This window comes from Diuraphis noxia, unplaced genomic scaffold (assembly GCF_037042655.1).
Source record: "Diuraphis noxia isolate RWA-SAM2 unplaced genomic scaffold, SU_Dnox_SAM2 contig0002, whole genome shotgun sequence".
Lineage (NCBI taxonomy): Eukaryota > Metazoa > Arthropoda > Insecta > Hemiptera > Aphididae > Diuraphis > Diuraphis noxia.
The window spans coordinates 32,579,006-32,720,000 of NW_028301712.1; the positions used below are offsets into that span (position 1 = coordinate 32,579,006).

Genomic DNA, 140,995 nt, shown 5'->3' on the forward strand with positions numbered 1-140,995 from the left:
TACTACGAATAATATTATAGTAAAGAAATTGTAATATTATAATATTTTAAACGCAACCCTGCATCAGATAATATGTTGATGAACTCATCACTTTTATTTTTATACATATTATAATTGAATATGGGAATGAAACCAAATATATCTACAGATATTTTGCGTTTTACTGTTTTACACTAATGTGATACCTATGCATTAAAAATTCGATATATTTAGAGGTAGGTATATGAATTATTTTATCATTATCCAAATTATATCATAGAAAATATTAAAACAGACTGCATTTTGTAATTTTATTTCAAGAATAAAATATATTTACAATCATACAAAACATTATAATATTAAGTTCGTAAATATTTTTAAAAAATCCTCGAACTTCTTTATATATTTTTTGATCCATAGAAAACTAGCAAAAAGTACCGCAAAAGTCGTGTATGTAACCTCGACATTTATACCATATACTCGGTGAGTTGTTCATTTCTTCAAATGATTGTGTTTGTCAAAAATATACATCGGGATCACGGATAATTATAAACAACTGATGAGTATCGATTTTGACTTCTTATGCTTTTCTCACGAGTCTCTTAAAATCAATGATCTAAATCGTGTGCATTTCACGTGTGTAGTTTAATTTTCTAACGACATTCATCCCAAGCTACCATGTCTGACCGTAATTTTATAGCTATCTATAACGTGTATCTATCATCCATACCGGCATCCTACGATCATCCAACAGAGATTAAATGTTGTGGGGGTGAGCGTAAATTTTGATGGTTTACCTTTTTCAATTGGAAATCCATGTCGTGTTATTTTGCAACGTGGACGCGTGTGTGTCGACAACTCGCAGAAAGTCTCTGCTCTTAGGGTCGTTGTGGACTGCTGCCGATTGAGACCCAAACTTTGAAGATTTCTGGTGAAAATTTCTTTTAGATTCAACTTTTAAAAAATAATAACCAACCGAATATCATCCGGATATTATCATGTGAAAAGTTCGAACGACAAAAACAACGCGCGCTCGCACACGCCACGACAATATTACGGGAGATAAATTCTTGTTTATTACGCGGCCGTTGGTACGCGGTCAGTCATCGTGTGATCGGAGACATAATGAACCGGACCCGACGGTCGGGAAAGCTATTTATACGACGGCAGCGGTCGAGACGGTATGGGCCCGCGAAGCGGACCATCCGGTGGCCCGAGTGGGAGGCCGTGTAAGTATACATATATCATCGTTATCGTAATACCGAGTTATACAGACGGTATCCACTGTGACCAGTCCCGAGGTAGAGGTAACCACGCTGCCCGCAGGGGAGTCGATCCGGCTCGGCGGTAGACGAAAGAGAAAGTGTGTTTTGGGTGCGCACGTGTGTGTGATCCGATGCGTTCGCATGTGTGTCTACTACCTACATGCCTATGTGTGTGTGTGTGTGTGTGTGTGTGTGTGTGTGTGTGTGTGTGTGTGTGTGTGTGTGTGTGTGTGTGTGTGTGTGTGTAAGTGTAAGTGTAAGTGTGTGAATAAGAGAGAGAGAGAAAGAAGAAAGCACAGGAGGCTATGGCCTTCGAAGACCTCCCCGACCAACGACCTTGAACCGGAGCGCCAGTTTTCAGTGGTACATCGTCAATCTTCTGAAAAATATCGGATTTCACGGACGTGATTATTTTATCAATCATTATAATATTGTCACCAACATACTGCAGTTATTTAAAAAAAATTATTACTGTCAGCCAAAAAAAACTAATGCAATGTATACGATCGATTTTCGATTGAACGTTTTTTTTTTTTTTTGTGAATAGTCGAGTTGATAACATATCAAGGCAATTTAATTCCATTTATCTTCCGATATGAATAATAGCTGATTGTTTATCAGTTACATTATATTTAATATAGTGTTAACTCTAATGTGACTAGAGAGGTATCTAAGTAAATTTTTGATTTTAGAATTTATTTTGCTCTAGAACTGTTAGTCTCTATGTATGGTTTTAAAATTCAAGAATTCTCTAAATATCATGTTGTATACAATATTATATTTTTGATTAAATAAATAATGCTTAATTTTTCAACTACAATAAAATAACGTTAATAACCTTATACCTTTTAATGACGAAGTAGGTAACCAGGTTTTATATTTTATAGGAATAAAAAGTTTAATAAATTTTAATTCTTAAGAAAATTGACATCGATAAAATTGTACAAAATAGTAACCATAAGTGTTGAACAATAATTTTAATCATATACATTATATGATATAAAACCAGTGGTGGAAAAAACATAATAAAACATATAATTTCAGATGCCCATATTATTTTATCCAACCACATAAAGGCAAAGAAAATATATTGCCTAATTTAACGACCAAAATATCATCATGATATTGTTACTAAGATTTTAAAAGAATATTATTCCAACATGTGGTAATAAGTATTAAGTAATAACTAATAATCGAAGTATTCGTAAGAATACTTCAAAACACTGTATACTACATTATTAATTACGTAATAGATACCTATTTTACAAAATAATTTTTATGATATCTGCGTTCAAATGTTCTCATTTCTCGTTAAAATTATTATTTTTTGTACACCATTACCTTCACTTAGCTGAGTGTAAGCAATACTATTCAAATTATTATTAAACTATTAAATTGCTTACCCACATAATGTACGTGTCGATGAAATACTTAACAGGTCATGATAAACTGTAAACTACATGTAAAGCAAAAACATTTTTAAATAACGTGACCTAACATTTGTTTGAATATATTATATCCACTGAAACTCTGAAATATATACCTATATACAGTAAAACTAAAAAAATATTATAGATGTAAGGTACCAAAACTAATGACTTGTAGGTTGTAGGCAAGTACATAATATAAAATTACCAGTGAGAGGCTAATTCCTAAACAACGCGTGGATAATTTTTCAGAATAATAACACCTAAAACTTGCAAAGGTAAAAGTATTATTACGGCTAATAAGTCATACTATAAAACATTAAGTACACTAAAATATCAACATTAATGTCATTTTACAAACAATAATCAATTGTTATTTTGTAAAAAAAAAAACCTTCCACCGTTGTTACATAATAATAATAATATAACAACATTCTCAATTACATATTACAGTATGTGTTATAAATGGAACCCCGGGGTGTGAACAATTTTATAACCATAGGTTTTTTCAAAATTTATTGTCCACGCATTTCTTGTAGCTGCAAAGTCGTAATTTTATCTCGGTACATTATCATATGCCAGTCATAATTATTATCACCTATATTACTTATTACGCTAATATTATATTATTATGCGAACGTCTTAAACATATTAACAGAATGACAATGAACATTTTTATTCGCTCTTTAACGAATGTTAGAAAAAGTAGCTTTCGGTTTTTACGAGTAAACTGTGTAATTGTTTGTATAGTGATTTTATTATGCAGGTATGTAAATATCAAAGTAATAATTAGTAATGAAATATCAACTGTTAGGGAACAGCCTTAATTTTAATAATATAATATTACCATATTGAAAATTATTCACTATTTTTCGAAAATATAGTAATGATTTCGATAATTTATTAGACCGCAGCACAAATAAGTTTATAAATCCATATTAAAAAATAACTGTTATATGTATCAAAGAATAAATTATTATTTTATGAATTATGAATTATGTTGATTCACTCACAATTATTTTTGAATGTTTTGAGTTTAATTACTTAATATGTATTAATATTTTTGATAAATTAAAAAAAAAAAACATCAAGTTCAAATTTTCAAATGATAATCCTAGGTTTTTTAATGTGGTTTTAAAATATGATTTTATGACAATTTATAAATTAATAAAATAATGAATTAATCTGATGACAATATATGTTACTGATGTCTCTCACATTCTTTGAATAATAACTATCAATAAAACTGAAACAAAAAAAGAAAATTGAAATCTACCAGCATACCTATAATCAAACAAATTTCATCCCATAAGAAACTCATAAGTATCATTTTTTTAAGTCTAATAATTATTATTTTATTATTTTTAATGTGTTATTAAAAAGGAAAACTTTTTTTATGAATAAATTAAGTAAATATAATAAAATTACGAGGATGTATAGTAATAATGATCCAAGTTCACCCAACAACCTAAAATGATACCAAAAAAAATTTTAATTTATAAAAAATTGATTTTAGGCATAATAAATTGATATATAATATCAATACAAAAAATTTAAATGTGCTATACATTAGATCAATAGTATATAAACATCAAATACTAACCATTCTGAATAATAATGTTTTAGCATTTCGAGTTTATTAAATTAAATACATGCTCATATCATCATGGACATTGAAAAACGGTTCGCGTATGCAATAAAAATGTATTGCAATGTTCTCGAATACTAGGAATAAGTACCACAGCTAAGTGTAGGAAACAAAAGTGTAATAAAGTTTGAATCAAGATTCAAATTGATAAAAATGTATAATATGATGTGAATAAAATATATATTATACGCTTCATATTATTGTTCGATATACAATGATAATAGTAACGGAATTTGCAAGTTTCTATAAGTACTTATGTTTTTATATTAAAGCAAATCTATTGTTGGATGTAATAATACAACGATATTAATTATATCTAATTTATCTATTAGATAAACACATAATATAATCACACCACTCGTATTATTCACTCAAACAGCATGTTATTTTCATCATTGACTGTTAACGGTCATGATTTTTTTAATTAGGTACTGCCGAGTTAATCGTGTACAAAAACATGATACGTGCTTAGGATTTAATAATATTATTGTATAAGTAGATTTTTTTTTTTTTTTGATCCGACAATCACGAAACTGTATCATAATACTCGTTTTTCGGGTCACAACAACATTTTCCCGTATTTTATTAAAACAGAATAAATTTACATCATTTTATTGTTCCCCAATGTTATAGGACAGATAGGTCAGTAGGTTAGGAGGAATATAATACGTGGTTGACGGTCTTCTTAGAAAAAAAAACATTTCAATATAAGAGGTATATAATTAATAAGTGGTGGTGTTCCGACTTCCAACAACACGTTAATTAACTATAGTATAGTAATACTATAATAATATTTAACGTTTAATACGACTAAATGTTAGCTGAAATACATATTAAATTAAACGGCGATTCCTGATAAATATACCTACCTAGGTACTAATATAGGTAAACGCTATTAAGATATCATAATATTATAAATCGCGTTCTATTGGATCAAATACTGTAAAAATTTTAAATAAAAAGAAAATATTAAAGAAATTTGGAAATACGAATACCAAAAACGATGTGTTGGCTAACGTTTGAATCGTTTTTGAACATAATATTATGCTATTGGTTGACCTATTAGTATTTTTCAGACTTATTAATGTCAATGTTAAGAATGATGTAACTTGAAATTTAATTAAGTTGATTATTTATTATTCGTCACGAGAAAACCTCGAAACATATAAATACACGATATTGTATGCATTTATTCAAATATGTACTAAAATATATGATGTACATACACTAGTAATATATTACGTTGAGAAATACAATATGACTGAAACAATTCAATAATTTTCCAAAGTTTGCAATTTGCACACATCTATAATATATTTATCGTCCATATTGAACGCGATGGGTGAAACATCTTATTACACTCAATACCGCCAATATTATTTTGTCAATTATCCCAACCTATTGGTACGTATTTATATATTAAATATACCAGAAATGGGTCAACAATAAAAATTTTGATAATTTAATAATTGTAGGCACGCGTTTTTTTACATATGAGTACAGTGTATACATTATAAATATTAGCAATGATAAAATTAAATTTCCAATAAATATTCAAAATAGATTCATAAATTTTCTTCAATTAAATAATATGTATTATTTTACTTATGAGTGGGTATAGACCAAATTGTGTGTGTGGTGTTTTTCTATTACGCAGGCAAATTGTTGAATTCATAGAACATACCAGTTTCAAAAATTTCAAATATATGCGTGCTTAGGTCTCATCCTAAAACTACTACATTTCTAAAATCATTCTTATATAAACAGTACATAAACGTTAAAGCGAGAATTAATTTGTTGGTAACGTATTAAAATGCATTAATACGTTTAATTAATATATATATATCATAGGCAGAGATCTCCCTAGTTTAACTTTACACTGCAATACATAATAATAATATTTACTGTGTACGATGCCGCGCGGTTTGTTTGTGCATAAAGAAGCATTAAAATCCCTAAGTTTTAAATCTTGTTAAACCAATGCACGATGTTTAAAAAAAATGCTTTTCGAAATAAAAGATAATATCCCATATAATTTTATGGAATTAAGTTTTACTATAGGGAACAAGATAATAAAACAAATACATTGAATAGGTAGGTAGAAAGTAATTTCCTCGGCCACGACTATTTCCCGAAATGTAAGTGCCGAGTACATATCGAAAAACAATAAAAATAACCAACCATTACTATACTTTTTGAAATGCCTCCAGTTTGACGTCTCTGCAAAAAGAGTACGCGGAACAAGCACAACATCTATATCGGTTTCTTTTCGAATTATTATACCAGAACTTTTATTTTATTCTCAATTGAAATGTTCCAGTATAAAAATTGACTGTTATTGTCCACGCGATCATTCCGCACCGACGATATCATTTTCTATAAAAACCTAACCAAAAGTGTATACAACGCATGGACGTTGTGTACAAAAAATAATAATAATAACATAAAGCACACGCGCAGATATCGATATTACACAATAATAATATTAGGCCGAATGTACCGAAATCCCATTATTTAAAGGCTTCTTATACGACAAATACAGTAACTGGGTTAAAAAAATTTTTGCCTTATGCAGGTAATAATATAAACGTATACAGAGTGGGTTGTCTTGTTACATCCAACTCGTGCAAACATGGACATAGTATTATGGTAAAAAATCAAAAATACATCACGCGCGGTGAACGTTTTACTGCATCACGTACCTATGTGTACCAAATGATCTATTCAACGTATAAAAAACTCATAGTTTCAAAAACTATTTAACAACATATATTTTTTATTCCTCGTTCCAAGGTAGAACAATTTTTGGAGTACTCCTAAACTTTTTTTTTTATTAAAGTAGAAAAAAGAAAAAATATACAATCTGTATAACATAAATACAATAAGTAATATTTGGATAACAATTTTTACCAGACTGGACGGCTTGAGGGAAGGGAGAGTCCATTGACTCTACTTCCAATATGAACTTAATTTAAATTCAATTTAATTATATAAAATAAATGTAATTATAATATATAATTTTGGTTAATTGGTTAGAAAATCACGTGGCCATTTTCGTTTGAGACGACGGGGAGGGTTGTCAAGTAGTGTTTTAGATGCTAGCTTGGCGACTAGGGGATTAGGATGATTTAGGACGTTTTTTTGAAAGTTATTATAGTTATGCAAAGCTAGTGCAGATATCGAGTACTCCTATACTTAAAAATCAAATGTTGGACGAGTAGTTTATGGGTTTTAAACAAAATCGGGCATAAAGAATGAAGTATATTTTGAATCTATATTTTTGGAAAAAAAGATTACAGTAAAATAGTGACAGTAAAATTAATTAACTTGTAAGTTACTTCATAACATGAAAGAAATTAACTCATTAAGTTAAAAATTACTTCTAAAAAAGTAAGTCATTATGTAACTTAGTTTTAAGTAACTTAACATCAACTTTTAACTCGTTAATGCTATTCTTTGGTTATAAGCACCTATGTTTAAAGTTAAGACTAATGAAGTGGAGTGATATCGGGTACTCTGCAAAAATGCAAAATGTTTGTCCACTCCTCTGCTCATGTAAACTACAAATACTCATAAGTTATTACTATCAAACTACTCGTTCGAAATTTGATTTTTATAAATCAAAATTCATCGAATAACATTTCGCATTAGAATATGAAATTAAAAATGCTGTCATTCAAAAGATAAAAACTTTTCTTTTAAGAATGATAATGTCATAATGATAAACAATAGTAAAAATATAAAACAATTTTAAGTCATATAAGAAAATTATTTTCAATAAAATTAGTTTTTTCTGAAATAATGACCTACTTAAAATGGATCATCCCATATATTAGGCATGATTTCATGACAATATAATAATATACTGTTATAGTGTTCATAGATCACACGGGTTAATCGTTTTGACAATATTACTTGATATTGTTACATATTTATTTTTTCTTTATTATTGCTGCTTATTAGTATGTACTATATTCTTTTTTTGTTTTCTGATGGCAATGAATAAATAAAAATAAAAAAGTATTATTAAAAAATATTTCTATTTTATATAGAAAAAAAAACGAATAAAAATTCATACCATAATAGAAGGTCTTAGAATTTGAATATTTTAATACACTCCGTTTTATATATCCCAACGACCGCAACTATTGTAGGTAACTATAATCAAATATAATTCTAATTTGGGTATTTAAGTATCCCGGTGATTTTGAAGCGTATGAATATCATTTAGCATGGGCTTTCTATGAGCCCTCATACTTCCGAATGTAAACAAAACTAATGGATATTAATGCTGTTACAATTTTAAAGTTGCCCGTATACTTTTATTCAAATTATTGAAGATTTATATGCAATGAATGAGGTAAACTCCCACTGGTATTATGAAAGTGTATTGTTCGACGAACATTAATTTCACGTTTTTAATTACATGTAGTGTTATTATTATGCTTTGCATATTATTATTATTATTATTATTATTATACTTGCGCTCACGTAGAGTATGAGAATTTTGGAATTAGAATCCTCCATTGTACTTTTATACACCAAAGTTGTAATAGTTATTTTTATTTAGATTAAAAAATAGATATTAACTAGATACTTGTTACAAAAATATATATATATTAAATCTAAACGTGAATATTTATATATATATGTTAAGTACAATAATACTAATAATGATATGTATACGAAAATACGTACAATTTTAAAACAAACAAAAAATAACAAGACATTTTAGTAAACATTCATATCTCATATTTAAATATATTATTCAACTTCAGAAAAGAAGATCAAATAATAATATTCCTTTGGTCTACTTACGAAAATGATACGCAAAATCGCTAGGCTTATGATAAAATGCATTGTAATGTTGGAATTTCATCGATAAATAATTTATACACTTTTACAAATTGATCCTGGGGAAAGCGTTGATTTTTCTACTTTTACTATACCGTCACTTACTACAAATATTTAAACACTGATTTTGATGAAATGTTACCTATTTTTATATACATCACAAGCCCTATTTTTATGTGCATCACGACACACAATGTGTGCACACACGAATGTACAAATGTGCATTACGGTCTACAAAACAAAAATTAAATAATATACCAACTAACCAGTTAATAGGAAATATGAGTATTTCCTGAATTGTGTTGTTTTAGTTAATTACATTGTTAAATTATTTTATACAAAATATTGTAAAATGATATATAATTATGTATAATAAATTTCTTTTTCTAAGACAGTAGCCAGAATAACATTTTTGTTTAAAGCAATAAAATTAAGTGTGCAGTCTAAAATTTTACAAATAATAACAAAAATAATATCATAAATATATAAATAATTATAATTTTATCATGTACTATAGTTATAGTACAGGCTATATTACTTTTAAGCTTATATATGATATCAATGTAAATAAAAACTTAAATTAAATTAAAATTTCGTCACTCATTAGCTACAATAGGGTTGTTCTTCATGTTTAATTATATGTATATGTGTAAGATAGGAGTGTCTTTTTCTTGTCACTTTAATGTTTGAACGATGAGAAGTATTTAGCTGAGTATGAAATTTATTTATTTTTTCTTCATTTCTATGAGTTTATTGGTCACTGGTAATCGATAGTGTTATGCGAAATGAATAGGTAATAAGTACTTCTATAAGTTTATATCTATTATTTTGTCGAAAAAAATCACATATTTATTTTCTTTTAATCTTATCCGTACAAATTACAAACTTTTAAATATCAAACACTGATTAATATGCTACGTATAAAGTATATACCTATATAATATACGAATTACTGATACTGTGTAAATCTGCAATGGACATCATTCATCAGGTATAAATAATTTTACAATATAATTTCGTATTTTCATAGTTCTTCATTATTGCACTTCTCATAAACAACGAGTCAATAAAAAGAACCATAACCAGTGAATATATTACCATTGAGCCTATAGTTTGATATCAATGAGAATAGGAACCTTATTTAAAATAAATTTAACCACAAAAAAATCTATTATGATTAATTCCTCAAATTGGGTAGCATTGCATTTGTTGGAACCTCCATTCATTATTAATGTATGTCTATAAAATGTACTCGCTATGGTACCTACCTACGTATATTTAAATTCACTCAGCGTGATATTCATTTGAAAGTTAATCTACATAGGTAATCATACAGATCGAAAGTCAAGATATCTAGATATATATTAAGTATAATCATACCTTATGAGAATTTATTACAATTTTAAAACATTTTTTGGTGACATATTATAATTTATAATCGATGATTGCGTGCGTAAAGAGTTTGCTATAGTTAACTAGTTTATTTACAAGTTTTTGAATATCATTCGATCATTAATGTGTTATCTACCTATGTAATATATATTACATACACGGTGTGCTTATAATTGTTGTTGTAATGTCACACGATTAAAACTATACTAAAACGAATGCTACATACTGTGTGTATCTGATAGACATCATTTATCGGCTACATAAAATAATATTATAATTGAATTTTGTGTTTCCATTGTTCTTAATTATTACACTTCTCATAATCTATGATTCAATAAAAGAAAACTAAAAAATATGCATAAAGACATCATGGTGTGGATATTGTAGCAGGAGAAGTAGCGTAAATTAATAACATTATCTTTAGCAGTATTAAACTTAAGTAAGTCCATTGATTTTATGAAAATAAAGGTCGATATCAACAAACAAATTTAACATGGTAACACAATAGCACATATTGTATTAACTAATTAATAATTTAATGATATATGATGATATATATATAATAACAATCTATCATTACAATAAATTATACTAGGTACTAATTAAATACTTAATAAATGTACGAAGTAGAATCATTTCCATACAGCATTTTCCATATAAACTAACGTACCTATTGGTTGTAAAATCTTTAATTACGGTATAATTAAAATTATTTCAATTCACCTAGTAATGCATGAACCATAATAAACCAAAATAAACCTACCTAGATACTATTGAATTATTTTATCAAATTTATATATTATTATTATATTCAATTGTAGTGTTTAAATAACGATATGATAAAATATTATTTATCTATGGATAGAAGTCATAAACCTGTTTTAAACACTTATCCTGCAATAACTTAGCGTTACCTACTTATCGAAAACATTTGATCAGATTTCTAATGGACCGTTTAACAAATTAAAAACAATATAAATAAAACAGATAGATATTTTTAAATTGTGTTTACGATTTCACTAAACAAAATAACCGATAAAATAATATCATCATATTGAAATTTAAACTTTACAACCTACTAGGTACATACAAAATATTGTATTCGATGAATATCATTTTCAGAATAAATTAACACATAATTTAACACATACATATATTCCTATAAGGTTATTTCGGTGATATACGCAGTTCTTAAATTAATTCGAGTACTTGTGTGATTAAAGTTTGTTTTATATTATATATCGTAAATTTCTTTGTATTTCAATCGAAAAAATTATTAAAAGTATTTAACTAGAATGAATTTATCTCACTATAAAAATAGGTAGGTATATACGAACTAAGATGTACACCATATCGACACGTTATTTGTATGTGTTTCATTACGTTATTCAAATATATTTGCCTGACCTACATGATCGCTCTTACCTATACGTATAACGTATACTATTGGTTCATAAGACAAAAACATATAATAATACCATTTTTTTCATGAAACCATTTTAGACAATATTGCCACTCCTAGAAATAATTGTTTTCTATCCACAAGTGTTTTTTTTTTTTTTTTTACTTAGTAGTTAGTTTATTAAATAAAATCAATAATTTATAAACGTGTGTACTAAAAAGTAATTATTTATATTTCAAGGTTGTTCTATTAATTTCAATAAATGATATACATAGGCAATCACGTGGGAATAGTAATATACCTAAGTAATTAATACATTTTATAGACTGAGAATGACGGCTTATTATTTTCAAAATAAAGAAAAATTTTAATAATTTATTAATACTTATAGGTATAAATTACTCTTGGTCTATATAAAATAATTCAACTATAATAATATAATTAAATGAAAAATCCTCCAATTACACTTACACATATTTATTGAAAATGTTCTATGCAAACATTTTTTTTTATAGTTTTCCATATTTCATATCAATAGTATGTTATTGCTATCATTACCAACGCAGTCACCATGAACTAAACTAGGAATAATTTTCCGTCCTACATAATACATATATAAGTGACTGCAACTATTTTGCATTTTTCATGTAATGCTAAATACTCCCGCGATAATTAAAGCTCGGTAAAATTATTTGTATATATAACTCGAGTGCGCTCATGTTTTTTTTTTGTGTATTTTAGAACGCGTTATATTTTACGACCATCGCTTTAGCTTCATTAAAAATATGTTATAAATGCTAAAAATTGGTAATAGATTATAAAATAATTTAATACAAAATGGAAAAATCTATGAATAGCCTGCAATATATAAAATAATATCTACTATGTAAACTATATGTATAAAATTGTTGTACTATTTGACGTTTGGTCTTAATGTCTGAATACAATAATACAAATGATCAAATTATTGTTGTAGATTAAATAATTGTAAGTTTGTACTAAAAATTAGGTACTGTAAATTATTAACACAAATATAATATGTTTTTCTTGAATAATTCAATTAATTTCTACTTTTTGTATAACTAATATGTACTAACTGTACAATCCTACTTTGCCCAGTTAAAATTTTTAAAAACGCTACTTCCCTACCTATATATCCTGCTATATCTACCTAGGTATCTATTTTTATAACGAATTATGGCGCAACCGATTTATTTATATTTAACCTTACACAAATTCGTGGACAGGAGTTGAATCCGTTGAAATATGCTTAAATTCTTCTCCGCTAAAACATATTCTATTATCTAAAAAACTACATGACTACATAAGTGATTCCTCAGATTTTACCCATAAAAAAATTTTCATTTTCATATTTCTATTTAACTTTCTTAAAAATTGTGGATCATCAAGTGTGTTGACGATTTACGTGTCTTAGATCATAGATCATTTATTATAGATAATGCTTAGTCAATGATTAATTTATATTTATATTTATTATTTCAAATAGATAAATATGTGACATTTATTTTAGCACATGTAGAGATTATTTATCTAATACAGAAACCTGTCCATCATCATGTTCTCCAAATGATCGGGAAATCCTTGTATGATCTAACTATCTAAGATATAAATTCTGAGTGCAATAATTCAAAGTACACGCAGATTTTGCATTAAACAATATACCCTTGTTATAATGAGTCATTAATATACATAATGTATGCATTGTGTTCCATCAAGCATGCTCACATCCATTTTCCTTTAAGCAAATGAAAACTTTAAATAGAATTATGTGCCTAAACAATTCGCAGTATTATCCGATATTTTACATTTTGTTTATTGGTAATGAGCTGAAAGATTTTAAAAAATCATTCATGAACTTTATTCATAAAAATATTAGTACATTTTACTTACAAAAATCAAAGTATTTACTATACAATTTATATACCTATGCAAATGACTTACGTAAATTATAAAACTTACTTTAAGATTATATTAATATCACAGTTAAACCATAGCCTATATTAATATTTTAGCAGATACCATATAACAGCGATTACAATAGATTTAAATTTCGTTAGTGCAAGGTCCTATAAAATTCAACAATAAAAATATAAAATAAAACAACAACGTGTAGCAGCAATAATTGTATTCTTTAGATTTTTGAGAAAAATTTACAAATTTCTCAACGAGAAAAAAATCATTTCGGTCTGATAAAAGTTGTGTAAATAACTCGTTGTTAAAAATAAAAATTGAAAAAAAAAAAACAGGAAAATGTCAATTTTTCAGTGGCAAATATTCTCCAACGACCTTATATACAAATACGGACCTTACATACATGATGGTATTAGGTATATACACAGAAGTAGCGTGTATGTGTTTTTATCGCCTATTTTAACGGACGTGTGCTATGATTGCGCATTTGCGCGCCGAAGATATCGGTATGTATATAGTATATACTCACCCGCAATAGGAAAGACTTGGTGACGTGATGTACTAGCGGGTTGGAAAAGAAAAAAACTTTAATGAAAAAACACACGATGGAAAAAAATCAAACAACAAGCGGATACGCTTCCGATTTATAACGTGGCGGCGCCCGGTGACGGATGCAGATTAGCTCTCAGAGACTTCGACGACGCTGTGGTCGGGCGGGGAGTGGTGTTGGAAAGCTAACAACAATCGTACGACGAGTAAGGAAGCTGCAGTGAGGCACCTTAACGAGTTAACATTGATCTTTCCACACGCAGCACGAGACACATTTATACACACACATACACACACACAAACACACACACACAGACACTGTGATAGCTAAACACCATCATCGTTTGTAACATTCTTCTATATACATAACACGGCCGCTTACACATAAACCATGTGTCCTGCAGGAGTACTTAGAACATTCATTCATTCTCACATCGCGCTATTGTGTTATGATATATAATATATATAATATATATTCGTGTGTGTGTCACACGGGTATGCATGGTATGCGCTTGCATATATTATGTTAAACAGCATAATATTATTATGAACAAAGTATCTAGGTATCACATTTTAGAAAGAATAAGAATAACAAATTTTGTAAGTACGATCCATGTCCACGGCTTAATATAATATTACAATACGATTATTATATTGAATCGTATTATTTTTAACAAACACGTCTTTATAAACATTATTTTATTTTATTTTTCAACATAAAAAAAGATGATTAAAAATATATTTTTTGATATAAAAATCAGCTATTGTAAAACAATGATTTTCCTGAAACATAAATATTTGTACACAATAGTTTTGTATACCTAGCTTTCGATAATACACAAAGTAAAACGACAGAAAAACTGCAGTGCCTTCCTTCTGCAAAGCTTACGTTCTCAAATATTATTTCAGCTTATTTGCTTCATTTGGCTACTATTACGAATATGATACTGTCTATTATTTTTTTTATCTAATTTTATTTTTGTATGCAGTATTTTTGGGGAGCATGGCATGTTATCAACTAGCGATCAAAATCTGCGCACGTCTGTATGTGTGTGTGTTCGTGTGTGTGGCACCATCTGTAGGCAAGTATACGTGGGTACGTATGGGTATATCGTATATATAATGGGGGTACACGAGTACACGGTGACAATATTTAGTGGCCATTAATAATTTAAAACTATTTTAATATAACAAACCAGGGTCCATGTATCCCTCAAAATATTATAATACTTTACATACCTATTAGGTACAATAACAAAAAAATCGTGACTTAATATATGATAATATACCGTTGCAGGGATGCAGAATATCGTCTTGAAAATCTCTACTATCTGCTATATAATTATTTAAATATTCGTTGATTAATAATTTGATAAAACGATTTATTATTAGTATTATTATTATTAAAGCAGATTTTTTAATACTTACTACCATGTCATATTATATTGATACGAAGACCATAATAATACGTAGGGTCACAGCTCTTTATTGTATTATAATTTATAAATTACTTATCGTTCTAGTACACAACGTACTTCTTAGAAATTTCAGTTTAATATCAAAGAAAAACTATAAGCATTTACTTATGAATAATTACCGACAATTTTTAGTAAATACTAAATAACTTCGTTGAAAAATAAACCACATTTGATCAAACAGCTTAATATTTAGTTGAGTAAGTTTTAACAATTAATATACAACAATATCGATATCCTTTACAATATTTAGATATCACAGTTATAGTGTAACACGTCACTACTTACCGTAGCGTATAGGTAATTTAATCGATAGAATAATAATTCAACCACAGTCTACACGATGTAAATAGGTCAAACGACAAGACGTGGTTTTAAGTTTTCACAACTAAAAATCCGTATGGATTTCGCATAACATCCGTAGTAGTGAGGTGGCAAGAGTGCTATGTGCGGAAACACAGTGATATTACAATGTTGAACGCATGGGACCTCATTGAATTTTAAATAATATATTATCATATTGAAAATATAGAAACGTATTCAAATGCTTCGTCCATCCACTGATATAGTATATTATATAGGTGGTCCAATAACACGACTGGAAATAAAATAATAATAATTTGTTTGCGAATGTTCAAAATATGCCTGTACGCACATCCTCGCTATGATGGAGTGGAAAAATATTTTGAAGGTACACGTTATGGCCTGTACTCGTGTTTCATCGATCCGACCACGACGAGCTCTCGCCGTAATGTTTCGCCTCCAATGTCGGACAAAGTATTGCCACGCATCTACGAACCAACGATAATAATATGATATGGTGCCTATCTATACCTATACGTTATGTTTTATCAGAGTTGTAGGTCTGTCGTTTGCGCGGCCTCCGAAAACTATCCCTGTCCCGTTCGTATGCCGTTTTTACGATTATCTCCCTGTAACTCATTTGGTTGTAAAAATTCTCCCAAAATACGCAATATATATTTTATATCCATGTACATCCACACGCACACCGGTCCCGAGTCTGAGTGAGTTTTATTCAGGTCCACCCTTCCCACTCCCACTGACACTCACCTATCATCCCTCATTTTATGGTACGACTTTTTACGCAATCGAATACAGCCGGAGCGACCACCGTAATTTCCCCACGGGCTATACCGCTATGCTCAGCCACCAAAGTCATCAACGTTTCTCATCATTGAAAATACGTAAAACGCGTGTTTACCGAACGCAACCGCGGTTGTTATTATTATTGTTATTATTTTCATTATTTCTTACGCGTATACCTATTGCACATAATATACTAAATAGTTAATACTCTACGACATTCCGACAGCCAAGACGGCGAATAACGTCGAATGCGTGTATAATATTTTCATTATAATACTAAATAACAACATAGTTTGCTTACATGTTTGTTTGATAGGTGTTTTAATCCAAAATAATAATATGAACGTTGAATAGCGGTATCGATTTCTTATGCTGATTTTTCGTACCTATTTATTGTATTTTTTTCCTGGTGGTGTTATTTAAGTTCAAATCTCTGATGATGGCGTGGGTGGTTGGCTAAGCGTGATCAAAATCAACACAAAAGGGCAGAGGCAGTTTTTAATATTGCGATGTCTATGTGCGGATCGTAGTTTAAACTATGATCTACTTTTTGTAGATCACTTTTTATCAGGTAGGAGTTATAATTGATTGGAATGCTTCAAATTTTTATAAGTTTAACGGATTGGCAGCTCCACTCATTTGAATTTCATTAGCTCAAATATGTAAATATTAGTAATGTTTTTTATTGAATTATTCAGTATTTTAAATCAAAAATTATCACGATTAGTATAATTGTGTTTATTTTTTAGATTACAATAAATTTAAAATTACATACAGGATAAATTGTTTCTGTTTTCAGTTTTCATTTCGAATTCATCTCTCAGTCTTTTTAGTTTGTAGTTTTTGTTTGTTAGTAAGTAGACAAATTGGAAAATAAGCATTCAAACTAAAATTTAAATTGTATAAATTAATCAAACATTTCACATTGGTTAAGGTATTTCTTTCAGTTGGTATTTTTACCCTGTACTAAAATTTCCAACGTATTTTATTAACTGATTTTTATTTCTGAAAAAAAAATAACTATTTTATTTGTATTTTAATTTAATCATATTGAAAGTAACATTAGACATCCTGCTTGAAGGACCAATATTCTATAAGGCACATATGTAATTTGTAATTTGTATCAAAGTACCAACTTACCGAACACCAAAAAGAACGTTTACTTAAAACTTAAAAGTAAAAACATAAATCAAATATTTAAGAACGAAAAATAAAGATGAAACACAGCTCAACCAAAATTCAAAAGTGATTTTCAATACACACAGCATGAAACATTTCTTTGAAGGAAAAATGTACATAGTGAATTATTCAAATTCTGTAAACAGTTTGATAAATATTCAATACAATAATATGTGTTATTTTTTAAAACTTTTTAACTTAACTAGTTAATTATTTTTATTTTTAACTTAAAAAATTATTAAATTTAAATTGTGTTTATAGTAGGTAACTTAACTGTTTATAGTAAATAATTATTATCGTGCAGTTAAATTTATTTTATTTTCATATCATATGGAAGATGGAACCAACAAACAATAGGTACTTATTTTTAGACTCTTTTTCAATTTTGGTCATTCATTTTTCAACAATATATTATGATAATCTGATTTTTAAATTTTAAACGACAAATGTTTCTATAAGTTGAAAAACTTTGATACTTTGTGATTTAAAAATATGGTAGCTTGAAAAAAAAAATGTTAACTGAGTTCAGTAAGTTTTATATTCCATCTAACTTTAAGCTTATCGAGTTGAATTTTTTCTTTGTTGACTTAACTTTTGGCTGGAGGTAATTTAACTTAATTGAATTTAATTTGTCACAGTTAACTATTTTCATTAACTTGCCCAACCTTGATGAAGACACATTTAAATGTCGATTAAATATGAATTAATTCATACTAATTATTATTACTTTTATTGAGCAAGAAAGTATATATTATGATAATTTTTAATCAGTAGGTACTCATCGAGGATTACAATCTTTAATCTAGTTTAATGGATTTATAATTTATAATATTATTGATCTCTTCATCTTCTCGTGTTGATCAATGTTTTACAGTCATTTTTTTCCCATTATTCAATGATTCTTATCATTTCGTCCATAATATTATCAAAACAATAAATTTACAGATATTACGTTTAAATTGTATAACACAATTTTCGATCACATTAGGGATATTTTATATAAAATATTTATTTAGAAAAAAAACTCAAATATGTGATGTAATAACATTATGTAGGTATTGATAAATTAAGCACAAAAGATAATATAATATATACGTATGTTATTTTACTATCCCGACTGAGTGCTTTTTTGCTTTGACCATTGTGTATGCAGGCATGTAGTAGTTTTATATTTATTTTTACAAAATCAAGTATATAATATAATAGGCACCTACACTGTATATATATACCTACTTAAACACAATAATAATAAATGTACTAATGTATACATAGTTCGTATAATATGTATTAATTCTGTTTATTTTGCGAATCAAAAAGGATTCTAATTATACGTAAATGGACCGTACTTGCATTTAAATGTATTTATATATACAATATACATGCATATATATATGTCAGTATAGGTAGCATCACGTGGCCAATAGTAAATCTCGTTTGATATACACACGAGGGTATATATATATATATTAATACTGTTCTCTATATTATTACAAAAATAATAAAATATCTCACATATTATAGTACATTATTTATTATTGGTATCAATTGTAACAATTTCGTTTCTTAGTTTATAGAGTAAAATTATATTATAATGTTAGTTATAATCTTCTATATTAATAAAATGCAAGGATTGTGTATGTCTGTATGTGAAATCAATCCACAGCCAAATCTTATACTCTCGTTACTTACTTAGTGCACAAGTAATCCTATACTAGATAATATGTCGAAATAAAGTTTTTAAATTTTGCATTCTAAATAGAGAATCTCATACAGGGGATACCTGTTGGCATACGAAAACTTATATTATTTTCTTATTTCTATTGGTTAACATTGGTTACATTTTTTTCACAAACGCACATACACAATCTATTATACAATTTTGTACATTAATAAGCATAAAACAATGGTTACATCAAATAAAATATTCATCATAATAAAGTTATAAGTCCTGTATTTTATATTCGATACAAATACCTTTGACTGAGTTTGATAAGATACACAGACTTTTAATGCGTCACTTAATTCTTCGTCAGGATCAACTATACCAACTGAAGAACTTTAATACTCTTTTAGTATTCGAAAGAATCATGTTAAAACTTAAAATAATAATTCTCTTATTGAGACGTTTACCAAAGCTATTGTTGAAAAAACTTTAAAATTTGAAAAACAAAAATCACGATGTGTAATTATGCAATAAGGCAAGCCTCATTGATGGGCGTGGAGTAGCAACTTGCTGTTACATAACTTTTGTAGTAAACTGAATGCGTAACTATTACATATTAACATATATTATTATCCAAAATAGTTAGGTATATTAGACTCGAGCATATTACTGCTTTTCCCGAAAACAATACAATGCACCTCAATGATAATACATAATATTATACACGAGTAGGTCAAATGTGCATTAGCGACGAATGCGTTTTGTTCCGATACGTCGGCTGTGGAGGTGGCGGTTATATAGACGCACTTTGCTCAGTCATTCATACATAATATCATATATCAATAAACAATAGACACACGTAATTTACCTAATAATCATAATAATATGTGTAAGGCCATGAGAAAATGGTTGGTGCAGGCAAATAAATTAGACACGAGATTTTTTTCTCCCAAATACGCACCCATCGAATGCTAATGAAAAAAAAAAAACAGAATCCACTACGCGTCACATAACGTCCTACTTATACCACTTCGCTTTCTGCGAATTTCGGTCGACTTTTTTCCATCGTATTGGCGTGCCTAGTGTGACTCGTGTAGGTACTTTATAATAATATTTACCTACCATACTAGAAGTGAACCTAAATAATATTTAATATTTTAATAACACGTCCTCGTTCCCCTTGTAACTGCGCGTTTATAATTATTTTAACCTGGCATTCATCCCTGAAAAGGCGGATTTCGCTATAATATATGATGCTGAAGGTATATATATTGTACAGCATCGCGTTGCGTGTACAATATTATTTTGAATATTGCTATTATTACTATTATTATTATTATTATTGTTGTTATTATTATTAGTCTCGTAAATTACAATTACTAGGTAATGGTGTGGCGTTTTGTCACTACTATAATATAATACTACATACTATAGCTGTGACAATCAACGAGTGTGTGATAAATTTCAATGTTATTCGCGCATTTTGTTGCAGTCACCACTATATCTGCAGTGTATTTTAATAATAACTATAATGGTATAAGCGCCGTAACCTATACCACTGTTGACTGTAATAATGTAAACAATAATTGTTATGATCAGCACACGACTAGGGACTGTAACCATATACCTGGTATAGAAAGTAACCCGTAATATAACCCAGCATATAATATATTAACCACAAAACATTGGATAAAATCCGAATGAAAGTTGATTAATAAATATCAATGAAATCATGACAGATAGTTTTTTCGTTTAAGAATAACCCAAAAATTAACTTAGAATACAAAAGTTACATCTTTTGTACAAAAAAATTATTCTATCATTATAATAATGATTTGTTTGTTGATTAATTATCTCGTATAACTACAGTTAACTCTCAGATATAGTTAGCGATAAAAAATACAAGTTAGCAAGTTAGATGTAGTAAAACTGATATATTTAGTTATTCCAAAAGATTTTTAAAATTTTTCGACTGGGTATTTTTCGACAAAATAGATTATGCGTAGTGTTTAGTTATTTTCTTGCGTTGGTATATATGTAGTGTAATTTTTTTTTTTTTTTTATTAGAAATAAGCCTCGGCTGCGGAGGCCATTGGCTGACATAGTTCACATTGTTAATGATAATTGTTGTATACACTATTTACATTATTTACAAAAACATTACACATATTACACATATTACAACATAATAGATTATAGTTTATTAATTAGGTTGGTCTTGATTAAAAAGGACATCATGCGGCTAATGTTGTCTGGGTGGAGGGCTTCCGATATAATATTTGATACTCCAGCTTCTCGTTTGTCCGATTCGAAGGAACGGCATTCAGATACGATGTGTTTGATAGATAGAGGTGTACCACAACTGGCGCAAATGGGTGGGTCTTCTTTCTTCATCAAGTACTGGTGAGTTAGCTGCGTGTGTCCTATGCGCATTCTATTTATGGAGACTTCCATCTTTCTTGAAAAATCAGGTGGGGAATGCCATGTGTGAATGGTGTTTTTGATTTGGTTAAGTTTAGAGGCGCCTTGTTTCCATTCCCGTAGCCATAAATTGTTTGCAATTGTTTTTGATAAGGATCTGGCGTCGTTTAAGGTAAAACAGTTGAGTTTAATAGCGTCAGGGGAGGTTAATGCTTGACGAGCTTTTTCGTCAGCTCTTTCATTACCCGAGATTTGATTGTGGCTAGGAATCCAAATCAGAGTGATTGAGTGGCCTGACTGTGTAAGATCGTTGAGTTGGTTATGTATTTTCCTGGTGATCTCATTTGGGGTGATGGGGTTATCGATACTTCTTAACGTGCTTAGTGAGTCGCTTAGGATTACTGCTTTATGTGTGTGTGTTGTTTTAATGAGGTCCAGGGCAAAGGAGATTGCCACTGCCTCAGCTGTGTAAATTGAGCTAAAGTTTGGTAGTCTCAGCATGCTGACGTGGTCATGGAGTACTACCGCTGCTCCAACTCCATTTTCCATTTTAGAGCCGTCAGTGTAAATTTTGGTGTAGTCGTGAAGATCGTCAATGATTGAATGGAGTTGTTGATTGTAAATTAAGGGCAAGGTGTCTTTCTTCGAGAATGAACTAAGTTCACTGTTCACGTAGTTTTTTAATAACCAAGGTGGTGACTGTAAATTTTCGTTTTTGATAACGTCAAGATGTGGGAATGGGATGTCTTTTAGGGCGTTTGTGATCTGTTTCGAAACATTGAGATTGTTTTGGGAGCGTCTGGCTGCTAATAGCATGGAGCTTTGAACTCTCCTGATGTAAAGTGGGGCTACACCGGCTGTGTTAAGCACACTGGGAATGGGGCTAGAGCGATATGCTCCGGTGACAAGCCTTAGCCCTGTGTTGTGTACAGTATCGATCGTTTTGAGTGCCGATGTTCTAGCATTTATAAATAGGAAGGAATTATATTCGAGCCTAGAAAGAATGAGTGCTTTGTATATTTGTAATAAACTAGATGAGTGACTTCCCCATGACTTGTGTGCCAGACATTTTAGGGTATTCATTCTTATAAGCGAGTCTTTTCGGATAGACTTGAGATGAGGTATCCACGTGTTTCTTGAATCGAACAGAACGCCTAATATTTTGATGGATTTTTTTATTGGGATGGGGATATTGTACATTGATATGGTGCTATTGCCAATATTTCTTTTGTTTGTGAAGAAAATGCATTGGGACTTTTCAACTGAAAAAGAGAAACCGGAAATAAGTGTCCAGGCTTGTAGTGCTGATATTGCTTCCTGCAGGTAGTTTGTAGTCCTAATCGGATTGATGCCTCTACAGAAGATATTGAAGTCGTCGGCGAATAGTGTGCACTTTACAGGAGAATGTATAACTTGTGGTATATCATTAATCGCTAATAGGAACAACGTGACTGACAGTGTAGATCCTTGAGGCACACCATTCGTTTGAACATATAATTTTGATAGCTTTTCATTGCACTTCACTTGGAAGGTTCTGTCAGTAAGGAAGTTCTTTACAAAGTTAAATAAATTACCGTTAGAGATGAAGTTTGACAGTGTTTTAAGAATACGAGGGCGAAACGTGGTATCGTATGCTTTTGATATGTCGAGGGCTATGAGGCCCATCATATGTTTTGCATCGAGAGTTGAATGTATTTCATCTTGGATGTCGTGTAGTGTATTAGAAGTACTTCTATATCTCCGGAAGCCGTTCTGTCGAGGGTCTAGGATGTTGTTTTTTTCAAGAAACCATCTGAGTCTGGAATCTATAATTTTTTCCAATATCTTTGCCATGGTATTCAGGAGCGATATAGGTCTGTATGATTTAATATCGAATTTATTTTTTTCCGGTTTGGGTATTGGAATGGTAATGGAGTGTTTCCAATTTTGTGGTATTTGCCCGGAGGACCATATTTTGTTGAATAATTTAATGATTGAAATTAAGGCAGACATAGGGAGGTTGTGAATAAATTTGTATGGTATTCCATCTGGTCCTGGGGAGACACTGGAGCATTTAGCTAAAACTTTGATCATATCAGCTAATAGAATTGGGGAGTTAAGTTTTGTCTGCTCGTCTGAGTGGGGGTTGATGTTGGATAAATAAAGTTGGTTCCTCATGTGTACGTTATTTTCGAAAAAGGTTGTGTTGTAGTTTTCGTCTGAACTATTATGGTGGAAGAAGTTTCCAAAGAGATTGGATATTACATCGGGGTCTGAGATTAATTCGGTATCTTTCATGATGTGTATGTGGTGATTTTTAGAGTGGCCGCGAAGGGACCTAACTCTGCGCCATATCAGAGATGAGTCGGTTTTAGGTCCCAAACTGGAGGAAAATGTTTTCCAAGAGTCTGTCTTACTTTTTTTTACCAAGTATCGGGTTTTAGCTCTGAGATGTTTGAGCTTTATTAGGTCGTCGGTACTTTTGGAGATTTGAAACGTTTTGAGAGCTTTGTTCTTTAGTTTAATTGTGTTTTTTATTTCGTCATTCCACCATGGGACTAAGTTTTTTTTAACCACGTTTGTAGTTTTTCCAATAGATATTTCGGCAGCTCTAGTTATAGATTCTGAGATGAATGTGGTATCGTCCTCTATTGAGCTGGTATCAGATTGTGAATTGTCTTGCATAAATGTGTCCACTAGTGTGGAAAAAAGGTCCCAGTCTGGATTTTTTAGCCTCCATCTGTGGGTGGAAGAGGTTGGCAGAGTTTTGGTGGAAAGTAAAGTCATTAAAATAGGTAAGTGGTCACTATCGTATATCTCACATAGAACTGACCAGGATATTCTCTGAGCCAGTGAAACACTTGAGAGGGACAGGTCTATTGCGGAAAAATTACCATTTGAAGGATTGAGTCTTGTTGGTTCGCCATTGTTGAGAAGTGAAATAGTATTGTCGTCAAGGATTTTTTCTATTGCTTTTCCTCGGGTATCTGTTGTAGCAGACCCCCAATATTCGCTGTGGCTATTGAAGTCGCCTAATAAGATAAAGGGTTTGGGGAGTTGTTTAATGATGTTATCTATATCCGAGGAATTGAAAGGTGTCTGGTTAGGGATGTATATATTGCATATTGATATTTTAGCTTCTAGCGTTATCTGGACCGCTATGACCTCTAGATTAGAATGTATTGGAATCTGTTCACTTGGGTAGTCAGTGTGTATTAACGAAGCGACGCCGCCGCTGGCCCGATTGCAGTTTAGGCGATTGGAGTAAAAGATTTTATAGTTTTTAGTGTTGGGTATGTTATTATCTTTCAGATTGGTTTCTTGGAGGTTAATACACATGGGAGAATATTTTTGTATTATAAGTTGTAGATCATGACGTTTTTTAATGAAGCTATTGATATTCCATTGTATTATATTTAGGTTCTTCATTATAAGATACTTTATTTAGTAGTAGAGGTTGTAGTAGTCGAGATTACTGTTATTAGGTTGAAGGCGGGGCAGCATCATCGGTATAGATAGTCATATCGAGAAGTGAGCTGGCTATTTTCGTGAGTCTATTCTTAATGCATAGGCCTTTAATTTTTGGGCGGACTGTATCCAAAATCTCGATCATTTCCATGGGTGTAATGTTGAATGGCGTTAAGATGCTGGAGATGTTTTTTTCGGTAAGTGCGTTTTCTATAATATATTTGAATTGGTTGAAGTTGATTTTTAGGTTTGGTATATTTTCAAAGGCGGTTTTCGCAGGTAGCAATGTTTCTTCAAGTCTAATTATTATTTGTTCGATCGAGTTTGAGCGTTTGGGTTTTTTGGGAGGGGGTTGAGCTGATTTGGCGGAGCCTATTAATTTGGTTGCGAGTGTACCTTTACTTGTCTGTGTATTTGCGGTTTCAGTTTGTACTAGAGTTGAATTATTTGGCGTTTTTGCGATAGGGTTGTTGTCCTGGCAGCTAGAACTAGTTGTTGAGGGTGCGTGTCTTTTTTCCTGAGCGGCTGGTTCCTGTGAGGCGGGTGAGATGACAGTTGTTTCATTGGGTTTTTCTTTATTACCTATGTCTGATACTGTGTGGGTGTTGTCGGTGTTTTGGGTTTTCTGTTCGTTGATGTCCATGGTATTTTTATCCGGAGAGGTGTTTGGGTTATTAAATAGAATTGCTACGGTAGTATTAACTAATCCATTTTTGCAGTGGTTCGATGTATGGCCCGTTTGTTTACATGAAAAACATGTCACCGTGTCATCGGATAAGAATATGCGATATTCAGTTTGGTCGAAATGTAATAAAATAGAGCTGGGAATTTTGTCACTGTGCTCAGGGTGTATATGCACTTGCCGCCTGAAGCTTCCTATATGCCCGAACTCGTCGTTAGAGAATCCGGCCTTCATAAATGTAATTGGAGATAACATTGTAATGGAAAGATTGTTAATGGCATTTGCGATTATGTCGTGTGGAATTATCGGCTGGACATTGGATATTATTATGCGCTTGGCCGGGTTGATAAGACGGCGGTACGATATTTCTGTATTATTTATTATTATGTAAGGTTGTTTTGTAATGATTTGTTCGACGATGTTTTTGTTTGAGAAGTAGATGCAGAACCTGTTGTTCGAAACGCGTGATGCAAATTTTATATTCTTAGGTGACGTAAGTAAGCTGAATGCCTTGATATATTCAATTTGTGGAACATCTTGGATCGTGTTAAAGATTATTGCTTGGTCTTTTTTTGGGAATGATACATTTGCAGTAGTTTCTGCGAAGGTTTTTTGTGTGTTTAGTTGTGAGTTGTTGAGTGAGGAGAGAGGGGGGTTGTCCTCCGACATGTTGGGCGGACTCGTGGGTGTTTTACCTACTTTGACTATGGGGGGCCGTAATCAACAAACATACCTCTTAGATTGCGGTGAAGTTCTGGTTACTGCTATCGGTAGCTAAAAATGCGATAAGCGACAGACTGTAACACACGTGTGTGTCGGTCAGCTGTAACACTCGTACTGTGTAATTTTTATAATTTAATGATAATGGTAAATGTGTGCGAGTACCATTTTAAATGATGGTCAATAACTACATATTCCTAAATATCTCGTTCATTTTGTTTTATTCAGGATATTGTATAAACAAAAAAAAATATACATATATATAACATCATAAAAATTCATAAGAGTAATATGATTTGATTAATATCATTATACGAAGTACTCCAAGTCTCAAAAAAATATAATACTTAAATAAAGTAACAATTTTTTTTTTTCTATTAAGATAAGTTTTTCACATTTTTAGAATATTATTAGAAGTCTTTTAATGGTCACAGGTTTATAATTCCAATTATATTCAAAAATTTTCCTTTTTTTTAATAATTTGTTTTTATCCATGCTAAAGTTTGAAAAACTTTTAATGGAATAAAGCAGAATATCAAATAAATAAAAGACCGTATTTTGCAAGTTAGTATACGTATATATATATTATTAGCATTTACATATTTAAACGTAATAATTTCTCAAGTTTTTTTTTAAGCCAGTTTTCAGTAAACAAATTATTTCCATCAAAACTGCTAAAAACAAACGTTAAATATCATTTAACGAGCACTTGATTTTTGTTTAATTTTATTGTGAAATTCGGTATGGTAAGATTTTCCTAGTCTTATTTTACCCCCAGTAAGAATATCCTGAGATAATCTAACCTCCCGGTAAGAATTTCCCAGGAATATTATACCGGAAGGTGGGTATGATTTGCCTAGGGTATTTTTACCCCCTCCCAGTACAATATTCCTAGGACTATATTAAGTTTGAAAACGCTGAAAAAATAAATTTTTTTTAAATTAATTTGTTTTTTAATGCTTAATACATATATATATATACCGTAGTTATAACCTAACTATCCAACTAGTTAACTATCCGAACTATATCGTAGTTGAGTCGTGAGTGTTAGACGTAGGTATATAATTTATGGAACTAAGTTATCCGTTGTTCATTTTTATTGTATTGCTTATACTGTATCATGTATACCTATCCCTACTTATAGTTTTTATTCATTATTCATGAGAAACATTGGTAAGTACTTAACTATTCACAGAATAATATCAACAATAAATAATGATATACCTAAATATACCTTAATATAGTAAATACATTATAATGTAAAATTTTCAAATTACTTTGTCAAATGTAAAATAAAATTGTAAGATCACCTCAAAAAACAAAAAATTATAAGGTCCAAACGTAGAGATGTTAAATTAAAATTTTGTTTTGGTAATTTATTGAAAAAAATGTACGTATATTTTGTAAATTTTGATGATTTTGGTATGTTACCATACTCCTCTCGTCCGCATCTTCATGAGCTTATAATTATGGTTAACATTTTTTTTTATTTACTAGATTTTACGGTGTTCAATTAGGGTGGTTCTTATTTGGTTAATTTTTAAATTGTTGTGCCCAATCCCCTGATTAGGTTATAATATATATAAAAATTATGTATAGGAAATTTGAGCAAAATCAGATAAATTTAACCGGTGCCCCAAAACCGTAAAAGTTTAACATTACTAATATTTTATGGAAAAAACAAATTTTATTATAATAAGCAATTTATAAAAATTCTACATTTGTAAATAATTTCAGTAAATATTTTATATTGCATGTATGTATTATAATAATTTTAATTATTATTCCATAATCCATAAGAGCTTTTGTTGGAATTTTAAATAGTTTGGACATTTTACTTTTTATAATATAAACTATTCCATTCTATTAATATGTTATGACTGATGAATATTGAACTCATTAAGACGTTTAATTTAAGGTGCCATAATATGCTAAATTTTTTCGTTAAAAAAATATTGAGGTCCCTGCCCTGTAAAATAATAATTGGTAAATTTACCGGTAATTATCCCACCACAGGTATTTGCTTAAGGGGATAATTTAATTTTAATACATTACTATTAATAATTTGTTTTAATTGTAATGTATTGATTTATTAAATAAAAAAAAATTTACCTTCCTGGTAAATTTACTAAGTATAAATTTACTTATCTTACTTCTCTATATATTATATTGCTAGATAGACCATAGGCCGATAGCTAAAAAAATAAGTTGGTTAAAATACTGACTTGGTGTATTATTTTTTTTTTTTTTATGAATTTAGTAGGTGCCTATAGTTTTATTATACCATCGATGTAAAGTTCTTATTAATTTTAAAAATATATTTAGGTACATTTTTCTAAAAAAAAATTTAGTTTGTTATATCTTCCACCAATATTCTTAGAACTATTGTGGAAATAAATAAAAATAAAACTTATCCAACAACTTCTGAGTTGGATAGTTAGGTAGGTATATTATATATATATATTATATTAAGCATTAAAAAACAAATCAACTAAAAAAAAAATAATTTTTGCAGCGTTTTCAAAATTAATATAGTCCTAGGAATATTGTACCAGGAGGGGGTAAAAATATCCTAGGAAAATCATACCCCCCTCCCGGTACAATTATTCTAGGAAACTCTTACCCCCCCCCCCCCGGTAAGAATATCCTGTGGGTAAGATTTACCTGTTACACCGGTCCCAAGCCTGGAAATAAGTGTGAGGGCGCATACCTACAGTAATTATAATATTATAAATTTTATAGTGAAATTAATTAGGGAAAAAGAGGGTTCACTTAAAAAAGTGAATTGGACGGGGAAATGTGAGACAGGGATGTGACCATAAACCAGTATTTTAATGACACATTTTTATTTTACATATAAAAACCTCGTTGCCTTTATATTGGAACATATTTCAACAAGTCTACAAACACTTTAGCTTAGCTGCTGCTGTATGCTAGTAATTTGTTGAAAATTTTTATAATACAAGTGTCCAAGACAAAAAAACATAATTTTTAGTTATTAAGTAGTACATTTCAAATATAGAAAATATAATTTTAATGAAATACTATATGGAAAATGTTAGACAGTTTGTTCATTTTTAACAATAAAAATGTGTATAATTTAACTATTATTCGATCCAGCACACAATTCCAGAGAAAAGTGCAATAATATTACATATATTATATCACTATAAAAAAATACAAATATTTGAAAGATTAAATTGAAACATAATCGGTTTTTAAAAACACGTTTAATGCGTACGTACATCAGTATAACGTTTACAAATTTACATTATTCTGCCAACTATTTTAAAAGATTGACGATGTTGTATATAATATTATTATTATTTATAAGTATAATACATATCGTTTATAGATATATAATATATAACATAATATGTTTCATAATACGTGTGTGTGTTCCAAACACAAGCACACAACGTGCCAAATTTATTGTTATCAGACGTCTTGCCAATCATGCTTAATCACGTGCACTAATACCATCCATACGTGTACGTAATTCAAACTACGTTTCTATTACGGAAACTAAAAATTTTTAATTCTGGTACAATAATTCATCGGTCGTTATTTTTCCATTAAAATTATTTACACCTTTTCATTCCTCACCGCGCAGCACGTTTATGAACTAATGGTTATATATATTTCGAGGATCTTATTAGGCATATAGCAAGTTTTGGGACGGATGTTCGTTTTTCGAATCAAATTTCACTCCACGTGATATAATGAGATAAAAGTATTGTTCGAAAATGGGTGACTGTTTTGTTTATTTTATTAGGTATTATTATTTTTTTTTTCTTATCGAGAAATATGATATTAGAACATCGACAAGCAACTTTGTTTGTATAAGTCTAAAAAATAATCTATACAGACGTACAGCAAACACTAAAAAGTAGGTATACATATATAGATACATTGAATATACGATATACGTGCACACTGAAGATTATAATAATAATAATTATTATTTATATTAGTTTTGGTGAACGAAAGTGAGAACTAAGAATACATTACGCGTGCTTGAATAATAACGCGTGCATCGGACTACATTGTAAACACTGTGAATAGCAAAATGCATACGTTTATCGTTGTGAAAAATCAACTCTTTTTGTTATTCAAATATTACCGAACATCACGTGTCCGCGTTTAACAGTGACTGTTTCACTTTCGAAAATACGAGAATCGTCAATATCAATTGAATTATTGTACAAGAATAGGCAATAGGTCAGCTTTTATTGGCATATTAAAACCGTATTGTGTTTGGCGTACAATGTTATTTGTTTTTCTTAAAATATATTATTGTTATGTTCAATATACGATAGAGTACAAAAACTATGGAATACCTACCTACCAATCACAAACCGTTATTGACAGTGATCGATTGTCATCAAAATCGCTCGTGACTCTCCGAATATAATACGAACAGTTTATTCTAATACGATATTTTAAAATTACATAATAGTGTTGATTGTTGGATCACGAACGGTGTTTTTTTAATCTTGTTGGCCAAATGAGTCGTTTGTGGCTGACATTTTATCATCTATATATATATTTATTATTATCTCTAGTCACTACTTCTGATTTCACTAGACTTTTTTATAATCATGCTTCAATGTGTGTGGCTTACATCCGAATCAAATTTTGTTTTTCATGAATATGTCTATTTCTATGATTGAAAAAATTATGTGAGTGTGTATGATACTATTAAAAGATAACATTGTAAAACTAGTTGATTTCACGGTCAAAAATCATTTCGATGGAACTGAAAAACGGAACACAATAAAATATGAAAGTGACTTTGGCCTTGACTCCGTCTTCGTTTCGGGTGTCGTTCTGAATTCCTGTCGCCAGTTTATACGTATACGTAACAAATTAGTGTGCGTCTCCGGCGTATATTTTTTAATGAATGGTAGCTGATTACGTGGACTTTTGACTTATCTCATAGGATTTTCCGCACATTTTTCCATTATTTTTTTATTTTTATATTTTTCGACCTGTATGGCAATAATTAAATAGTACGATCCTACCGTTTACACAGTTCTGCATACGTTTTATCACATGGACGTTACGCAACTAAAAGCACTCAAATCATTATTCATCACGTCTTGACCGATACAGAAAAAAAAACAGAAAGTTCGAACACAATGCACACACTATAACAACGTCATCTTTTGTGTATTAAACGTGTTAGTTGTTTAATAGCAACCCCTTCGCCAATCTAATGGGTTCACAACGAAACTGAATCAAAATATACTATTCGAAATGTAAATTCTTGCTTATAATTATTAGTTATATGCATGCTGTAAAAAAAAAAAAATTAAAAATTATAAAAATTAAATTTAGATACATTTATTAATTATTTAATGTATCAAAAGGTAGTAATAACTATATGTTGTAATGGAAACATTAAATAACGTTAAATTTAGTATACAAATATTCAAATCAAATATTTGAATGAGTAAAATTAAACAACAGGAAAATAACAATTTGAAAATTTGCACACTGAAATTAGTTTTTAGTTATTATTAATATAAAATTTAAATTATTATTAAACTTAGATTGTCTGCAAACTGCAAGTTATGAATACATGAAATATTATTATCGTGTTACAGCTTAAGATTATTCCTCTATTTATTCATATTATTATTTTTATATTATTCCATATTTTACTGCTTTAAGTTCTGTGAATATACCCAGGTGGGCATTTTAACATTTCTCTAATTTACGCATATTTTTACATCATTCTACTTTCTCTAAAGTATGATATAAACATTTTCGATTAAGTCGTTTTTAGAATTGTCTCGTAAGAAATTACTATATTTAAATGCAATTAAAAATTAAACGTATTTAAAAAAAAAAATTAATTAAAAGTTAATCATAAGCATATAGTAATTTTTTATAACGTTTAATTATCAGTAATTACTTTGCAATTTGAACTGAGACATCAAGTTCAGAAATATTATTTTTATATTTAATACAAATTAATTAAAAATTATGACGATGAAGAAATAAAAAATATTTAACTACAAATTCTTAATAAATAAAACTTTCATATTAGTATTTATTATTAATAAAATGATAATGCCTATTGTTAATAATACTACTAGAAAATAAAATAATTTTTCTGAAAAATGTATATAGATTATCTAATAATTAATATACACTTTACACATTTATGTAGGTAGATTTTATTTTTACTATTTACTTATCTAAATTGAGATGAGTTTAGCTGTGAATTATTTTTAATAACGATTGCAGTGTATTATCGAAAAATGCTTTAAAGCTGCCTCAATTTTAAAATAATATTTACCAAAAAGCATTTATATTAAAGTTAATATAACATTATGATGTACCTACCTATCATATAATAATATATCATGCTATGATATGCATTAAAAATATAATAATATACCTATTATTTAAATGGAACGATATTTACCTGCTCTAAAATCTTATATATTCATCAAAAACCACGAATAAATTATAATTATATAGTCTACACATATTATTATGCAACATTTATAATAAAACAATGATAAAGTGGTTGTGAACATTATGTATACCGCAACCGTATACATTTTTAATAAATAATATGACATCCTCCTCCTCACATATACCTCCGCTTGTCCCACCGACTTCATAAATCGTATGGCTGCTACCGTAATGTGCGGCATATTATACAACACACGTCGAGTCGAACGCCGGTGTCATTTTTTTTTTCTTTTCATTTTGACAATAGATTTTAGATATTTATATATGTTTTTAAAAAAACGTAATACCGTTCAGTTGACAGTGTTATAAGACAATGTGCGAATGAAGACCGTTGAATTGAGCTATGAACGCTTTCACAGAAAAAATAAAAATGTTTTAAATAAATGCATAGGTATGCAAACTGGCTGTTTGGAAAAAATTTCTACAAATGTATTGAATACAAAAACATGTTTAAGACGATCGAACAAATCAGCACATATAATATTATAATAGGTGATTTACAATTAATGACGTATATTAAGCAGGTACGCTTAGGTACCTTACATCGTATGACATACATTTATTATTGCATACTTTTTTTCGTTTCTTTATTGAGATTTTTACATAAAAATATTATTACTTAAAAATTAAGAATAAATATGACATAAATGCATTACATATTTATATAAACGTGATGTGGATTCAGTGGTTTTAAATCTGGAGGATGAAGGGAATAGATCCCCGCATGGTATCATATTTTCAATATTTAAGATCTGATAGCAACAAATTATATTTTTAATAATTAAAAGTACTTGTTGAGAAATTTACCAAATCCCGCCCCTTCTCCACATGACAAAATAATTTTACCACCATTATGTGGATGAAGGAATGATATTATATGTCATTTATAGTAGTGTGTTATGGTAATTTTCAACGAGCCTAACAATTGTTACGCGAGCATTCTAAAAATTATTTAAAGTAGAATTCGATTTACTTAAAAATTGAAACATGCCTGTAACAATTTACGATTTTCTGCTCACCAACTTACAAACTTACAGTTAAAAATCTAATTTAAAGTACACAAAACAAACAGAACAACCGTCATTTTATATAATACTAAGAGTTCTCAACAATAGTTCTTCGGTAAGATCAAATAAAGTTAAATGTTCTCAAACTTTTATAATTATTATAAATAACAAATATTGTTAGTTTTTTATAGTAATGTATACAGTTTATTGAGAAATAGTTGGTCAACTATGATCGTTAAGAATTATGCGCAAACATTGGTTGTTTATAATAAATGATAATTGCAAGTTTATGCGTAATTTTAATTATTAGATATGAATTTAAATATTGCTTGAAAATATGTTAGAAATAAGTGTACTATTCCAAGTTATAATTGGTAAACACTGACAAAATTTAAATAAGAACATACAAATTATCAACTATCTACTCTCCATTGTTATTGTTGTTGTTGTCAATTAGTAATTTATATGATAAAACATTATTAGTACTCCCAAGTGTAAGTCGAGTATCTACTTAAAATATTACTAATCATGAATATTTATCATTGTGTATATTATATTTTGACTACACACAGACTTGATGTGATCTGGTTGGTAATGAACAAGCTAAAAAAATATATATAGATTACAATCAACTTCTATAATGCACCTAATTATTTTGTTTGTTTTCAAGATAGCGATTAACTTAAACTAATTTCATGATCACAGCCATTAGTGATAAGTTAATACTACCATACATTTTTTTTTAATTTTAAATTTTATTACAGACTTAATTTATTTAACTTTAACTTTTTGATGACTTTTGACTTTTCACTATTCAATTCTATGAATAAATAAATACAAATTGATTTTACGCACCGATATACTTATCAAGTACAGAAATAATCTGAGTTTATATCTATACTGATTAGCGGCAAATTGTTCTATATTAATGCTATTAATTAGGTTATATACATTTTAGTCAACTCAATTATTTAATTTTACACTGAAAGCGTTTTAGTTTTATTTTTTAGATGGAAATAATAAATCACCAGTTAGTAGATACTCATCTATTATATATTTGCCCAAGCTTACCATAATAAAATTATTATTTATTACTTTATCAGTCATTATACTCTAGAATACATTTTTTTGTGAATAAAATAATGACAATTATAGTAGCTATACACTAATAATATATAAAATTCATAATTTTTCTCTTATGGAAATTTAAAACAAATGTTGGTTGGCCGGACTTTACTTAGAAAAAAACATTTCAAATTAATTAATGCTTACTCATTACTGCAACATCGGCGTATACCAAAACCAGTATCACTAGTTTTATCGTTTAGTTAGGTATACCGTATACCATAACCATATCATTAATCAATTCAATTATTGTTGACAATGAATTCAAAACAATTTTAAAATATACCGTAATTCAATAATTGTAATACTGTAATATTTTGTAGATAACATTATAAGTTCAAACATTTTTAAACTACATATATTAATTATATCATCAAATCCGTCGTGAGAAAATGCTTATTAACCATATACGAATCACAACAGTATGCATATTAATTATTAGGTATAATATTATTAACTTTCATGCTCTCAACAAAAGTTAATAATTATGCATGATATTATATGTACATATACCAACAGTATAATGTCAGTTGTCCGTCGGGATTACTATAATGTAGAAAGCGCATATTTTAATGAACCCAAATATACCGGTGACGTTTGCCCTGTGTCAGTAACTAATAATAAACCACCTTGGTATCAAACTTCATTTTTTTTCTCAGACCGATAATAGATAATATGATAATATTATATTGTGTCAATTGAATGCGAAATTAATAGAAAATGGTTTTGAAAATAAATTATTGATGATTTTTCATATTATGTTCGACACAGTGCAATGGGTTTCGAATAATGCTTTGGTCTTTGCAACCATTATAGTAATACTGTGATTTACAACTTCTGCTGCAGGGTAGTATATGGGTAGAGCTTTTGTATTAAAATATTATGTTATTATGTTATGATAGTGACGTGGCAGGTTACTCTGAAGAATAACGATAACAATATTATTAGGTATAGTTGTACTATCGATAATGTTAACAAGAATGATGGCAGCTGTATCTTCACATTAATTATTAGCCGTATTCGTCGGAACAGCAAAGGCTTTTCCTCGAACGCTACATTTTGTCGGACGTAGGAAAAAAACCAATAATGAAAAATGGTTGTCAGTAAAAAAAAATAACGCTATATTACTACCTAGACTCTAAAGTCTAAAGTATACCTTCTGTCGGCACGTTTCGATGTTGAATATTTTCGTTTCGAGTGATTGAAAAAACACGATACACCACCGTGAAAACGTCTAGGAATTTATTTTTATTTTTTTTTACTTGGGACCATTACAACCCCTAACCTAACCTCCGACGTCACGCGTGCCGAAAACGCTGATGTCATCGTCTCAGCACCGCGGGCGTTATAAGCGACTTTTCTTGGTAACACACCTCTCATTCATATACCTATATGGAGTTTAATCCGCATCGATCCGGTGTATCATACCGGACGTACCAAAAACCTAACTAAACTGCAAGGACAGTTTTGAAAATTTTTAAATCATTTATAATATTACGGGTGTTTACTATAATATTGAAGCAAAACCTAAAATTAACATTCATAATATTTTAATCAAAGGTAGTTGATACGCAATGGTCCCTGGAAAAGCCTCATCGTATGTGAACAAAAAATGGAAACGCAATTTTTAATGTATCATATTAATGCGTTTTATCAAGATTCGTGGGCGTTCTCAAATAAGCAGAAGAGGCAGTTCCTCTCGAGGACTTTTTTCTATACTAAATTGTATATAGTATTCATCGTTTATTGTCTCTGCGGGTCATTACTCATTACGATTCGTGACACAAACAGTATCCAAACCAATATTCAATTTAGGAATATTATTTTTGCATGAATGTATGTTAAAATTAGGCAAATTTATTGCAGACTATGTGAACCGACATGAAGTTTCGTGGGATGAATTTTAAATATAATTACTTTACCTAGTTAGTTTCTATTACAATATTATATATTGGAATATACATTATAATAAAAATTAATAGAATTTAAAAATTATACAATGTATAATAGAAAATAATTTACCTCCCTCTCAAAATTTTTGTATGACACCTGGTTTTTCAGTGCGCATACAATACGCACATAGTTGAACATAATATTAAAGACAAGAGTTTAGTAAATCTCATCGTCAATTATATTATAACGATTAGTGAGTAGTGTGAGAAATAAGATCGAACGCACTTTGAATTTCTAAAATACCTTAAATGTAAATAAATAGTAATAACAACAATAAATTCATAACGACTTTCAAAAAAAGTAGATGTGTTTATGCGTGTAGATGCGTAGTATGAGGACGGGTACATAAATCACTGGAGATTTCAAGGCTTGATTTTCGGGTACAAAGACCTACAGACTATACCATAACTATCATTATTATTGTTATTAAGTAATTGTATGTTATTTTATAATATGATATATAAAGGGTGGTGTGTCGGCTATGCGTATAGTATAATATGATACTTTCACTTGCCCGAGATTTAGGAATTCCAATGTTTAGCCCCGGATACTGCAACGCAGCGCATGCGTCGAAGACGCAACGACACCGCATATTATACTATAATAATATTATAATGACATTATACCTAAAATGATTTATGAATCGTAATCCGATAAATTATAATATCAATAAATATAATATAGGTACGACGACCGGCACGAGACCGAACATGAAATATTATAACATTCATAACGATCCCGGCAGAGATTGGACTCGTATCAAAAACGATACGCCGTTACACGAAGGTGTCCCCTTCCACCTACCAACCCGTGAGTGATGGAGTTTTCACTGATAAATTGTAATTAAATCGAAAATATATTAATACCTGCCTACGTGGTACAGGGTGTACACTTGTGTTCTTATTATACAATATAAACTATATTCGAATTCGTTCGCGCGTTATGAGAATCGAAGGTACCGCTCGTATAAAAAAATCGGCTATCGATTTTAAAATATAGGATTTTTCTAATTGAATAATCACGCATATCACGCAAACTGGACGAAAGTACAGCATACAGAGAGATTCACCACACATGCTCACCCAAATTTTATTCTCGAATAATGCAATTAATCAAAATATAATTTTTAAATTTTAAAATATATTTAATTAGAGAACATCTTCCCCTTTTTGTAGGTACACTATATTATTTATTGGATAATTTTTCTGGAAATGTGAATGCATCAAAATCAAAATCCAATAGGATTGGGCTGATTTGAAAATGTAAGTGATTAATATTAATCTATCAACAAGAAAAAAATGGTAAAATGTTTCAAGTATAACAAATACTATTTAAAATTCTAAAAATCAAAATTTGAAAAAAATCATTGTTAAAGGAAAAAAATAAGGAGAGCATCATGCTTGTTGAATCACTCTGTATAAAGTAAAAACGAGAAGATTCGACGTTCGATTTATAAAATAAAACAATTATTTCTCCCTTAATTTAGGAATTGTATCAAGTGTCAACAGAATAGGTTTATCCATTTGTTTGAAAATTAACAAACCGTGAAAATGGTTTTTAGTGACAGCTTTCGTTTGAATGGAAGGAGCAATAAAACTAAGAAATAAATACACCCAACGCCCAGCGAGCGCTATAATATGATAAAAATAGTATCCATTACATAATACGAGATCCACTCAAAAACATATTATTATTTTATTTATAATATAGTAAGTTCGTGTTTATAATAAATAAAGTGTCAAAATAAATAAAGTACTTAATTATTATGCGATATTATATTCCACAAACGGTTTATATTTTTCCTCTCGTATTTTATTCTTCTCAAAACATTTTTCATTGAAAAATAATATTACAGATCGCTAATTATATTCAACGACTTTAGTTGTAATCGTCACGTCATTACGTATGGTATGAGTGGTAACGCCACGAGGGTCACTTCAATGGATGATCGTATACAGAGCACGAATGTTATAATTGTGATTCTAATATTGTTTGAGTAGGTAATACATTATTCTGAAACCCATTCCGGATTTTTGTCACACTATCGATATGACGTTATCCCAGACGGTTATTGTTTTTGGAGATTATTTTCACTAAGGCAGTGGTTAAATTTACAAATCAGTCAACAAGTATTGAATGGCGATATTGTGACAAAACTATAGGTACAAAGGTAAAACTAATAAAAAAAATAAAAAAAATAAAAAAAAAAAAACCCATCCTGAACAAAAATTCAACTATTCAGAAAAAAATGCTCTCTCCTAATTTTTAAACAAATTATACGCCCAATTCTCACCTACGCTTGCCCGGTATGGGGTAATTGTGCATCCTCGCACATAAAAAAAATGCAAACTGTTCAAAATAAAGTCCTCAGAATAATTGCAAATGCTCCGTGGTTTGTCAGAAATGCAAATCTACACAAAGACTTTCAAATTCAAGATATCAAAGCTCATATTAAAACATTAGCAAATAATTTTCACTGCTCTCTTCAAAATTCATCAGGTGCAATTCACTATAACCTACTCACCCACCCAACTCATCGTCGATTAAAACGAGGTCGTCCCCACGACCTTCTACACTAAGCCACCTCCCAACACTCAAATCTTCACCCTACACATGCACTTCTTCCAGATCACTCTACGACTTCTGTTACTTATAGTTATACTATTGTAAATATGTAAATATCTTATTATTGTAAGCACCTTGTTACTTATGTATATTTTATTACCTATGTAATTTATCCTTAGTACCTTTAAAAATCTTTTAATTATCACGTTATAATGTTAAAAATATTATGTAAACTGTAAATATCCCTAGATTTAGATAGCCTTAGGCTAGGAATGTCTTATGTTAATAAATAAAAAAAAATAAATAAAAAAAAATAAAAAAAAAAAAAAGGAAAGTGTAGGGCAATCATTGTAGAAGAAGAACCATGTCAATTTTAAAACGCTTTGAGAAATATCTATGATATCAGTGCATTTTTTAGGCAAGTCTTTTTTTCGTAGCAACAATGTTTTAGCTTGACTTTTTTTACTCTTGTAAAATATTTTTTGCGAGATATATATTATAATGCATATAATATACAATTACATATTATTTTATATTGTTGTTTTCTATCGACACTGAATATTTTATTTCAAGGCGTATTAGTTTTTGGTTTTACTTCTATACAAAGAGCAGTTCGGTTTGGTTCGAGACCTTAATTATTTCAGCGAAATTCAATGTTTTATACCAAAATAATACGATAGTGAGTCCGTCGCTGTACATTGGTAGGTATTAAAATCAAATACAATCTTAACTGGCCCAGAACTACTATTCTCAGTACAGATAACTTCTTTGTGGGTAGTTGGAGCGTAAAACGCGATCTTCATCGCGCGTTTAACAGTTTCGATCCGGCGCCGTTTCAGGTCGCTAGAGATCCAAAAAAAGGCGATTAGAATTCTTCGCGAGTGCAAACGGACACGGAAAACAAAGTTTTCAAAGTTTCAAACCCCACACGCGCTTAGAACTCGCTGCACTGAATACGAGACGCACAGAGAATACTAGGCAAACTCTGTGCGCGCACCGATTTATGTAGCCATTTCGAGTTAATTCCGTTTAATTACTCCCCTTGAACCGTATTAAACATTCGGAACTCTGAGTAGGAGAGCGTTTGTTTTCAGTTTGGGATCGCGAATTGCTTAATTACTGAACAGTTGTATACGGTGATTCGGTGATAAACATATGTGACCAATTTTTTTTATTTTTTTGCATTTAATTCAATTCTGGCTTTTGAAAAATTTTTAAGCACAATTATTTAAGGGCCATATTATTTTCTATTAGGTTTAGGTACTTAGATATAATGTCTAGTCATTCCCCTATATTATAACGCCTATTATACCCATTGACGTTCTTTGGTATCATTAATATTTGATTCATTTTGTACCCTATATCTAAATAGATCTTCTTCTATCTAAATATCTATATATTTATCTATAAATGGAGTTCTGTCTGACTGTCTGTTTAGCCTTTATTTATTCCTAAACGGGTGAATTTATTGCGACGAAATTTGGTATAGAGATATATTAGACCTACGGGCAGAAGATAGAATAAGTTAAAAAGTGATAGGCCCTAATAATTGAATGATAATTCAATTGAATATTTGCATTGTCAGAATTTTCTCGATAAAACGAATAAAATTACATAACGATAAACTTAATTTAATATCGTTGTATGATTAGGTATTACTTTATAAATATTAACCGTTATCTATTTATATGTATACAAATATAGTTATATCATAATCACAGAAAACTAACCTAACACATAGTTTGAGACATATAAAAGGTAGAAATTTTAACGGGCTACCAAGTGCATGGGTTCAACTAATATATATAAATATATATATGACTAAATGTTTATTTACAGAAATTTTTAGAAATTTTAAGAAATAAAAAATTTCAAATTATATTAAATTTTGTTAAAGTAGGTATCAAATACTGTACCTCTGTATCTAACGAAAAGGACATTTTCAATTTAATTTTTCTTTACTATAAAAAGCGCTATTTCTATTTTTGATTCTTTGATGTGTGATCTAAAGAACTGAGTGTCAACTTTACGATCGAAAACTAGGTAAAAGGTGAACTCATACATTTTGAAAACAGATTACGGGTTCCCAAATTCTTGCTAATAACACGCTATCGTTTGATATAAATTTCAAAATTTTGGGACAAAAATGGCTAAATTTGGCCCACTCATCCATATTTTATATGTAACTCATAAACGGTTAACTCGTAAACACTGAAAGTAAATTTGCAAATGCTTGCCAATTAATTCGCAAAATATCGGTGAAGATTTTAGGTCGATAGATGCGCTAAAGTGGATGGGTCAATTCGCATTGGTAGGTACGTGAATAATTATTTTGATTGTTCGCTAATTATTATGTGCGTTTTCATCGACATGGAACGTTTTTGGACGATATTATTACCATTTACCGCGAAATGATATGGTTGAACGAGAACACGCGATGCGTATTTTCAAGTAATTTGTAGCGTTTTAATAATGTTATAATTTTATGGCTCTGTGGCCACGTTGGAGTTTCCGTATCTTACGACTCTTTAATATACATCTGGAGAACTGACGTAATTATTATCATATATTATAATATTATACATTCAGCCGGTCGTGTTTGTCGGGTTTTCGTCCCAATGATCGCAACGCGCAGTTTCTAGTTTGTCTGTCACGTCTAAGCGTCTAACGGGGATCAGTTTTTCCGATTACGTAACCATCAGCGAACGTACTACGATCACTGCACGAACAGTGCATAACAATATTATTATTGTGTTTAACATAAAATGATATTGCACTGAAAATGAACGACACCGAACACGCGTGACTTACGGCGAGTAGGCACGATTGGCGCTTATCACGCCGAAGACGATTATATTAGTTGTGTTTACTAGATCCATGATATAAGTATAGACGTCATACGAACGAAGAATGGTATTAATAACCATTGTTATACCATTTAAACCTAACTTAACCTAATTATTATTATTATCTTGCAGTCTCGTGTCGGTGTATGTATCATTGTATTCCGTGTTACGTATTAAAAACGTATTTGTTTTTTACTCTCTGTACGAGGGATTTTTCCGCTTGCTTATTATTACTATTAGTATTATTATTATTTAATTAATTATATCACTGTAGTGCTGTATCCTACGACACTGCTAATAGATTATTCGAGGCAATTGAATGCCACGCGTATTTACAGGTCTCATTATTATATAATGTAATGAAATCACAATAAATCGTATTATATTTATCTCGGCAAACGTTTATCACAACGACAACAATTATAATTATATAGTAATACAACAATACAATATAATAATATCAATCACGTCGTCGCCCATAATAGCCTATATGTATACTGGTTCGACCGACGACGATGACTAGGCGCGTATAATATATATAATAAATAATAAAGCGATGAATCATATTATATAAATATATATATATATATATAGGTAGATATTGTACTCTTACAACGCCATTTGCACACACAATGTGCTAAAATATCGGTCAAATCGAATGTATGTATAAATATATACGTAGTTATGAGTACACATTGTTGTATTATGTATTATGTGACTGCCAAGTGTTGACTACGATGAAAACAATTAAATGGTTACTAATATTTCACGGACACGTCATGTTGTGCATGTGCAGTGTGCAGTGCAGTACGATTTCGCAATTTGCTTAATTTTTGGCAAACGATTGGTTCCGAATCACCGATGCAAACAAAAATTAATTTAAAGAAAACCTAACTACGTAGTTATGTAATGTAATATTGACCTATTAGAGACTTTAATATAATATACAGGTTGATTGGTTGGTTGTCCGGTCGGTTAAATAATGATAATAATAGTATTAATAGTAAGCACCTGCGACGTAAACGTAAACTCGCTGTGATAACTTATAAAGCCGTCCAAAAAATCGTGTAATTGTCACGCTTACGATATAATAAGACACAAGTCACAACAATATTTAGTTGTACTGTTGTTGTTGTAGAATATATCGAAGTTTCAATTACAACAAAATATGTAAGTGCCCCCTACAGATTTTGGGAAGTCTTTCGTCATTCCCTGAATTCATTCATAATATTGTTCACATTTAATTTCAATCACTTTGGTAATTAATAGACATATAGAAAATTATAACCGTTCACTCACAATATTATACAAGGGTATACGGTATACCTACCTATACCTATATGAGACGTGAGTGTGTGTGTTGAAACTACTTGAAAGCGATTTTTAATACTTATTTAACTTGATACTAAACACGGTGTTTACTTCCTATTTATGATTATATGATATCATTCTATTGTTTTTTCAAACATGATATAACTATAACACCTTTTTTTTAAGAGTTCTCGTGTACTTAAGTTCTTCAATATTATTGAAAGGTACGAGTACCTAAAATTTGTTTCTAAGTCATAAATTTATTCTTTTAAGACTTGTGTAAAAACAAATAATTAGGTTATGGTTTCAATTTTGGTGAATAAAATATTACGCCCCTCCTTTTTTTTATTTATTAATTTACCCACTACGGCGTATTATAATACTATTTAAATTGTTAAATTTACCTCGTATAGCAGCTGACGTAGCATAATCATAATAAATACTGTATATAGCTATTCGTATAAGCCATAACCAAATGTATAGGTATGTCGGTAATATTTCATTCTGAAAATTTTCTGTGCTAATACTTGGTTATGCTCCACTTCTCATTGATTGAGAATTTATCACATGGCGTATTAAATAACTAATTCTAGTATATAATTCGATTCCTGGTACAACTGATGTGCGTAAAAAATAATAAAATGTACTGATAGAGAGTAGAATGACAGCCATTTTATGAGTATCACAAAGTTTCTGACATACCTATTACCTTATAACTGTATAAGCAACAGACCAGTAGCGTACCACCCAGAATTGTAGTTCGGTTAGGGTTTTACATGAGTAAATAATTAAAATAATTAGCTTAACCGTTTTATTATAATTAGTTATAACCTCATTATCATCGTTATTTTTTCATTTAAAATTATGTATCTCTGTACCTATTATACAGTGAGTTCTTGAATAAAATAAAATATGGTGATGATTATGTTTATAGATACTAACTAACCATGGCAAATCACACTGTATTTTACATTATACTCGATGAATATGCCACCAGTGAATCCAGACCTCTTGTGCTTTACAAGTACTATCGACATTCAACCTCGGCTGCAAACATAATAAGTATTAAAACATAGGTATTAATATGTGTATAATTACCTTTTCATAATAATAATTTTGATTAGGATCTTGATATATTTACGATTTTAATTGCACTATGTATGATTTTCCCCGACGAATATAGGTACTACAGTACAAGAGTTTAGATCCGGATTTATTCATATTATAGTTTCATAGTTATAAATTATATTAAACGTAAATCCAATTCCTGTATAATAAGGCTTATACAACAAAATAATATATCTCCAGATATGGTCTTGTATTTCTGTTTCTACGTCCACTTCCTCCACCCACACTGAAGCAATCTACTTCAGTTCTTGAGTATAGACTACCTATCTTTAAGTAAATAATAACAAAAATTATATACAATGACCGTATTTCTAAATGTTTAAAAAGCATTTGATCGCATATGTGGCAGGCAGATACTTACTGTATGGACTCTATTTTCTAGACACTGTCTACCTACTGAGTTTTTACTCAACTTTATCAATTCATTTCTAACGGGTCGCACCTTTGGACTGCTTTTGATACTTTGGATTCTCTGAGATGAAAAATATTAAAATAATAAAACAATAAAAAGGAACATTCAACTTAAAAACAACATTAAAAAAGCCTTCAAAGATAAAAAATTAAAATAATTTCGTGTATTTTATTCTATATAATTATAAATGTGTCTGGTTTTAACTGAAACAATTTCATATTAGACTGGTAGAATAAAATATACTCATGATTGAACCACCAATAAAAAAAAAAAAAAAAAATGAAAGACATTGTGTCGCAAGTTTGCTTTAAGATATGATACAATTGATTTATCATTGGGTTCAGACATTTTCCAAAGTAATATAACATCAATATCGTACGTTAAGTAATTTATTTTAATTAGAACAATTTATGTTATGAAGTAAATTGTAATGGGTGTACAATGTGCATTGTTTAGATCAAAAGTCATTGTTTCTGGTTGGGTTCAGTATCTTTAATAGAGGTATTGATCTTAATGGAATTACAGAGAAATACTATAATAAAGATACTACTTTTGGGTAATATTAAGCATTATCTAGATATATAAAATCGGTAAAACAGGGATATTAAGCTATTAAATTAAGAATAACGTGTTGGACGATCGAAGTCAAAATTTAATTTTAAATAAATAATTTTATCCATACAAACAAAACACACACAAAAATAAATAATAACAAAACTAATGCGAGAAGGTTTAAAATAGATAATCGTAATATGATATAGAATCTATATATAATCTAGTAGTTTATAATCTATATTATAGATTTTTAAATCTCAATTTTTTTAGTCTACCTGTTGAGTGAATAATAGTTATTATAATATTATTTGTACTTACCTTTAGTATATCTGTTAATATAGATAATATTAATTACAAATAATCAAAATTATATGTGTATTTCGAAGTGTACAACATATTATTTAACAGTTTCAAGATCTGTTCATGGAAATATTTTTGCAAGAAACATATTTAAGATATTCACTTACAACTAAAGCTATAGCCTATAAGTATTACTTAACTTGTACTTAATACCATATATAGATTTATTAACTAGTTCCGTTATATTATTTATTAGTCAACTATAATAGATGTACTACTTTAACCTAGTCATATTTCTCTAATATAAATTAGATCCCTATTAATTATTATTTATTCATTCCTTATGTCATATTTAAACTAATATCTTAACAAAAACTTCTCATCATCACATAATATTTATCAATGTTTTAAATTTAAATGTAGCATATAACTACCTACCCAATTTTTTCTTAGTAAAAATACTTTCGTTCTTTATAGTTTGTCTTTACGATATATTATAGGTGTTATATTTACTATTAAGGCAAATAATATGTTTATTTTGGTTCATAAGTAGATCTTTTGATAATGGAAAATATCGTCTTATTAAGTTTAATATTCAATTAATTGTAAATTTGTGAAGATATAATAGCTGATTCAAACAGGATCCATAAAGAATACCGAGTGTTAACGTTTATTATAGGCAACAATTATTTAAATTATATGGTTTTTTTGTCCATCTAAAATTGTTTCTTATTATATATAAAATAATAATCGATTCCAAATTCAATACGTTTTGACTTTTATCGACATATTATATGTATCTATTTACAGTCAATAAACCTATTAAAACTTTTTTATGTGTATTACTATATTTGTTTGAAGTATAGCAAATTTTATTCACAATCAGCAAACCTTTCTTCAGTCATTTTAGACCAAATAAATATTGGAAACAATATACTACAGTTACACATAGACCTCAGCCACGGTTATAAAAATAGCTTATCAATTCATCCTATTCCTTATGAAATTTCGAGTTTATTATTAATTTATTGATATTAACAATAACTAGGTTAACTAAGGTTATAATACTGGCTGAAAAAGGTTTACTAGCATTTTGACATTTTTTTTTAACTACGTACTTGTGCACTTTAAAGGTCTATAAGGTTGACAGTAAATTATAATATTTTAAAGGCCAAGAGTATTTTCGATTAGTTAAAATCGGAGTTTGAAAAAAAGTTAAATTGAATGAAATATATCTAAGATTCGTGAACTTGTTTGGACCTGTTATTTAAATTTCGATTAGTAAATTCTGTTATTATATAAAGTATATTATATTTCTAAGACAAAATACAAAATGGTTAACAAGAACATGTTATGAAATGTAATATAGTTTAGACGTGACATAACCACATAACCTAAGTCTTTCAATATGTTAACGACATTATAATAATGTATATGTACTTCAATATAGTTTTTTAGATGTTTACAATAGGTTATTATCATGAACTACCGTCTACCATTAAAAATATATTATTTGATAGTGATATATTTACATAGCTTGTGTTTGTTTTGGCCGTTTCGGGTCACGTTGTCAAACCATTCAAATAACCAATTCGTGCACAATACACATACCCATCGTGACTATATAACACTGAAAATAGAAATCCAAAGACCAATACTTTAGTTTAGTCATTCTCAAATTAAAAATTCGCTTGTATAATAATATGTACATAATGTTTGGCTATAGCCTATAGGTACCCGATAACCAATGGTTTACAACAAGTGGACACAATAAACCCACTCGAATCAAAATTAAAGTGTGAACGAAAACGCGTAACTCTCCGAGTGGTGGAAGTTGTGGTCACCAGTTTCACATGCTTGTGTGACTATTATTATACAGGATGATTCACCAAGTACGTTCATGGTTCATGCCAATTTTTCCTTAAATAATACAATTATTCAAATTCTGATTTTTTAAGCTTTTAATATACGACTCGAGGAAGTCTCATTTTCAAATTCTTGAAATTTTTGTACTACTTAAAGAGTGTCTTGTTGTGATGTGGTTTTTTGGGAATTCCCTCCCCCCCCCCCATTTTCGCTTTAGATTATTAATTGGATAATTATAGGTATTATAAATATTTTGATTTATCACAGTTAAAATTTGAACGAGTACCTAGTTTCTTAATAGTTCAATTGGTTATAAATAAAAAATATTCCTTAAAAATTATTCTACAAAAACATAAATTATACATGTATAACATTGAATCACGTTGTATTAAACTATTATAGCATATTTAAGTACAAATTATTAATGTTAATAGTATAATGTCATTCTAAAGCTCTCATCCAATCCCGTTATTATGATCCTACCATTTTGATTAGTTTACAGTGTTAAATATTTCAAGGCTCAATAACTACATACATTTTCAAATTTTGATTTTGATAGATCAATATTACCAGAAAACTATCAGGTAAATAATTTATTCAAAACCATAATCTTTATATATTATATATATATATATATGATATATATACATGTTTAGAAATTCCAAAAATCAGATTTTGAATAACTGTATAATTGAAGAAAAAGAGTGCGAACTCACTAGGTCAATCACCCTGTAAATGATAATATGTGATATTACGATGCATTTTATATACCTACCTATGTATGACAATAACGTAAAGAATAATAATATAATATTGTTATTATATAGGTACTTAGATAAAGATGCATTATGAAACGTGTTACTTTCCTCGATCGGATTGTTTGATACGAAACGTCATTATATTATTGTGTTGACAAAATATTAATGAAATATTTAATTTTAACTCAATATTTTCTATAGAACTTCACGGTGAATATCATAATATTATACAAATGTAAATAATATAAAAATATTTAAAAATATTTACTTGGAAATAAATGATGTAAAAATTACATTTTCTTTACGTTCATATTTTTATATCATAACTTACAACATAGAGATTTAATACCAATATACCATACTAAGTCGTATATAATATTAAACCTACTCCATTTTTTGGTGAATACGTTGTCGAGTAGTATATTATACGTTAGTTGAATATACAATTAAAATATAGTGTTGGTTCCGAAGCATGAACAATTATTCGAATATTCAAAAACGAAGAAAAAATGTATATTTAAACAAAAATAAAATATCAGTAAATAAAATGATTACGCTATTATATTATACACGGGCTGGGAATTTGATGAATTTTGCATTATTTATTATGCGATTTGGGCTTTGTTAGAAAATCCATTATTGCGTTTGCGAATAAAAGTATATAATAAAACCGTATTTTGAATTTGTTGGTTCTATTCAATGGGAGTATAAAGTATATAAGCGCGTTGCATGCTCTTCTTATATATGTATGTATATATATTTTTTATGGTATATCGCGTTAGATGCATATGATTAATGCGTTATATTTTCTGCCGAGAGCCGATTATTCTCAATTTAATGTTAATTTTTGTTTGATAACTTAAACAACTATGAAATAAAATAGAAAGCTATATATATTATGTACATTATGAGATGTTTAAATATGACTTTTAGCACGTTTTTAAAGTGGATTATTAAACATTTGTATAGAATTTATGGGAATTGTTTGGGGGTGCATTATTATAAATTGCTTCGGCTCCGTTCCGTTAACAATAAATCTGAATAAAAATATAGTGTTTATTTTAAATTTTCACGATGCCATTTAATTGAAAATAAAAAATTGTGACATTGTGCTGTTTATTAAAATATTTTAGCAGGTTACACAACATATATGGACCTGTCTATAATAGGTTATTAGTTTATCACATAAATGATGTGTAAATTACTGCATGTGTTCTGAAAAAAAGTATGTCTTATTGAGAAAGACATACAAATTATAAGTGTGTGTCTTTTACAATAAACAGCGAATGACAAAAAAGGACAAATCTCATAATGAAATGTAATGTGTACATTAACGAAATACGGTGATGTAATGAATAAAAACAATTTTACAATGGATTACATACTAATAATTTCTAAAGGAATTAGAAAAGTGTCATTATAGATCAGGTATTTATAAATTTACCCATCATCAGAAATATAAAATACTCGTATTTACAAAACCTCGTAATCAATATTGAATAAAATTAATAAAATAACAAAATCAATGAAAAAAATACAATTTTTATATTAAAACAATATTGAAAATCATAAAAATGATCTTGATAACTTATTTTAGATACCATTTTATTTAAATGTATAAATAAAAAGATACATAAAATTATTTTTATATAGATAATACAATATACTGTATATTGTTATAAAATGTTTTGAATGGTTAGTGAAATACTATTGTAAACGTTCCTTTTCCCGCAGCATGATTAAGATCGTTTTTACTTGCCTTTTTTATTGTTACGTAACAGGGTCGTATTTTCATCAGAATCCAGAACCATCAGTAAATCTAAAGTTCAAAAAATAGAGTTTATACAACTATAATTAATTTCATCAACATTAATTTGGCAACGTCACTTGAAAAAAAAACGTTCACAATTATTCGTTTTCGGATAAAAACAAAATTTCTTTAATAGACTGAAAATCATTTGCAATCGCGTTGCAAAATAAAAGGAAAAATGTTCACGCAATCTGGTTCCATCCAAATATCGTGCATTCGTGAATTTCGCGTTTAGTTTACGTAATTGAGTAAATGAGTAGAGCGCAATTAATTTCGTGAAGTCGCACATTTGTCCGACAGAAACGTTATATATTACATTACTGATACGCGCGTGAAATATATATATTCGCGATGGTACAATTTTATTCTCGCGAGTAAATTCATATTTATTTTGTTGTTAATTTCCTGGTGTATATTTTAATGTATGCGAGAACCAAATAGTTGTTCATTCATCGTTAATAAAACCTACTCTGTTTTAATATCATAATTATTCACTTGGCAGTGGCGAAGAAATAATAATAATAATAAAAAATAACATCCTAAGTAATTCGAAGAATATACACAACACAAAAGAAAGGAGCCTTTTTTTTTGCTCAGACTAATTTATGCGTTTGTAATGTGCTACAATATTATTTTTGCATTAGTATAATATTTCACGAAAAAATATGAGTTACAAAATTTGTATATATATATATAATACCTATTTATACGGTCTGATCATAATTATCGAATCGTTCCGGAAACGTTTATGTCGATAGATGATACGCCGTGACTGGACCACTAAGCACAAATACTGAACTACACTAATCGCAGCTAATATTAATCGAATTTAATCTCCATCGAAACGATGCGATATTCAGGTCCTGATTGAGGCAACGAAAAAAAAATTAATCCTACTACAGAGACTGATACAGAATAGATAATCGTCGTAGACGGATAGACGAGAAGAAGTCGAAGGCACGTGAACTGATGTAACTATAGAAATACACAAGGTGATTTGTGAAGCTCACCCCCATATTTATATTAAGAAAATTTTTAAATACACCTTAAGACTATATTGTTAAATTCTCCATATTTTTTTGTACAAATTAAAAATGTCCTTTTAGTGTTAAAACTGGTGCAGAAAACATTCTTTTTCTACTGCAATTTACTTAAAGGATCGTTTTTCTAAAAATTTTCATAAAAATCAATATTCGGACGATTAATTTTTGTGCAATAACCTGCAGTGGAAAAAGCATGTTCTCATTTTAAAAAACATGAGCTTATATCACCACAAGCTCGTCCCTTAGTAGTACGAAAATCTCAAGAATTTTAAAATATAGTAATTTAAGTGTATTAAAAAATTCAAAAAATCTGAACTAAATAATTTTTAAAGGAAAAATAAAGGTTTGCTTGGCTTGATAATCACTTAATACGATATTTATTTTATAGACTATGCAAAATATACATTACTTATAATAATACGGGAGAGATTGTAAGCTTCTCATAAAAAAATATATCAGCTGAAATTCGAGTAGGTAGGTAATAAATACTAACAATATGAAAAATCCATTCCCAAATCGTTTCTCTATCACGAATGTTAAATTTTTTTTTTATTGGGGGTTGAGGCTTCGACAACATGGCCCATTAGCCTGTGAAACTGTGGGGAAGGAACTATTGGTTTTTGGTACTCGACACTCGTGGATCTTTTTGGCAGAATTTCGAATGGGTACCCGTAGGTTTCTATCATGCCTGAGTGGGGGTCGGCAGTTAAATATTATTACGCTATTTAATCACAAAAAAATGTATAGTTGGGTGATATTATTCATTACTGTCTGCACCATAATATTGAATTATTCATTTTTAGATATTTTATGAGTGCCTTATAATAATTTACTCGTAATATTGACTGTTATATATGTTTATAATTTTAGGAGCAAAGTGTAAATTATCTTTTGTTTTCATCAATATTTTGATCTTTTGGTGATTGATTATAAAAAAAATTAAATAACACATTAAAATATTTGACATAAAAAGTTTCCAGAACTGTATTTTGCATTGGGGTATTAAATTAAAATATACGAGTAGGTTAACGAAATAAAAACCCAAAACATGCGGATAATATAAAATAAAATAGTAAAACATTTCCTTTTATACGAAGTAGGTACTTACTTAACATTTTATTAGATAATAAAAACAAATTTTAGTGATAGGTAACCAAAATAATTATACCTTAAAAAATCGATGCGATATATTATTTTACATAATAATATAGTAAAATTTTACAAGCGTAACATTTTAAATTATAATTTTTTACTATTTATCCCCTCATTCGATACGGATATTATATAGATAGATACACAATTACGTCCAAAGATCATGTGGACTAGGCGGCAACCGAATATAAAATTTACTATAAATTTAATATACCTAATAATATTATTATGTTGAACCTGACGTGCTCTCTCTCAATCCGCGTCGTCGTTCTAAGTCATTTGTATGTTTTCCGCGTGCAGTATCGTTGTATATGTCGTGTTTAAAACTTTAAAATGGTATACCGCCGTAAGACGTTCAACTTTTATAAGATACTTACATATATGCATATACGAATGAACTGCAACCGGTAGGATACCACTGAAAACCACTTTAATTCACACTTATAGGCAAGCATGACGTGTTAACCAATTGTGATGAGTACAGGAGAGTATATGGAGAGTCGGCGGTGAATAAAAAACTAACATTATATTTAACCATTTAGGTAGTTAGGTACATAATATGTATACATCGGTAATAGCTACATATATTAGATCTAGCGATCACCAATAAATATGAACATTTATAGTGTAAATTCAATATTTATAATAATATGTTTTTCTCTTATTTTTCCTTGAAAACGTCGAGTATAGAAAATGCTGATCATTGCTTGTAAAAAATAGTAGACGGTACCTACTTATATTTTTATTTTTTGCTGTCTGCAATTACGATATGCACTCTCTTTATACCTACCACAATGTTTTCATGATAATATATTATTATTTAGTATTTTAGAGTAGCAACCCATCGCGTTCAATCATTTTCTCATTCGACTAACAGAGAAAAACGGAAAATCACGATGCGCCTGCACCATGTGTTTATTTTATAAATACTAAAATACCTAGTCAGGCGCTTTAGATGTATGTAAACGACAATCACGGTACCATAAGTAATTCCTCATCACCATTGCCGTGTTATAATATAATACAGGATCGGGTAAAAGTTTAAAATACGGTGTGACAAAGACCGGCCATGCACCTGTTTGAACTTTGGGCGCTAATTACTGGGAAATATAACATGGAAGAACGCACGATAAATAACATCGTGGAAAGACTATACTGCTGTGCACTCTTCGCAGGCCGTAGGGCGACTGGCTGGCTGCTTTTGAGAAGCTGTAGGTGCGGTGTAAACCCGAAACGATTATTGTCACGTTCTTAATATAATATATAAAACGGTTTCGGATCGGGTTTTATGTGTACGGGGTTTTATACCGAGAAAACAATGGAAATTTCGTAAATTCGACGTTGCCTGTACGGTAGAGTGTACACACCATCCCCCCCCCCCCCAAACGACCAATTTAATACCGAATGACACAATGGCACACGAAACTTTTAAAGAGCATTTACAGCCCCAAGAAGTGTTTTCCGAGAGCTAAAAATAATTACATAATTTTAGAATCTAGCCTTCGCCAATATACGTGGGGTGTATTTGTGTGTGTGTGTGTGAGAGAGAGCGTGCGCTCTGTTTGGAGTCTTAAATCGGATATATACTTATATGCTGGAAAAGTTGAAACCTCCCTTCTGTACGGTGATGACTGATGATTTTTTTTCGTTGTGTTAATTTTGCCATGCACGCGTCGTTATATTATACGACTATGGAATTGTATCGTTTATTTTAATCGACGAGAATGTTTTGAGTCCAATGGAAATCGCTCGTCCCTGAGCAGCCTGAGCTCGTCAAACAATAAATAGATATTCAGTCATAATAATATAATAATATTGACGCGCAGCGCAGCAGATCGCTTTCTTCGCATTGCATTTTACCGCCACCACGAGTGATATAATGTGTAAGTTTACATAGTCTGCAACCGAGCTGTAAAAATCCAATCTGGTCAAGTCCTGCAGTAATCAGTCTAAGGCTTGAACAACGTTTATAGCACTGCTGCAAGTCGTAAAAGCCACCGTAAACATATTTTATCGTCGCGTGCCTTAAACCGCCAAAAAAAAATATAACACATTATATTATGCTGTAGCCGCGATTGTTTTAATATAGGTGTTCGTCGTTTTGGACTTTGCAGGTTGATATAATATTCTGATCGCTTTTTTTTTTTTGCATAAAATTATAATTACAGACAAAAAAATGAAACCAGCTGCAGCTTCGAGAAAATCAGCAATCGTCAAAATTCGTTTATTATTTCTTAAGTTAAGCGGAAAACCTGAAGATTTGACATATTGTGTAACAACATAATATGGTTGTTGTACTTTATAGCGGGTAGGTACTTATAAAATGTCGAATGTTTGTAAGTTCTTCTAAGCTTTTAGTATCCAAATAATTGTTATAGTGACACATTTTTTATTTAAGGAAAAGCTGGTGATGATGGGCTAATAAGGGTGGCATCGCAGCACAATACCTAGGGTGGAGTAAAAATTCATTTAAATTTCTTTGAATTTCTATTGTCGTTTCACGCGACCAAATAGATTTGGCGCGTGAAAGTAGGACGTGTTACGCGCGTATTTCTTTAATGTCCATGCCGCATGCCTGTAAATAATATCATATTATTTTAATCATAGATGACATTAACAGTTCCTTAAAAGTGCGTTTCTTGCGTACGAAAAACAGTCTCGAAACGCACCTTTACAGAATGATTTTTAAAATTTCACCCATTACGTGCGCCATTCCGAAGGATCGTCACGTCGTTTCTATTTGCTTATCATCTACACCGATGTACCTGAATCAGTGATCGGTAATGACGCAGTATCGTCAATTCGCTGATTTTTTTTTTCTTAATTCGTATGATTTTCGAAAGCTTAATTAGGTAGATAACAAGTTTCACGCAATTATGTAATAGATATATTATGTACGTTAAAAATACACGACGCAATAAAACTGGTGTACGTCCCATGAATTTTCCTCCACAGTTGTAGTATAACTACTGATTTCGAAGATTTACAATATTTAAAATAATATAATTTAATATATTTTATAGTAATCGCATTATCGTGTTTCATGGACATTCTCCTTTTATAAAGCTGATTTTCGCGGTCTAATAAAAACAACTTATTCTTAAAAACACAAATCTATGATGCATATGCTATTATTCACCACAGTGAAAACGTTAACCGTCTACCATACACATCATTTATCTAAACGTTATATTTTCAGCTGTTATATTATATAATAACAATACGTACAGTTTGATAATGTAAAGTGATGGCGATGACGACTGCAACACGCCCTCGTTTCATATAACGTCACAATTCACACAGTGTGAATATAAACTTTATTATATACCTATGTATAAGTTATATATTGTAAGAAATTACTTTTATAATAATAATATAGATACTTGTATGCCCGGCGTGAGGTACATGACGTATTGTAACAATAACAATAATAATGGAATACAACACTATTGTCACCAGGCAGCGCCCAACAATTCAACAGCACATGATTACAAATTTATACCTATCCGTAATGATAATACGATATACATAAAATACAAACAATGCATCATGTATTTTGTGTGTGTGTAATACTCATGAATATTTGTTCACGTAGTCTGATTTATAAATAATTGTAAATCACATCTCATATTTAGATGTAATATATAATATTATAATATCATTATCTATTATTAAACCTAATAAAGTTATGAATAGATAGATATAGATAAATTTAATTTATAAAACAAATTAAAATTTTATTTTATTCATAAGTATTATTTAGCTCATTTTTTGCTGGACAGATGGCACTACTGTCATTTCATCACCACCTCGTCATATTCCTCTAACCCGGTAACTTTCTCAAATTTTTCATCCGTAAGAACCTTCTCCTGGCAATTACGAACCCAACAAAAAAATAATGAGCCAAATCGGCCCAGCCGTTCTCAATTGATGAATTGTTATAAAAAATTTTCTCTCCATTTTTATATATATAGATAATATAGGTAAAATTGTTTTTAATTTTTTATGAACTTAACACTTTTTTTTTATTGACGAAATTGGTACTAAAACCTTCAGCAGAGTGTCGGATATAACAGTAAAAAATTTCAACCAAATCGATTCAGTACCTAGTTTTCTCGGTTAGCGCAGTCGTAGAAAAACCCTTACAATTTTATATAATAGTACTAGCTGAAACCGTGCACTTCGTAGCCCGTTAAAAATCCTACCTTCTGAATGTCTCAAACTGTCTACGGTGGTTACTGCAAATTGTTTGCAGCTGGCAACATTTTCCCATATGTATTTAAAATTTATTATAATAATAATCTTTATGGAAAATTTAGTGTATATATTTTGCTGGCGAAGATGAAAAAGAAGTTCAACTTAGATGTTCTCTTTATCCAGAAGTTAAACGAGCATTAGTCAAACAGCTATAAAATATGCTGTATACTGAAAATAAGTATATTCGAGAATTTAAACCCACAGTAGAGAATGCAAGTCAACATTCTACTAATTTTAAAGTGGTGATTAACGCAGATAGAAAATCTACTAATAGACATAAAGGCTATTAAAATGCAGCAATGGCTAATAATGTAGCTTTAGTAATAGTTGGGCAGCAATTTGAAAAAAGAGATATTATCATTCAAAGCCACGATAATCGACTACAACGGATAAGTGAATTACACAGATCCTACGACGCACTTCAATACCCTCTAATGTTTTGTTACGGAGAAGATGGATACTCGATAGATGTTTTACAGAATAATACTCAGAAGGATGTAAATAAAAAATTTCCCCTTAAGGATAAAACTGTGAGAGGGCCATATTGACATCAAAAAATGATACAGCAGGAGACATAAACAAAATATTATTGGACTCTTTCAAATCAAAAATATGGAATAAATATCAGTGAATTCAGTACTGGAAGTAGATGATACAGTTAATTATATAGTTGAATTTCTCAATTCACTCAATCCTCCTGTATTTTAACTTCATTTATTAACATTAAAAATTGACTGTCCTATAATGCTTCTCAAAAATCTTAGTCCACCAAAATTGTGCAATGGGACACGTCTACGGATTATTGGTCTACAAAAGGATTTGATTGAAGCTCTTATTATGAACTGATCAGCAAAAGGTGAATCAGTTCTTATTCCTCACATACCAAAGATACCATCAGATTACCCTTTCAAATTCAAAATAATGCAGTTTTCTGTAAAAGTATGTTTTAAGCAAATCACAGGGGCAAACCTTGAAATTTGCAGGGATAGATATAAGAGAAGTTTGTTTTTTACATGGCCAATTGTGTGTAGCATGCTCTAGAGTTTATACGCCCACGAGTTTAGTTATTTTGGCACCAACAGGAATTACAGCTAATGTAGTTTATAGAGAAATATTATATTAATAATATAAATCAGCCTAATAAACAATTAATATAATATGAATTTTTTTAAACAATCTTATTTATCTGTAATTTAACTAGACAATATTTAATCTTACCAGATAACAACAATTTTTAATAAACCCGTCAGTGACGAGTAATTCTTCTAGTAGTATATATAAATATTCAATCATATAGATTATATAATATGTATGTTTCATTGTAAAATTAATTACATAGAAAATGTAATTTGAATGAAATCATGGTAACCGATACGCATACCAAACAAAAAAAACATATAGGTGCACCTTTAAATAGTATTATATATTAAGAAATAATAGTTATAGTTGCTAAAAAAAAAAAAATAATGAAGTATAACAAAAACTTCCGAGAAATTAATACTCTAACGTTAATACGTTATATTATGAAATATAATATTGTATACAAACTTTCAGAACATCTCTTTGACCCTGACAAAACATGAACGTTTCTATGGTTATTGCTTTAGATCATTATCCTGGTCGGTAAGCAAACCGGATCTCAGTCAATGTCGTCGATTATATAATTTAGTAGGAATGGGTTACACCTCATTCGTTTTTGTTTAACATTTTTTCCACGTAAACTGGTTGCCGGTTGGCATTGCATACGCATATGTATAACCTATCGGTCATCACATTTGCTTATTATTTATATCAATAGCATTGTTACCGTTTTGATCAAGAGCGGTTGTTGCTGGTTCTCTCGATTACAACCAACATTCGTATAAATAATATATTATACCTATCTAAGCGTGTGAGAAGAGAAACGCACGTGTGAACAACGCACACATGGGCAATCATTAATTATATGACTCAGTAAACTCTCTAATTATCGTTGTGTTGATTCGCTCAGCAACTTGCAAAACAAACTTTTTTACGATTCAAATTCATCATCAAGTACATCTGGTGCAAAATAAGCAGACGTGTAAAAATGAATAAATTGTATTAAGTATCAGTAAGAATCACGAAAAAAAATCTACGAAAGTAAAATCCAACATTGTTTTAATGTTTTTTGACTTTCCTTGACATTAAATATTAGTTTAAGTCAATCTAACATACCTTATACATTATGTATATATATATATTTTAGTTTAATTATAAGACAAATAAAGTTTTTTTTAAATATTTTAATGTATAATATAATGTAATGTTAATGTATATTTTTAATATTTTTAAATCTATTAAACAACGACTAACATATTATAACTATATAAGTGTACAAGTGTATAACTGTATAAATATGGTATTTTAAATATTTTAAAATAAATACCTATATTTTTTTTTATTATTTATACGTGCTTAGCCCTTTTGACATTACAATATATATCTTTATATCAGAAATTTTACTATAAAAAAAAAAGGAAGTTAAATCTATACAGCTTACATTAATATAAAATACATTTATCAGATGACAATAACTTAATAACTTAAGTTGAATATATGCATTAAAAATTTAGTAAATCGTCGGAGGAAAGCTCAGCATTGGCAAACGACATTAGGCGTCTATATATTGGGTTGGGACTTGAATACACTTAGTGTTGTAAATTTTATTTTGATGCAGTCAAATTGACATGTTCACAACTGAAGCTACAGCAATTTATGACTTCATTTTTACCAAATATTGTGTTTAATGCTTGTAATATGTTTATCTATACTTAGTTGCACATATTGTTAAATCCAAAATTATTTAGAGTTGTCCAAAAACACTTTCTATGAAGAAAGTTAATTGGAAACTTACACACAGTTATTCAAGCATTATAAGACCTTTCATCAAAACATTAACATAATTATGTGGTAAATAAACACCAGTCCGCAAAAGCTCTGTGTACTATAAAAGAAAGATCCAATACTTGTTTAACGTAGTTAATTTTTTTTTTTGTGTGTACTTTTTGTTGGTTTTCTTACCGACTTCCGTCAAATAAAATGTCAGGAGAATATAAAGCATAAAAAATTAACAATACGAATTATATTCGATCATAATATAGTGCTTATCGGTACACGCAGATAACAGTTAAACATAATATTATTACAGAATGTCGTCTATGCGAATTTTACTATCATAAGGTAACAATATGTTTTATTACTATTTATTACATGATAAGAGAAAAAAATGAAAGGAAATTATCAAACTAATCACACGGAAAATCCAACGAAAATATTGTTTTAATAAAAATTACTTACGCATTATATTATAATATTTTATTTTTAAATAACCGATTTTAAAATTAAAAACTATATAATTCAACGAAACGAATAGGTTTTCCCGGAGGACTAGCGTCAATCGTCGATTGCAAAATAGGAAATGAAAATTGTTGCTCAAAGGTTATCTTTACAAAACAAGTACGGAAAATACAACAGTGGGACCGAAAAGTTAGTATTGACACGAGACTATGAGAGGTCTCACCCTCCTTCAATGCTAACAGATTTCGTATAATATTTAAAAGTTTCCGTCACATACTATTTTGATGAAGTCAGGTATCCTATTAACATATTCAAATATCTGTTTCAAAAGTAAAATGTTTAAAGTTCAATGAACGACTAAATATTTGGTCGGACCATTGAAGCGTCATGATTTTCTGTTTTACATACGAAAAGACTCACGGGAGTATGTTTACTTACAAAAAAGTAACACAGAAAATTTGCTTTCATCGGAACCAATTTTGTAATGCCAAATTTATTTTAAAAGCGAATTTACCAATTAACAAATTCAACGGTAAAAACATTATCAGCGTTTAAATGTCGGTTTTTTCTAGTTATTTTTTAATTTTAAGATCTCAGAAAACTCGTTTAAAAACTGAACCATCGAACACTGACTCAAACACAGATATTATTCTTAACTATACGAGTTTGATTATAGGTCAATCAACTTAATATGAAGGCAAGGTTAGGCACCAAACCGGAACTACTTAACGTAAATTGTAAATGTTATAAGTTTATAAAACGGAAACAACACATGCGCGAGTGTAACATCCTTTTAATGAAATGGATTATACATTATTATACCCATTTATTATGTCACCTTAATTAATAATTAACGCAAATTACTTATCGTGAAAATACAATTATTTCTAAAAGTCTAAATTATATTGTCCTAAAAATTAAATAATAATCTAATTAAAATCTAATCTAACATAGTTGCTTCTTATATCATATAAAATAGACCAATTCTATCAATGTTTAGTTTTTAACTTTGAGCCAATTATTTTCTTCGAGAGACACTACAACCCACGCACTTATACCATAAAGAATAACATTATATGCCGAGAAAAACAGATAAACTTATTAGAAAACAAAAAATAAATTAAAACTTTATAACTCATTCTATTTGACATCGGTAATTGCAGTTTTCTTCAAAGAGTTTGAACAATGACGAACCGTAGATGGTGTGTAAATATTTAACTGAATACACAGTTACTAAATATTGTTGTGAGTGTCGTTTTAATGAAATAAGGTTAGGTACATACTATTTATTCATCTGGATTTATTTTATATTTTCTCGCCACTTTTAAGGGTGGCGAAAATTGGTTTAAAACGAAAATAAAATTCGCGTGAAATTGCACTCTTGAACCTTCCAGCAGTATAATGAGTAAATTCCTACGTATTTGTGCGACATCTCATAGCCTACTCATCGTGGCGGCTGTACAGTGTCACGTTTAGTGGTGGGGGAAGGGAGAAGTGGATACTGTGAGTCAAATATATATAAGGTGGTTGAAAATTTGTTTAAGAAAATATATTTGTGTGAAAATAATAATTATTAAAACTTTACGATAGTAATTATGAATTATAATTAGATTATTTCTTATTTTTGAAACTACGTAGGATTTTAAAAATGTGCAAATTAAGAAAGTGAGATTAAGGAATTTTTACTTTTTTAATAAATATAAGTGACAACAAATTTAAAGTAAAGTCAAATCATTTTTTTTCCCGAGGCACAAATTTTCTAAATGTGGTACTGCATGAGCCGTAGAGAAACTGAAAAGACGTGCGCCTTAGTGGATATATATCATAATTCATAAGTCAATATATAATATCATTGTCGTCTCGGCGAGAAAACGATTCGATCGCGGACACGCGATAGACGTCCGTGGGTGGAAACGGGAAAAAAATGTAAACATAGCGATTTTAAACACTTGAGCGCAAATTATATTATATTGATGGATGGCACCCACGGACAGACGTGTATTTATAATGTGCACAGATATATGTATATAATATATACCATACCATACCATACAGCAATAGGCATACCTATAACATAGGTCCTATACCTATATCTAATAGTAGCTGAATCGCGTGTGTTGGCCGAAAACGGAGAAAGGCGCGTTGTACCCACGGCCATCGGGAAGCACGGCATACGTCGCAAGCCACCGCCGACTAATAGACTGAGTTTTTTTTATTATTATTATTATTATTTTTCCAATTTTTTTCCCCGTCGATGAAAGTAATAATTTCACTTGGCCCCATCGTGCGGGTACCTGACCCCGGGACGCTGCCTACGACGACCTTGCCGGCGAGAGTCCATCAATATAACAATATTTACGACATAATGTGCTGTACATACAAAGGTATTTATATATTATAATAGTAATATATTAAGTGTACGTCGTGTTGCCCACTCGTCATCGGACCCCGATGACGGATAGACAATAGATGTTTGACTCTCATGGCTCGTATACGTAAACCTATCGCGGGTGCAAGACTGAAACCTAACCGGAACTTTATGAAAATTATAGAACCGATGCCTGACTCTCTTAGACAATTTCGGATTTTTATTTTACTATTAAACAGCTAATCATTTTTCGATTTGATAAATAAAATGTTTTATTTTTTTACTCCCGTCATTTGTTCTCTTCACATAATGCTTTAATGTTAAAACGTCAATTATTCATAAATATACGATTACAATATTCAAATAACTGAAGAGCTGTTCATTAATTAATACATAACTGCAGAGGACACATCATTTTCACTTTTATATATATATGACAAAACATGTATATGTATATATATGAATGAATACCATTTTTATTTTAGAAAAGGTCAGATTAATTTAAAACAGTAAACGGAATTACTGATCGTGGTTGTAATATGACATATATTAACATGAGCGTCAAAGATATAAAAAACATACACACAATTTGCATCAAAATTAGTATATACGCCCATCTATTTGTAAAAAAAAAATTATCATTTGTACCAATATTAATATTTTATGTATTTAAAAATATTTAAAATCGTCAATAATCTATTGGAATATTGCATAATTGAAGATATATATATATATATATAATTGATCTAATTAAACTTTAACACCTGAGGCCATTAGTTTTTTCACAAGTTTTTGCAGCATGTAAGTATAACATTAGATCACTTTATTGTTATTATTTTTTTTAAATATATTCAATATTCATATATTATATTATTTACATTGTAGTGAGTATCAACTATTAAATTTTATTAACCAGACTGCAGGTTTCTTTGAGGTAAGATATGAGGTGACATGATATGTCTGATCTTATGGATTCGTAGAAGATTGGGTTTACCTATGTTTTACTTGCATCTTGCATCTTCTGTATCTACATACTGCATTCCTTTAAAAAAGGGGTTTCTTTTTATAAATACTCCACTCGAAATAAATTATGTTGCTCATCAATCAAATTCCAAAAAACTCCTTTATATTATGCAAATGTTTTTGTAAAATAAACTAAGACTAAGGTGTAGCGTAGGCGATTTCCTAGTAAATAATAAATACTAACAAAATATAATATTATAATACAAAAATCTAATGTTCCATCGTAATCAAATAGGTAATACATTATATTTCGTCGATTAAAATTATTTTTATCTCATCTCATATTGGTTCTTATGCCTCGATTTGGTTGCAGGACTGCGGCCGAGAAAAAACAAACATCGACGACCATAATAATATTATTATTATTATTATTATTATTATAATTATTACTCCTATAGTGGTAATCGTGTCGGTTTCGTTTTTATTGTCGAGTTGACCTCAAGGTCAGTCAACACGTCCCGCGCAACCACCGTCAACACACCATCTCTGATGCTGTTCCGACGCAGTGTTATTCCAAAGCAAGTTTCTAATCACGTGGGACGCGGCGCCAACGTTTTGAACTTTGAACATCGCCGAGGCCTCGAGCCGTTTGCTCATCGAGCCCGCGGTCGTGAAAAGTGACCATAACGTACATGCTGACATAATAAATAATTATATTATTATATTATAATAACATTGTCCGATAAATCACATACGGCGGCGGCGGTCATGGAGTGAAAATTTACAAAATAATATGACACGATCGTCGGAATATCTCGAAGTTACACTCGCCGATGGTAATAATGATGATGATGATAATAATAATAATAATAATAATAATAATAATAATAATAATAATAATAATAACAATAATAATATTTAGTTACGGCGTAACTGTTACGCATATATTAAAGGTGATGAGAAATTAATTCCGGGAACGGAAGAGAGATTGTAGACGATGCGATGGCTTTAAGTCGATTTTTACTGCCTATCCACGCACAGCAATAATAATATGTGCGCATCAAAAAAGGCTGGGCCGTAACGAACCATTGTACGCAAATGAGAATGACAAAATTTCGTCTGCCGCATTTTAGTCTTAGCGTATTATAACATTCAAACGGCTTTTATAATATTAATAGTCGGGACACGCACTTGCATGAGACGATGGAATAATTTAATTTATATATTCATTCAACGATATAACATAATAATATCAGCCTCAGTATTGGTCACATTTACAGTTCAAATATAATTCAAAATCCATTTATATACTTATTAAAATCTCCAGCTTTTAACTATCGAAAATCTTAAAGCCACGATTGAAAAGTGCAGCGTTTATTATATGATTCGATGAGTTCAAAACAACTATACTATAGGAATTTTCACGATCACTTATCGTTGTTTAATAAGTGACCTAAATATTTAATCCTTATAGTTGAATAATAATATAATTGTTGGCTAACACGAAATTGGTATCCATCTGATGTATATAAGAAACTGCATATATTACTATAATACTAGTGTTTTATGATTGCCGTTGATCAGGTTGAATAACAAATATCTATAATTTTATTATTCTGATTTCAAATAGAATTCGCAAAAAATGTATAAAAATCAATAATAATATTAAAAAAAACATCCATAACGTATATAAAATGTATAATGTATGTATACGTGCCATGTGTGGTTTATGACAATGATAAAAATTAAAATACGTTATTTTACACACCGTAATTAAATTAGCTTTTTTTTGACACGTAACGTTATACTATCTCGTAAAAGCGGTGTGTAATATATATATATATATATATGGATAAATTATGCTAGTGACCTAAAACCGAGTTTGTTTTTCACGCATATAAAATAGTTGTCTTTTTTAAGTCTAAACAATCGAATTGGTAATTTTATTTTATAGAGTTGCGACTGTCGTAAAAACATCATCGTACAATATCTGTAAATACAATAATACAATTTAAGTTTAAACACAATGTCAAGAAATCGTAATTCGTAATATTGCGTCCCGAGAGAATAATAATAATAGTGTTGCGTAATATTTATTAAACAATTTACTATTTACTTATATCCAGTACGAAAAATAAACATTATGGTTATACAGTTAGCATATAAATTAATATATTACATAACACTTCGAAAATCCTTGTAAGTTGAATTATTGGTCGTCAGTTGTAGTCTGTTGTTTAAATAAGCAGATGCCACTATAGTTCCGCATCAAGAATGGCAAAGAGCCCGCAGCATGTTGTTTGTACTATCAAATTTAAACATCGACCCAGAACCCTATTGCAGTCATAATATGTCGGATGTAATATAAGACGAAGGAATAGAAAATAATATTACATTGAGTTTCGCTTAATTTAATCATTGATCACATACATTAGTGCAGGTAATTTTGATTATACTAACCCGTTGATTCGTTAAAACAAACTTTTTTAATCGTTGTCGATACTTTATATTATTATAATAATATTAATTAGATTAGATATTGATTTAATTTTTAAATTTTCACATGAAATTTATTAAATAAATGTTTTTTTAGTTTAAAAAAAAATGCTTATTCACATTAGTAGTCACTAGTTTTACACTTTTAAGTTGGTATTACATTTTAATGCCATCAAAAATAATATTGTCATTATGTATCTTAGTTTTTGTCACCTATTATATTGCATTTTCTAAAATGATATCAATATGCCCGTTGAGTATGTATGTACAATAAATATGTAAAAAATAGTTGGGCATCACTCGTCAGAAACAAGGGAATAAAAAAAAAAAAAATGACGAAAACAAAAATCAAAACGAATAGACGTCATGGAAAGGGTCATTTACAACCAAAAACAATTTAATGTGAGTTTAAAACGATGTTCGTGTATTCGTTGAACCGCATTTGAACGTTGATTTCTTTTATTCGAAACAAAATAAAATAATAATAATACGAACGTATTCCATATTATTATTATTATTATTATTATTTTCTATCATAGTAATCGGCAAAACTACAATATTATTATGTACTCTGCGACTATCTTCTAAACATGTTTTATTTAATTGTTTCAACGGTAACAATACGTCATATTATGTTTGGAACAATGTATCAAACAATGTTCGGGACGCGATTTGTTTGCTCGGACCATAGATTCGAGTCTTTTGAGGAGGGTCCAAGCCTCGTCGTATGCAACTGCCAAACACACGGCTGCCGCCTGTAAAGTCGTGTTGTCATTCGCCCAAACACTAAAACACATAATAATAATAATATGACGTCAGGGCAAAGGTGAAAGTCAACAGTGTATGTGCGGCAAACCGTTCATTAGGCATTATTTACTCGCCGCTGCGGACAAATTACCCGTGTCCGTTTGTAGGGAATGCATTCATATAATAATAATTAATAATAAGTGTGATGCACCCTACACCCGTATAATAATCTCAAAAATGCAAGCATAGTGTTATAATTTATTATTATTCGCATTTATCTCCAACACGCGTTAATATTATGATGTGATTATGTCGGAGGCGCAGACGCTTAAGATTCCCTAGGAACCATGACAAAACAAACGGGTATATGCTCGCGACTTTGTGATATGCCGGTAGTCACCAATTCACCATATTTGATTTTCTCCAAATTTTATATGTAGGTATTTTGAGATATAATTATTTTTATTTATTCATTTGAGTATAAACGTTGGATAAAAACATCCGCCACATGTTTGCGTCAGTCGACCTGAAATGTGTAAGTTGTGTGTGGTCATACACGTTTGTTTTGTCATACTAGGAACAACTTGTATACACGCGCGACAGTACCTAATTAAAATGTACTATCCATAATTAATAATAAAATTAATATTTTTAAGAAATATAATAATTTATCAATCATCAATCTCATAAGTTATGACTTACACATTACAACGCACGGCTCCGCGTAGTCATAGTTGGTGCATTTGTTAAGTTTGGGAGAATCGTACGTTGGTTTTTTTGTGATATTTTAATGTTTAAGCAAGTTATGACGTCTTGTGAGTATGTTAAGTATAATTACAATTTAAAAACGCTCATAATTTGGTGTGAAACGAAGTGAAAAATCTCTAGGCACACACAGATAATTTTATTCTTATCTTGAGGTCTTTTGAAAAGTCAATTCACTCTATAATCAATATTATCAGCTAACAGCACGAATTAGTTCTGCAGAATGCCGATTTGCTGGTATGTCATAATACGTATGAAATAATTCGAAGACATAATATTATGCTGATGTGATGTTCTAAAGATGTCTAACAATAATATGTATTAGGTTTAGGACAAGAAATAAAATATCTACTGTAATGTATGGCGATGCTATACAAATTGCTATACATGTTATAACTTATAATATATAAACCGCATTTCTCTTTAAATAATTTCTTCACGTAATTATAACCCGATTATATGCAATTGTATACCTAATATCTCTATGTATAACATTACTAAAAATAAAGTAACTTCTTGCGGTTCGACAAAACTTGCACATAATCTCATAATCTGACACGGCCTAGTTCGTGAGAATTCGTTGATTCTTCCCGGGAAAGGTTCAAGTGCAGTTAGCTAAATTCACCATCTGCTTCTCTTAAGCGCGTTCTAATAAATCAGCTATTACAGCTACAACTAGTACAGGATGTCAAGATCGAAAATAATATTGATAATATAACAATATTATGTGCATGTTTATCCATCATACATACTATCTGTAATCGAGGTAATATTTATTTTATTAAATAATTTTAAAATGTTTCTTTTTAAGAAGACCCGCATGTGATGTTTTCGTCTTACAAATGTAAAACATTTCGAAAACTATTTTGCGCGGTAAAGAACCACTCAAACTGTAATTCAAGCTAAGCAACCAAATTTTCACACTATTAAGAGGAGAATATTTACAGTGCAACGTTGTTTTTATTTTTTCGATATTAGAACTAAAAAAGTTATTCAAATTTGAAAAACTCATAATGAATTTTTAAACAATAAGAACTGTTTTCTTATTTGTGATATCGAAAAATTAAAAACAACGTTGGATAATAACTATTCTCCTCTCTGTATAGTGTGAGAATTTGGTGGCTTAAGTTGGATTACAGCTTGAGTGGTTCTTTCCAGCGCAAAACAGTTTTCGCTATGTTTTACATTTGTAAGACGGAGACAACATATGCGGGTATAACGTCCTCTTAATAACAATTTGTGCTGTCTAGTTTTTACAAAAATACAGTCAACTATGGGCAACAAAATACTATATTAACTGGTCGACATTGATGATACGTCACCTAGTCAAATATGTATCACCAGTAATGGAGTGCCCGTGGAAGGGGGTAACAGGGGGCATTACCCACTAACCTAACCTTCGAATTTAATTTGGATTTTTATGGTTTTGTAAAGCTGGGTATTTCATTATTCCTACTCGAAAATGTTTTACAGGTATACCACTAGCTGATTATCGCCGCTCAAATTCACCAGGTTAGGTTACGGTTTACGCGTATACGCAACCAATACTTCGCACGATCAATATTATGTTCAAGACTGGCTAGATTCATATCACACGCCACACACGAATATAATTATATATTAAAACACGTAACAATCTGTGTATACGATCTATATATTATTATATATATTATATATATGGAGAGAGAGAGAGAGAGAGAGAGATCATAATATATTTAAGACATCCGGCAAGCACTTCGACGATGTTATTGTTTGTGTTACTGTTTTTATAATTTTTTTCTCACTCCGCGATATCTATTATAGCGCGCATTTCGTATTCGTACGCGATGGCTATAATAATAATAATTATTATATACGATATAAATACGAACATAATTCAGAAGTAATAACGACAATATAAACCGCACAACACGCCTGACAAACGGCGTATGAAACGTTTCGTAACTGCAAACGTATTATGAGCGCGTGCGAACGAGGTGGTTTCAAATGCGTTCCTCCAGCATTATTATTATTGTTGTTGTTGTTATTCTTTATAACAATATTTTCCGGCGTTTACTGCAACGACACGGTTTCACGTATATACCTACAACTGCTGCAGCAAACTGCGACGATTGCGTATGCAGCACTACAACAGGCTGTACTGTACATGCACCGTGTGAGCCAGTCGGTTCGTCGTCGTGGGAATTACGATTTAATCGACTACATTATATACAGTAGGTAATATGTACATTGTACATAATATCATAATATGGTACGGTTAACGCGACACCAGTGCAACGGCAAACCGTTACGGGTTTTCACTTTTCTTTTACGACGGCTATGTGTTAAAAGCGGCACCACATTCACGCTCATTCATTTGTATAATATTTATATTATACGAATATAGGATAATAAAATACTGTTATTATATTATACGTAAGCCAGTGACGGTGACATGCAAGGCGAACCCCTCCCCCCCCAAAAAAAAAAAAAAAAAAAAAATTCACGTTGTTTTCTGATCGCCAGCATGTTATATCTTTTATATAAATATTTTGTGTATAAATATATAATATTGAAACAATGTAACCCCTAACCCTCACTTGTCACTGCAAAGACATCCCATTTGAAAAGCTATACAGATGATTGTTGAGAACAATCTTTAAGTAAAACCAAACAATTCAACTGTTTGAAAATATAATCTTCTAGTATATTTAAAAATTCCAAAAACTATAAAATTTTGTATAACTACATTATCAAAAGAAAAATGGAGCTGAGCATGCTTGGTGGATCACCATGAATAAACACAAACTACGGTACATAATCCTCTCAATTTCAAAAACGGTAAATCTTAATTATAATATTTATCTCAGTCATAATATATCTCAACCTTCAAAAGATTGGTCAACGTTTTTACATAATCACAGTCCACAGCTATTGGCCAATTTATTTACTAGAGATTAGAGAAGATGTTACGAGGCGTCGTTTTATCGAAAATCAAACGTTTTTAAAATTTTTTGGGCGGATTTTTCTAAATCTGACAGTTTTAATTAAAACTGATCGGACATCGAAACGAAATTATAATTTTATCGAAACTCTGAGTCAACAATTTAATTGGGAATAAATATAATAACTACTTTTTCTAGCACAATATCGAGAAAGCTGCTGCATCGATTGATGAATTTAAGAAATTACATTTCTAAATTAAACAAAATTAATTAATTAGTGCTGTTATTACTTTTTAGTGTTATTACTATAACATGGTATTAACTAGCTAGTATTACTTTATTATTTTTTTTTATTTTTTTAGTGACTTGCTTAATTTTTTTAACGCACAAGTAACTAAAATAACTTAATAACATAATATAAACCTAATAGTGTAATCCATACAACTAAACATTCATATTTTAATGACACTGTGATTTAATTTAAAATAAAATTAGCCTCATATTATAATAGTTATTTCTTATTAGTATGCTTTGGTAAAATTTGAATTGTCTAAATCAAATAAGTATATAGCACCATTAGTTTTATGAGTATACATAAATATTTTTTTTTATATTCCTATTTAACACGTAATATACTTTCACAAGAATAACTATTTTAAGTGAAATAGATAAAGGTAATAGTTACAACATAGGTGTCATAGCATTTTTTTCTATTAAATCATGAAAAACTAAATAACATTTTGTAATTCTGTCCAATCAATTATAATTCATAAACCAGCATAGACACCAATTTTGTTCAAAATATAAGTTTATTTAATTGAATACAATACATGAATATTTTAAATTTTCTGTCTCCTGATCATATTATTGATCAGCGATTCCATTGACATTTTGTTTTCCTATCTATTATTAATTATACAATATATATTATATTATAGCTTAACCTAAATGTTCGTTTAAAAGAACATATTTAACATTTTAAAATGAAATTGTTCACATTTTAATGTGCCGACTGACCAAATATAATATAAATATATACTATATTATATATTAGTTAGTTATTTATTAGGAATATTTACCTTCAACCCTAGTTCCAAGAACAACGAGACCAAAATATGTAGACTGATATTTCGCTATTATTTTAATGATATAAATTATATAGGCTGTATAGCACCTACTTATCATGGTAATCATATAAAAATGATATAATATGATATTGTCATACCATCATACACCATAGTGATGTCAACATTTTTTGATTCTGTTATTATATAACTGTACACGAATCTAATATAATAATATTGTGTCTTAGTATTAGATTAAAATATACTACGCCTAACAATAATTATACAAATTTAAAATTACATAAATGGATAAATGAACTAAAATGTATTGTTGACAAACAAAGATTGAATATTGTTCGTGAGTCCACATATGACAATCGAGTTATTTTATTATTATTATTCATTTCAGATTACATGATAACCAATTTATTAATAATATGACGTGTTATGCAGTGAAAAGCAAATAACAAACGTTATGGTCTATAGATCTTTGGTAGTTTTGAAGCTGACAAAAGATCCAAATTAAAATTAGGTTACTATAAACTCAATAAAGTTGTATTACTGTTAAACTCGGACAATATTAATTTGTCATACCAATATAGTGTAGTCTATCAATCATACATGACAAAAGTAATTCATTTAAATTTATCACATTTTTACTAACGTTTTTGTCGTGATTATTTTAATAATAATAATAATCTAACAAAGCATTTATTTTTTAAAGATCATTTTCAAAAAGTATAGATTATGCTTTCGATAAAAAAAAAACTTTAGTTTGTCATTTTTGTAACTTAATAATGACTAATTTTATTATAAGTGTAACATACATATTTATCATTATATGGCTATGGACGATGTAATAAATATTTTAAACCTTTAAAGTTTAAAATATAGAACTGAGAAGAACTCTCTATTTCCAATTTTAGAAAAATATGTTTCAGAAACGCTGTTGGTTAATGACTCGTGCTTAAAATACAACGGACTAATAGAAGCGAAATCGCCTAGTATATATGATAATACTTATGAGTTGAAAGTGCAAATAACCAAAGTTGAAAATTAGCCTCTAGCGGCAAAAATACAAAAGGATACTATTCTGATAGGTTATAACTTATACTATTCAGTCGGGCTAGCCTTCAGAGAGAATAAAATAGTAGTTAAGTTACACGAATCAATTACCTGGAACGAAGATTAAAATACAATTTCTAATTTGTTCCGTCGTTGTTTCGTGTATACCCACTGTACACTCTTCACTTGAACTTTTGACCTGCCGTGCGGCCATGTCACCGGGATTTCTCCAACAGTCCTACACTTTCGATTACTGGCAGCCGTGTATAGGTACCTACTACATAAAACCAGATGACTGCGTAAACAGAATCTGTGACTGTGTGTTGGCAGTAGGTACGCCATAATCAAAGAAGTCGACGACGATCTCGGTAATATTCTGCATTTCCTGTGTGTAGCAACAAGATTAATGTTAAAAGCAATTACGAGTTCAACTTCATTGTTATTGTATTATTTAGCAGCTATAGCCGCCGTGTTAATCCCGACCGGGATAATTTATGTATATATTATTATATAAGCCATAAGTGTATACACACGCGCTCGCGTGCCCCTCAGAAAACCGTTGAATGCTGTGTATATATAGGTACGATATTATTAGGTATATATATTATATTATGTAAGTACAATGAAACCACGAACAATATATACGAGCTCGAATGTAAAACGTATTGGCCAACGAACATCGTTTATCCTCCGAATTTTCACATCCCGATCTTGCCTGCCCTATATTATTATTAGATGAATAATATTTTTTTACTAAAATATTATCGCATATCATATTATTCTAGGTATATTACCTATTATATTTACTGCTGCCCTGCAGGATGTCCTCATATACTGCAATGTCCACCAATCCGTCTGTCCATCTACTATTTACCATAAAATATGTACCTAACACATCCGAACCAATGATATGCCTATATGTATATATATATATACGTACCAAATACTAACAAACTTTTAAATTTAAAAAAGTTACTTAACTTTGGTCTCCTACCAAGCTGAATACTGCAATTTTTTTTCATGTAGCAGGTACTCAATTTCTGTGATTTCCTGGTAGGTTTTTTTGATTTCTAATGTACCTGCAGATATAAATTGAAAATTCAAACTTTCCTAGGGTAGGACTGAGAATACAACGTAGATACGTAAATTCATGCCGGTTTACCTATACGTAGTTTGTTCTTCGACTGCACGACAACGTACACGTTTAAGTACCACGCTTACTCACATTTCGAATAATCTTACTTTTCAATTATACCAATCTAATCAGATCGATAATCTTCCTATTTACAGATTTTTCAGAGCAGACATGTAGTCCATCATACTAGGTAAATCATACTTCATTTCGCTTTGGGCAAACCATAATTTCCGTTTTACTATATAGGTACCTACTTCATGCATTCACAATCCATATTTCACAAGCGTATAGAAATATATGTCTGGTAAAATATTAGCCTCTTTGAAATCGAACACAACCCATTAATCTTTTCACGGATAAATTTCAAACAACTCGCTTCGACAATATTGTAAATTATTGTGAAAGTATCTATTTAACTACTGCTCATCGTGCCCGGGACCGCAAATATTTATGCAATCGTATCTGTATAAAATATGTATGATGACCAAATCATTAAATTTCCTATGACTCAGGTATCTCTAGATTCGAAGATGGTCTTATTGTATTTATTTACGTAAAAAAAAAAAAAATCAATAATAAAAAACAATTGTTACTATTTAGTATAGTCATGTAACTAAGTTGGTAAAGTCAGTGAAATGATTGCGTAAAAATCTAGGAGAAGGAGGCAAATAATTTATCCTCTAAAATCGAAACCATAACCAAATTATTTATTTTTGTATACAAGATACTAAGTCTTAAAATTATTTTACAATTTAAATAATAAATAATATCAAATACTAAATATCAGAATCTTGAGAATTTATAAAAAAAAAAAAGCGGTTTAACGAAGACTTATTTAAAAAAAATAATGTGATGATAATGCTGTAACCATAATTCATGAAATAATATTATCGGATTATTTTTGTAACTCAAATAATGCAAATAAGTTGGTAATATATTTCAATATATTATCTGACAGGGGAAACGTGATAATTCGAATAAAAGAAAAGTTTTATCTTATAAATGTATCGCATTCTTTCTTTATTGTATAGAATATTCAAATTTTCCGCTGTTGCAGACATATCTGGGGGCAAAATTATACTTTTTGCCCCCCCCACTTCTATTCCACAATTACGCCACTTGAGAACTCGGTAGTGTTGTGGTAATTTTTTTTGACCACATGAACATTGTTTATTTACATACAATACAATACTATATATTATTATTACTATCGTATTATATAAAAACAGTATTCATTGGTTCCTGGTTGAATAGTTTTCAAAATAGTATTTTTTCGATTCTGATCTCGGTCAGATATTTCACGCACACCATCGTTATATGTATATTCAAACATTGATCGCGTTCGAGGAGCAAACACACAGCCGACGACGCGTACATAATCCGCTAATTTCAAAACAGCACCGTCACTACCTCATATAATTATAATACGTATATAGGGTTGCATAGGACTGCGCTTCTGTTTACAGTGCTTTAGTATGGGCTTAGATAGGTGCGGTATATACATCGAAACATAGGTAACCAAATATTGTTTTAATTACGACGACATGAAATGATTCACCCCTCACGCTATGCATTTTGAACTGAACGTAAACACACGGGCATATGTTTGCTGCAAAATTTTTTGCACACCAACCTCTATATAACACAATATATGTATGTATATTCAATAATAACGTTAAATATAATATATGTGCAATGGTATACACAAGGCCGGATTAAGCACCTATTGGGCCCCGGGGCTGAAATTTTATATGGGCCCTTTTGACAAAACATGCTTTACAAAACCGCTCGCTACGCTCGCAGAACACTACATTTTTTTAAAACTATTTCACAAATTCTCAATAGCATTATCATATTATAAAATTAATAGGTTTGTACAATTTATGTCTATAAAATTACTTATTTTAGTATGATAAAAGTAAATACAAATTTTCATAATAACTATTTAATTTATTAATAGTATACAACAAATATCAAACTTAAGTTAATAATATATAAAACAAAAACTATTTAATTAATCACATTTTTTTTTCTTGCTTTACTTGAAGCCAACTCTTTTAGTACATCATTTAAGTCTAATGATTTTAACAAATCATTCTCAGAATATAAAATCATTTGTATATCTAAGTTTTCTTGGGTTTGACTAGTTCTATACTTATTTTTAATTCTAGTTAATTTAGAAAAAGCTCTCTCTGCAGAACAATTAGCTACAGGAATTGTCAAATATATTTTTAAAGTAGTAAATATACAAGGAAATACCTCTTCGAGTGATTGATTACCAAACCAGGAAAATAATTTGGAAATGTCAGCTGGATCAAAAGAAGGTTGACAAAGCCTCCAGTATTCTCTAAATTGTACAAGTTCGTTCGGTAAAGTAATATCTACATCATTTTTATATTTTGAAATAAATGTTGAGACACTTAAATCAATTTTTTCATTAGATTCTTGAGTTAAGTGTGTTATAAATAAAAAATGATCACCAATATATTCATAAGCGGAAATTCTTTTGTTTAATTCTGATACAAATTTATCAATAATAAATATATGTGTCTGTACACGAAATTTGTTTTTTCCTTTTAATACTTCTTCATTTGTGCTACCATCAGGGAATTTTTTAATTTTTTTTCTTTGCTTTTCATCTGAGTAGTAAATGGTAATTTCAGGACTAAGATTAGGTATTTTCTCTTCGTAAATTGAATTTGAGTCCCGTAAACTTAACACATAACACTTCAGTGATTTTAATAAGTTGATCGCCTTCATTGTGTCACAGTTTGAATGTTGTAATTCAGTTGACGTTTTGTTACTTCTTTCCATGATGTCATTCCAAAGTAATGACATATATGCACTTTCTCTTTTTACCATTTTCTTCCATAACGATTTAGCATCTAAAGTTGTAACATTATTTTCTTCGCCATCATACATACTTTTTAACGCAGTCAAAATTTGTTCATAATTTACAACTATTGCTTTACAAGCTTCTGCATGACAAGACCACCTAGTGTCACTTAAGGATTTAAGTGTAAGAAGTCTACTAGAATTTCCTTTGACACTATTTTTTTCTTCTTTTTTCAATATGTTAATAAGTACATTCCACCTGTGAGTTGACCCACTAAAGAAATTATACAATTTTTGTACAAAATCAAAAAAATTGACAGCTTCATTACAACAATTTACACTAGTTACTCCAACTAGATTTAACGAATGAGCTGTACAAGGTATAAACACAGCTAATGGATTTTTATTTTTGTACCCTTTTATTTTTGTAACCTTCCCGTATTCCACCAATACTGGCAATATTACCCAGACTTGTAATTATTTTCTAATTTTATGTCTATGTTATTACAGAAATAAAAATAACATAAATTATAACCACGGACTAAGATATACATAATATATATGTCTTAGTGCGTGGTAAAATGCATCTTTTCTACCATTGTGCTTTTGTAAGTATTTACTATTTAGTTATTTTTGTCGATAAAAAAAATGGTTTTTAAAATATAGAAAAACTATTTTTTTTAAATCACTGAAAATTATGTATCGGCTTAAAATTGTTTGGGCCCCTTTCACTTGGGTATTTGAGAGGGCCCCGGGGCTGCCGCCCCGGCTAGACCCCCCCTTAATCCGGCCTTGGGTATACAGCATCACGAGAAGACCATACTTTGATATCATCCGTATATATACCCTCATTTAGTCACTTGCACGACGCTCAGAGAAAAAGGCAACTATAATAATAGTAATAATAATAATAATCATTATTGGTGGGCCTAATCTCCCATCTCCACGCATCTGAACGGCTAGGTCAGATTATTATTATCGATATAGCCGAGATAACCGACCCGGTTGTTAGCGGCCGAGTGCGTCATTAATATTGCGTTTCGGGCGTCCCGCGACGTCGAAATGAAATTTCAATTATTAATTATTATTTTTATTGTTGTTGTTGTTTTATATCGCAGATTAAATCGGGTCAATTCGTTTTACCGGAATCGTACTTATTTTGGCAGCAACCCGGCCGGGTGTGCGACTATGATCAAAACTGCATACCACAAAACGATATTTAATATGGGTATATACGGGTATAATGTGTGTGGGTGTGGGTGTGTTATAATATGTGCAATGTGTGTATTATAATGTTTAAAATTAAATAAAATTATGAACAGTAGGCATGTAAAACTCGTTCCTGCAGTAGGGTTCTGACCAACCAATATAATTAATAATTATATAGGTAACCTAGTGATTCACAGAATATTAACGTTTTTTCTTTTATTATTATTATTATTATTAAATAAAGGCTTCTACATTTCGGATTATTAGCCTAAAATATTAAAATACAAATTATTCAATAAGCCTAAAAATTAAAAATGTAGTTACCTAGTAATGATTTTTAAAGATTTAAGTATTAGATTTATACAATATTAGAATTTATTTATAAGATGTGTTTTGTTTAATAAATGTTGTGCCATTTATTTCGCTATGCGTTTCTTCCGTGTTTGGTGGAATAGTGAATTGATTCGTATTTTATCGTATTTCATCAATTCTTGAATTATGAGCGAGAGAGAGTTCGGCTTAGCATTTTTAGCATATGAGTGGAGGATTTTTTTTAATGAGTAAACAGTAGGTGACGAATGAGTTGCCGATTCTAGATCTTGTGATGAAAACTTCATCGCGTCTGTTGAGATGCTAAGGAAAGACCCATTTTTAAATTTTTATATTATTTATTTTAATAAATCCGTATGCACCGTATGAAGCTAGGTAACTACTAAGTGCATACTAGGTAATATAAAACATGAAATATAACCTTACAAATACAGGTGACAGACATTCATTACTCTGCAGCAGAATCGTTTTTCGTATACACAATGATTATCATCATTTAGATCAAATCTCACATATATACATTACAGTAACCTATACGGATATAATATACTCAATGACGAGGTACACGTACAACCAAAACCTACTAAGCCGCTGAGATACATAATTTATTAATATTTACTATGTTTGTAATCGCAGGCACCTATTTTATGTTGGAATTATATTTTTTAAACTTGTTCATAAAATAGAAAAATAGTGAGACAATATTGTAACGTTTGAATTTTGTAACTCTTTTAAGCGCGTTATTCCCTTAATTTGTTATCAATTTGTAGGTAATAATGTAATATTGTCACATTCGACCATATAATGGTTCCAATTATTTAATACACACCCAATTACAATATTTATAATAGATATATTATATATACATAGGCAATAGGTAATAATATATAAAGACTTGTCGTATCGTTTGTACGGACACGTTGTTGTCGTCGTCGACTCATCGTCTTCACGACGATAATGTAATCAAACGCCGTGACGCGTGCGTTAAATTTGACACTCTCGCACATTAGAGGCGTTGAAAAAATATCCGTTCGATAATGTTTTATTCGAACGTTCCTTGTATTCGGTTTCGCGTATGCATTATGATGAAAAAAATAACCAAATAAACGCGTAATTTTTATTTCTTTTTGTCGAGACAACAGCACCAACAGCAGCAATGATATCTATAAGTATAAAATACATGGCATATTATATCACAGCACGGCGAAATGTTATTATAAATTCCGACTGTGCATGCGTAGCCACTGTAAGTCAATTTGTCATCTGCAGCAGGTGAGCAAAAATGGAAAATAAAACGCGAAACCATCGAACGGGGGTAACATAAAAAAAAAAAATTGAATTGAAATAATAATTTAATGACTTTGAACTTTTTCTCTAAAACCATTTAAATAATTTATACGTTTATTATTTAGCACGTTCAAACGCGATGCGCATGCACACATGCATAATAATACGAACATATTATTATTATGCCGTATAACGCGTACGCACGTAGACAATTTTAATAATAATTGTACATATTGTCTGCGGCAATAATAATATGTCAGTAAAATAATTATTCCAAAGCGCGCGTAAACGTTTGTCGACTCGTAGCGATTCAAACTTAAACCTGCATCCGCCGAACAGATATAATATACACAGTTAATACTTCCAAAATTTCTCCTCAACTTCAACACTTATGTGCAAAAGTAGAAACAGGCAATGCAAATATAATATTATCTATATAATATGATATGTAGGTGTGTTAATGTATTATACATTAACATTATTGAAAAGCTCTGCAATGTTATATTATAGGTATATGGTATAATCTAATAATACATTAATACGCAATATAATACACAAATCGATTATTAAAGTCTGGATATTAAAATGTAGGTATAGTTTATATTACTATATCATGTGTGCACTTAAAAAGTAACTGGTGCATACACGTATAATAGTACAACGTAGTTGAACGTACTATGTATAATATTATACATCACCTTTCTATATGAATAACCGATCTACTCTGAAATTCAAACAATCGACAGAACTTTGCGACAAGCACTTCCTGATACACAATATCATTGTCTTTATCTTATAGTATGATGTAAAGTATTATCGTTAGATTTAAATACTATTTATTACCAATATTTAATATTGAAAGTAAAAATATTTAGTAATGTTATTTTGCTGAGTATAACAAACATATTGCTATTTTTTTTTTGCGTGTTCTACGAACATTGATATAACATATAGACCCTCTCATATATACGGACAGACGGGTAGAATACTATAATAAGTTGTATTATCTAATTTTTGGAACATTTTATTTCAAAACGCATTAATGTATTATTCAGTTGAAAAATAAAACAGAAATTATTTATCTGAAATTGTATCTACTGAGCACCTATTGTGAATGTAGATTAGATAGTTGTATGGAATACAATTTCAGCCATTTTATAAAATTGTTATGGAAAATTATTAAAACTTATTTGTCGATTGCATATATTATGGATATTCGTACCTAACGATAGTACCTAATTAGTAATTATTCAACAGATATGTACCTTCGATAATATAATATAATATGGCCATTATTGAGCAGATATTATACTACGGGTACGTATACACGTACGTATAACATGCATTTTGAGTGCGGATATAATTAAATACAAGTGAAAGTGATCAACGCGATGGAGAAAAGGCTCATTGGACTAAACTTGAAGATTTCGAAAAGAGGCACCAGAGACGTCATCGAAACAACGATGACGATAAAACTGAAAACGATTAGAGTTGAAAACGACGAAAACATAGATGGTATAACGTGTACGTACACAATTGTGGTAAGTAGTATAAGTACCCATCATAACGCGATATTGTATGCGGTTACTTATATAGTATTATATTTTATGTGCATAATACTGTTACGCGATCGCATAGGATGACCGTCATCCCATTACTGCAGGCCCATTGCTGTTGACAGCAATTGGCAATTATTACTCAGAAACGCTCACAAACGTTGAATACTAATGATAATAATCGTTTTATTGTCTTCTATAAGCCATTAGACAAGAGGTTCGCGATACTATACCTAATTCAAAGTGTTTAAAACCCGTCGACAACAACTAAATAATATCTGCTGCAACGAATATCCGCTTAAATATGGAACCCAAAAAACTTGTTAAAATAATATTCTTATCTATATCACAGGTATAGACGCCTGGAGCATGCAGGAATACATACTTATATCCTGTGACATGAGTGCATATCCTTTTTTTAAAGGGGCATATGAACAAAGTCCTAAAATAACACTTCATAAAAAAAAAAAAAAAAACTATGTAGATACCTACATAGGTAGGCATACGTAATATTATAAGATCGATTTTCATGGCTTAATAATGTGACGAAAGTTATAGTCTTATAGAATCATATTATTTTCAACACACATCTTTAAAAAATAATATGTTTTTATTTTTCAAAGTACAAAAAAAATTCCCCGTTATTTTATCACGAGAAGTACCGTGGTAGTAATAATATTTATTTTTAATTCATAGGTATGAAGTTTATTTAGGACCATTTATATTTTTGGGGAGCACGTTTCTTCGTAGCCACAAACGCTGCAACCAAAATCTACGCACGCCTATATAATAATATGTTCTCCATAAGTATGTGTGCTTCTGTGGGTTACGAGAGGGAAAATAATGCGTGGAATAATGTTTTCCAACTCCCTGTAGTATATACGAGTATATATGAATATTGTATAGTATAGTATATAAGCTCGGAATGGGTAAATGGTCAGAGATTATCCGCTACATTTAGTCTCGTCGACAAACGTAGTAGCGAGCAAAGCAATAAAACAATAACGAAATATATATAACGCGACCACCAGCTCTGCAGTTGTGCATATAATATATTAATACAGTGCGAGTAAAACGACGACGGCCAGACGGAAAAAATAATAAAAATAACAAAATACGGTCTGTTGGAGATTGAGATAAGGTGACTCGAGTGCACCACTATATAGGTATATTTGTACGTAGGTATTGCTGCAGGAACACGTGGGTGCGACGAACGAGAGCGAGTGCCGCGAGAGCGGAGGCTGAAAATTAAAATGAAATTGCCCGGAAAGCGTGAACACCGAAAGGGCCCCGGTCGGTCCCGCGGCGATAAATTCGGAATTACCGTGGCGACTACCTTTTTTTTTCTTCGTATATTTTTTTATGGAGGAGAAAACCGTGGTGGATTTATGATTTGAACGCGCGTTATTCTTATAGCCGGAAGCTCGTTTCGGCAGCTATATATACAGTAATACACTCTGTACGTATACCTATATATATATATATATATAAATAGGCCTTTGCGCCGCACGCACGCGGTGAATATAGAAATACGACGTGAAAGGACGAGAAGAAGACGATGACAAGTAGTGGAAGTGGAAGGTGTAGGTATGGGTTGGGGGTGGAAAACCGTCGTGACAGTAAAATGCGTAAAGAAAAGAAGAAGTTTATATATATTATTATTATTATATATATATGCGCATCAGTATCGTAGAGCGTGTAGAGCGTATATTATATATATATATATATATTATTATATTATCTTTCATAAAAACATAGCAGACAACTCGAATTAATGCCGTTTAAATGATAATATGCATAATGTGTTATGGAGAGGGTATAGGACATAGGTACGTTTGTGCATAACGGTCTACGTGTATTTGTGAAAAAATCTAGTTTAAAGTCAATTTACTTCACCAGCAACAACTTAATCCCTTCGGTATAACATATTATAAAGTCGTGAATTTTGAAAAATCGTAACATCAATAATATTAGAACCGGTGGACATCACCAGTGGCGTTCCCAAGAGTTTTCAATGATTTTATAAGTAATTACCTACATTCAAATTAATTTTGGTGGTTATCTAAGACACAGATAAGGGATTTATGACACAACGAGAGGGAGAATGGGATCCCTAACCTCGCCGCTAGTTGTTACACTTCCAGACACAAAACATTGGTGGGGATCAATCCCCCTACCAAAGTTAGGTTTCATAATATAAGCCTTAACCTGCACATGATAAACCTTTATAGTTTTTGTTTATTGATCTCAAATAAAGAAACATCGGACATACATTTTCAATATTAAAATCAAGGATAAAAGTTTTAGTTTTTTTTTTTTTTTTTTAATTTTAAAACATTATGTGTGGTTAAATAAAAATTTTAAAGCATATTATTATATTTAATACACACAATGACATTTTCAAATGTGATTTTTTTTCGATAAAAATGTATTTAACCGCTGCTGTACTGCCTGTACTAATGACTAATACAGCATTATATTTACTGGTAAAATAAATAACCATAATGACAATATCGTCAAATGACAAATATACTTAGTAATACCATTGCACAACGAATGAATGAATCGGAATGGACACTGATAACGAATTATACAAGAAGCAGAAGGAAATCTGATAAACAAATTATTTTATAACATATAAATATACGTAAATAACAATCTTTCTAAAAAGATATGGCCATTTATTACTGATAACATTTTAGAGTTTCCAAAGCATGATTATGCTTTAAAGGCTGACGAATCACTCAAATTCGTTTTTCGTGTACAATGATTTTATATTGTTAAATTCAAATTTAACACGTTCTTTGCGATTACTCTTTAAACACCTATAATATAGGTACAGCTGAGCATTATCCACTTACCCACTTTTTGTATTTATTTTTACTTATAGACCATCACCTTTCCCAGTTATTTTTTCTTCATACATGCCTGTTTGATACAAAAATGCAATTACTGAGGCTCATGATGCATATACTAATAGTACCTACACCTTTTCATCGAATATTCTGGTATGACGGTATCACTTCGACAAGGATGCTTATTTACCAATATATAATTGATGATGTTCACTCTAAGACGTTTTCGAGTTTCGTTTACTTCCACCAAAAATTCCATTAATACCTATAAAATATACGATACAGTGGCTCGGCGTGGCGCGGTTGCTGCAATCAGTCACGCAAAATGATTAAGAGTACGCACCACCCGCTACTACTAGTTTCCGAACAGATGACCACCTGGGTACTTAAAGTGGCAAAAACCTTGCCACACACACACGTGTTACAAACATACCATATTCATGCTCAAAACTAAAACAAACGTGCTAATAACAACCATCCAATGTCCTATGTTTCTGCGGGTTAATCAATTTAAAAAAATATTATATACAATACACATTATACATGTATTATTTTAAGAATTTTTTTATAACGATTTTCTGAAGAGTATTATTACAAAGAGTATACGATATAATTACGTCTATGTGGTTGTAGTAACTGGCGATTATTTTGAATATGAAATGTAATACTCTGGCACAAAATACGAACACGATGAATTGTCGTTATAATGACTTCAAAATTATACAACATACCAAACGGATACACCTATATATTATATAATAATTTTATATCGTTAATTTAATGATTAATTAAAAACAAAAAAAAAGCAAAATCAGCATGTATTTTATAATTATAGGTATACTCAATAGTTACATGAATATTAATAATCAATATACAAAATGATTAATTTTTGGAAAACCAGATAACATGTTGGATAGGATATGGAATTTTAAATTTTTAGAACAATTGTTATACAATGACATATCACGTTATAGAATTACTGAAGAAAATATGGAAAATCAGTTTATTATACTACCAGATGGTTTAAAAACAAACAATTTTTTTTACTCTAAGTTCTTTAAAATATGGCAGGTATAATGACACCAGATTTATTTATTTATTTTTGTAACGATGGACAGCTAAATATATAAAATACGGATAAATTGTAGGAGATACAAATTTAAACGGGTCAAATATAACTATGAAAAATATATCAATAGCAAAGCGTTTCTAGGTCAGCTAATACTTAATAGTTAATTAATAGTTATGTAATATTGTTAATTATTATTTATTTATATGTTATATGATTCACATTAAACATATATATTTATGCGCGTGGACCTCATGACAGTTTTGTGTTGAGAAATGGCTATAAAACAGCCGTTACCAATGTTACCATAATATATAATATTAATGCGTAATACAACGAATGTATCTTGCTAAGCGAGTTTGTGTCGTATACATCATAGAGTAGTTACTAAGGTAGTTACTATATAGTAGTAGTTACTACTAGTTACTCTATGGTATACATGTACAAAAATATCACTAAATTATGTCTAAGGTTTGTGCTGGACGTGGGTAGATAAATATAACAATTTGTCTTGTACCAATAGTCTGCAAGTTACCAGACACAGCTTCAGTGCAGTGTGAAAATGTAAACGTGAGAAATTTTTGATATATGAAAAAAAAAAAAAAAATATTATCATCTATTATCTATAACGCAATATCAAAATCCCAATTTTCTATTAGTAGTTCTGTATCCTGTATTGGCTTCTTAAAGTTTTATTATTATTATTATGATATCCATTTCAATAATATAAAAAGTTGCTACAGTATACGGATGTAGATCTGCTTATTAATAGAATTCAAAAAAATTGTTAGCATAAATCATATTATTGTGGAGAAGGGGGCTATTAAGAAATTACGAGTATCTTCGGAATTTGCAGACTCGCGTCACTGCGGTAGTAGTTGCTATACCCACGACTACTTTGATATACATAATAATATAATACTTGCATAATATATAGGTGAGCACACCTACAGCATCGACAATTTTTTCACGTTGGAAACCTGTTGCCGATTTGTTTCAGAATACCTAATGTGTACATTAATAATATATTATTATGTTTACAGCTTATACAGGGAGTTGAAAAACTTTATAAACGGATATACGTTACGAAAACGTTTAAGTGTTAAACCAACTTAAGAATTATAATATCATACTACAAACGAACAAAGTTGTGAATACGGTAATTATTCTATTATATATATTGCTTAAAAAATGTGAAGGTGATAATATATCGAATGGTTGAAAATTATATGCAGTGTTATACGGCGCGTATTTATCACAGTTACTGACACTAAAATGTTTGTTTTTGAAATCAGACGACCATTATAATATCAGCTGTCATGATGATTAGTTGTCGGTGTAAACTGCAAATAGCAAATGTGTGATAGGTACATAAAACGGATTTTTTCATAGCATTATGTGGACTCAGTAACTATACAAAGATGTATGTTAAAGTGATGAACATAAATCACCGTGGAAATTTGCTTACAAATAAACAGCTATAAGTCTGCGTATTCTTCAGGCTATAAAAATAATAATCTCTTTACGATTGAATAAAAGTCACTACCGCAGGTGCCAGGTGGTTTGTAAAAAATTGATCAAGTTCAATGTTATTTTATACGTTTATCCGCTATAGATAAATGTAGCCAATCTGTATAAAGTAAAATAAAATATTTTGATAGTCTTAAATACTTCACACACTGCGCGATAATGGATGTAAAATTGTATTACTTTTAGCTTTGACGAATTCTCATACACAAGACCATACATTTTATGAGCGATTTAAAATCACTTTCGACGTGCGAACATTCACTACATGTGAATACGCCTTAACAGGATAGTTTTATTGTTATATCTCAGCAATTAGGTGATTAACCATCCTAATACCTACTTGGCTACTTCAAGTTCCAACTCATATATAAATAGAACAATAAAATTACGTATTATTCATAATGTTAATATTTTAAGCAAAATAATATATTTCAACGTTATTTTTAAATTCAATAATTAAAATTGAAATTATAATATTTAATTCTAATCAATACATTAATTTAAGATTTCATTTACACTTTTAGTGATTACTTATTAGTTATTACTATACAAATATTTATTTTTTTTTTAATTTATTTATTGTAAATTAAAATGTTTCAGCACTTTACGCGCTACAACTTACAAGTACTTACTTTTGTAAAACTTTGATAGTATTAATATTATTAATAATATAACCAATAGCCATATACCTAGGTAAATATTGATGATTTTTACGATTAAGATAAAAATGCAAGCTATTTCAAATAGAGCTAATGAGGGTATAATAATAATTATTGATAGGTAGGTGGTTATTATACAAATATTAAAATGTATACCTACGCTAACCGCTTGGATACCTAATACCTACAATCACTTTATGTTTTAAATCCGGATGTCTAAATGCAATAATTTGTCTGTCCTTATAATGTGCCTGCTTGAGTAAAAATATTCAAATAGGAACAATTTAAGAACCTACTCAAGTTCGTATTTTAAATATTTTTCAAAATAAAAATCTGTATCTCTACTCGAATATTGATAAAATGTAACTTTACAAGACTGTAATTAATTTGTATAGTACCTAAGTTTGTTGGTTCAATTCATATAATCCATTCACTTTGACCACTTAAATTGAGAAGCTGCAAAGCACAATAACCGCGATTCCCTAGATCGATGCATAACTACAAACTATAACGTACATTGCAAACTTATATAATAAATGAACGCGGTTGCCGGTTAACGGGTTATTGCACGATAGTACTGCCTCGACCTTGACCGTATATTATAAGACGCGTATACGAATAAACGGATATTCCGGTTTTTATTCCACCACAGTTATAATATTATTGTTGTTGTTTTATTATTATCATTATTTTTACTACATTTTTTTACGCAAAATATCAACGCATAATATTACCGTAGGTCGAGAATACCTGAATACCGCCTGCATCTATCGAAACACGTAAACCAGTATTACTGCGTTGAGATTCTCGGAGCTACGTCTTGTCCGCAATGCAAATAATACAAAATTAACATACTGGTAACAATGATAATAATATTATGCGTCCATGAATTATCCATCATAATCCATTTAATTAATGTTCCGATCGCGATTTGTCGATAAAAACGCTTGCCGTCTTAGTGTTTCTAAGCACCTCTATGTAAAATAATAAATTATAACAGAAGTAACAAACTGATTCTTTCATCATGAACCACTCACTTTTGAAATTTTTTTTAAATAAAACTTCTTTGGACGTGGTAGCGTAGTAAGCCGTATTCATGGACTCGACCATTGCGACCAAAAAACGTTTCTACATCGTAGCTCATCTGCTCATCAGTCATCAATAGACAAAATGAGATGTCCTTAATGGTAATAAATAATAATCCATTTGTCTCAGTGTTATATAATACAAATTAATTAATTTCAATTGAACATTTTATTTTACGATTTTTCCAATGCAAACTTAATATTTGACCATGATGGTTAATAACATTTTTTTCATATCTCCAGTAAAGTAGATTAACTTAATTCGCTCGTTCTACGGCAATTTGTTTACAACATAATTTTAAGTTGTTAAAAAAAATACGTTTAAATGAAAATTATATTATAAGTCGTATTCGAGCTTTCAGCGATCCAGATGTTAGTGGTTTTTAAATAATATTGATAAACAATTTTCAACATTGAACAAATGATAGCTTATTTCTATTAATTTAATCAAAAATATAAAGTGTATAATATGCAATAAGAGTTGATACCTATGATTGGTGTGAAAGTGTTATTGGCTATAGTAGGTACAATATCATAACAAAATTACCACAATGTAAGATACAAATTTGTTTCATATTACGAAAAATTCAAATCGGTAATTTCATGTTTAATGATTTTGAATATTCAGATGTTACTGCTTTTTAGACACATTTAGGATGATTTTTGATAGTTTATTAATTGTTCACATTTTTTTAAACAAAGTTTATTATCAAAACGACAATTTATTATTTTATTATTTAAAGTTACCTGCACACATGAAAAATGCACAAATTAATCATTATCAAATAAATTAAGTTTATCAATCAATGTATATTTCCTAATCAATAGAAATAAAAGTGAGATTCATATAATCAAAAAAAAAAAAAAAAAAATGTTTTTATTTATTTGTGAATAATATGAAATATATTTAAATTAAGTACCTAATTTATAATTATGTTTTTATTTTTTATGTATGCTATTAATATTTTTAATATATTATTATTTTAAACATTTTAAAAAATGTATAGAGAATATTTTTAGTGTTATTTTAGAGCTTTAAGTCATCTGCCCTAATTGTGATCCTATTATAGGTGATCTATACACTTTTAGTAGTTAATTTTGAATTTTCTGTTTAAATTCCGATAAGTATGCAAATACTCTTTTATATACGTATGTATACCTATTACAAACAGTAATCAACTAAACTAATAACAGTAATAACTAATAATCATAACATGTATTTACGATATAGATGGTGGCTATAGACAAATACTACTACAAACTTATGATAGACGAAGATTTACGTTTAATTGAAATATTCTCACCAAACAATTGAATAGATTTCGTTGTGAACAGTATAATATTATAGCATAATAATTAATAATCTGAACAGCTACCGACACGTATTCATACAATATATTATAATATATAACTATATAAATACATCCACCCACCACGTGCACGTAATAATACGAAACGATTAATATGTAAATCAGTTTCTATAATATAATATTATAGCCTATATTATGTTGTCTTGTAACGCACACGCCACGTAGAATATAATTATGATAATATTGCCTAGAAAATATCATGCACCTGATCATCGATGGGAAACATAAAAATTATTTAGTATAAATGATGCGCGACGGTGGAAATTCTTTGGAACACAACCAGTTCCTAGAAAGAAAAATTATATCAGTACTCCGAGGTTAGACTTTTTGGACCGTCCTGTGGTGAAAAATTATAGTCATTCAGCATTCTAGTGTTTTTGAAATCGATGTTACATGTGCTTATAATATATTATTTTCGCTCGATCGCATCTCGCAACTTCCGACACGAGTCATGACTGCAGTTTAAATTTTGGAATGCAAAATTTAAAATATTTATTTGCTCACATATTTGATACTCATACACGTTCGTCACAAAACACTTGCTATTATATGTAAATTGTTGATTAATTTATTTCATTAAGATATTGGCAGACATTTTTAGATCGTTTGTTTAACATATATGACTCATCTATATGAGTATATTTTCATGTTATTTTAAAATTTTCCACGATTATCAGACATTAAGATATGAGATATTTTTCATGGCAGTAGCGTAGTTGAGGAGCTAGAAGAGCTGATAACTAGTTCTCAATTTTGAGATGTGTACTTTTAAATAATTGTTCTCATTGATTTAACTACTCTAATTTTTTTTTTTTATTGATAAATATTGAATTCTTTGCGCTCCGAATTGTGTATCTACACAATTTCATTTATTTTATAATAATATAGATATTTTTATATACCTACATAATACATCATTTTAGTAAACTGATTGCTTCTACGATACATTTTTTTAAAACTTTAATATACTACTAAAATAACGTTATTTTTTTTATTAAATATTCGATTTTGTCGAAAAAAAAATTAGGCATTCGTACTTCCTATGGTTTCATTTCGTTTTATTATATGAAGAAATTATGTGATGAGAAACCTTGTTTTACATTTTCAAGGTTTTTGAGTAAGAATAATTTTATTTCCAAATTCAAAAACCGTTTGGGTCATTTGATCACTATACTGCAACAATCCTCTATACAGATACTTTATATGTTATATCTAATACGTTTTCACGCAGCACCATAAGAAACAACATATATATATATATATATATATATACGATGGTAACCTCGACGCGACGGAGGTCAATATGGCAACGGTATCGCATGCTATAACTATATGTACGTACAGTTATTATATTTATTGTACTTTTTTTTTTCTTTTTATTTTAAGTAAAGTGAAAACGTCACGAACTATACGTGCGCAGGTGATACGACTGATTAGAGTATATATAGCTGGCTTTATAGTATATACTACTTGGCGGGATTGCTGATCTCGCGATCATACTTTCCTATCTTCGTCGTGATGAACCATTCCGCGACGACGACGTCGGGAATATCATCAAAATTGAGTCTTATATTTTTCCCATGATAACAAAAAAATTCGTCGCCACACAATACCTATATAGTTACTTTTTCTAAACGCCGTTTTGGTTCGACAATGTTGAATCGACATTATAATTAAACACGAACTGACCTGTTACAGGTATTCCATTTAAATAATATAAGAAATGCAATATCTCACGCGGTTATTATTAGATCTCAACATGGGATATAAGATGTAATTATCGAAACTCGATAGTCCTGAATTCTCAAAAGATAATCAAAGAAACATAAATTCCATCGAAATATTATCTGTACAAGTGTACCCACTTCAACACCCACATTGATATACAGGTAACTACATATATGTTATTTTAATATTATGTTGCACAGTGTTCAATAACAGTTGTTTTCTTTCCACTGTAGTCAATCATCATAGGGTTATAGTCACCAAAATTCTACTGCTGTATTTTATTATATATTTTGCGTTTGTATAATATAATAGAAAGAAAATATCTATATATTGTATTTCGTGCGTTGCTAACAGGGACGTGCGCAAACGTCTCTTATTTAACGATTTGATTTTCTCTACACTCTAATGTATGGAAATCCAGCAGCAGACATTATTATCGTCATCATTATTATATACCAATATAACGACTAATATGTATATTATATAACAATAACGCGATGTGCATGATGAATTTACATAATTCCAAGGATATAATATGACAAGATTGCTGGAGCGAGTGGCCGAGGGGGTCATCCTTAGATACCTTATAATAAACGAAGCGCTTTCACGCCAGAAACAAATAAATAAATACAAAAAATGAATAATAATGATAAAAATAAAAAATAGAAATGGAAAGAGATGCCATACATGCGAGTGGATAAAAAGATTAAAAAGGACACCCGGTGAAAGTGGCCGTGAGGGGCGACACGAAACGCGGTCCTTGGTAGCGTGGTATAACTACACTACAACGGAGATCGTAAACGCATAATATTATTTTATTTTTAATACATTTTATAATGTATATATCGCGTACGCTTTTTCCGAGTCACTTATGGTCATGCGAGCGTACGCACGCACATATTATTATTATTATTTGAATGTGTACATCGTATATTATATATTATGATTGTGGCAGTCAATTGAAATAATACGCATTACGCGTATATAGCCTGTGCCCTGTGCGTGTAGCGATTATTCTGCAGGATGAAATAGTTGGTAAATTCACACGTGTAAAATATATACAGCGTGTTAAATAGCGTGGAAATCTTAATACTAGCCTTACAGATTCCGCCAGTCAACTTAGATGATTTTCCAGTGTTGGTGGAGGAAGGTGGGTGGGAGGGTGTTAAAACTTATCGTCTGTTTGTTTATAATATATACTTTAAAGTTTTAAACACATGTACACATTGTACATCAATTATTATTATAGTTGTGGCGTAATTTATAGTTTTATATAAATATGTGTTTATTCATTTGATGTTCGATGAACATTTTTAGAAACGACGAATGACATATTAAAACAGTATCTTAGGCTTAGGTTTTTTAATTCTGCTGATTAGCTTTATTTCATAACAAAGTAGATAATATGGGAGGCTTTTTCACTCATACATTTTCACGTCATTATATCTATTACTATTTTATTTTATCAATGAAACTCATTGTACAGCTTTGCTACAGATGGACTTTTAAATAATTTTGTAAAAAAAAAAACATATTATTTCCTATATAAAGTAAAAATGTAGACTTGTGAACGCATGTATTACAATTTTGGCTTGAGTTAATTTTTAAAATCCTGACGCTTCTGATAATGTGTTCTGTGTATTTATGGTCCACTTATATGGATGACCAAATTACTAATTATGGAACCTTAACAACGATATTATAGTATTATACTAATGTTTTTTCTATTAAACTATTATAATAGGTAACCTAACTTAATGCTAATTCGTCAAAAAGTTTACTTGAAAACAACTTTTCAACTTTTTTGAAATTGAACTCTAAACCTCTTCAAACTTTGATTTTAAAATGTTGATTATCAAGGTTTTTTTTTAAATTTTAACAATGATATTGAACCTAATAAATTAATTTAAAAATATCGTAACTAGCCATTTTAAAGTTAATTTCATGAAAAATTCTATTTTAGAATTAAAAATGTTATTCTAATATTACTAGAGCAAGTTAGTAAATGCCAGTGACACACGATTGCGGACAATTAAAGTATAAAAATTTACATCCAAAAATTACACAAATGTTCCAAAAATTATAAATTATACATCCATAATAAAAGAATTCTGAGGAAATCAAATGAAAAGCTACAGTATTTTACAGAGAATTTCAGTTATATACTAGCTGCAGGTATATCTCACATATTAAGTTAACTATATGCATTAAATTAATATTATTATTTGTTTTTTTTTTTTTAATTATGGAGTATTCTATTCAAATAATTTTATCAAAACTTGTAGTAAAAGTTAATTCTTGTATAGACTTTTAATAGACATTTTAAATTTTATTAATTATCCAATTTTTTATACTAAATATATTTAAACTATAAATTGGCGCTAATTTTCATAAATAAACACGATAATTAACTTTTAGATTATTCATAATTCATATTATTCTTTCTATAGGTACTACATTAGTACATTAACAATGACCATACTAAATCTGGTAGCATTATGCTATATTTAATTTTTTTAAACAACAGTTTGTAAAAAACGTTTTCTAACATTAAAAGCTTATATAGTTCCGATCTTTTATTAAATGTTCAATATAGTCAATTTTCTAACAAAATATGTGTGCTCAGTGCTCTGTAATAGTCTGTATTTATGATGGGTGCGTCTTAAATAATTTATATACCCATTATAAATTATTATAATGTTACATGTGAATATGTGATCTAATAGATGGTAAGATAATAAGATGTGCGTTTAAGGGGATTCAATACCAACCTTTTTAAGGAACTCAATATAGGCAATTTTCTGAGTGTGCATGCAGGTTAGATAAATGTGTACCCAATTAATATATTAATGTATAGTAAGGAGTCATAAACGTGTGTTAATGTGTATACAAGAATTAATAGAATATACTTATAAGTATGACGCAAATATCTAAAATCGCAATGCATGTCTACAAGTGTGTAAACTGAATTCGGAAAGTCCATGCTTCCCACATGGACAGTGTACCTATGTGGCATGCTCACACGTCAGAAAGTTTTCTGATTTATTTGTGTACGCACCAGAAGGATGAACAAAAAATATCAAGTATCCAAATGTACTTCAATAAATATCATTCAAATAAATATTTGAATTGTCAGACTTTTCTCGATAAAACGAATAAAATTATATAATGATAAATTAAATTAAATATCGTTGTAAGATTATTACTTAGTATATTTTAATCGGCATCTATCTATATGTATAAAATTATATGGATATAGCATAATCACAGGTTACGAATTTAAAACACAATTTGAGACATATAAGAGGTAGAATTTTTAACGGGCTACGAAGTGCAAGGGTTCAGCTAAAGTTCATCATACATTATTTTGTTTTTATTTTCAAATGCATCAATATGTTGCCATTAAATTGTATTAACCGAGATATTAACTAACATGTTATTTTATTTTTATTATTTTTAGAACTATTACTTCTAAATTTATGGATACATGTTTTCAGGGACTTTTTCCCTTGGACTTTTTCCCTTGGACTTTTTCTTACCATCAAAAGTCACAGACAGGATTGTCTTAACCAGTTTTTGTGGGACTTGGGGGTTAGCATCCCCACTTTTAAATTTAGTGACCTCAATAATAACATCGTTTGTAGACTAACTGAAAAATATGGTGCTTCAATAGGAACCTATCACCAATTTTTTTATTTTATTAAAATTACATCACTATCCTTAAATGGCTTAAAAATTGTCATTAGTCATTAATAGTTATTGATGTAGTTAAATGAATTGTATAAAAGAAACTAAGGACTGTCTCGTACAGTTGTGTCAACAAGCGCGAAGCGTATTATACGAATAGTTCTTTTTGTCTAAAAGATTCTTTATTTTTATAATTGCATTGACTAACTTAGTTATCTTAAAATTTCTAAAACTAAATTTTAAATTAAGTTTACGAGAACACGACTTTTACAATTTTAAATTACCTAATATTTTAAAGTTAATTTTCAAAATAACAATTTTTAAATGTTCAACTAAAATAAATGTTTTTAACTCATTTTAAAATTAAAATATCGAATTAACGCTTGCGTGCAGCATTAAATAATATTCTTACCTTTAAATTTGATAGTAGGTAGGTATGTCAGTTGTTTACTGGATTATTATGTTAAAAATAACCGAATAAAATGTATTATTCCAAAATTAAGATTTGGTACCTATATTGTCCATTATCTAGTAAGGCGGAGTTAAAAATGATTGAAATCGACAATCAAGCATTTAAAAACCATGTTTCCTACTTTGGAAATGTATTGAATTGAATTATTTTAATTTTAAATTTGAAGTGCCTAGAGTTTTTACTACCCTTTTTCATTCTCATAAATAAAAAATGTAGTCATATTTTGTCAATAGTATTAAGTATTATGTAGAAACAAATAATATATACTTCCCAAATGCCTAGATGCTACATAGTACTCTGAATACAACTTTTTCTCCACATAAAGGCTATGCCGCCATGGGTGTAGTGATTTAACTTCATTGCAATTCTCATTCGACATTATAAAAATATTAAAAATTTTGAAATTTGAATCCGTCTATTTTATAGCTCTCATTTCAGTTATGAGAGAAAATAAAAATAGTATTTACATGTGAACCGTGGATGAAAAAGTAATTGTTGAATAATAGAGTCAACAGACAAAAATACGATCTTAGAAGATATCTTCAAAAACGATAACACGTATCGGTAGAGTAGACAGTAGCATGATAAGCTATAACTGATAATAAAGTTTAAAAACATCGTTTAGTTCGTTTACTATTGAGAACTTTAGAAATTAGAAGTGTTTTTATTATTTTTTTTTAAGTTAACTACATAAAATTTAACGATTCGAAAAAAATGTGTTCATAACTCCAAATTAAATTTTCGTTTGCAAACTTTAAATGGCACATTTTTTATTATTATGTTAAGTTAATTTTAAAATTTTTATTAATTTTGCTATGGCCGAAGAAATAGAAAATTTTTACGGAGTATACCTACTATATTGTCTGAATGAAAAGAGCAAAGGAAAAACTTACATTGGCTATACCAAGGATCCTAATCGCCGAATAAAACAACACAACAAAGGTGTTAAAAGCGGAGGAGCCAGAAAAACCAGTCTTCGTGGGCCATGGTACCATATTATTATTGATTAGACTACAATTTATTAATATTAAACAATGAAAATATATTTTGATTGGTAAACTAATCTGCCTACAGGGAAATGGTTTTGATAGTGCATGGATTTCCCAATGATATATCAGCATTAAGAGTATGATATAAATATTTGAAATTTAACAATTTAACAATATCAAAATATTTTTTTTAGTTTGAATGGGCATGGCAAAATCCCAAAACATCCAGACGATTGAAACACGTCGCACAAAAATCGAGAACTGAAAAAGCATACGACTATTGTATTCGCGTACTTTCTGAAATGCTGCACGTAGGTCCATGGAATCGTCTAGCTTTAAATGTCCGGTGGCTGAATATGCTTTATCGACGTGATTTCAGTGTAAGTAAACTGTCATGAATCATATAAATAACTAATGTACCTAGTATCAAATGATTCAAATGTTATATCTTATAATTAATTTTAATATAAATTACACAGGATGACAAATTTCCACCCATGCACATGTCTATATGTCAAGGACCAGTTGTATGTAAAAAAACTGTGTCACCAAATGATATTAGCTCATTGGACAGTAGTAAAAGTCAAATATGTGTTTTGTGTGCACGTAATTGTCGTGCAGATAGTCTACTAAATTGTTTAGATCCCGATTGTCAAGCAGTTACCCATATCCAGTGTCTCGCCAAACGATTCTTAGGATCATCTGATCATATTATACCAATAGAAGGTGAATGTCCAGCATGTGGGACCCGTGTTCTTTGGGGTGATTTAATTCGGCAAAAAAATGGATGCTATAAAAATTTAATTTCTGCTGGCACATAATTATGACACGACAGTTATTAAATTATTTATGTATTATATTATTAATGTATTTATGCTATTAATTATGGTTTGAGTTCCTCTTTATTGTGAAGTTTATTTTTAAAGTGTATATTTTTTTCAAATTATTGATTTTTGTAAATATTTAAAATGTATTATTACTTGATTTAAAAAAATTTTTACATATTCATATAAAATATAATTGTTGACGTAATATTTTAAAATTAAATTTTTTAAAGAGGTGATTTCCTGTTGGAAGTTTCTCAAAAACCTTACTGTTTCATAAAAATCCATATCAAATCTAATAAATTCAATAAATTTAAAAAGCTATGGAATAATTCAAAATTTATATTGATGTATTGAAGATGTATTATTTAACTAACCAATACTTAAAAAAAAGTAAATAGGTTGAGAAGTAAAAAATAAACAATTTTTTATGCTCAAAAAATTAGATTAAGTGTTTTTAAAAATTTCATAACCTTATATTCAAAAAAATAAGTGATGATAATGAGCTTGTATCATAAATACCATATTGTGTAAATTGATGAAAAATAGTGTAGCCCAGTGGTGGCATCAAACTCTATATATTTTTAAAATTTAGAATAGCGTCACTTCATATTAACCACTTTCCTCCACGGTACGCCATTTTTGCCTATCTTAAGATATTGGGCCTCTTGAAATATTGTTCGCCCTACCAGATTTTTAGAACTTTAACGCAACTGGTGTAGCTTTGTTAGGAATGTATAACTAATTAAAGAAATTCTCAATGCTAATGATAAATAATGATTTTTAAAATTAGCACCAGATATATGAATTTGTATTTTTGTAATTTCATTCAATTTATACATATTTTTAATCACTATCTTACTTTTTAGATATTAAAATGTTTTTATATCTAATTAAATATTAAATTAATATTAATATTATAGAAAAAAATATTTACAATAAATTATCATTCCCCATCAGTCATCAAGCTTGTATTAGGAAATTTTTTTTTTTTTTTAAATAGAAAAAACAGATTTAAATCACAAAATGTTTATTACAAATATCAAATGTATATATTATTCAATATTATACCATAATAATAATAATATTTTAACATCACAGAAAATAATATTAATCATGTCTTAATATAGTATACATTTTGTAAAAAAAATACATATACTATATTAGAACAATCACAACCATAACCTGAGGTTATTATAAAATATAGTATAATAAAATAGTTTACAGTTATCAAACAATAAATAATCAACATTATACTTCAATCTTCTAAACACATTATTATTATAACTACAATAAAAACATTTTGATAAAATTAATATATATGAGTTTCAAAAAGACTAATAATGGGCACACAGATTTGGTGAAACAACACTAGATATAGTATAAACATTGCATAATAAATACATTTTTATAAAAATAACTTGTATTATTGTTTTATTGCGCACAATACACATACCCTATTAAATTATTTAATATAGTTGAATAAATACAAATTAGAAATGTTCAAGGCCTCTCACTAATAAACAATAAAACAATAGTGCATACCTATAATACCTACTTAACACATAACAATAATCGACTAATACAAATCACAACACAGTTAACAATTTGTGTTTCATTTATAAATACATATAATAATACACAAAGTGAATCGTAAACAGTAGACAACTTAACATATAAAATGTTAAATTACTGTGATACACTTATTTGGACGTACATCGATCATTACATTACATTATAATAGGTATAAAACTATACTACACAAATAACATTTAATTTTTAGTTTATTTTCAATAGAATATTTTATATTCTTTAGTAATTAATATCACATCCGAGATTGAGTTATTTTTTCTTATACCTTGGGATAACATAAAGAATAGTGTGAAGCATATTTATATCAAAATATAAATGAAACAAATTTAAAATCTGATAAATATGAAAATGTAATTAAAACAAATAGTATTAATGATTAAAATAAGATACCGGATAATAAATTACTGTTGATGAGAAATGTAATGGAAATTTACCCTGTATAGTATTGTAAGAATCAATAAATTATAAAATATTAACCATTGGGTATTGAACATATTTGGTGTTAACTAATATCTAGTTAACATAATCTAAAATATATAACAATGAACTGTTTAGTATAAATAAATAAAAATGTTGCAGACTTAAAATGACATGGGGAATTTTTTTTTAGATGTTACTGATAATTTGCTTCTTAAGTAGAATGTTTCAAATCTTCAGTCACTTCAATACCTTTAAAGATTTGAAACAGTAAACAAATATTTTTTTCTTATTTTTCTCTTATTCATATAATGTATATTGAAGGTTTAAAAAATTGAGCATTATTAACATTGTGAACAGCTGAGGTCAATTTTTTTTTACTTTAGAACTATTACCTTGTTCAAATTGTAAGTCAAAATTGGGGATTTTCTCTTCAGGTCTTAGAAAATCATCCATTGTTTTATCTAGTTCGGGAAATAATCTAGTATAGATGAAATATGCTACGTCATAGTTTGACCAATATGACGTATGTGTATACAACATTGACAAATAATTACTGGCTGACCCTCCGATACTATCTCTCAAAATATAATCTAACCGATGATTCAAATCTAGACATAGTATTTAATATTTAAAATTAGATATAATTATACAAATTATTTTAAATATCAAAACAATTTATAACATACTTTCAACTGGCGTACTATTTCTTGAAAGTGGACAGGTATTAACTTCAAACTGATTTGAATTATTGGCTTTATTATCATTGCTGCTTGACATATTAAGCCAAGTACTTATTCTACGGCTGAATGTTTCATTTTCTTTTTTTACATCTGGTGCTTTGGCTTCAGTTCCATTAGTTTCTTCGAAGCTAGAATCTATGTTTCCAATTAATTCAAAAGGAACCTCAGAATAATCGCATTTGATACCATAGGCTTGAATTCCAACAGGTTTATAGCGACAATAATCTCTCGCAACTAATGGTTCAAACCTAAGATAAAAAAAATATTAAACATTCTTACCCTCGCAAATTTAAAATATAAGTTATTCAATAACTAATACTAAAAATAAAATGTACCTATATGCAACAGGGTCTGTAGGATGATAAATGTTATAAACTTTTTTAGCCAACCACATTGGGAACAAGTTTAAGTTTTCTTTAAATATTTCATTTTGTCGTAATGCCAAAAACACAGACAATGGTGAACCCAAACAAAAAAAATTTTCCAACTAAAATTTAATACAAAAGATTAACAATGTAAATATACAATGATTTTTAAATTATTTATTTTAAACATAAAAATGTATAAATACCTCAAAATTTAAATGAATTCTTGGACTACTGTCACTTCGTTTAATCTAGAATCAATATAATTTGTTATAATATTAAATATATATAGATAATAAGATCAAATATTAAATAGTGGCCTGGAATTGGGTGATAGTTATCATCAGTCCCAAAAAAAACATGTTCTGAGTGCGAACTTTAGCTGGTGTCACTAGTTCCCGAATGGATAACCACTCGTATTTTAGTGATAAATCCTCACCACAAATACATATGTTCCAAATCAACTGTACCCCCTAACAAATCCTAATGGCCGTAGTTGCTAGATTCAAGATTAATATAAAAAATAAAAATATTTTAAATATTACTCACAAATGGTTCCCATCCGGTTATAATATCATATGAAATCACACTACCCAATGAATGTGCCATTATTGACACTTTGAAGTCATGGTGTGGGTGCCGTTCTACAAATTCTGAATGTAACCTATTCAGCTCATTTGCCAAACTATTTTGTATTTCTCGACCATATATAGGAGAAGTGTAATACATGATGTCCATAGCTGACGAATTTAATATTTGTCGTATGTTTTTTAAATTTAATGGAGTTATCTGTTCAACTAACCCTGAATTCAAAAGTAATGTATAAGTTAATAATATTGTAGAATATTTTATTGTTTTCATTATTTAAAATACATTACCTCCATCAAAACTACACTGTGATCTCCAGTCTACAGGGAAAAACTCTGCCCTCTGTTCAGTACCTTGGAAATATTTTTGTTTTATCCATTTGACGCAATCCCGAAATCTACATTAAATATTATAGAAATATAAAATTAATAAACAATGCATACATAATAATTACATCACTGCCGGGAATATTTTGAAATATATTTACTGTGAAGTATTTTTTATAATTTTTTTATTATCTATTTTATGGCCGATTCCATGAACTAAAAATACAAGATGAGTTATATCGTTCAGTTTATCCTTTTCATCAGCATCAGTTTTGTATGATCTAATTAGTTTGTATCCAGCAGCTAAAAAAATTATAAAATGTTAAGTAATATAATTATTTTACACATATGATTTTAAAAAAAAATTATAATATGATCTAGATATCTAATGTGGATAAAATGAAAAGTTTAAAATTAATGACAAATTAATAGCTTAACATGTTTGCCTCAAACAAATTCAAAATTTGTGTTTAACATATATTTATGACTTTAGCAAACTTACATATCCCTATGAATAAAAACTATTAAAAATTCCACAACAGTATTTAATGGTAAGTTATTTATACTGTTATAGAAAACTTACATTTTTGGAAATAAGTTCCTAATTTTTTTGTAACACTTCTCATAATCTTTGTATTGATAAAAGTCTTTTGTTTAAATGAATATACCTCAGCCGATGAATACCATACTACATGCATGTCTCCAATAGTAACATCTCTTAATACTGTAAAAACAATTGTATTTTATTAAACCTCAATTAATATAATTAATATGTGCGGTTAAATTGCAAAAAAAAACATTTGTACCTGACTTTCCATTGTCTTCGGTATTTTCAATTTTTCTAGTATCATCTCTGAATAGATTTAGATGTTCCCTTTCAACTTCCTCACCAAATTCATATGGTTCATATCCATCATAAAACCAAATTCCACGAAAAATGTCACTCTCTTCACCTTTTTAAAAATCAATAATATGAATATAAAGAAATCCATATTGCAAAATATTCCCTTACCAGGCCAAAATATAGATGTACACTTTTTTTTTAATAAGTCTACTTCGTAAAGACCTCCTCTAACCACAACAGTATTGAGCCCAAGAAAATAATTGAAAGACCCATTCAAACTAGATACTTCTTCTTCGTTGCCAAAATTCGCCCTGTACCTGTACTCAATATTTAATGAATCAAAACCATCAAATTTGGTCCATCTTTTGAGATCACTCTTGTAAAACCATCTGACTTTTTCAGGGCCTAGTGGTTCAAATGTTATAGCAGTACCATTGGTCTGAGTGTTTGACACATTATTCTCATCTTGTGTGTCTTCAGAAATCAATACCGGTTCTTCTGTTTGTAAAAAATTTGTATCCATGTTGTTCATTGCTGGTGCATAACTAAAACATTTTGAACAGTGTAGTCGGTAAATACAGGTGATAATATGAATAAAAAAAATGTGCTTGGTTAAATTTAATTAACAGATGATGTAACCAGTTAAACAAATAACAATGGACACATAATTAAAATGATTCACCTTAACGTGTGTATAAGAACCAATTTTTATTGATTGTTAAAATTAAAACTGCGTTAATCAATTGCCGGCGATCACTGAACAGTTACTAAAAGTTAAAACGGTTTTAAACTAAATGTAAAATGTTAATATGCTTAATTAAATCTAAACGATATATTATGTTGATTATGAACGTTTGGATTTTTTAATGTTTAAAAAATATCCATCCTTATCTATGTTATCAGGTCTGGTGTCATGCGGTTATCACTTCCATCAATCGTTTTGAATGATACAAAATTAGTGAATATGATCGTTTAAAAAAAAAGGAATTCGATCTTGATGTTTATTAAAAATTTAAAAATTGTCTCCCGTTCTATAAACGCTTTTCTGATAATTTGATGTTTTAATAGTGATTGTTAAACCATTACTTCCCGTCATCCGGTTCTATGATGTTTGGTAACTTGAGAGAAAAACTGCACAACGTCGTTCAAGAAGGATTGTCAGCAAGGTAAAATATGTTACTAAAATAACACATACAAATTCGAAAAGATACTGTTTCTTTACGACGTTATCATTTTGTTAATTAAATATGTTATTTATTCACTAAAATGCAAAAAAGTAATGCACCCCAAGGTTGTTGTTTTCATTGCCATTAGCTTAAACCGAGGCTAAAACCTAATTTAAAAAGGTACCTATTGTCCGATTATTTGATTATGCACCTATTTTTCTCAAAAATTTCCACATACTGATGAAATGCAATAAATCTGACTTTGTAATGACTTGATAGTGTTAATTGTTATTATTTATTAGGTACACCTACATAACTATAGATATCTTTAACTTGGTTTTTTAAACTATCTACCTAACTATTATGGTTATAATTTATATTATTAGATAATAATTCACTGATATTTACTTGAGGTTTATTGGAAACTAACTTTGCTAATATTTGTATGTTAAGTAACTGTTTTTAGCGAATTTTATTTCACTAAAATACCATTTATTTTAAAATTATACTCCGATATATAACCAGAATAGCTTGTGGATTATTTATATACTTAAAAATAAAAATAAATGTCATATTTAATTTGTTTCGACGTCTGCATTTTAACCGTATATAATTTGTATGGTTATTATATTACTTATATTCAAATGTTTAAGAATCATTTGCTAGAATATTACTACATAATACATTCAAGACAAATTAATTTTAATTATAAATAATATCTATTATATATCATCAACTTGAAGCAAAAACTCACTTGCTATAGTAACTGAAATGTTAAGAAATAAAATAAAATAGTAATATACAATTTATTTTAACAGTAAAATGAGACCATTGGTCAATAATATTAGTAATTTAAAGATAATATTATTATCATCTTTTAGTTTAATTATTTCATACTTCCCTTGGGCAATTTTATTCATTATTTCAATCTATATCATAAAAATGTTTCATGTGTTCTTTGATCTTTTTTCTCTATATTATACATTGATAATGAAATTGTATAAATTATTTTTTGAATTATTAGAATAGGTAATTTATACTAGGTAGGTAGGTACTTTAAAAATTAATTAAAATCAAAATAAATATAAAATTAAAAAATTGTATTTTGTATATAAAATTATCCGATCTTTGTTCTTTGATCCATATATTATTGCAAATATAGGTTAAATATAATTATGAAATTTATATTATAATATTATAATCAGCTATTAGATTATAGGGTACCTAACTGCTTATTTAATAAAAAAAATGTACTATATTAATTATATCATAGTTTTATATTACTGAAGCATAGGGGATATGGTAACAGTTTTTTTTCATATTTCCATACCTCCGCAAAATTACTTTTAAACCATCCCTGAAAATAAAATTAAATGTACTTATCTTAGGTATGTAGTTTACTCTTAAAATAAACAGCTATAAAATACCTTAGACTATACGCTGTGTGAAGTTTTTGTTATTTGAATACAATGTGTCACTCTACTTATTTCAAACCACTATGACTACTGATAATATACCAATAAAAAAATATTAGATATTCAAATAATATATTACAATAGTATATATACCTAGGTCTTAAATTATTATATTTGAATTGATAAACAATATCTACATTATTTTATTGATACTTCAATAAAATATGATAGCAAGAATAAATTTATCTGTATTATTGCCTACTTTAAAATTGATTTATTTACAAAAATAAAAGACTAGGTATACAAAATACATTTATAAATTAATTTATGATGAGCATTTGGAATATAATTATCAATTAATAAAATATTTTTAATTTGAATGCTTAGTGCCTAATAAATTATCTTATCTTAATGTGAGTCAACAATGTAATAATAGCGTTAAGTAGTTATGTGTTTCATTCAATTTCATGTTGGCCTAGCGAATAGCGCACAAATTATTAACTAATAATTATTATATGATTTATATAAGCTTAAAGAATTTTAGTATAAAACTATAAAATATATATCACTTTAATAATAACTATTAAGACAATATTAATTTTGTTATTGCCTACATGACTCATGTGAGTTACAAAATAATATTCTCCCTTTACCCTTGTATTCAGTATTTTAAAGTTAACACATGTTTATCGTTTATGGTATGTAAAATCTAGAAAATAAATCTATAGAAACCTTTTAAATTTTTATTTTTATATTTTACAAATGTGTATTCTTTTTCAAAAAATTTAACAATGTAGTTCAAGCCAGAGCTGTAGAGCTAGGCATTGGCAAGAGGGCATTTGCCAGGGGCACAACTATTAAATGAAAAGCACAATTTCTCAATTAAATTGTTACAATTTACAAAATAAAAAAATAAAGAGAAAGATCATTTATTTTTTTAAATAATGAACATTTTATGGTGATTGAAGAGGGCACAAATTAGGTTTTCTGCCAGGGGTGCTGTAGGCTCTTGTTATGGTCCTGGTTCAAGCATCATTAAAAATTTTAAAATCTCTAAAATAAATAAAGTAGAATTATTTTTATTAGTGTTTTAATTAAATTTTAATGAAATTGGATATTTAAAAGATTTTTTCAATCAATTTTAGGTATCTTTTTACAACAAAGAAAAATTGCAGAAACTCACTTTTCATCATTATGTTTATTAGTACTTTCTGGGTTATTTTCTCCACACATTAAAATATTCAAAATATTTAAACCAATTGTAACTTATTTATGCTTACCTATATGAACCTACAATTTTATGATATTCGCTGGTAATATTTTCGTCAACAATTAGTTTTTCATACAAAATTTTGACTATAATTATAATATAAATATAATTTAATTTTTAACTATCTTTCAAAATAGATGCTGATTCTCTTGTATCTTTTCCTCAGAAAGATTTTTATGTTTACAACAATTGTCATTAAATTCAAATTAAATGTATCCTTTACAATGATTAATGGCCTACTTAATGACAAAATTGTCCCATAACCTACTAATACAACAGACCATAGTTTTCCAATTTTTCCCAGTTTTAAAAAAAATTTATATTTATCACATTGTTTACTATATTATATAACAAAAAAATTTTATATAATTAGTAAATATTACAAAAATGTTAATTAAAAATTGAAAATAATAATTCATAATAATTTAAGACTAATTCAATTTAAAATTAGTTAGTCATTTGTGTTTTTTATATTATATTATATCATAATAAAAAAGAATATTTATATTTGATTTTAATTTTGATTTTTAAACTACAGGTATATTACAGTTATGAAATGGTAATTTACTTTTATTATGTTTTAATTTATTTAAATACATGTCTCAAAACTAAGAAGCAATAATATGACACAATACCATATTATTATGATGCATTGTGTTATTAATAAATGTTTTCTATAATTAACTTTTTTTTAAATAAATCAATAAAAAATTTACCATTGCAAATATAGTATTTGTTTACGGATGGGCTTGCCAAAATTATATTCAATGACATTGTAATTATTTCGATACACACATTGACACATTAGGTATATTGTTGAATTCATCCAGAATTATATTATTAACATTAAAGAAATATTATTCTAATTGAACCATTCACTATTACAACAAAGATTTTTACATATTTTAATAATATAATGCATAACTTTAAAAAATTGGAATTGTATTTTTAGTGCCTTTCTAAGATTTCTATGTTTTAAGCACCCATAAAAGAAAATACAAAGTATACAAATAGTTGTGTCTCATCTGGTAGATTATGAGTTGTCATTTTGGCAAAAAAAAAACAATACTAACCATAATATAATATTATTAAAATAAAATATTTAAAATTTAATTTATCCTATCTAGAAGACAAGCATTTCACCATACGATATGGCTCAGCCTTATCAGACTTATCATTAATTAAAGCTGGAGTAGCGCACGGAACTGTAGCGGCACCTCTCTTATGAACACATCAGACCAACCCACCACCATCCTTACCACCACTGGTGACTTCGCTTACGATAAAGCCATCCTGGCCCTCCACCATGACCCTCTCGAGGCATCCAACAATATCCAAACCCACCTCAACATGCTCTCGACGTGGTACAAAGAATAGGGATTCAAACTCAACTAATTCAAATCTATCCACTGCACATTCACTCTCAGACCAATAAGCTGTCCCTCTATCACACTTAACAACCAACCTCTCAAAATGTGCGTTACCTAGGCTTATACCTAGATCGCCGGCTCACGTGAGCTACCCACTTATGTAACAAACGACTAGCTCTAAATATCCGTCAAAGACAGCTTTGCCTCCTCCTCTCTTCCAAGCACGTCTCATTAAATAATAAAATCCTTATGTATAAGGTACTCCTCAAACCTATCTGGTCCTACAGAATTTAACTCTGAGGATCAGCCAAAGACTCTAACATAAACCGAATCCAAACCTTTCAATCTAAATGCCTCCGACAGATAACTAAAGCAGTAAAGCCCCCTTTTATGTGTCAAATGACACCCTACACAGGGACCTCCTCATTCCGACAGAAAAAACTTTGCCAAAACTCAATACAAACGCTTCCACCTCAAACTTACAAATCACCGAAACCCCCTCATCCAAAACCTCTCTTCACGAACAGTCCTGGGTGACCTTGGTCAGCTTTTAAAACGTAGGTAGTGTGGTAATATATTAGTGGACTAGTTAACTAACCCACTGATCACAGCCATCTCGCCATGAAGTGCTATTACTGAATAGCTTCTTCAACCAAGCCAACCACGACCTTCTATACAACCCTCCATTGTGCTTATTGTAAATTTCTGTTACAGATTGTACAAATTTAAAAAAAAAAAACTTAATTTATATTTTATTCCAAGTAGGTTTGCCTACTAAAAAATTAAAGATGCAAGATATTGTTTAATAACGAATAATTTTTCAATTTTAGTACAGAGGCTAGATATGTAATTGTTTATAATTTTTAATTCAAATTTATATTATTGTTCGTACATATATATTATAGATCTAGCATAAATAAGACCACAACATACAATGTTGATAGTCCAAAACTTATTAATATTATGAAGCTGAAGAGCTAAAAAAGTTTGAACACCCTAATTTCGGGAACTACTGGTTAAAATTTAAAAATTATTATTTTGTTGACTGTCCATTTATTGAGGAAGGCTATAGGCTATATAACATTTTTAGAAAGTCCACAAGTTAAGTTGGAACTTAAGAATTTATAATAAATGTATGAATTTGCTATTTAAAAAACCGTAAAATTATTTCCGTGTATCAAAATTCTATGACGCAGTGGCACTTAAGTAGGATTAATGTACTGAGTATCTCTACTCAGAATATAAGTTTTATCACTCAACATGCTCGTAACTTCGCTCCAAAAATAAGGAAACCTTATTGTATTATTTGAAGTTTTATCCTGAAATTTTTTAGTCTCAATTATTTGATTAGTCTTATAACAATTTAACAATTTTAAACTAACTGAAGCTGTTTTCAATCACATTTTTTTTCCAAAGTATTTTGTATGGTTCTTATCAAATACCATATTTTAAAGTGTCTACATTTTTAGATTTAATTTGATTCTGATTTTTTGTGGAATAAAATAAATTTATTTTATTTTACGTTCATGTTTATTCAATGTTATTTTATTAAATTAGTTTGTAAGAGTTAAGTATTTAAATATAAGTTCAGAAAAACTATACCTCTTTATTATCTATAGCTATACTTCTAATTTTTAATTGTTAATTTATTCTTTAAAATAATGTGAGGTTATTATGTATTTTTTTTTTCTAGCTTAAGAGGGTTGTCTGTGAATGAAGTTAATGTTTCGCAGTCTCCTAGTGAGCATCCTGTTAATTATGATGCTGGTGCGGATCTATTACATAAATATCAGACTGAATGGAATCAGTTGCATTTATTAGCCGAAGACAATGCTCATAAAGCTGAGGTTTTGAATATTACAAAATAAAAAGTAATTTATTTAAATATAAATATTTTGTTGCAATTGTAATAGGAAGTGAATGAAATGATTAGTCTTCTACATCATCAAATGAGCGAACAGTGGAAAAAAATGGATACAATCACATCTTGCATGGATTCAATTCCACAATTAGTAAAGAGTATTGAAAATGCTATGAAAGATATGGGTAATTGTATATAAAATTATTAGGTATCAATTATAACCAACTGTGCCTTTTCACAAAATACTTATCAAATTTTAGAAAACATTAAATTATTGATAAATGATGTGGAACACCAGTTGTTGAAGCTAGATGATGTAGTTGAAGAACAGGAACTGCAAGAACAGATGTTGAATGAGCGATTTCAATTGGCTGTTTACCGATCAAAAAAACTGAAAGAATTAGAAAAGATTAGCGGTAAAATCAATGATTTTGATGCAGTTATTTGTACATAATTCATTAAAAATGTATGATTTTAGGTGAACTAGAAGCAGACCATAAAGAGAAAGTAGCGGACTTAGAACAAAAGATAAACATCAAACTCAAAGAAAGACAAGAAATTTTCAACCAAGTATTTCAACAAGATATGCGACAATATATCATATCAGGCATGGTTCCTGTGATGAAGAATTCAAGTGGGTTAAATATAATAATCAATAATATACATTGGTATACAATGTGGTATCCTTAAGAGGATATCAGTGTACCATTTGTTTTCTCTCCCTGACCCTTGTGCTTCATAAAAAAATTATGTTTAGCAGAACTAACCCTTTATTGTTACTTTTTGTATTAAGGTGAATTTGCTTATTATCAAACTTGAGCTAAGAACATTACTTGTATCTATACTTTGGCTCTTTTACATTACATAATATTTTAATTTTTATACAATTTATTAGCATTTTTAAATTGTAATAATTTACACTATCATAACATACATAAAAATTAAAATATTTTAAAATAGCTATTGTAAGGACACAGGTGTTATTTTGAATTGAAACTGAAAGTTTGATAACAGTTTAATTCACTATAATATTAAAAGTAATAACACAGAGTTGGTTTTATTTAAAAGGACACCACACCTGCATGTGTTGTCTCCGTCTTAAAAACATACAAAAAAACTGTTTTGTGCAAGGAGTTATCTATGTTGTAACATTTTTATTATTTAAATAACATAATACGATTTAAGTTATCAGTTTCAGAAAATTAGATTTTTCGTTTTTTTTTTTTAAATTTATTATTTTGAATTATTAGTTAGTGCTATTAAAAAAATTAAAACTATGATACAGACAAAGTTCTTCCCTATGTTTTGTCAAATACTGATAATTATCCAATAAAAAAACAGTTTTTGATACATTGTACATTTTTAAGACATAAATTTTCTGTTTTGCACATGGATCAAAGAGGAAAAATAAATAGTACCCTTATATCCTCTCAATGACTAATTGTAATATAGGCAATGGAGGGCGCGATGAAGTTTCACTCGATGATATTGAAATAGAGGATGACACCGATGCACTAGACGAACTTCTAAATTCTTGACGGTTGGTTTTGTACTTCAATGTTATTGTTTAAAGTGTGATATATTTTCATTAAGAGATTTGTCTTCCATGCTGTCAGTTTAACTGTGATCTATTATTGAATGTTGTTAAAAAAATTATTTTTTAATTGTAAATTATTGACATATTTATTATTAAAATTATGCATACATGTTGTAATTATGTACCACAATAATCAAAATGTATTTAAAATTATAAGTTACAGCATTCCACTTTTATACTCACCTGTTTTTTGTTTTTATAACTTGGGTAGATCATTTTGATCACTCATTCACTAATTCACTCCTACACCGCACATATTAGATTATCTATAAAAAAAATCACATTAGCTTAATTTTAATCGTAAATTAAAATATTTTTTTAAACATAATACAGCATACATCTGAACTTTATCACTCCATTGATATATTTTTTATGATTAATTTGTCTTATTAGTTATTTCTAGGGAAATAAGTTAGAGACTGGCTATTTATGCCATAAAACCTATAAAAAATACCTTAAAAAATTAGATAGTTTTACCTAAATAATTAAAAATCTTAAATTAGTATTTATTGCATTATACATAAATTAAATAAATGTTTACATTTTAAAAATTATTGTACTACACTATTAATGTGTGTTTGAATTACTCAAATGAAAAAGAATGCCTATTAATTGCCAATACATCATTATTAGCTTTTTTTTTATTATTATCATTTCAGACATTCCTAGCTAGAATAGCTATCTAAGCCTACTGATAATATATACAATTTTTACTGTGTTATAGAATTTTGCTTTCTTATATAATTGTTCTATAATAATAAATATTAAATATTAAATAATAGGTTTAAATTAGTAATTTTCTGGCATGATGTATTCAATATGGTAGTAATTAGTAATAGTAGATGTCATTTTCTGAGGTTGTGGGGTCTTCTTCTTTTGAGACGGTGAATTTTTGGAGAGTTTTCATTTAAATTATAGTGAGCAGCACCATTCAAGTACATAAGTGAGTGAAAGAATCTGTTTGCTGTATGATTTATGTGCTCATCAATAGTAGGAATTTTCAAGTCATTATGCAGAGCTTTGTTGCGTGCAGACCAGGGAGCATCTGTTATTATGCGGAATATTTTGTTTTGATAAATTTGAATTTTATTTAAGTGGCTTTTGGCTCATCTGCCCCATATAGGACTTGTGTATAAGATTAAAGGTTTCAATACTTGCTTATATATAATGAGTGAGCATTTTTTACTAATAATTGATTTTCTATTTAATATTGGAAAGAGAACCCCTAGTCGTTAGTATGCTTGCTGGAGTTTAACCGATAGATGAGGCCACCAGTTAAGTTTCTTATTGAGGATAATGCCTAAGTATTTTACCGACGATCTCCATCCTATTGGCTCGTTGTTGAACTTAACTGGTTAAGGTGTTTGTGTTCAACTTAGGGAAAAAAAATCTGATTGGCTTTTTGATGGGTTTATGATAATTTTCCATTTTTGGCACCATAATGAAATTTTACTGAGATTTTTTTGAAGTGCGGTGGAAATTATCTGAGTATCCGAAGATTTGCATTAGATGGTGGTATCGTCAGCAAATAGAGCAATGTTTGTGTCCGTAGTTTGTGGAATGTCTGAGATGTAAAAGTTAAACAGAATAGGTCCTAGTTTAGATCCCTGAGTAACTCCAGCTTGAATAGGTCTGCAAGATGTGTTGTTAACTAAAAATGATCTTTCCATATAGAAAATTGTTATGGTTTCTCCATTGATTGGTATAAAATAATGAAAAATTCTTCTAAATTAAAAAAAAAAAAATTATGTTTGAACTCTTATATAAATATATAAATACAACTTTATTAATATTTATATAAAAAAACACAAAAACAAATGTATGCAAAAATAAAAATAAATGAATGATTGAAATATAATAAAAATAAAAAAAACCTGCAAAGGTTAAGATTATAATATTAGTATATTATAGTTAATATTGTGGGTTGCATTAAATTTTTAAATATGCATAATATTTTTTCAGTATAAAATATTTAAATATATAAATATATATATGAATATAAAATTTATATTTTTTATATACCTAACTGATTCTAACGCTTAAATGATTGATAATATTTTCTATGTAACTATATTTTACATTGATGTTCAAATTAAGTGTTTACCATTGACCTTTAATGATCAGTGATGAACAATGAAACAAAAAAACTCTTTAATATGTTGTAACCTGTGGATCACCAAAATTTAGATATTTTCCTAAATAGGTAGTTCTGTGAAAACTTTGAAGACTCCATTACTACCTACCAAAAATATATACTACATCAATACATAATGTGGAAATAAAATGGTACACTCATATTTTAAGTACTTGCCTAGGTAACTCTTGGGCTATAGAATAAAACTATAATTTATACTACATATATAATATATAGGCACCAAGGTACCTAATATATAATTATCATTCTAAATATCATAAACATTACATTTAAATTTTGATATAGGTATACAAACACCATTGTTTTGATTGTTTTAAGTAGGTAGATAACAATTGTATCTATAAATTTATAAAAGAAAACTAAATCAATAAATCATACATATTTAAGTTGGTATATTGTGTATGATTTTTGTTGCATAACATAATTGAATTGCATGTGATTTTAATTAGTGTAATATCAATTATTAATTGTTTATAATGTTAAATTAGATAAGAAGATAAGCAGACACCTTATCCATATTTTATAGCAAATTATTAGCAATTAGTAGTTATTTACATATTATGTAGGTACATAAATAATATTTAATACCTATATTAGGTACCTTGTAACACAGTTCACGTAAAGTTTGCAGTACCTAGTCTAGCTATATTTTGCTTTATTATATAATTATAATGAAACCTCCTCAAAAAACAAAAGTTTAGCGTTTGTGTCGCAGTCGACAACTCTCTGGAGGCAGGAAAAAAACGTAACTTTAGAAAAAAATGGAAATGGGACCTTTGTTTTAATTATTTCAGTATCAAAATCAAAATTACATCAATGTTTTACAACCTACATTTTTAGTTGTTTGATTCCAGGGAGGCCTAGGGAGTAGGGGCCCAGGCCCCCCAGGGCCCCAGATATATTATTTGTCAAATGTTTTTAATAATTCTACATATTATCCTGATAGTACTATCTTAGTTCATGGTGAACAGTGATTCCAATATTGAATATATTTCATGCTTTATATCAGCTTCTATGTATAGTTTGTACGTTACCAATAGGCAATGATTGCAGCTAATGCAGAAAAAAGTTTCACTATCTACCTACTCTTATCTAATACCTAATTAATTATTTATTTATTATATTGATTACCTATACATAGGTATAGGTATATACTATTATGACAACATTTTTAAATTCTAAATAAAGTGCACCTAATATTAAAATATTATATTATAATTACATTTGTGTTGTAAAAAACAAACCCCCCCCCCCCCTAGATCTTTGCTTTGCATCCGTGCCTGATTCTTTTGAGATGTATCGATTGTTTTTGTTTTTAGTATAGATATTTAAAAAAATTGCTTCTGTTATGTAATAGCCTATAGGTAGGTAATTAGATAATTACAATTTACACGATTTCTACACGTCCGTCAAGTTGGCACCGGCACTTTCTCTAAACAACTCAAAATTGGTATCAAAATTTTGCTACGAATTTGCTACATTTTGCTACGCTATTTTTAGAATTTGCTACTATTTGGTTTTCCCAGAATCCCGGAAATCGAAAATTTTCCAGCACCGGCACTTTCTCCAAACAACTCAAAATTGGTATCAAAATTTTGCTACAAATTTGCTACATTTTGCTACGCTATTTTTAGAATTTGCTACAATTTGGTTTTCCCAGAATCCCGGAAAATCGAAAATTTCCCAGCACCGGCACTTTCTCCAAACAACTCAAAATTTGTATCAAAATTTTGCTACGAATTTGCTACATTTTGCTACGCTATTTTTAGAATTTGCTACTATTTGGTTTTTCCGGAAATCCGGAAACAGACATGCCGATGCTATCTTGACGTAGCGCCGGCACTTTCTCCAAACAACTCAAAATTGGTATCCACATTTTGCTATGAATTTGCTACATTTTGCTACGCTGTTTTTGGAATTTGCTACCTCCTGGTTTTCCCGGAATCCCGGAAAACAGAAAATTTCCCAGCACCGGCACTTTGACCAAATACCATGATATAATAGGTATTAACATTTTTTATTTTCATAGATTATTGTTCCATTCATGTGCTATAATGCGTTTCACAACTAATGAGATATATAAAATTCAGAACTTTCTTCTGCGTTGGAAGTATAGAATCTTGAAATACTTTTAGCGCCAGCACTTATTATACATTTTTATAGCCTATAGCACGGGGTATGAACAACAAAAAATTAAATTGAATTTAAATAGATGTTATCAACATTTTAAATTTCCAAATTAAACATATTCCAGTCAATATATGTTTAAACCTATTTTCAACATGTTAATATTATAGTACTGGACAATCGTTGTCTAAGTATAGTATATATTATAAATAAATGAACTGTAGAAAATCATTTTAGTTTTACCATTTATTTGACTCAATAAAGAATATAGTAATAATAATAAGTAACCGGATTGTTTAGCAAATAATTAATATCAATCAAAAACTTTAGTCATACAAAAGCTTAAATGGGCATCAAAAGGTATAATAGTTGTACGAATTCAATAATAATTCTAACGAAATATACAAAACATATCATAAAACAAAATATATACAAAAATTAATAAACTGAAATATAAGTACTTTAAATTTATTTCAATTATTATCATCTATTCTCCAAATTAATATAATTTTACTTTTATTTTACTCTTTTACATAAAATAAAATATGGGGTTGAACTTCAATTTTTTCGGTGTTTTTATATGTTGTTATTTTGTTTACCAAGTCGTCGTGAATATTCCACCGGCCATCAGCTCTTTTAACATCAAAGTGCCGGTGCTGGGAAATTTTCTGTTTTCTGGGATTCTGGGAAAACCAAATTGTAGCAAATTCTAAAAATAGCGTAGCAAAATGTAGCAAAATGTAGCAAATTCGTAGCAAAATTTTGATACCTGTTTTGAGTTGTTTGGAGAAAGTGCCGGTGCTACGTCAAGATAGCACTGGCATGTTTGTTTCCGGATTTCCGGAAAAACCAAATAGTAGCAAATTCTAAAAATAGCGTAGCAAAATGTAGCAAATTTGTAGCAAAATTTTGATACCAATTTTGAGTTGTTTGAAGAAAGTGCCGGTGCCAACTTGACGGACGTGATTTCTACATTAATAAATTATAATAAACTGCAATGTTATTGATATACCTAATATGCTATTTGTACATACAAATTAAATGTGTACCTACATATATGGCCACATAGGTCTATTGCTCAGAATAAAATTACCTATTGTTACATATAGGTATGTGATGTGATATGTGAAAGAATATTTTATTATGTGGATATAATATTAATATATATATATACCTATAGCGATATGTTGATATTCAAATTCTTATGATAATGTAAATTTTTTAAGCCTTAAAAAAGTTATGTTGGAAAAGGACAAAAGATTTTGTATTTTGAACCTCTTAGTAGGCAATAGAAATAGATACCTATGGTTAAGTTAGGCTTAGTCTTCAAGATTCCAGTTTCTAGCATCAAGTCAAATATGACCGTACAAATTTATTGATTTGATCGTATTTTCAGGTGACGAGGAACAAAATAATAATATATTCACCGACGGTTGAAATAACACACTTCTCAATATTGAATACAACGCACATGGCACATAATAAACATGTAAATAAATAGTCAGAGATTATTTGATGTCTATCTGATAAGTTTCTACACTCAACGTGGGATTTGAACCCATGGCTAATTAAAAGCCTATTATAATGTTTATAAAAAATTAAAATTAAAGATCTATTTCATGGGATTTTTTTTATAAAGATTTTCTAATATAGCCTTATAGCTATACTTAGTGGAGATTCAATTATTTTTACATTTTATTTGTTTCGTTTTTTATTTTTTTTGTTTCAATTTTCTTAAACATACATGCTTATTTTGAGTAATGTAGTAAACTGTAATATCGTAATACTCTATCTACCTTTTTAGTTTAATTTAATATATACTTTTTCCTACGAGACTATAAAACATAAAAAGAATACTTATATATAATATTTTATTGATTAACCTATTTCAAAATTAATATTAGACACTAGAAGAATTTTATTTTACACCCGCTTCTAGCATAAATGCATAAATGTCGCATCATATATAATAAGAAAAATATTTTTGAATGTGCCTTTAATGAATTGTGTATGAGTGTATGTGTGGTGTATGCTATAGAACAAAGATCAATGATGACCAAACAATCGATCACAGACGATTTTCAAAGTCGATCATTATTTGCTAGGATTTATTATTATACATTGGGTAACACTTCTAATAATTCATTTAATAATGGCCATTGTCAACAATAATAGTAGGTATATAGTTTTATAGACTACACTTACACTATAATATTATAATAATTAATATTACAATTGATTTTATAATAATATAATATACTAGTAATGCAAACATCTATGGCAATGACCATGAGATTTGAATTGCCTATATTTTACCCCTTAAACAATAGCCACCTCAACGGACTTGATAACCTAAAAATATATTATATAATAATGTAATAAAATATCTAGGTAATTTATGTCATTAAATAAATTATAATTAAATATATTGTTGTTTAAATAATATTTAAGATTTTCTAATGATTATTCGTCCCTTCAATACATTCGTTATGCGTTAAAATATATACATATATATATATATATATATATATATATATATATATATATATATATATATTATATGTTAATTCTAAAATTAGCTTACACAATATTATTATATGTACGAGTGGGTTTCTGTGGTTTTTAAAAGGCGGTTATGGAATCTTGTATTATGTTTTAGCCACGTCTACAGCAAAGGGTATGGATGAAGTGTGTGATTGGAAACGTAATAAGCCTTATTTAAAATAAGGCGCTTTAGTGATTTGTCTTAGAGTTTTAGATTGATAGGTTTGTATTCTATTGATGTTTATAAGTTTTGCTGACCCCCAGAGACCCATATTGGTTTAAGTAGCATTTTGTATATAACGAGCTTGTTGTTCAGATGAATATGTTTAGAAACCAGTGGACAGTGGTGACCAGTCAAAATATCTCCATTTAAAATATCTCCGACAAATTTATTAATATTATTTCACTTTATAATCGTTAAAAAATTATCTCCAAAAAATTTGAGCGATTCCTCTTAAATAAAGGACTGAAGTTTCATTGAATTTTTTCACTATACGTTCAATATCAATTCATCTGGGTTCTTATATAATTTTTTTTTTTGGATTATAGGCTCTCCAGAAATTAATTTTTCTAACCGAATCTGTAAAATATACGTTTAATTTTTAATATAATTTATTTTATTCAATATTTTAAATTTGTATGATACAATACCTCTTGTAAAGCTTGTTCCTATTTTAAAAATGTGATAAACTTCCAAATGGTAACGTGATTTGCTCCTAATGCTGAATTAAATGCATGGTGCCAGCCTTAAACTGAGTTGTTTGTGCGAGGTTTATTTTTCAAAACTCTCTCATAGCAATTCCACATACTATTTGAAATTCAGACGGGCGTCTATGATTACGTGTTGAGTGGTCGATCCAAGTATTCTCGAAGTAGTCTTTTAACGCGATAAATTGTTTTCATTATTGTTAACAAAATAAGTTGAGTAAACTAATTCTTTAAAATAATTTATAGTTTTATTTGTTGATACAAATGCCAAAGCTGCCAAATGTCGTACTTCTAATGAGAATTCAAAATTTTCATAATATAAACCATTTTCTCGGACTTTCTGCCACAGACATTGTTGAAAATGAAAATAATAATAATATCCTTTTATCTTTGATTACGGAAATTGTTCATTAAATGCTGTTTCAAATGCTTTTTCAAAATCTGATATGATATATTGATATAATAAGGGCTTAAATTCGAGTTATTTTGTTTTAGGATTCATAACATTTTGTTATATGAATTGTTCATTCGATTGGTCAGGAGAACATGGATACGCGAAATAGTTATTCTATTTTTTTTTTTTTTTTTTATTGATCAAAGTACATCGACAATTAGGCCATTAGTAAAATAAATTTTTTTTTGTTACATTTTTAGTATTTGAACTATACATTTTCTAGATTAAATTAAATAGTACAATTCTGTTTTTTTAAGAATAAAATTAAGTTTTTTACATCCTTTGGATTTGGTCCAAGTGCTTGACAGATTTTTCGGATATGTTTTTTTTTTTTTTTTTTTTTTTTTTTTTTTTTTTAATTTGCACAATAATATATACAATTGTACAATTATGAACAATTAGCATATTTGATAAGGGTTACATATAATACATGAGTACATGAGTAAGAAGCCACCCACTAATGGCACTTGACTGGAGGTTGTATAAAACTAGCTATGTTTATATATACTGTTTTTTTTTTTTTTTTTGATATTAGTTCCCTAGCAAGTCACGGCACCAGCTCCTTTTTAATCGACGCTTGGGGTTGCCAGGTAATGTTAGGGTGGATAGGTTTTTAATGAGTGGGTTTTGGTGTATTTGCAGCCGGGCATGAAAGATTTTGTAGAAACGTATAGCTTCTTCTGTCACGGTTTTAATTGACGGGTCATTATGTATAGTGTAATTCGAAACAAAGGGTGGAGCATTAGTAATTTTCCGAAGAGCAATATTCTGAAATTGTTGAATTTTTTTAGTATTGGACGCTTTTGCTGTACCCCATAGTTGAAGACCATATGTCCATAGAGGTTTGAGTAATGTTTTATACATAAGAACTGTTCGGATATATGAAATTGATTTCGATACTGATTGTATTTTTCAATTTTTGACATTCAGCGATAATGTAGTTGACGGTTAAAAGTACGCTGCATGACTTACATAGTGGAGGATCGTCTTTACTCATCAAGTAGCTGTGTGTTAATTGTGTGTGACCAATTCGGAGGCAGTTTATTATGGTTTCATCTTTTCTATTAAGTTCAGGATTTTTCCATTCGTTTATATTATTTTTTATTTTGTTGAGTTTGGTGTTGAGTTTTCGCCAGTGAGAAAGCCATTTATTATTTGAGTGTAGGTTTATTTCGTTCTTTGCATCTTCGAATGTGATGGAATTTATGGTTGGAGTTGATGTAGAGACGATTGTATTATAAGCTTCTTGGTCAGCCATTTCATTTCCGGGAATGCCTATGTGCCCCGGGATCCATACAAAAAAAAATGTTTATTTTTTTTTGCTGCAAGAAAAGTTTCCTCTTGGATGAGGTTTGTGATATCTGGTTGGTTTCGTGTATTTGTAATGGCGATTAAGTTGCAGAGTGAGTCGATAAGTATTATAAATTGGTTTTGGTGGTTAGCGTATTCTGTGTGAAGATATTTTACGGCTTTGTATATTGCCATCGCTTCTGCTGTAAATATTGATGCTTGAGGTGAAAGTTTGTGTGCTATTGTTTGATTGTTTATTATCATTGCTAGCCCGACTCCGCCATTAGTTTTGGATGCATCGGTGTATATGTGTACGCCGTTTGGATGTTCTTGCAAAATGTTTTTGAACATGTTTTTATATATGGAAGGCATTGTGTTATCTCTTTTGAATTCAGTTAGAGTAAGGTTAACATTGAATATTGTGTTCCATGGGGGGAAATTATATGGTTTTCTTTCTATAATATTGTTTATTTTTATATTATCTTTTTCGGCTTCCTTTAAATATGCATTTATTACTTGGATGACTGGGTTATTAATGTTTTTTTGGTTCTGGCACAATATAGTAGAAGTAGTTTTTCTCTCCTAATGTTGGATGGAATTTCATTGGCAATGTTTCTAATACTCTCGATTGGGCTGGATTTGAATCCCCCAATTGAAAGTCTTATTGCAGTATTTAGTTTAGTTTGAACCATGTTTAAGTGTTTAATTTTGGTATTTTTTAATAGTATAGAACCATAGTCTGTTTTAGATCGAATTAAAGCTTTATAGGTCATTAAAAGAGATGAGCTGTCACCACCCTATGATGTGTGAGCAATTATTTTGATTATATTGAGTTTTTCAGATATCGAGTCACGGATATTTTTTAGATGAGGTAACCATTTAAGTTTGGAGTCAAATGTTATTCCTAGAATTTTAATTTTATTATGGTGAGGTATAACTAAGTTATCTAGTGTTATATTTAGAGCTTTTATTAATTTTTTGGTTTGTGAAGATAATACTTTGTGATTTGAGGTTAGATAATGAGAAGCCAGCTTTTTTTTACCGATCAGTTAAGCTGTTAGCACTTATTTGGATGAGAAACTCTTGGACAGTTTTTAGGTTATTGCTTCTGCAAAATATGTTTAAGTCATCAGCGAATAAATTAGCTTTTAAGGGAACTTTAATTGTTTCAACAATGTCATTAATGGCCAAGAGAAAAAGTGTAACTGCCAGAGATGATCCTTGTGGAATACCATTTTCTTGGCTGAACGTCTTTGATAAGGTATGTGATACTTTGACCTGGAATTGTCTTTCTTTTAGAAAGTTTGTAATATATTTGAGCATATTGCCATTTGTTAAAATTTATTTTACTCAATAGAGTTAGTATTCTATGTCTCCATACAGAATCGTAAGCCTTTGTTATATCAAAACTGATCATTTCGAGTATTTGTTTATGTTCGAATGCGTTTTCTATTTCGGTTTTTATTGAAATTAAATTATCCATTGTTGATCTAGTGTGTCGAAATCCTCTTTGCTCTTTGGATAATATTTGGTTTTTTTTCTAAGAACCATATTAATCTTAAGTTTATGATCTTTTCCATAATTTTTGTCATTGTATTTAGGAGTGTAATAGGTCTATATCCTTCAGTAGAATGTTTGTTTTTACCAGGTGTAAGAATCGGAATTATTATTCCCCTTTTCCATTCTTTAGGTATAACACCTGAGTGCCATATATTATTGTATATATCCAATAAGAATTGTTTAGCTGTTTTGCCAAGGTTTATAATAAAGCAATAAGGAATGCTGTCAGGGACAGGGCTTTTGCTCAGACATTTATTAAGTGCAGTTTCCATTTATTTGAGTGTTATACTGGAGTTCAGGTAAATTTGGTCGCTGTTGGTAGGGTTTATCATTGAGATTATTGGTGTGTTTTCGGACGGTATTTTTATTCCATCTATAAATTCTTGTTTGTAAATTTTGTTGCTGAAATTGTCTTGGAAGTATGTACCGATTTTTCAGCGACATATTCTGGAAATGATGTTGTTCCTTGTTCGTCAGATATATGTATTTCTTGGTTTCGGTTTAGACCTTTCAATGAGTGAATTTTGTTCCATATCTTGGATGAGTTAGTTTTAATGTTTATGCTAGTTGTAAATTCTTTCCATGAGTTTTTTTATTAAAAATTTGGCTTGGGCACGAAATTTTTTGAGTTGTATGAAGTTTTCTAAGGTTTTATTTTTTTTATACGTGTTTAAGGCGTTCTTTTTATTGAATATAGCTCTTTTGATCTCATCATTCCACCAGGGAACTTTGAGGTTTTTGTTATGATTTATACTACAGCCGATTGATATTTCTGCTGCCGAGGTAATTATGCCAGTTAATATTTTAACTGTGTTTTCGATATTAGGGTGGTCATTGTTTTGTGTTTTGGTAATTTCTTCTTCTATAATATCACTGAATAACGCCAGATTGGTGTTCTTAAATTCCATCTACAGTTTTTATTTATATTAGCATCTCCTATCCTGGTCATGAAGTTTGTGAGTATTTTGAGATGATCACTGCTGTAAATATCAGACAAAACTTTCCACTTGAGTCTTTGGGCTAGGGAGGATGTGCACATTATTAGGTCGATACAGGATAACGTTCCATTGGCTAGATTTATGTGGGTGGGAGAAGTGTCATTTAGAATTACAATATTGTCGTTTTATAGAAGTTTTTCAATTATCTTGCTTCTATAGTCTGTTTTTTCCGAACCCCACATTGTGCAATGTGTATTAAAGTCACCTAATATAATAAATGGCTAAGGGAGTTGTTTAGTTATGTTTTCGATGTCAGATAATTCGATTTTTGTTTGGTTAGGTAAATACAAATTGCATACATTTAAATTTATTTCATTGAGTTGTATTGAAATGGCAATAGCTTCAAGATGGGTTTTTACGTTTATTTGTTTGCTGGGGAAGAACGTCTTGGCATAGATTGCTACACCACCACTGGCTCTTAAACCATTAGTTCTGTTTTTGGTGTAGCTTATAAATTCCTTAATGTTTTATAGGTTTGGTTAGTAAAATTAGTTTCTTGTAAGCTTATGATGTCAGGGAAATGTTCAGATATTAATATTTTTAATTCATTTTTTTTTTTTTTTTTTTTTGAAAGCCATTGAGGTTCCATTGTATTAATTTTGTGTTTTGTATGTGGTTTTTTTCTTTTTGATTTACATTCATTAAGATTTAAAAATTTGAATTGATATTTATTTGGATATGAGCTTTACAATTTTAACTCTTTTGGAGTTAATTGAAATAATAGATTAGATAGTTTGGTAAGTTTTGTTTTTGTTGCTCGATCGTTTATCTTAGGTCTGACTATTCGATAGTTTTTAACATTGAAGGTATAGCTACATAGGCCTCATCGCAGAGAGAATGTATGTTAATTGATTTGATGGAAAAATTTTCTATTATATATTTGAATTGGGAAAATGAGATATTAATTTCTTCGTTTTCAGAAAATAGATCTTGTACAGATTTCAGGTGATCCTCGGTTTTTGTAGCAATATTTTCAATCGAATTGCTTTTTTCTAGTTTTTTATTTTGATCCTGCGGTATTTGCTTGCTTTTTTTTTGCTTCTAACAATTTATATTCCAAGTTTTTGGTTAGTATAGGTTTCTCGATGTTTAGCTGTGTGCCTAATTGTTCCGAAATTGTTGGAGATGTAGGGCAACTTGATGATGGAAGGGATCTTTTGATTTGTTCATTGGGTAAACTTGTATTGGTCTTTGGTTGGCTTAATATATTTGAGTTTTGGCTGCTTATAGGTATGGTGAAAGCATAAACTTCTGTTTTATCTTCGTCATGTGTGGGATTTGAAACCGTGGTGAGCGTTTCTTCTATTGTTGGTTTTTGTGTATTTTGTTTATTAATGGTCATGGTATTTGGTTCTTTTTTGCAGTGATTAGATGTGTGGCCACTCTGCTTACATGCGTAGCAAGTGAGAATATCGTCAGTTAGGAAAATTCTGAAATCTGTGTTGTCATATTTGATTATTAGCAATCCAGGTACATTTGGTATGTCATCAGGGTGAATATATACCTGTCTCCTAAAACTACTGATGTGTGCGAGCTCATCTTGGAAACCAGCTTTAAGAAATGTTATTTTTTACTTCATGAGGTATTATCGGGTGGGCATTAGAAATTATAAATCTCTTGGCTGGGTTTACTAAACGACGAAATGGAATTTGATTTTCATTAACAGATATATACGAATAGTTTTGTATCAGTTCGTCGACATTAGATTTGTCTCTAAAATATATGCAAAATCTGTTGTTTGATATACGGGAAGCAAAGATGATGTTTTTAGGAGGTGTTATTTTGCTAAATGCTTTAACATATTCAATTTGCGGTATTTCATTTATCGTGTTTAGTAAAATGACTTGTTCTTTTTTGGGAAATGTTGTTTCGGCAAAAGTTTTTGTGTTGTTTGTTTTTGATAGTGATGACAGTTGAGATAGTTCTTGGTTATTCATGTTGGATAAAATATCCATAGACGATTGGTTTAATTGGCCGCGGTGTACCGACGACCGGTGTAATTAAGCGTTGCGATTACGGGTAAGATAAGATTACATACTTATTTCGCTGTTAATTATTGTGTGCATGTATATACTGGTATTGCTATCGGGAGCTAAGAAATACGGAACACACGAGTGCTTGGGACGGTGGTCAAACACGTACTGTTATTCTATTTTTATAACCATGTATTGTATACAATTGAGAAAATAATTTATTAATTTCGGAACTGCTCGAAATGTTCCATCTGCCATCCGATTTTTAAATGTATGAAGTATGTCCAAATGTTCTCTTGTAGCAAACATTAATATTCTTTTTTTTTTTTTTTTTTTTTTATTTTGAGGTAAAGGCTTCAACATCAAAAGGTTATTAGCCTAAAGTTATAACATTAGTGTACAAGATAATATAATATATACAGATATTTACAATTTTACAATTTATGTGCAAGATGGATATGATGAAAATATTTGTAGATAGCTTCGGTGTTTTCTTCACTGAGTTGAAGGGATGATGGAATCTTGAAGATTTTCCGAGCTAGGGAGTATTTTGGGCATCTTGTTACGATGTGTTCGATCGATAAAGTCACGTTGCATATGGTGCATACTGGAGCAGGTTCCTTAGTGATGAGGAATGAGTGGGTGAGGTGGGTGTGGCCTATTCTGGCTCAGGTAACGATGACTTCGTCTCTTCGATTAAGGCTACCGGAAAATTTCCATTTTTTGATGAGAGGCTTGATGATTCTTAATTTATTTGATAGGGGAACGTTGGACCAGTTTTTCTGCCATGTCTCTAATATTTTGAGGTTAATGATATTGAGTGACTCTGAGGATGTGGTTAGGTTTAGTTTTGGAGTACTCTGGTGAAGTGAAGCTTCGTTTGCAAGTTTGTCTGCTGTTTCGTTGCCAGAAATGCCGACGTGGGACGGGACCCACATGAAAGTGAATGTTTTATTTGATGTTGTTATCAGTTCCTGGATATGTTGGACTAGTTCATTTGTAGAGTAGGGATCTAAAATTGATATTAAAGCACTTAGAGAGTCACTGATGATAATGAAAGAGTCCGGAATGGAGGAGGAGGCGATTTTCAGAGCTTCGAGAATGGCGTAGGTTTCCGCTGTGTAGATGCTGGTGCTGGGAGGGAGAGCAAATTTGTGGTGTTCGTGTCTTAGAACTACCGCAAAGCCCACACCGTTGGGATTTTTAGAGGCGTCAGTGTATACAGGTGTACTACTAGGGTATTGTTGAGACATTATTTCTGAGAAGAGATTACGGATGATAGTGCTGTCAGTGGAGTGTTTGCAATGATTGGTAAGTTGAGTATTGATATGAGGCGACCACATCCATGGTGGCGATGAAAGTTGTATTTTGCTCATCGATTGTGTATGGAGGCCAATATTTGTACTGATCGTTTTGAAATGTTCAAAAATTGTGTTTCTGTTGTTGGAAGGGCTAGTAGCAAGGGGATTATGGAGGATCTTGTTGGATATATGATTAGGCAAGCTTTTGATTCTTAATATGTATTTGAGTATAAGGCTATGGCGTCTTAGTTCGAGGGGGAGTTCACCAGCGTTGCATAAAATGCTGACTACCGGGCTGGTTCTAAAGGCTCCAGTAGCCAAACGTATACTTTGGTTGTGTATAGGGTTAATGGTGTTGAGTACATTATTTTTTGCGGAATTGTAAATTATAGCACCATAATCGATTATCGAGAGAATGAGAGATTTGTAGATTCTGAGGAGGCTTTTTGTCTCAGATCCCCATGTCTTTTTACAGAGTATTTTAATGATTTTCATTCTTGATAGACATTCGCCTTTGAGTTTTTTCAAGTGGGGGCGCCAGCTAAGTTTGTCGTCAAACGTGAGACCCAGGATACGGATATTATTGGAAAAGGTCAAAGGAGAGTTCATGAAAGTGATTGGTGGAAGATGATCTTTTTTCTTTTTGTTGAATATGATACATTGCATTTTTGAGGGAGAAAACGTAAACCCAGACTCCGACGACCACCTGGACAGGACATTCAGAGAAAGTTGAAGAAAATGGGAGGAAGTTTCAATTTGTGATCCGCTGCAGTAGATATGGCAATCGTCCGCGAAAAGAATGTATTTGACCGGCTTAGGGATTTTTACGCAAATGTCATTAATGGCGACAAGAAAGAGGGTAACGCTGAGAGCAGATCCTTGAGGAAGTCCGTTGACAATATCGTGGGATGATGATAGGTGGTTATTGACTTTGACGCAGAATTTACGGTTGGTAAGAAAATTTTTTATAAATCTCAGGAGATTACCATTCAGTTCCCAGTTGTGAAGAACTTTTAAGACTCTGTTTTTCCAAACGGTGTCGTATGCTTTTTTGATGTCTAGAGCAATGGCAATGAGGTGCTGTTTGTTTCTATATGCGGAGCAGATGTCAGTGTGTATTGAGGATAACGCATCCAGTGTTGAGTGGCTGCGTCTGAAACCACATTGCTCTTTGCTAAGGAGAGACTTGGATTCTAACATCCAGATTAGACGTTTGTTTATGATTTTTTCGAGGAGCTTGCTCAAAGTGTTGATTAACGATATTGGTCTATAGTTCACGATTTCAAATTTAGATTTGTCAGGTTTGGGAATGGGTATTACGATAGCATTTCGCCATTGAGAAGGGAAAAAACCTTGTGTCCATATTGTATTGTATATGAGAAGAAGTGTTAGGATTCCTATTTCTGGTAGGTTTTTGATGAATGAGTAGGGTATGTTGTCGGGACCAGGGCTCTTGCTGTTGCAAGATTGAAGTGTCGAAGTCAATTCAGACATGTACAGGTCTAAGTTATATTGAGCGTTGGTTTGAGTATATACTATTTTAGGGACTATGTTATTGGAAGATCTGTGTGTGATAAATTCTGGGCTATAGTTCTCGTCACTGTTATTTTTTTGGAAGAAATGCGCAAAGGATTCTGAGGCGTTGGGAGAGGAGACTATTTTTTCTTGATTGTAGTGCAGGATATCAGGAATGGTTTTGAATTTGTTTCTTTTGATAGAGTTTATTTTGTTCCATATTATTTTAGGTGATGTGTTCTGGCTTATGGAAGAAGTAAACTTTTGCCATGAGAGGGTTTTGCTGTTTTTAGTAGTGTACCGGGCTATGGCTCTAGCATTTTTTAGGAGTATGTGATCTTCAAGAGTTTTGGTTTTTTTATAACGGTTGAGTCTCTTCTTGTAGTTTTTGATTGCATCATGGCAGTCCTTATTCCACCATGGAACATTTTTTTTTCTGGGATTTTGGTTGGTCTTAAGCCCGATTGACTTATATGCTGCACTTAAAATAGTTTCTGTGAATTTTTCGACTATTGAGTCAATTTTATCCTGTCGATCACATGGATTTATGTCTAATGGAGTATTACTGAGGTCATGTTCGATGAGTTGCGAGTAAAGGTCCCAGTTGGGGTTTTTGAGATTCCAGTAGGTTCTATGATTAATGTCGGGAGAGTGATCGAAGTACTGGATACCTATAGGCCAGTGGTCGCTGCTACTGTATGATGTCAGCACTTGCCATTCAAATAGTGGTGCCGAATTGTAATCAGTGATGGAAAGGTCAATCGCAGAGAAAGAACCGTTGGCAATATTATGTCTGGTAGGTTCATTATTGTTGAGGAGGAAAAGAGACTCGTCATCTAGAAATTCTTCTACTGATTTCCCCCGATCATCGGTGTGCGAGCAGCCCCATGCTATGTTGCGGCTGTTGAAGTCACCTAGGAGTATGAAGGGCTTAGGGAGTTGGCGTGTAATATCTGAGAGGTGCTCTTTTGTAAAGATTTTACTGTCCGGAATATATAAATTACATATGCATAAGTGTTTCACAAATTTTACGAGTGTAGCTGTTACTTCAAGGTCAGACACTATTGGGATGTCTTCACTCTCAAGAGTATTACTAATGAAGGTGGCCACGCCGCCACTAGCTCTGTTAGCGAAAGTTCTGTTTTTAAAAAAACCCGAGTAGTTTTTGATGTGGGCAGTGTGGTTATTCTTAAGATTGGTCTCTTGGAAGCAGATAATTTTAGGTTGAAAGTCATGTACAATACGGTTGATATCGACTGTCCGTTTAAAGAAGCCGTTAATGTTCCATTGGATAATTGTGCTCATGATTAGATGTTATTATAGATAATAGATGTGGCACCGTGAACGTTTGCAGTAAAAAATATGGGATGAGTATGATTTTTTATGGCTGAATTAGTTAGGAGGGAGGGTCTTAAACAATAAGTTAGTTAATAATTTTATTTTGGTCTTCATTGCACGATCTGTGATTAGAGGGTATATATTTTCCGTTAATTCAAGCATGTCCTTAATGTTGGTATTAATTTCATCGCATAATGTATAGATATTAATGTTAGGGTTTCTAATGTTTTCCAAAAAGTATTTAAACTGGTCCAGGGTGATTGAGGTTTTCTCGCTATCATTGAAGAAGGCGACTGTAGTTTGAAGCGCGGTGTTGATTTTGTTGTCATCGGTGGAGGAGAGGGAGTTGGATCTAGAGCGACTGGTTTTAGTTTTTTTTTTTCCGGTTGAACGAAATGCGTAGGGCTGCCTGGTGCTGTGGGGGAGGTGGGAGATTTCAGCGTATTTGTATCCGATAAAGGTCTTTTAATTTGTGTGGTGATAGGTGATATCGTTGTTACATGGGATGTTATAGAGTTTTTTATGGGTGAGGATGGAATTTTGTCGTTGTTTTCCTGACTCCAGTCCATGGTGCCTTGTGGTTGAGGTGTGTCTATTGGCGGTAATTCAGGAATCTGAATATCTTCTAATTGTTCTGTGGTATGTTCAAGAATATTAGGATTTTTTATTGAGAAGGGGGTGGCACTCGTTTCTAGAGTGTCAGGCATAGGTGAGTATGGGGTGAGATCATCCAACAGTGGTTCTACCGCAGAATCGGGTTGGTTATGTGTGGTAGAGGATTGGGGGGTGATAATTGTTTTCTTGCAAGTACTAGAGGTGTGGCCAGTGGCTTTGCATAGAAAGCATGTGATTTTGTCATCGGTGAAGAATATTCTAAATTCAGTTTGATTATGGAGTAGTGACAAAGATCCGGGGAGATTAGGTGTGTCTTCATGTTTAATGTACATCTGTCGACGGAAGCTTAAAATGTGCTCATAGCCCTTGATGTTGATACCTGCTTTGAGGTAGGAAATTTCGGATACAGGGTTAACATTGATATTTTTGAGCGCGTCGAGTATCACATGGTTAGGTATAGAAGGGCAGACATTAGATATAACTATCCTCTTAGCAGGGTTAATAAGTCTGCGTATTTGGATTACATGTTCGTTAATTGTAATCGTTTGAGTGGCTTCTAGAAGTGAGTCAAGTATTTGTTTGGTTGAGAGGAAAATACAAAAGCGGTTATTCGATATGCGAGATACAAAAACAATATTTTTAGGCGGGATTATTTTGCCTATGGCGACAATATACTCTCTTTGTGGTATACCGTCTACTGAATTGAACACCAGCGCTTGTTCTCTGCTGGGATAATTTACATTAGCTGCCGCGGACGCGTAATTACGGTTTGTGTTTTGAGTGGTATTGTTAGTATTTATTATTTGATTGTTGATAATGTTGGGCGCAGAAGACGCGGATGACGATAGTGTTGATGTAGTCGGAGTAGAAGAACTAGGGGTGGAGGAAGAAGTAGTGGTTATAGGCGCCTTAGAACGACTAAGGAGAGTGGGTTGTGAGTGATATTCATTATTATGTTTGGGTATTTGTGTTGGGATAGTTTTACTATTTGATTTCTTCGTTATCGGTTTACTAATGACCGGCGATAATGACGGTCTGGCCGTCTTATTAGCGTTGCTCATTGTGCGATAAGGTGGGAAGTTACATAATAGTATAATATTATATTACCGTATATGTGAGTCTGGCAGAGCTGTACTATCGGCAGCTATAAAATGCGCACTCGCGAGAAGGTAAACACGTGCTACACGGTCGGCTGTTAGACACGTACTGACTACTGATTAATATTCTATTTTCTTTTTATTATCATATGTTAAAAAATTATTACCGTATATGTTCCTATACTCATGAGGTAATACTAAATCGTGGATGGTCAGTGGGTTTTAAGGTAGTTTTTCATTTTTCGTTCTCACTATTTGGATTATACGAGATATCGAAGTTATACTTGGTAACTGGCCAACCACATTAACTTCAGTTGTTGAAATTGTTCTACTAATAATGTTTCTTGTGATTAAGGCATTTTCTTTCAATTGTTCTATAACTATTTTTGTCTGGATATTTGAAATAACTGGGGCATGATGATAATGAACTAACTCTTTCATAATTTTATAATCCCTTAAAAATTATTATAAATACAAATATTGTTAAAATAAAATGTAACACATACTAGTTTTAACCATTGTTGACGTAAAGCATGAGCTGCATTAATATTTTTGATAATCGACACAACGCCAAATAAACTTATCACTACCCTTATATAACATATCTGTCGTTTATTAAAGTTTGTTTGCCTTTAGGGCTTTTAACAAATTTTAAAGGCATATTTACGTGGTAGTACGTTAACACACATGGCGTAACACAAACCAATGTCACGCAGTGTGTGACGCAGTTCCGGCTCTCTCGTCTAAATTATTATCTATCGATTACTTAAAATACAATTAATATGCATTGGTAAGCGGACCATGATAGAGGGAAGTACAAAATACAATCACTATCACCATCAATCACAGATATATATAATAAACTAGATTGCTAATTGGCCTATACAGCCTGTGTATTTAATTGAAGCAACAATCCGCCATTTTAATCGAGGCCGGAACACCATATCACTTATTATTTATATTGATAACAAATGTTTTTTTTTCGATATTAGAAAAATAATTCTGTAAATCACAATTAGTTATAATTAATAATTATATAAATCAATTCAATTAAATATTTTTAGTTTTACATATAAATAGGTATATGGTATAGGTAGCTGTTATAAACTTTAGCAAGCTATTACTAAATATAACGTTGATCAGTAAATTACATATTATAAAATAAAATAGTTTTTGTCAGTTTTTGTCAGTTTTTGTCTTTTGCTTGCCGTTTTTACAATTGACGATGTCAGTATTTTACTGTAGGCATGTAGTCGTATCTTGAGGTATGTTCTGGTTATTTGGTTTATTATATCTATTTTATGTGGTTTTGTATATAATTTGGTTGTATCCCAACTATCATTACACTCTCTGAATACTGTTGAAGATGTTGCTAATTCATTTTGTACATAAATAATTATTTTTTGGTCCATGTTTTTAACAAACAATTTTTTTTATCAATTATCCATGATTTAAACAAAGTTTCTGTCAATCTAATAATTTTATAGACACTATCTGAAGGTAGTTTAAGACCGCCTCGTTGCTTTACAAATGTAAATTTCCTAATTGATTTATTATCATCTCCTTCATTGTAGTATGTATGATCATGGACACTTGGAGTATCTAGAATAGCTCGAATACAAGATTCACACTTAAAATTCTGTAAGAGTGTTTTTACTACATATCCACTGATGTAATACAAAACATTTTCAGTGATCAAACTAAGAAATGTATTGTTACAATGATCTGCCAATAAATAATAATCAATCTCATCATTATATTGCTCTTTGGGTTTTTTATAGTTCCATTTAATCGCAAAAAGTGAATCTTCAACTGGTGACAACAATGCACAATTTCCAGAGCTCATTTTTATAGAATTATGCAATAAGATACTTTTTAGAGCATTTTTAAACTCCAAACAATTTGGGTTATTATTATGCCCAAATTTGCCCCGCATAAAACCGAAGAATATATATAAGTGGTAATGATTGATAATACTTCTGGCCTCAGATAAAATGGCGGAACTTTGATTCACGTCTTATCAATAGTTAGCAATCTAGTTTATTGTATATATCTGTGCCATCAATAACATTTTCTCTATCAGATGGAACGTTTTTATCAATGTTCGAGGGAATAGGGAGGTACCTATTTGTTATTGGAGATAATTTTCTCGGAGAAGTTTTTAATAGAGATATTTTGTTGTCTCTAGGACAAGGTAGAGTGGAGCGATTTCGTTAGGTTTAATTTCAGGCCTCATTCTGTGTACCATGAAGCTAGCAGGTCAAGATGGATTTGCATAAAAAAAACAGCTATAATGTCTGGGTCAAAGGGGCATGTAAGTAGTGCTTTGTCGTCTGCAAAGTCGGCTACCATATTGAGTTTTGATTAGTGGGTTGGTCCGTGGTGTAGATGTTAAAACTTAAAAATAAGTGGTGCAGTAACTGCACCTTGCGGGACACCGGCTTCTATTTTAGAAGTATTTGAAAAAGTTATTCCTGAGCGCACAGAGAAGATATGATTTTATAAGTATAAAGTAGATACAAGTATGGGGGGGGGGATTGTTTTAATTGTATGGAGGTATGTTGTATTCTTATACTCAATCTAAAACTAAATGTTGGTAGTGTAATTGAAAGAATGAGATTAGTTTTAAGTTTTAATATTTAGGTTAAAAACTATAAGTTATAGTTGCTGAAAATTAGTGAAGAAGATATATTGGTTTTACTTATTTATTTTGTCGGTAAATACTTTTTTAATATTCGGGTAAAAAAAGTACTGGAAAAGTTTGATGGTACTCTCGTACAGATTGTATATTATATGGTGTCTATCGGAAATGTGACGCAGGCGATAAGTAGGTACAATAAAGTAAATTTTGTATAAGCTTTCAGTAGTTTCCAAGAAGTTATAAAAAAAACATAAATTTACGGTATCTACCAATCAGGAATAACATTTTTTAGAAAAATGTTTTGGCCGTTTTGTGTAGCTCTTCTCAATCTAAAAGTAATTAATTGCTACTTCAAATTTAAATAGTGATTGATTTATCGCAGCATTTTAAAGATGTGTAGTTAAATTTCGATTTAATAATTTTTTGTTAATAATACATGTATATTTGTTAACTTCTATTCAAATTCTAGATATTGTTTAAAAATGTATTCCCAAATTCACTTAATCGTCCTAATTCAAATCTGATTTTAGAATTTCAACATGCCTATATAATAAATAAACATATAAACTTCAATAATTCCACCCTCAACTAAATTTCATTACTCCTTGGATACCGTTTATTATAATAGTCGTCATTTGTCAACATCATATTGAACTATTTTATTATCATACCAACACACTATATCATATAAACAATATTATAACATACCTACATTAAATACTATACTTATAACATTCCTAGTCATGGAACGACAGGTAATATTATAATATTATTTCTGTGTCGGTCAGCCGTGGTATTATAGCTGTAAACCTATACCACCTACCTGGTAAGTGATCGTCTTCGCGTTTCAATATTATAGCCACCCAAGACTTTATTATAATATAACATATACGCACAACTAACATAGGTAAATTGGTACTATCATGGCCGACGACGGAAGTGGCCGCAGTGAATCGCGACAGGTGTCCGTCAAGGACCTGATACCGGAGAGTCGGTTAGCGGTCGTTGCCGGTGATTTCTTCGTCTCAGATCCAGTGGTTTACGATGGCGATGACGTGTACGAAGTGAATCTGATGCCCGACGCGGATCATGCCCACCGACAAGCCTGTATCCGGTTCTCCGACATGGAGGCATGGATGTTACCTGATACCGAGTATATGTTTCTCAGATGCATTGCGGGCGCGTGAGTATGGCGATGATGATAATATTATAATGTCAAGAGAATCGATCAGAATAATAGTTAATGATTATCATTTGAAAATATTTGTGCAATACCACAATTCATGCCGATTTCTACACACTTTATATACACTTATATAACATGACGTATATAATATAATAATATATTATATTAATATAATATACGTATAACACACCCAACAACGCCTAAATTTAACTATCGTCAGAATCCAAAGCTGGTAACGATTTCAAATAGAGGGATTTCAAATTTCGGAAACGGTTATAAGTACACATGTATACGACTAATAAAAAAAATCAACTTTATTTTTAAGAATAAATAGTATAAAAGATTTTGAAATTTTCTAAATAGGTATTTGAATTTGGTTTTGATGATAATAATATATTAAGGAACAAAGATAAAAATAAAATAGTATTGAGAGCATAAAATATTAAAATCAAAATACCTATGTTTTTTAAGTTGAAAAAAAATTATGTTATATATTCAAATAAACATTGGCTGGCCTATGGTAGGTAGTAGGTACTAAGAAAATAGTAGAGGACGCCATACCCGCATGTGTTTTCTCCGTCTTAGAAGTGCATAACATAGCAAAAACTGTTTCGCGCAGGAAAGAACTGAAAAAGCTACAGTTATAACTAAGAAACGAAATTTTCACCATATAAAAAAGGAAAATTTTTTCTGCAACACTGTTTTTAATTTTTTGATATCACTTTTACAAAAAAGTTTTTATTGTTTCATATTATTTTTGTGTTTTGCACCAATAACTTTTTTTGTTGTCCAGTAGTCCTGATATTGAAAAAATAAAAAAAATACTTTACAAATAAAATTTTCCTTTTTATATGGTGAAAATTTCGTTTCTTAGTTATAATTATAACTGTAGCTTTCTCGGTTATTTCTTACGTGAAACAGTTTTTACTATGAGGCACACAACACATGAGGGTGTGGCGTCCTCTCAAGCGTATATTGATTAAATATTATAGTAGTAAATTTCAAGAGTAAATCGTCTATAATATAGGCAGTGGTCGGGATTCTGCTGTTTTTTTTTTTTTTTTGTAGCACACTAACGCTACTCTGCTACCTACTCCCCTCAAAAATTATCTCACCATCGTTAAAGCTTTTTTTTTGAAAATGTAGAACGATATTTTCTATTCTATTGTTTAAATGAAGCGCGTTACTTTTTCGCTACATTTTTTTCTTGATTTATTTAGATATTCACTTGGTCATTATTTTTTAATACCTGAAACGGCTGCAACTTCTGATTTCTTGTATTTTTGAAAGGCAGGTTTATTCAATGTTTCTTATGTATTTTGTGACAAAACTCCAAACAAAAAAACCGTTATCATAATATTTTATTATCATGAAATAGTTTCGAAGTAGCGATAAAATAATGGAAATTTCTAGCGCAGTATAATATTTCGCTACATTACCTACGTAGGTATGTATATTATTATAGCGACGTTAGCTCTGAAGAGTCGCTACAATATTAGCGAGTTACTCCCGACCTCTGAAAATATACATAAACATTTTAATACGAAATTAAATTATTACATTTCATTATTCAGTCTAATATAAATTCTCAACACATAAAACTATAAAAGTAATTAGGTAACACAAACCTCATAATAATAAACTTCTATTGTATTTAATTCAAAAGTTAATTAATAGATATTACTATAATATATTAGCTATAGCTGTATACAGTTAAATTGCTATAAACACTTTCACACATATTATATTATAACATATTTTTTTTATTTAGTACCTACCTAATACATATACATATTATATTTAAACTCCGATTTTAATATTTATTATAATTGTTAATCCTTGTGCTTCCAATTTTGAAATATTTAAATTGTTAATTATTAAATGTTTTACAATTTTATATTTTTAATTCCTTAAAAATAATTTTTTTTCAGTGCAATTTTATATACAAACACACAATCATAATTGCTTTCATGCAGATTATAGGTACCTACTCACTAATATTCTATATAGGTACCTACATTGTAGATTAAAATATATTTTTAAGCTTAAGATGAATTATTACCTATAACTTATTGTGAAATAGAAACTTTTCTTATAGGGAAGCTAATGATGTTGAAAACTTTATTGTGTATGCAGCAAAAAACCATTGGTTAGGTGGAAAAAATATATCTTTGAATTTAGACGTAGGCAAAACCATATTTAACAGGCAAACTAAATTGGTGTTGCATAATTCCAGTAAGTTATAAATATTTTATGTAACAAAAATAATACCTGTATCATTAACATATAGGTTTGATGATTTTTTTAAGAAACACAGAAAACTTTAGACTACCATATAAAAAATGCATCTCAGCCATTAAAAAAAACTAATTTTATTCTTGAAGATTGGCCTTACGTTAGTTTAAATGAACCATTAATACTAAAAGGTATTTTTATAAGTTTATAAAAACATAGAAAACAATGTTATAATATATCTCTTCAAACTGTGTCTGTTAAGGAACTGATGATGAACTTGCACCATGGATGAGATCACAAAATAAGCAATTTAACACCTGTATTTCTACAAGATTAAATAAAAAATCACAATCAGGTAATTCTATAGGTAGTTAAGACTTGAGAAAAATAATCTTACTCTTGAGTGGTTGAATATTTATGTGTTTATTTATTTTGTATTTTGTGTAAGATGGATATAAAATGCTAATGAATTTTATATTTATCTAGGTACCTATACTTTTTTCAATAAAATTAAAGTAAGTTCTTAGTAAATTACCATTATTTCTATTATAATTATTATAACCATTGTACGCATAAAATTAATTAAATACATAATAAAATAATATTAATTATTGAATGATATTTAAAAAAAGGTTTTCATAATCATTTCCAGATTTTTCGACGCACGATTATAATTTTTTGCAAGATCACTGGAAACTACAGCAAACACAGCAACATCAACAACCACATCAACTGTATCAACGACAGCAGCAACAACAACAACAACAACACCTTCACAAATTATATCAACAACAACGCCAATACCAACAGCAACTCCAATACCAACATCAACAGCAACATCTGCAACAGCAGTTACAGCAGAGAGCGATTTTTTTAACACCATCACCATCTCACCAACAAGTGTTTATATATGGTCAACATCTAATGATTGGAACATACTTATCCAATATAACTTTCCAACAATGGCCGAGCAATTTTTACCAGCGATTTCCTACCCCATTTCTACTGCCAACACATTATCATCTAGACCTGAAGAATAACGATTCTTTAACAGCAACTAAAACCCAACAGTAATGCACATTTTTTTATTCTATAGAACAACCAGATCAACTTGACTTTTCTTATTTCGAATACCTACATTTTGTATTCGAATGGTATCAAATTTTTCCTTAAATTAATCGAATAGTGTTTTGGAATATCATTATTTTTTCAACTCACAAATCATTAATTTTTGAGCTTAACATTTTTTTTATATTCAATAAAGTTATACATTTGTATTTTTAGTTACTAAATACATTGGATAATGATGATGCAGTTTCTTAAAACATTTAATTTATACATGATTATTATAATATTCTAATACAATAATATAGACATATTATGTAGTCCGCAGCATTATATGTTAATACAAAAATAATAAATATGACTGACGAATATGGGCTGATAAGAAATTATAAATGATTAGATCTTTGACAAAAGTAAAAAAAAAAAATTAGTACTTAAATATTTCAAATTCAATAAAATATATCTAGTTTGGAAAAATAGTATGCATTAATCAGTATATCATACATTTCATAGAACTCGTATACACCACATCGAGTAAAATAAAGGAAAAACTTTTCTGCAAAAGGTTAGTAGGCTCTAAGACTTCTATAAAACCTAATCAGTGGTGTTATTAAAGCCAAGTAATATTTGCAAAAGGTGTCAAGTCAAAATATATTGTTTTTGTCATTAATGTCGAGTCACTTACAAAAGTCTTTAAATGATTTAAGATTTAAATTTGAATGAAAATCTGAAAGTAAATATCTCTATGAGATAGAAATAACCAGGGGTGTATTGGAGCGTATACGGGAGTATTCAAGTATTCAATTTCATAATTTATAAACCATATTTACGTACGTACGAGTGTACCAGTGTACGACGTACCTACAAATCTACACACAAACCTACATACCATACGGTCTATACGCACTACGCATGGTAAAATGTCTCCGACTAATAAACGTCCTACAGCTTCGATAACTAATTATTTTAATCCTGTGACTAAAAAGGTAATTACAATTTAATATTTATATTTTACAATAATATCCGAAGGATAACTATTTATTATTGCTAAATAGCAGATAGGTACTTCGTACTTAACTTAGTACAATAAGAAGTCTGCACTATTTGTATTTCTTCTTTTACTATTTTGTGACAGATCAAAATCAAATATTTAAATATTTATTCAAAATTTTGAATCAAAACTATTACAATAATTACTAATGTTGTCATGTAGCATGTACTCATCTGTGTACTTTATCAAATTTTTTTAAATATTTTAGATTAAACAACACATCAATAATGATATTATTGATACTCAAAATATTACAGAAAATTATAGGACTTCAAATGAAGATGACCCATCATCATCAACAACAGTAAGTTATGTTTAACTATTTAATATTGATTGAATTGTACGATGAAAAGTAAAATCAAGTAAAAAAAACATTTTATTTTATTAAATAATAAATTGTTGGTATTTAAAATAAAAATTTAGAAAGTTTTATATTTTATAAAATGTATAACATTTCTAAAAATTGTTTTTAAATTGTCAAACCCATTTCTAAATATTATTTCAAATGTTGACATTTTTAAGGTAGAAAGAAAATGTATAAATGGACTTATAAATAGTGAACCCTGAGACAAGTATTACCTTAGATAGTTAACTCAATACAATTTACAATTCATTTATTTATTTTATAAAGAATAATTTTATATCATAACATACAGTGAAGCATTTGGTTAGTTAAACATCTTTAACATTATAATCATATAACCATATTAATTCTTGTAACTAAATTTGTTTATGGCTTATAACTAAATAGTACCTACCTAACAACTAAAATTCATATATTTTTTATTTTTACCATTGCAGGTTAATCAATACATATTATGTGACATAGATAATTGCAAAACAGAAACTTTGAAAGCTAATGAAGATGACAAAGTTACACATGACAAGATTACACACTATGTTAGTGATTTAATTTATGAATTTAATAAAAAATTGACTAGCTCAACTTTTATTATTTTTATTTATATTTTAGAATTCATCATGGCCAACAGATTGGACTACAAAACAAGGCAAAATATGAATGGTTGATATTTTTTGATGGAAAAATTGGTTATTCTTTTTGTCGAGATATTGGATGTTTAACTAAATTTAAAAATTGTGGTGTAGAAATTTCATCTGAATGGGCAGAATGTAAAATTAGTGAAGGTAAGAGTAATAAAAAGGCACGTATCTTCAATGGCTCATAAAACTGCTAGTATTATAATAACTGAAAAAGATTCTGATATACTAACAAAACAATTTGAAAATAATGTTTATAAAATGCATAAATCGACTTAAATCATTTTTTGCACAACATATTTTATCGCCAAAAACAATAGACCTTATGATGACCATTTCAAGCTACTTGAATTACAAAAGCTCAATGGTATTGGTGTTGGTACAACATTACATTCTCGATTTTCTTCAACAAATATTATCTCACATATTGCAGCAAAAATGAAGGAAAAAATTGTATTAAATATTATTAAATCTAACTCTAAACTATCAGTCTTGATAGATGAAAGTACAACAATGAGTACATTATCTACAATGGTAGT

The 140,995-nt window shown here is 29.7% G+C and overlaps 6 protein-coding genes and 3 pseudogenes across 11 annotated transcripts in view; 4 read left to right on the top strand and 5 right to left on the bottom strand.

Annotated features, from left to right (window-relative positions):
• Nucleotides 1-1,114, bottom strand: part of LOC107165358 (uncharacterized) — an 18,013-nt gene extending 16,899 nt beyond the window's left edge. For both annotated transcript variants that reach the window (XM_015513548.2, XM_015513547.2), the window contains exon 1: nucleotides 777-1,114. In XM_015513548.2, the coding sequence (XP_015369034.2) occupies nucleotides 777-797 (21 nt within the window). In that variant the 5' untranslated portion in view covers nucleotides 798-1,114. The remainder of the gene's footprint in view (nucleotides 1-776) is intronic.
• Nucleotides 1,115-64,872: 63,758 nt separating this feature from the next.
• Nucleotides 64,873-89,004, bottom strand: LOC149058355 (zinc finger MYM-type protein 1-like). Its single transcript, XM_089218361.1, has 4 exons — nucleotides 88,932-89,004; nucleotides 77,045-77,851; nucleotides 76,607-76,945; nucleotides 64,873-65,063 (listed from the first exon to the last, which is right to left on the bottom strand). The coding sequence occupies exons 1-4, from the start codon at nucleotides 89,002-89,004 to the stop codon at nucleotides 64,873-64,875; spliced, it is 1,410 nt and encodes a 469-aa protein (XP_089074487.1).
• Nucleotides 89,005-96,845: 7,841 nt separating this feature from the next.
• slx1 (structure-specific endonuclease subunit SLX1) lies at nucleotides 96,846-98,263 on the top strand. Its single transcript, XM_015513538.2, has 4 exons — nucleotides 96,846-97,224; nucleotides 97,311-97,362; nucleotides 97,420-97,605; nucleotides 97,705-98,263. Exons 1-4 carry the CDS (start codon nucleotides 97,052-97,054, stop codon nucleotides 98,044-98,046), a joined length of 753 nt encoding a protein of 250 aa, XP_015369024.1. The 5' UTR covers nucleotides 96,846-97,051; the 3' UTR covers nucleotides 98,047-98,263.
• Nucleotides 98,264-99,062: 799 nt separating this feature from the next.
• LOC107165359 (phospholipase DDHD1-like) lies at nucleotides 99,063-105,632 on the bottom strand. 3 transcript variants are annotated; one of them, XM_015513551.2, is made up of 13 exons: nucleotides 105,519-105,534; nucleotides 105,422-105,448; nucleotides 103,094-103,470; nucleotides 102,888-103,034; nucleotides 102,665-102,805; nucleotides 102,243-102,384; nucleotides 102,046-102,152; nucleotides 101,717-101,970; nucleotides 101,374-101,418; nucleotides 101,138-101,289; nucleotides 100,749-101,050; nucleotides 100,455-100,670; nucleotides 99,063-100,311 (listed from the first exon to the last, which is right to left on the bottom strand). In XM_015513551.2, exons 3-13 carry the CDS (start codon nucleotides 103,455-103,457, stop codon nucleotides 100,274-100,276), a joined length of 1,908 nt encoding a protein of 635 aa, XP_015369037.2. In that variant the 5' UTR covers nucleotides 103,458-103,470; nucleotides 105,422-105,448; nucleotides 105,519-105,534; the 3' UTR covers nucleotides 99,063-100,273. The 3 variants fall into 3 exon arrangements, with proteins under 3 accessions (XP_015369037.2, XP_015369038.2, XP_015369036.2); XM_015513552.2 differs by lacking the exon at nucleotides 105,422-105,448 and having other exon boundaries at nucleotides 105,519-105,632; XM_015513550.2 differs by lacking the exons at nucleotides 105,422-105,448; nucleotides 105,519-105,534 and adding an exon at nucleotides 103,608-103,783.
• Nucleotides 103,882-111,780, top strand: Dysb (dystrobrevin binding protein dysbindin). Of its 2 annotated transcripts, none has more exons than XM_015513553.2 (6): nucleotides 103,882-104,091; nucleotides 109,840-109,993; nucleotides 110,060-110,192; nucleotides 110,268-110,423; nucleotides 110,486-110,641; nucleotides 111,460-111,780. In XM_015513553.2, exons 1-6 carry the CDS (start codon nucleotides 104,030-104,032, stop codon nucleotides 111,543-111,545), a joined length of 747 nt encoding a protein of 248 aa, XP_015369039.1. In that variant the 5' UTR covers nucleotides 103,882-104,029; the 3' UTR covers nucleotides 111,546-111,780. The 2 variants fall into 2 exon arrangements, with proteins under 2 accessions (XP_015369039.1, XP_089075690.1); XM_089219564.1 differs by lacking the exon at nucleotides 103,882-104,091 and adding an exon at nucleotides 107,285-107,335.
• Nucleotides 111,781-125,748: 13,968 nt separating this feature from the next.
• LOC149058356 (uncharacterized) lies at nucleotides 125,749-127,357 on the bottom strand (annotated as a pseudogene).
• A 5,076-nt stretch (nucleotides 127,358-132,433) lies between these two features.
• Nucleotides 132,434-134,568, bottom strand: LOC149058357 (uncharacterized; annotated as a pseudogene).
• Nucleotides 134,569-134,836: 268 nt separating this feature from the next.
• LOC107165356 (uncharacterized) lies at nucleotides 134,837-138,744 on the top strand. Its single transcript, XM_089219565.1, has 5 exons — nucleotides 134,837-135,103; nucleotides 137,205-137,341; nucleotides 137,416-137,532; nucleotides 137,604-137,696; nucleotides 137,994-138,744. Exons 1-5 carry the CDS (start codon nucleotides 134,844-134,846, stop codon nucleotides 138,413-138,415), a joined length of 1,029 nt encoding a protein of 342 aa, XP_089075691.1. The 5' UTR covers nucleotides 134,837-134,843; the 3' UTR covers nucleotides 138,416-138,744.
• Nucleotides 138,745-139,634: 890 nt separating this feature from the next.
• LOC149058358 (E3 SUMO-protein ligase KIAA1586-like) overlaps nucleotides 139,635-140,995 on the top strand; it is a 2,763-nt pseudogene continuing 1,402 nt past the window's right edge. Inside the window, exons 1-3 of the transcript XR_016190081.1 lie at nucleotides 139,635-139,761; nucleotides 140,259-140,357; nucleotides 140,431-140,995. The exon at nucleotides 140,431-140,995 is cut by the window's right edge and continues 1,402 nt beyond it. The product of XR_016190081.1 is annotated as an E3 SUMO-protein ligase KIAA1586-like (transcript). The remainder of the gene's footprint in view (nucleotides 139,762-140,258; nucleotides 140,358-140,430) is intronic.

Excerpts from the sequence above, each read along its gene's own strand:
- LOC149058355 (XM_089218361.1), bottom strand. The coding sequence starts at position 89,004 with ATGGTCGAGTCCATGAATACGGCTTACTACGCTACCACGTCCAAAGAA. Across the intron at positions 77,852-88,931 it reads ATTTAAAAAAAATTTCAAAA|TATTGGTGGAATACGGGAAG; the intron begins GTGAGTGGTTCA and ends TAATATTGCCAG. Across the intron at positions 76,946-77,044 it reads TTCCGCTTATGAATATATTG|ATATTACTTTACCGAACGAA; the intron begins GTGATCATTTTT and ends AAAATGATGTAG.
- slx1 (XM_015513538.2), top strand. The coding sequence starts at position 97,052 with ATGGCCGAAGAAATAGAAAATTTTTACGGAGTATACCTACTATATTGT. Across the intron at positions 97,363-97,419 it reads ATGATATATCAGCATTAAGA|TTTGAATGGGCATGGCAAAA; the intron begins GTATGATATAAA and ends TATTTTTTTTAG. Across the intron at positions 97,606-97,704 it reads TTTATCGACGTGATTTCAGT|GATGACAAATTTCCACCCAT; the intron begins GTAAGTAAACTG and ends TAAATTACACAG.
- LOC107165359 (XM_015513552.2), bottom strand. The coding sequence starts at position 103,457 with ATGAACAACATGGATACAAATTTTTTACAAACAGAAGAACCGGTATTG. Across the intron at positions 101,051-101,137 it reads ACAGACCCTGTTGCATATAG|GTTTGAACCATTAGTTGCGA; the intron begins GTACATTTTATT and ends TTTTTATCTTAG. Across the intron at positions 100,312-100,454 it reads TGACTTACAATTTGAACAAG|GTATTGAAGTGACTGAAGAT; the intron begins GTAATAGTTCTA and ends AAATCTTTAAAG.
- Dysb (XM_015513553.2), top strand. The coding sequence starts at position 104,030 with ATGATGTTTGGTAACTTGAGAGAAAAACTGCACAACGTCGTTCAAGAA. Across the intron at positions 110,424-110,485 it reads AGAATTAGAAAAGATTAGCG|GTGAACTAGAAGCAGACCAT; the intron begins GTAAAATCAATG and ends GTATGATTTTAG. Across the intron at positions 110,642-111,459 it reads TCCTGTGATGAAGAATTCAA|GCAATGGAGGGCGCGATGAA; the intron begins GTGGGTTAAATA and ends ATTGTAATATAG.
- LOC107165356 (XM_089219565.1), top strand. The coding sequence starts at position 134,844 with ATGGCCGACGACGGAAGTGGCCGCAGTGAATCGCGACAGGTGTCCGTC. Across the intron at positions 135,104-137,204 it reads CTCAGATGCATTGCGGGCGC|GGAAGCTAATGATGTTGAAA; the intron begins GTGAGTATGGCG and ends CTTTTCTTATAG. Across the intron at positions 137,342-137,415 it reads ATTGGTGTTGCATAATTCCA|AAACACAGAAAACTTTAGAC; the intron begins GTAAGTTATAAA and ends GATTTTTTTAAG.